The sequence below is a fragment of the Trichoderma virens genome (genome assembly GCF_000170995.1).
Source record: "Trichoderma virens Gv29-8 chromosome Unknown TRIVIscaffold_91, whole genome shotgun sequence".
NCBI lineage: Eukaryota > Fungi > Ascomycota > Sordariomycetes > Hypocreales > Hypocreaceae > Trichoderma > Trichoderma virens.
In genome coordinates, this window is record NW_014013658.1 from 807,201 (window position 1) to 942,251 (window position 135,051).

At 51.3% G+C, this 135,051-nt stretch overlaps 32 protein-coding genes across 32 annotated transcripts; 22 read left to right on the forward strand and 10 right to left on the reverse strand.

Annotated features, from left to right (window-relative positions):
• Positions 1-305: 305 nt before the first annotated feature.
• On the forward strand, positions 306-1,014 carry TRIVIDRAFT_227969 (uncharacterized protein; the record flags this gene model as incomplete). Its single annotated transcript, XM_014094765.1, has 2 exons — positions 306-480; positions 899-1,014. 2 exons carry the CDS (start codon positions 306-308, stop codon positions 1,012-1,014), a joined length of 291 nt encoding a protein of 96 aa, XP_013950240.1.
• A 9,270-nt stretch (positions 1,015-10,284) lies between these two features.
• Positions 10,285-17,185, reverse strand: TRIVIDRAFT_214678 (uncharacterized protein; the record flags this gene model as incomplete). The annotated part of the gene is made up of 8 exons (XM_014094766.1): positions 10,285-11,182; positions 11,247-11,612; positions 11,677-11,769; positions 11,835-12,784; positions 12,876-13,089; positions 13,155-13,843; positions 15,186-15,189; positions 15,437-17,185. The coding sequence occupies 8 exons, from the start codon at positions 16,927-16,929 to the stop codon at positions 10,285-10,287; spliced, it is 4,707 nt and encodes a 1,568-aa protein (XP_013950241.1).
• Positions 17,186-22,180: 4,995 nt separating this feature from the next.
• TRIVIDRAFT_227972 (uncharacterized protein) lies at positions 22,181-22,869 on the forward strand (the record flags this gene model as incomplete). Its single annotated transcript, XM_014094767.1, has 3 exons — positions 22,181-22,342; positions 22,398-22,621; positions 22,674-22,869. 3 exons carry the CDS (start codon positions 22,181-22,183, stop codon positions 22,867-22,869), a joined length of 582 nt encoding a protein of 193 aa, XP_013950242.1.
• Positions 22,870-24,672: 1,803 nt separating this feature from the next.
• TRIVIDRAFT_118710 (uncharacterized protein) lies at positions 24,673-25,563 on the forward strand (the record flags this gene model as incomplete). Its single annotated transcript, XM_014094768.1, has 1 exon — positions 24,673-25,563. A coding segment is annotated over one exon (891 nt), but the record flags the coding sequence as incomplete, so codon positions are not given.
• Positions 25,564-26,746: 1,183 nt separating this feature from the next.
• TRIVIDRAFT_39441 (uncharacterized protein) lies at positions 26,747-29,393 on the forward strand (the record flags this gene model as incomplete). Its single annotated transcript, XM_014094769.1, has 3 exons — positions 26,747-27,122; positions 27,193-29,067; positions 29,134-29,393. 3 exons carry the CDS (start codon positions 26,747-26,749, stop codon positions 29,391-29,393), a joined length of 2,511 nt encoding a protein of 836 aa, XP_013950244.1.
• A 3,014-nt stretch (positions 29,394-32,407) lies between these two features.
• On the forward strand, positions 32,408-33,305 carry TRIVIDRAFT_119290 (uncharacterized protein; the record flags this gene model as incomplete). Its single annotated transcript, XM_014094770.1, has 2 exons — positions 32,408-33,033; positions 33,221-33,305. Coding segments are annotated over 2 exons (711 nt in total), but the record flags the coding sequence as incomplete, so codon positions are not given.
• A 614-nt stretch (positions 33,306-33,919) lies between these two features.
• On the reverse strand, positions 33,920-36,736 carry TRIVIDRAFT_163354 (uncharacterized protein; the record flags this gene model as incomplete). The annotated part of the gene is made up of 4 exons (XM_014094771.1): positions 33,920-34,143; positions 34,212-35,022; positions 35,122-36,449; positions 36,505-36,736. 4 exons carry the CDS (start codon positions 36,734-36,736, stop codon positions 33,920-33,922), a joined length of 2,595 nt encoding a protein of 864 aa, XP_013950246.1.
• A 230-nt stretch (positions 36,737-36,966) lies between these two features.
• Positions 36,967-39,047, forward strand: TRIVIDRAFT_214679 (Hypothetical protein; the record flags this gene model as incomplete). Its single annotated transcript, XM_014095064.1, has 3 exons — positions 36,967-37,497; positions 37,606-38,630; positions 38,667-39,047. The coding sequence occupies 3 exons, from the start codon at positions 37,464-37,466 to the stop codon at positions 38,700-38,702; spliced, it is 1,095 nt and encodes a 364-aa protein (XP_013950539.1).
• Positions 39,048-39,382: 335 nt separating this feature from the next.
• TRIVIDRAFT_80172 (uncharacterized protein) lies at positions 39,383-42,809 on the forward strand (the record flags this gene model as incomplete). Its single annotated transcript, XM_014094772.1, has 7 exons — positions 39,383-39,394; positions 39,493-39,741; positions 39,792-39,911; positions 39,967-40,608; positions 40,662-40,895; positions 40,948-41,283; positions 41,334-42,809. 7 exons carry the CDS (start codon positions 39,383-39,385, stop codon positions 42,675-42,677), a joined length of 2,937 nt encoding a protein of 978 aa, XP_013950247.1.
• Positions 42,810-43,172: 363 nt separating this feature from the next.
• TRIVIDRAFT_25247 (uncharacterized protein) lies at positions 43,173-43,904 on the forward strand (the record flags this gene model as incomplete). The annotated part of the gene is made up of 1 exon (XM_014094773.2): positions 43,173-43,904. A coding segment is annotated over one exon (732 nt), but the record flags the coding sequence as incomplete, so codon positions are not given.
• Positions 43,905-45,653: 1,749 nt separating this feature from the next.
• Positions 45,654-46,436, forward strand: TRIVIDRAFT_227979 (uncharacterized protein; the record flags this gene model as incomplete). Its single annotated transcript, XM_014094774.1, has 1 exon — positions 45,654-46,436. One exon carries the CDS (start codon positions 45,654-45,656, stop codon positions 46,434-46,436), a length of 783 nt encoding a protein of 260 aa, XP_013950249.1.
• A 399-nt stretch (positions 46,437-46,835) lies between these two features.
• TRIVIDRAFT_195929 (uncharacterized protein) lies at positions 46,836-48,470 on the reverse strand (the record flags this gene model as incomplete). Its single annotated transcript, XM_014094775.1, has 4 exons — positions 46,836-47,951; positions 48,004-48,101; positions 48,170-48,301; positions 48,344-48,470. 4 exons carry the CDS (start codon positions 48,468-48,470, stop codon positions 46,836-46,838), a joined length of 1,473 nt encoding a protein of 490 aa, XP_013950250.1.
• A 1,586-nt stretch (positions 48,471-50,056) lies between these two features.
• TRIVIDRAFT_74860 (Ca2+ transporter) lies at positions 50,057-54,696 on the reverse strand (the record flags this gene model as incomplete). The annotated part of the gene is made up of 3 exons (XM_014095061.1): positions 50,057-51,085; positions 51,198-53,950; positions 54,022-54,696. The coding sequence occupies 3 exons, from the start codon at positions 54,188-54,190 to the stop codon at positions 50,654-50,656; spliced, it is 3,354 nt and encodes a 1,117-aa protein (XP_013950536.1).
• A 1,037-nt stretch (positions 54,697-55,733) lies between these two features.
• Positions 55,734-57,209, forward strand: TRIVIDRAFT_184509 (uncharacterized protein; the record flags this gene model as incomplete). Its single annotated transcript, XM_014094776.1, has 2 exons — positions 55,734-56,026; positions 56,088-57,209. The coding sequence occupies 2 exons, from the start codon at positions 55,792-55,794 to the stop codon at positions 57,020-57,022; spliced, it is 1,170 nt and encodes a 389-aa protein (XP_013950251.1).
• Positions 57,210-57,393: 184 nt separating this feature from the next.
• TRIVIDRAFT_65127 (uncharacterized protein) lies at positions 57,394-58,475 on the reverse strand (the record flags this gene model as incomplete). Its single annotated transcript, XM_014094777.1, has 3 exons — positions 57,394-57,608; positions 57,668-58,117; positions 58,223-58,475. The coding sequence occupies 3 exons, from the start codon at positions 58,473-58,475 to the stop codon at positions 57,394-57,396; spliced, it is 918 nt and encodes a 305-aa protein (XP_013950252.1).
• Positions 58,476-62,933: 4,458 nt separating this feature from the next.
• On the reverse strand, positions 62,934-64,105 carry TRIVIDRAFT_206710 (uncharacterized protein; the record flags this gene model as incomplete). The annotated part of the gene is made up of 3 exons (XM_014094778.1): positions 62,934-63,329; positions 63,636-63,765; positions 63,957-64,105. 3 exons carry the CDS (start codon positions 64,103-64,105, stop codon positions 62,934-62,936), a joined length of 675 nt encoding a protein of 224 aa, XP_013950253.1.
• Positions 64,106-65,085: 980 nt separating this feature from the next.
• On the forward strand, positions 65,086-67,910 carry TRIVIDRAFT_20663 (uncharacterized protein; the record flags this gene model as incomplete). Its single annotated transcript, XM_014094779.1, has 2 exons — positions 65,086-66,852; positions 66,906-67,910. Coding segments are annotated over 2 exons (2,772 nt in total), but the record flags the coding sequence as incomplete, so codon positions are not given.
• Positions 67,911-70,579: 2,669 nt separating this feature from the next.
• On the forward strand, positions 70,580-73,597 carry TRIVIDRAFT_39169 (IQ calmodulin-binding motif domain protein; the record flags this gene model as incomplete). Its single annotated transcript, XM_014094780.1, has 1 exon — positions 70,580-73,597. The coding sequence occupies one exon, from the start codon at positions 70,580-70,582 to the stop codon at positions 73,595-73,597; it is 3,018 nt and encodes a 1,005-aa protein (XP_013950255.1).
• A 2,465-nt stretch (positions 73,598-76,062) lies between these two features.
• On the forward strand, positions 76,063-78,847 carry TRIVIDRAFT_40113 (uncharacterized protein; the record flags this gene model as incomplete). The annotated part of the gene is made up of 3 exons (XM_014094781.1): positions 76,063-76,166; positions 76,234-78,174; positions 78,238-78,847. The coding sequence occupies 3 exons, from the start codon at positions 76,063-76,065 to the stop codon at positions 78,845-78,847; spliced, it is 2,655 nt and encodes an 884-aa protein (XP_013950256.1).
• A 2,328-nt stretch (positions 78,848-81,175) lies between these two features.
• TRIVIDRAFT_65122 (uncharacterized protein) lies at positions 81,176-83,992 on the forward strand (the record flags this gene model as incomplete). Its single annotated transcript, XM_014094782.1, has 3 exons — positions 81,176-81,184; positions 81,329-81,418; positions 81,470-83,992. The coding sequence occupies 3 exons, from the start codon at positions 81,176-81,178 to the stop codon at positions 83,990-83,992; spliced, it is 2,622 nt and encodes an 873-aa protein (XP_013950257.1).
• A 1,570-nt stretch (positions 83,993-85,562) lies between these two features.
• On the forward strand, positions 85,563-87,788 carry TRIVIDRAFT_65121 (uncharacterized protein; the record flags this gene model as incomplete). Its single annotated transcript, XM_014094783.1, has 2 exons — positions 85,563-87,497; positions 87,612-87,788. 2 exons carry the CDS (start codon positions 85,563-85,565, stop codon positions 87,786-87,788), a joined length of 2,112 nt encoding a protein of 703 aa, XP_013950258.1.
• Positions 87,789-90,087: 2,299 nt separating this feature from the next.
• TRIVIDRAFT_80169 (uncharacterized protein) lies at positions 90,088-92,626 on the forward strand (the record flags this gene model as incomplete). The annotated part of the gene is made up of 4 exons (XM_014094784.1): positions 90,088-90,149; positions 90,209-90,244; positions 90,302-92,436; positions 92,556-92,626. 4 exons carry the CDS (start codon positions 90,103-90,105, stop codon positions 92,624-92,626), a joined length of 2,289 nt encoding a protein of 762 aa, XP_013950259.1.
• TRIVIDRAFT_87510 (uncharacterized protein) lies at positions 92,623-94,409 on the reverse strand (the record flags this gene model as incomplete). The annotated part of the gene is made up of 4 exons (XM_014094785.1): positions 92,623-93,514; positions 93,576-93,800; positions 93,885-94,102; positions 94,177-94,409. The coding sequence occupies 4 exons, from the start codon at positions 94,407-94,409 to the stop codon at positions 92,796-92,798; spliced, it is 1,395 nt and encodes a 464-aa protein (XP_013950260.1).
• A 4,219-nt stretch (positions 94,410-98,628) lies between these two features.
• TRIVIDRAFT_87506 (uncharacterized protein) lies at positions 98,629-100,606 on the forward strand (the record flags this gene model as incomplete). The annotated part of the gene is made up of 2 exons (XM_014094786.1): positions 98,629-98,739; positions 98,804-100,606. The coding sequence occupies 2 exons, from the start codon at positions 98,651-98,653 to the stop codon at positions 100,443-100,445; spliced, it is 1,731 nt and encodes a 576-aa protein (XP_013950261.1).
• Positions 100,568-101,569, reverse strand: TRIVIDRAFT_87505 (uncharacterized protein; the record flags this gene model as incomplete). Its single annotated transcript, XM_014094787.1, has 3 exons — positions 100,568-100,810; positions 100,907-101,302; positions 101,485-101,569. The coding sequence occupies 3 exons, from the start codon at positions 101,488-101,490 to the stop codon at positions 100,634-100,636; spliced, it is 579 nt and encodes a 192-aa protein (XP_013950262.1).
• A 975-nt stretch (positions 101,570-102,544) lies between these two features.
• On the forward strand, positions 102,545-103,708 carry TRIVIDRAFT_4563 (uncharacterized protein; the record flags this gene model as incomplete). Its single annotated transcript, XM_014094515.1, has 1 exon — positions 102,545-103,708. A coding segment is annotated over one exon (1,164 nt), but the record flags the coding sequence as incomplete, so codon positions are not given.
• Positions 103,709-105,741: 2,033 nt separating this feature from the next.
• TRIVIDRAFT_195940 (uncharacterized protein) lies at positions 105,742-107,644 on the forward strand (the record flags this gene model as incomplete). Its single annotated transcript, XM_014094788.1, has 2 exons — positions 105,742-105,799; positions 106,038-107,644. The coding sequence occupies 2 exons, from the start codon at positions 105,742-105,744 to the stop codon at positions 107,642-107,644; spliced, it is 1,665 nt and encodes a 554-aa protein (XP_013950263.1).
• Positions 107,645-109,989: 2,345 nt separating this feature from the next.
• On the forward strand, positions 109,990-110,936 carry TRIVIDRAFT_164287 (uncharacterized protein; the record flags this gene model as incomplete). The annotated part of the gene is made up of 3 exons (XM_014094789.1): positions 109,990-110,302; positions 110,377-110,523; positions 110,584-110,936. The coding sequence occupies 3 exons, from the start codon at positions 109,990-109,992 to the stop codon at positions 110,934-110,936; spliced, it is 813 nt and encodes a 270-aa protein (XP_013950264.1).
• A 4,005-nt stretch (positions 110,937-114,941) lies between these two features.
• TRIVIDRAFT_39833 (uncharacterized protein) lies at positions 114,942-116,891 on the reverse strand (the record flags this gene model as incomplete). The annotated part of the gene is made up of 1 exon (XM_014094790.1): positions 114,942-116,891. One exon carries the CDS (start codon positions 116,889-116,891, stop codon positions 114,942-114,944), a length of 1,950 nt encoding a protein of 649 aa, XP_013950265.1.
• A 2,608-nt stretch (positions 116,892-119,499) lies between these two features.
• Positions 119,500-120,080, forward strand: TRIVIDRAFT_65112 (uncharacterized protein; the record flags this gene model as incomplete). The annotated part of the gene is made up of 3 exons (XM_014094791.1): positions 119,500-119,720; positions 119,782-119,980; positions 120,051-120,080. The coding sequence occupies 3 exons, from the start codon at positions 119,500-119,502 to the stop codon at positions 120,078-120,080; spliced, it is 450 nt and encodes a 149-aa protein (XP_013950266.1).
• A 928-nt stretch (positions 120,081-121,008) lies between these two features.
• Positions 121,009-122,673, reverse strand: TRIVIDRAFT_217149 (uncharacterized protein; the record flags this gene model as incomplete). Its single annotated transcript, XM_014094792.1, has 4 exons — positions 121,009-121,432; positions 121,492-121,823; positions 121,877-122,296; positions 122,406-122,673. 4 exons carry the CDS (start codon positions 122,531-122,533, stop codon positions 121,380-121,382), a joined length of 933 nt encoding a protein of 310 aa, XP_013950267.1.
• Positions 122,674-124,958: 2,285 nt separating this feature from the next.
• On the forward strand, positions 124,959-126,764 carry TRIVIDRAFT_206725 (uncharacterized protein; the record flags this gene model as incomplete). Its single annotated transcript, XM_014094793.1, has 2 exons — positions 124,959-125,750; positions 125,874-126,764. 2 exons carry the CDS (start codon positions 124,959-124,961, stop codon positions 126,762-126,764), a joined length of 1,683 nt encoding a protein of 560 aa, XP_013950268.1.
• Positions 126,765-135,051: the final 8,287 nt, after the last annotated feature.

The window sequence follows — 135,051 nt, forward strand, 5'->3', positions numbered from 1 at the left end:
TGTGCGCCAGTGCTCCGTAGACAGGGGATGGTAAGCTTTTTAGCCATTTTTTTCTTCTCGATGCCGACTGGCCACCCTAGTCTCCAGCGAGGATTTGCTCTTGGGGAACATGGCCGCACTAGTAATATCCAGTTACTCCTCTGTGCCTGGTACGGGGCACACCGCATATCCACACGGGTTTGCTTGGATGCTGTACGAGTATGTACTGATGCTTGGCTGGCGGATAATCATGTCGCTTGCAAGCCGCGTGGCCCGAAGTCCCCCCCCAGAGAATCTGATAAAATGCTCGTACTACTCAGACAGCAATGGCGATACTGGTGTGGGCAAGCAATATTCGTACCTGGTGGTCCCTGTTGAAACGCCGCGATTCATACTCCAGCTTATCTTGTCTCCTTGTGTCGACGGTGCCCGTTATTTCGGATGTGGAACAGGAGTCCTTAGTCAAGGCTTTGGCGTCTTTCAACTTGTTCTGGAACATTGGTACTGTATACAAGAGGATTCTGGTGCCCGCATGACGACTGGGAGATGCTATTAGTGGCAACCCCGCAAAGTAGCACGGATTCTTCCGCCGTGGTGGTGAGGTGCTCGCTCTCACAGCACACAAGCCCAGCCCTGAACAAAACACTTCCGACAGAGACGGAGGATCCCCCTTGTCGGGGCTCGAGCCGGGGCGAGAGTCGAACCCGCAGTTGAACCATCCTCGCCTGGTTAAAAACGGATGGAATGGCGCACTGTGTGGCTCTGTGCTAGCTTGAAGAACTCACCTTCAGAAAAAAGACAAAAGTCGGGGTCCTCGCATGAAATTAGGCTTGCATTTGCCCTATTACTGGCTCTAGCGATTAGGCGTGTGGCGTCAGAAGCGACTGGGGCACCACCACACTGGCTCACACTTCAGTAGCTGCCACCAACAGATGGTGGGCGACTCCAAAACTTGACCGGTTCGAGGACGTTCCCCGAAACGCCGGCTGTGATCCTGACGGGAGCGATAGAGTAGTAGCAGGAAGCAGACCATGAGAGATGGAATGGCGCAGGCCGAAAAGGACAACCCTGCATGATACCGTTGAAGCAGGCAGAACGTCCTGAAGAAGAAGCACGCCAAGCCCTAAAGCTTGTGCGTGTGCATACAGAAAGTGGTTGGTTCAAGCATGTACTCCGCAGATGCAACACCGCGCGTGGGCGCCAATGGCACGGCTGTTTCCGCAGAGGGCGCCGAGAGGTGACGAATCTTGAAAGCCACTGCTTCAGGCTGTGGAGTAAACATTCGGTTTGGAGCCGAGGGAGCCGCCGGCTGTAATACGAGTAATGTCGAAAAATACTCCGTACTCCCGTACCTATCAATTGTACTAATCCAACCTCCATTCCTCCGTGCTTTATCATCCTCACTCGTGCGAGAGAATGAACAAGGGTGACGACCGGCTGTCGGGATTGAAGTAGCCTTCCGAGTTCTCCTGACTGTCGGTTTCACCTCCTTCTTTCTCCTGGCACCATGGGCTTATTTCCCTTCCCCCTGTCCCTCCCTCTCTCTGTTGATACAGCCAATACGGTAGCCATTGTTATTTTCTTCCTCTCTCCTCTATCCAGAGGAATGATTTGGATTTGTAAATCAAGATAAAGCAATCGAGACGGTGAGTGAAATGGCCTCGGCCGTTGAGGACAACCCCGCATCAAGCAGATGCAGAATGGTTTCATGACCTACTGCATAGCATGCTGTGTAACTCTGGAGTAGACGCCAGATTGGAGGTGAGTCCCGGGTGCCGGGTCTTGGTGAGCCGAACAAAGCCCTCGAATGGACCCTAGCCATCGAGTTCAGCTTCTGGGGCGGCTCTGCGGCAATGTACTATGTATGACAAACGAAACAACTGTGGCGCAATCCTAGCAGGGCCAGAGATCGGGAGTCTCCGGAAGATTGCACATTCACTTGTCTTTCCCTGACACAAGGACGGTTTTGTTATTACTGGACGCGCTGGTAAAATGAATTCCCTTAATGAGAGCGGGCTCTGTGGCGACTAGACCGAGCCAAGGCTAATGGAGCCAGAACATGGGGCTTTGATGGCCGAGGGCGGAGAAAAAGGTTAGCATGGAAGATAGCACCAAGATTGATCCGAGAGCTTTCGTCTAGCTCTTTTCCGAAGACCGAGAACAGCAACGGATTGCGTGCTCTCGAATGGGAGATGCTCCTCAGATCTCACGGCATGGCGATTTCGAAGTTACCATAGCTGTCAAGGCGTAAGAACCAAAGGTGGTGCTTATCCTTGGGTACGCGTATATAATATCATAGCCTGAGGCTATCCGAAGCGCCTCACGGAAAAGGCTCAGCGGGTTGATGATTGACCGAGGGCTGCTGAGAGCCCGAAAACATGGTACGCTCGGTGCGACGTACATAGTACAGCATCGAGGGCAGGTTGTAATTAGCTCGTACATCTGCTCGGACTACTCCGTCCAGGCTGCATCAAGGGGACGCCGTGGTAGAGTGGTAGTGATTGTGGGTTATCATGGCATGGATGGTGCGTACTCCGTGTCGTTGCTGCATGTGGCACCGTGTCCATCGCGTGGTGTCTGGCGACGAGGATGAGGATGATGATTGCTAGTAGTAGTAGTATAGCCCTGGAACACCACCCTCCGTACCCACAAGGGCAATCTAGGTACGTCGAAGCGGCCGCGCGAATGGATTCAAACTCGGAGCTGTGCAACAACGCCGAGCAGGAAAATGTGAAATCTGACCAAATCCCAACGACTGTGAAATGAACCACGCGGCAGGAGATGTCGGGACCGCCCAGCAGTCCCCAATGAGCAGCAAACGAGATGGAATCAAGGGTATGTGCGGCGCTAGAGGCTTTTCCTGTATCGAGAGCCCCCTGCTGCTCATCTGCCACGAATATCACCATCCAAGCGGACTGTATCTCGCACCAGGGCCGCTTGAACGCGCGCTGTGTTGCCAAAGTCTGACCTTGAGGAGCTCATGTACTCATGTATTTGTCCAAGTTGCCCCTCTGTCTCTGCCTCCCCCTCGTACTATCGCACCTTGATGGTTTGGCTTTGTGTATGTAACGTTTGCTACCAAGATGGTGGCGGCGAATTATGGTATACGAGGATGGCGTGGTACGTATGGAGGAGGTATGGAGAAGATTGTGATAGCTTGGAAATTTTGCCCATTGCTGGAAATCCCCCTGCAGTACTCCTACAAAAGGAACGAGGAGAAGAAGGTGGTACCATCAAAGAGCCAATGCCATCCCGCTCTCACGATCGTACCTACTCGAGAAGGCTCCTTCCGGCACCTGGAAGCTCTTGCCTTGGGTTTTGGGTTTTGTTAGGACGCGCTTCCACTTGTACAAGCAGGAAAGTGTATGTACAATTGTTAATGAAGGTATACGAGTACCTAGTACTACCAGGTACCTCTAAGTCGGTAAACTGTGTACGAAGAGGTACCTTGCCTTATTTCTAGGTTGGCATAAAGGCTCAAGCCTAATGACTCCCTGCAGTATCAGCAGGCATAGAGTGCTGCTAAGATGCCGCAGGATTGCGTGGTCAACCGCCATCAGCAGAGATTTGCAGGGTATCACAGAACATCGCCTGTTATCGCAGCTCGCTGCACTCGTAATAACACTTCGGTAACAGAGGCATTCAATGCCGAGCTAGCACGTAAGGCATGATACATGATACGGACAAGGACCAGGGCCGCAAAGACGGAGCATCTTGCAGGGTTGGCAAGACCGCACGTGGAGGAAGGCGCCGACTCGTCACTTTTCGGTCAAGGGCAGCAGGCATCGTCGGGACGTGACGGAGTACCTGTACTTGTGCAAAGCGCTCGTACCATCTCCAGCCCGCAGACTGCCAACGTACCGGGTACATGTACATGCCCAAGCCGCCACGGGGAGCTGCCGGCATGAGACCTGTACCTGCAATACTGCACAGTAGCAGCAACGGGAAAGCAGCCCTGGACGGCTATCTGTAACAGGCACAGGCCTGGACTGCACCTCACTGCACTGCGCCGTTTGTGGCTGTCTTGACTCGTCAAAGTACCCAGTAGATGCCTACCTTAGTACCTGTAGTAATTTGCCATTGCCTGAGAACCTCCCACAACACCACACCACCTACCGACATTATACAGTACTTAGCACCAAGTTCTCCGCACTTAGCGCGTGGACTTCGTCCGCATCAACTTCAGATGCCTCATCTTGCGGTCTGGGATGCGTCATTCCACGAAACGGCACGCAAGCGAGGAGTTAAAAACACCCCCTAGGCATTTAAGATGCCTGTGCTAATCGCGCTGCCTCTGATTTCTGCTCTTCTAGCTCGCCACTGATCTGCCAGCTAGGCTCCGGCTTCACAAGCACGCTCATTCACACCAAGAAAAGCCCGCATTGCCCGCAGTCCAGCGTCGAAAATGGACGAGCGCGCATCCGCTAGCGATCAAATCGAGCGCTACTTGGGCTTGAACTTCGTCATAACCCACGGAGCAGTGGATTCAACAATGTCAGTAGTGATCTGCACAGCTGCAGGCGAATCACCGAGCCGGGGTCGACATCACCAATTCGTACCTCCATCTTTCTTGGACAACCCGTCTAGGCAATCCCCCCTGGTATCTTGAAAACTTTTGCCCACGAATCAGGAATTAGCGGCGACATGGCGACCTCCTCTCCGCTACTGTATTGCTATTGAGCCATGCAGCAGGCTTTTGTGTGTTTGTGTGTCGACCGCTCATTGAGAATATGCTGCAGTCTGCGAGCTCGGCTATCACGGAATGCAAAAAATGCAGACAATATCTATATCCCACGCTAGAGATGCTGCTGATCTCAGATTGAGCGTCTCGGAATAGCAGCTTACAGCCCTGTCGACGACGAGCAATGCTGAAGCCTCAGTGTTATCTACGGTACAGAACACTCGCCAGAGGACCGGAAAGTTGGGCGAGCATGTTTTACACTGGTCAGTGCTCCAAATGAGAATCTGCGGGTGGGTACATCAAAGTACTCCGTACGAAGCACTGGGCCCTGTGGATGAAGATGGGGCGTGATTCTGTGCACCAAGACGGATCTCTCAGCGGCTCGCGTCACGCCCCACCTTGGAGCAACATCTCCTTTAACTCGAAACGCCGGTCTTTCGGCCCTGCGGCTGAAGGCTGGCTGCAGGCCGTTCTCAAGTGGGAAGATGGTCTTTGCTTCCAGAATACTTCGCCAACTCGTACCACGAAGCGCTCCGTCTGTCTGTGAGACATCACGCGCGGCCCGCTACCCTTTAGACTGCTGGCGATTCGGCTCCCGGTTCACCACTGGCTTGCCAGCCTTCCTCCTCTACTTTGCAAATGTATGCATGGCAGGCAATTGAGGCTATTGAAAGATTAGTGCAGTATGGTTGACTACCATCCAGCTGAAAGATGGCCTGGATGCCCAAAAAGCATATACGGATCTTTTTGAGAGAGAATACGGAGTAGAAGAGGCGGATTTGATGTCAAAGGACTCTGTACGAGTATTCCGGGGCGGTCAGCGCTCGGCTTGAGGAGCTGTGGCTTTACAATAGCTCATGGGAGATCGGCAGCACAGTTTCCTATATTGGCATCCAATGTCCAAAGTATATGGATCTGCATTGGGTGTCGGCTCCCTCCGGAGAGCAGGACAAGGCCGCCATCAAAGGCCACCCCACCGGAGCCTGGTCGAATGGCTGATCAAGTGCCTCCTACATCGAACCGATGTGCGAAAGCATACTAGCCATGCAGCCAAACATCAGACTGAGAGTTGTCTCGAAATGTGCTAGAATTCTATTCTTTAGTGCTCGAGACTGCGCCAGTGGGCAACAAATGATACCGCCACTCGACCATTCCTGAATAGCGTGCATATACAGCAGCCTTCACATGCAAGAATATCGCTAATTGGCATGGCCGCCCAATGTCAGTGGTGAGGTCACCCTGAGCCCATAGCGTTGACAACTGGGCTCTTGTAGCATGTCGTCGGCACGGAGCACGGCTACGATCCTCCGCTCGGGCAGCTTTCCGAATGGTTTAACACCGACTCATATACTATGGCTGGGCATATGGCGGGCCAGAGACGCAGCCTCCGCCTATCTGAAACGCCCTCGCTGCACTGGATAGCGTACAAGTTCCGTGTTTACGAAGCATGTGCGGTGGTGCAAATATGCACCTGTGTTGAGCTGAGAGTAGGTAAGTTCCATTTCTCTCTCTCTTTCGTGGCGCCTTGCTAGAACGATTTTGGTTATCCGGATGAAATATTTGTCGAAAAAGCTGCCTTGAAACTCTTGCTTGTTGATCCCCGCCACAGAACTAACCTCTTTTTCCGCAGAAGTGAAAGGTGGCGCCATTACAGCCATTATTAACAAGGCCGAAACGAACTATTTGGAGCGCCGTTGGAGCCAACGTACGAGTAGGTGGCTGATCTAGATTCTCTTTGTCAAGACCCCTTTGGTGGAAGTGTCTCCAAGTGTACGAGCTGCTCAGCGTGGCCACGACTAGCAAGCCACCAGCTCTACTGTGATAGGGAATTAGATTAGGCCACACGGCTATCTGGCGAGCTAGCACGGAGTGCTCCGTACGTCTGGCACTAGTGGTAGTGCTACAAGCCATGCTTGCGTCCTTCTCATCCCTGCCGCGTCCCGGAAGCCTGCATGGACGGAGCACGGATAAGTGTTGCAAGAAGGTCTCATTTGGAGCCGAGCCGGGGTCACCGAGCTACAATACAGCCTTTTCTACCCACATTCCGGCTAGACAAAGAAGACAGGCGCAATGTCTGCAGACCCCTCCAAGATCCTTGGGCAAGGTAGGCCATGAGCGATTTACACGGCCTGCATTGGCTAGCACGGTACCATTACTAGTCATATACGAAGCATTAGCTATCCAAGGCGGCAAAATTCTGCTGCTACTGGCAGCGTTGCCTAGAGCTGCATTTGTGCGGGACGCAAGACGCAAAGATTCCACTGGCGTGAAAGACGCAGCAGAAGCGAATGCCGGGACCATAATGAATATCAGCCATTCCGAAGGATGAGCTAGTTCTAGCCCACAATTTGAACCATGCCGCTGATGTTAGTTGATAACCGGACCTCGGCTCTGCACATCTGATAGGCTGTCCCCATCAGTGAATCGAAGGCATGCCGACATCTGTCGGGAAAAGCTGGAATCAACCTGACTGTACGGCGTACTTCGTACATGCCCTCCGAGAAACGCATGAGTTGAATTGGGGCGAAATATGCCTCCTAGCGTCGGAGTCTTGGTACACTGTGGGGGAAGCTCAAGGATTCCCTGCTTCTGCTGGACATCCTAGCCAAAGCCGGGCGGCTAGCTAAGTAGACTCACAACCTCCGGATGCTGGCGTCCTGGGGATATGGCTACTCTGGAGGGCTAAGTCACTTTTAGCATTCTTATTGTGGGTTCAATGGGACTCTTCGCGATAGGGGCCCTCTTGATACCGCACGTGCGACTCGGTTAGAGCACCAGCTTTTCCGGAAGATGAGGGCTTCTACGAGCCTTATCACTTGGCGGCAGATATCCAAATTAGGCTGTCGCTGGAGCTAGCAGGAAAAGGGTGGCCGCCTTTTTGGCCTTACAGCTCTAGCTGAAAGACATAAGCTCCCGTGGTAGCAACCGAAGTTGGAGGGCTGCAGTCGCCTGACATGTCCGGGGAGGGTGGCTAAGCAACAGCCGTGCCGACCCAAAGCTAAAGGCACATCAAGCAAGGAAGTGTATGCAGGATGGCACAACGGGCTGCCGTACCGTACTGGCATGGCCCGAGGAAACAGCACTGTTGCGAGTTCTCCGGAGCAGTTATGCGAAGGCGAGCTGGGCTGCTGGGCTGCTGGGCTGACACCTGAGCTGATTTGTATGGGAGGGGGTGTGTCAGGCTTCCCCAGTTCATACATGTTTGCCGATTCCTCATGTCGCAATGGACACCTTCTGAGGCCAAGCTGCCTGTCGTCGCCGGTCTACGACTAAACAGATGCCCATGTCCGAATTACGTATGCTCACCGATTCGTTAAGCGCCTGTGCTTTCGGAGAAAGCTTCCGTGTTTTGCTGTCTGCGCGCGGAGTATTACACGGGAGGCCCTCCGCTTCGACGCCAAAGATGCTGACTGCAGCCATGAAGGTCGCAGCGCTAGCTCCTACCTGGCCCTTTGATGGATGTCCAAGAGGCCAGCACGGCACTATCTGTCGATCGTCGGCGAGTGGTGCGGTAAACGGCCTGCGGCAAACCACGGGGGCTTTGCCGAGAGATTGCTACGAGTACTCCGAGCATGTACTATGTACTACATGTATGTATACCTGGACGGGGGACGCAACACAACCTGGCTAGCCTTTTGTTGGGATTGTTTCACCTGACTTGGCACGGGGCTCGGGCTCTCATACAGTTACGAAGTGCGGAGTTCGAAGAACGGACTTTACCTCTGTGTCCTGGTGCCATGCGTTTCATAGCCACCCAGCCCAGTGCTTCCTAGTACTACGTTAGGTTAAGGCCGTGGCCCCCACGATGCTCTTTGGAGCGTTTGTTGTTTGCTATTGTGGGAAGATGTCGTGTGGAGTCTCTTCTCTTGCGGTTTGTTTGTCGGTCGTTCAGCAGTGACTAAGCTTCCTACTGTGGTAGGTCCGCCTAGAAACGACCCAGCTTGCCGGGAATGGTTTTGCGGAGTCACTCATCTACTCGTACACCAAGTCTTTCCAGTCCCGCCGCTTAGTGCTCAGGCACCTGATTCGTGTATCATCTGCTGTTACTAATGGATACTGTTAAGTCTCGTCGGCGGCTTTCGGCTCATGTACCTGTATTGATGTATTGGATCTCGCGGCAGCCCCCTCAATCGCGGGGACAAGAGATTAAATAGTATCATCTCGGTTTTACCCACCGCTGGGCCTAACACAATGGCGTCGAATGACGCAAGTCTGCAGGAATAAGGCTTACAAGTTAATGTTCCGGACTGTTCTTTAACGCCTATATACTACCTGCATGTACAGGTACGAGAGTGTATACGCGTGATGGCGGCCTCTGTAGAATACGGAGCATATACGAAAGTACTTGTGTTCCGTAGACACCGAGCAGCAGCCAGTGCTCGCATTCACCTACCGGACTCGCGTGGCCATGAAACAAATATTTCGTTCTACGAGTACTCCGGGAGTGGCTGCCGATTGTCGCGGCCACCGGCTGGCAAACCGATCTCGAAGACCAAGATGGTTTCGATGCATGAATGTCGGCTCATTCCTTAGGCATGTCTCGGGTCGTCGGACAATATTCCTGTCAGCAGCCCAAAGCGTCGAAACCTAGCCTGCCCCCTGATGAGATCTCTGGCCTCTCTCTCGATGTTTGCGCTACACAATGTTCGGACTTAGCTGCTAAGCGAACCGGCCGGCCAGGAGGGCGGGCTGACTCGTGCTTGGTTCGTACAAAAATAGGCTGTCGTCGTGATTTGTAAGAATCTCTCTCTCTGTCTCTCTGCGTCTTGATGTTTCTCACACACCTCTGTTCGCCACCCGCATTTGTCTTTCGGGATGATTTGTTTCTTGTCTCTCTCTTAATGCTTATTGTTGTAGCAAATGGCATGACTGCGTGATTTTACCCCCTTGCACTGGCACCCCATTCTTATACGACAGCGTCAATCTCTCTCTTGTCATGTGCCTGCGTATTCGTGCTTGAGCATGCTCTCTTGGCGGATCAGTGCTTCTTCTTTCTTGGTCATGTCTGACAAATAGACTGGCCTATTGCTTATCTGTGCCGAGTCGAGCTTGTGACAATACAATCATTTTGTCAAAGCTGCAGTTTGCCCACGCTTATTTCACTGGAAACCGGCTCCCTCACTGGCTACTACTAACAAAGCTGGGGAAACGGCATTGAATGCAGCTTTTGATGACCTTGTATAGAAGAAAAGGTGGAGAGCTACCTACAGTGCTATCCATGGCATTATATATATCTTCCTTGGAAGTCGACAGAGTGCCCTCACCATTGTAGATCTGAAGGTAGACAGAAAGGTGAACTAGGGATAGTCCCCAAAGCGTAGAGTGCGCAATCATGAATCTATTCACTGTCCTTTCCCCCTTAAGTGTATCGATTGTCAGTCAAATAGAGAAAGAATCTTTTGTTCTTCGCCCGCAGATGAAATTCCCACTCCCTTCCCATCCCTAACATCAGCAGAGCGAACAAGGGGGAAAAAAAAGGAGAGTTAAAAAAAAAGGTGTAAGAATACGGCAGAAGAAACAATTCTGCTCTTTATCCACAATGTCAAAAATCATCTTCCACTTCTTTCATCCACAGGCCAGCAGAAACAGTATTTCTTCTCGTATGTGTGTGTTTCCTCTCTCTATCAACCCTCAGCAGTGTCCATGGCATCATCCCCCGCGGCAAGCTTCTCCTTGGACGCCTGAATCTTCTCCTGCCGCCACTTCTCAATCCTCTCCTTCAACTCCGTCTGGGGAACCGCGTCCTCAATAGTCATGGGCTGTCTTGTAAACGGATCCTTGGGATCACTCAGCAAATGCTGCACAATCGTCGACCGATCGACAATGTGCCTGCTCGGCAGAAGCACGGGATCCTTCATCAGCTCTCCCATGATGGGGTCCTCAAACTCGGCCGGAATGTCTCCCAGGTCGAGCTCGGCCTGGTCCTGCAGCTCCTTGGTCTCCGCAAACTTGGCCTTGAGCTTGTCCCACCGGGCAATGTCGGCGGGATCCTTCTGGTGCTTTGACGAGAGGATCCGCGAGACGCGGTCGAGCACCTCTCCCTTGTATGAGCGGCCGTCTGCAGCGACGGCTTCGATAAAAACCTTGGATGAACCGAGGTTCAAGTAAATCTCGACAAAGTCGGAGAGCAGCTGAATGGGCCGGAAGTGGTACTTTTCCCTGTTGGAAACGCTCAACTCGGCAGCAGCCTTCTTGCCGGCCAGCGTCTCGAGGTTGTAGTTCAACATGCTTGCCAGACGCGACACAATCTCGGGCATGGTGAAGGCTTCGCTCAACGTCTTTGTAAAGAGCTTCATCATTTCGAGCGTCTCGTTGGCTAGCTGCATGTAGGATGTCGCCTGGCTTCCCAAGTTCTGCAGCTCTTCCTCTTTCTTCTGCCGGTCCTCTGCAGGAAGGCTGCGGTCTTCGAGCTCTTTCTCAAGAGTACGCATCTTGGGAAACTTTGTGAATGCTTCATCGAGAACATATGTGGTATCGTTCAGAAGCATGTTGACAAACTGGACAAAGAAGCCTCGGTTCACCCTTGAAGCTTTGTTAGATACGTGCCGGACACTACCAAAACATCATTCCCCAGGCTTTTACTTACTTGCTCTCCTTGACAAGCTGCTGTCTGTAGACGTCATTGACCCATACGCATTTGATGACCTGGAAGATTTCGTATCGGATATTGAATTTGTCGTAGAATTGTGAATTGGCTCCCGTGGACTCGCATTCAATGTAAAATTTCATCAAAGCGTGCAGGAGGTAGTCATTGGCAAACTTGATGGAGATGAGCTGGTCACCTAAAACGCCTTTCTTGAGATGCATAAGCGGCCAGGTTCCGGAAAAGAGTAGAGTCACCAGCGATGATTTAAGGTAAGGGTTTTTGATCTGTTCGGAAGACCGAAGGAATGTGATGCACAAGGCAATCATTTCTTCGCCCACTGCACTGGGGAGAATGGTAGGCAGCCATCTGTGTAGAAAAGTCGTTTTGATTAGCTTTATAGCAGCGCTCAATGGGAATAAGCCATTCTTACCGGAACACAAATTTGAAGTTATCGACGATATTCTGAAGGGTATACTCGGGGAGGTATGCAAAGGCACCAGAGTTTCCTATCTCGATGGGTAACCTAAAGCAACATTAGCACTTCTTGAAGAAATTTCCAAGGCACATCATTGAGTGCTCAGGTCTTACTTGATAGTCTCAGTCTCCGTTCCAGGCTTGTAGTCGGATCCTGTTGCAATTCGTAGCAGCCATACAGTGACGTATCGCATGAACCGCAAAGATGTGCTCTGCATCCTCTCATCAAGAAGAACGCCCTCAATAGCATACTTGAGAGCTATCGTCTTCTCCAACACATTGGTATGGCGTTTTAGTGTCTCCTCGAACAGCCTCAGCTGATGCGGAGCATTCGCCAGCTTAGGCCGCTCCGCCTCCATAGCCTTGAGGTGCTTCTCCAAGTATTTGATTTCACGGTCTAGATTTTTAAGCTGAGAGTTAAGTGCTTCGCTCCCGTAGTGATGAGCGGCAAGCGTCAGGAAGAATGCCTCGGAGATGAAGTTTGATTCCCCGTCTTCCTTTTCCGCATAATACTTATCGGCGGCAGCTTGATCGGCGTTGAGCTTGGTCTCATCGCTGATGTCAACACGCGGCTGCCTTCTGAAATATCGTACATCAATCTTGTCGATTTTGCTGAAATCGTTTTCCATGAAGGGCTCACAGAATCGATCCAGAATGGTCGTCACGTTCATCATAAACCCATCCGAGGCCACCTCTCTGGGGTCAACTTGGATGGCTCTCCGCTTGTGGTTTGTGTTTAAAATGTATGCAAACCAGTCTAGTGTACGGTTTCTTGTATCGGGCCCCGCCCGAATGAAAGCATTGGTAATAACAAATAAGTCATCTTGGTGCGTCCTCAGCACCATTCTCAGAGCGTCCTGCGCATTAGTGATGCGCCCTTTGTCTAGAGTGCGAGATCCAGGGAAGTAGCTTTTGATCACTTCTGGTTGTAAGGGAGATAGGCGGAAGAAGGGGCCGAGTATAGTGTTTCTCTCAATACTATGGGGTGATAGGGGGAGTTTAAAGCAAGCATGCTTTGCAAGATTAGATACCAGGACAGGGAAACGTGTGTATGTTAGCAGTGCCTGAAAATATCAAATGTCAGCTTGCCTTATGGCTGGTTATGGAGACTAAGGTGCCGGTTCCTATGTTTGAGGAAGAAAATGGAAAACTGACTTGGATATGGGGCTTGTACTCGTCGCCCATGGACATCCCAGAGAGCTGGGTGCTGATTTTCACCATGGCATCATTGAAGATGGCAGGAAATGTTTCGTCGTCGTCAAATCGCTTAATTGCTTCCTTGATGAAATCAAAGCATATTCCGCCTTCGTCTATGGGGCCCCTGAGGAGATAGGGAGCGATGGTGTCATGCTCTGGGTTTGGTTCGCGGCTGAGAATAAAAGCATCAGATATGAAAACTAATAGGGGCATCCCCCCAAATCACATGCAACTGACCCATATAGCACCGGCATGGTGACGGCGAAGAGGCAGTTGCTCATACAAAGGCGCTTCGATTCCTCGTGTAGCTCAAACTTGAAACCACTTGTCTGCTTGTTTCCGGCAGCTGCTTTCACAGCCCTCTTCCAGGACGGGAGGAGATACTGCATCAACGGCTTTTCAGAAGCCCAGCCGCTGCATGCTTCTATAATGGCCTGGTCCAGGTTATTGACCGACAGCTTCAGGGGCTCCCCAGAATCATTCAGCTCTTGATTCAGATTCGGGAGAAACGTCAGACGGTGGTTGCCCTGGTTGCTTGTCATCCGGTGCGGGTCGACAGTGACGCGGAAGATCTGGCTGAGCACTCTATCGGCATAGTCTTGATCGGATTCGACCTGGACGGGTGTAGCTTTACGCGGGGGCGGCGCTGAAAGGACGTCGTCAACTTGAGAGGCGGACCTCTTGCGAGCAACACGAAAAGTAGTACCTGTAGGGCTCACGGACTCGGCCGGCCTGCTCGACCTCACGCCCAGCTGCGCAAAGGGGTTTGAAGCCGGCTGGGCCGCCGGTGTGATGGTGATTTTGGTCTTGTTCGTCTCGTCGGCCTCGGGAGCTGGTGATGTCGAGCTGCCAGCCTCGGCAGGCTTGCTCTCTGCGGGCTTGGGGGCAACTGGGTTGCCCAGCTTGGCCAGACGCCGTGCCCGAATCTGCATTGCCGTTAGCCCTCGTGCACAGCATCATGGCGGCCAGCGAAGCACGAGACGCCTTACCTGCTCCATCTTTTCCTTATCAGGAGCGTCAGGCCCCGCGGGCGAGCTCTGGTCGTTGGGATCCATGGCGGAGACGGCCGTGCACAAAAGAGAGAAAAGTGACCGAGATCCAACTCCGGCGACAGGTAGATGATGACGAAAGACAAAGGAAACGGAACGCAAGTGTGCGGTGACGGCTGCTGAGACGTAGAAGCAGGTGGAATGGCGAGGCTGACAAAGATGCAGTCCAGGCCAGACCCCACGGCCGTGGTGGAGAAGTGATGTCGTTCAGTCTGCGTCTGCGATTGCGTCCTCGAGCGCTGTGCGGGGCCGCTGCCACTTGCTTGCTAGCGACGGCTTCAGTGGCCAGGCCCCTGTAAGTGACGCTAGCGGGTGTTGGAATTGAGCCTTGTCAGCAGGCTGTACTGTAGGTACTGTAGGTACTGTAGGTAGGCAGACCCTGAGGGCGATTTCAAGAAGATGTCGAGTTGAAGAACCGGGGCAGAACCTTGTGTGCCCAAAGCTTTCTCTCTGGCCCGTGTTGGTCAAGTCCTGGTTGATTCCTTTGGCTTCCAGAAATAGGGCGATTAACCATGGTAGCAGCGCATCATGCTTTGGTAAGCGGCTGCTGTGGTCTTATTCGTTGGTGCAGCAAGTATCAATGGTAGTGCAAGGCATTCTCCGGCCGCTTCTGCCTAATAGCTGCTGGACACTTGGATACGAGACATGTAAGTAGAAGCAATCACGGGAGATCAAGCTGAGACAAGGCAGCAGGAAGAAGAAGAGAAACCCCAAATGTTCCTTGTATTTAGATAATCGGAGTCTATGACTACAAAATATCGGCGGCTTTGCAGCCCTCCTCTCCCTCTGCCCTTACTAGTGCAGCTCTAGGCCTGTTGTAAAACTCCGCCAGTTCAAACAAGCATACTCCGTACATCAAAGTAAATTTAATTGGTGCTGCCTTGAGGCCAAATAACTTTCAAAAGTCCGCGAGCGGGGATTGCCAATCGCCGGAGACTTGCGAGATCGGCCTTTGCAGAGTCGGGATTAAAGAATAAGTTCAGTCTTGTTGCTGCTGCCGAGCTGCGGATTTCTGCTTCGTCCTGGCCACACCCGATTCACTCTCGCTCCATCTGCATGGCTGGCGGCGGAGTTGCCATCAGCCATAATAGCCCAGGGCATTAGGGTGCTGAGGATGAATGACCCTCCCTTTATTTTTCCACCGTGGGAAAAACACAAGACGCAGTTTGGACATTATCATGTATAAATGCTAGAAACAGAAGCAAGAGGCGGCTCCCACAGCGCTTGGAGCCAAGAGATGAAAAAGCAAAACCCAGCAAGTTTCTCCTAGTTTTAGACGCCGTGTTCGATGTATTACTCGGCGGTAACCCGTCTTCATAAACGCAGCATCGCTCCAAAAGGTTCCATTACTTGACAAATAAGAAAATCGCTATCTATAATCGGGGAAGGTCGACCTCTGCGGCGGATGATCGTCGTCTTTGGCGCATCATGGGAGGCATTGGCTCCGGCGCCGTATCAGAGCCCATCGACGTGGGCCTCGTTGTTCCACTCGAGGTTGGTCGGGCGTGGCCTTCATCACGGACGCGGCTTAGGAGGTAGTTGACTTGCATTCGAAGCATGTTGTTGCTATTTCGTAGTTCAGCAACCTCTTCCCGAACAGGCATGATTTGGTTGACCATCCACATGCTCTGCCGTGCCTCGAGATGGCTCATGTTGTGATGGACTTCTTCGAATCCGGCATCCAGGTCTTGCATCGCCCTGGGATCTCTGAAGCCCGGTTCGCCCGGGCGATTGGTCGGCCCTGCAACCAGATCGAGCCGTCGGCTTATCTCGTCCTGCCTGGCCCGCATGTGACGGAGCTGGCTTCCCAAGCTGCCGTACGTTTCTATGAGCTCACGTTGGCTGCGTATAATGGCGCCAGATGGTGAGTCCGGGTGGAAAGGGCAAGAAAGGGCATGAAGCTCCTGGTGTGCCCGCACAACCCTCACTGGGCAGCCGGCACTTTGAAAACGGCACCCCACCTCAATGGCATCGCAGTCCAGGTTTCGATGGCCGTCCTCCTGCTCGCGGAGAATCAGCATCCAGCAACCTGAACACCGCGTCTTGCTCTTGGGGCACTGCAGTAGATGAATATCACGATCGGCGTCCTCTATAATGGCATCGCAGAACATGCAGCTACTCTCTTGATGCTGACACTTGTCATCTGTCGCCTTGTAGCGGATTGTCTTGGAGCATTCGGCATCTGGACAAGGATACTCTCGGAAACTGCACTCCATGGTTGCATGCCGCTCCACCACCTCCCTCCTCATCTCCTCCTCACACCCTCTACCGTGATGAGGGCATTTAACGATTAGGTTATTGAGCTGCGTTCGAATCAGCCGTATAGAGCTGGAGCAATCTGTCCACAGCAGAGTTTCTCTGTCGATTGGGCAGGCACCTCCCGCGGGGCTCGATGCCATGCTTCTGCGTAAGCACCGATAGCAAAAGGTATGGTCGCACGGAGTCGTCACAGGGTCGACGAGGGGGTCATGGCAGATTGGACATAGAAGATTCGGGTCAGGGTCGCTGACGTAGGTGAGCGCATACATGTCGAGGATGGCATTGCTGCCGTAGCGCCGGGGGATATCTAGAGACGAGAGATGCGGCTTAATCTGTGGCCCTGGATTGGGCGTTCTGGTGGCGTAGTACTGCGAGTGCATGCCGGCGTATTGGGATTGCATGCCGGCATCAAGCATGGGCGTCTGGCTTGGGGGATCGGAGGTGACTGAATAGACGTCGGGCGAGTATCGGCCGTTGTTCAGCATTCCCTCGAGCGGCATGTGTCGGCGGGAAATGCGTCGCGCAGGCGTGCGGTGGTCTCGAAGATCCTCGTCGCTCGAGTCGGACATGGTCACCGGCGGTGGCCAGCCAAGTTCCGACGACATGTTGTCGAGGTGTGTCTGAGTGCTGGGCAGTGATGGGGGTCCAAATGGAATGTAGTCGTCTTCATCTCGTCGTCGCCGCTGCTGAGACGCCGAGGACATGCTGGCAGCCAGGCAAGTCAAGCGAGGCTAGGCTGGAGCTGGGCTGGGGCTGGAGATGGAGCTGAATCTCGCGCGGATGTTGGTGGTGCCTGTGCTTGGATCCGCACAGACGGAACAGACAGAAAGTGGAAGTGGCGTGGATGAGGGTGTCAGGGAACGGGACTGTGCATGAGGCGCCCAGATAGAAGCCCCTCAGGCATGAGAATCGATCAAGGCTCCCCTGTAACGAGCATCTGTCGACGCGATGCTCATCCAGCTTAGCAGGTGGTTTGATCGAGGCAGATCAGCCGAGGGCGATGTCCGGCCACGATAAGATTTAAGAGGGTCGGGTGCCTACTAGTTGTGCCTAGCGTTCCAAGGCTGGAGTGGGATTCTGTGTCTGTCTCTCAGCAGTTGATTGTTTTGTATGGATGCGGTGGCGAACCCGGCGGGGTAAATAATTTACCGCAAGGGGACACAAACACCGGCACAGCCCGTTTCTGGCGTTGCACAGATGAATCGGATTACGAGGTACGGGACAGTATTAGTAGTAGGTAGGAAGTGGTATTAGTCTGGTAGGTACATATCTAGTAGTTGTTGGAAATGATGAGGAGACGCATGGAGAAATTGCTTGTACATGCACGACATACCAATTGACGCTGGGAAAGAATCATGTACATATGTAGTTTCAACAGCGTCAATCCACCACCACTCACCCAACAACGAGCATCTACCGGAATCTCGGTGTATGGGTACCCTTGATTGGCAAACACATCCATGACAATTGGAGTCTCCTTACAAAGTGCTGCTACTTGTAGTTGCGACACAAACGGGAATCATGAGCGCATTATGCGGTTGACTGCCGGTGGCTTGGATAACTCAATGCGGGTATTGATGTAAGTAAAAGTAGTAGATGCAGATCGAGACACTAACTATCAATATCTAATCCAAGCAAGTATCTATATCCCCACGTCTCCAGGATGCTCTAAGTAAGTCCATTGAACAAGGGACCGCTTGCGAGTGTGCTATGCAGTCACTGGTGCATGCGCGTTTAATTTCTTCTGAGGACTACCTAGACTATGTCAATGCCTGTATAGATACGACTGCTCTCACACCGCAATCTTATAGCAGCCGGGGTGGCTACCGAGATGTAATCGTTAAGTAGAGTAGATTGTGACGCATTGGAGCTGAAAGACAGGTATCAGATTCTACCGGCCCCAGTGTCGCGTGATTATGCCCTTTCGCAATATTGATCCAAGTATGGATGTAGTAGATGTAGTAGATATAGTAGATATAGTAGATATAGTAGATATAGTAGATATAGTAGATATAGTAGATATAGTAGATATAGTAGATATAGTAGATATAGTAGATACTCTTTGATGACTCCGCGCTCGTCAAGACTCAGAACTCAGGTTGTCAGGTACCGTAGGTATGTTATCATAGATACTTGCTACTTGTTAGGTATGCTGTCATACCTAGGTACCTACCTACCTACTTGAGGTAGAATCTCACCCGCAGCTTTCCATTACAACGAAGGACAATTATCGTGGCATCATTTTAAAACCACTTACTGCACGGTTCAGATCAGGCAAATATAGGCGTGCTGCAATGAAAAAAGAGAAGATATGTATCTGGTGAAGAGTTCAGGGGGTGGACAAGTTATATGCAACAGCAATTAGAGACTCTGGGGGGTTTAAATATCTGTTTGATGTTGGTGGTAAAATAATGCAGGCAGATCTTTGCGGCAGTGAATCAATGCATTCTGATAGCGCAAGTGAATGGAGATTTGATGAGGTTTCACTTTGGCCTCAGTCCAGTAGTCACTGTGTTCCCAACATGCTATTGTTTAAATCCAGGACAATAGATTCAATAGATTTGAGCTTATTATAATGTTCAATCTATTTGAATATGATCTTAGCTGCATACACGCTACCCCTTATCTTCACATTCGTGTTTCAATCTGGGTTTTTTGTCTGAATATCAAACGTTGTAGTGATCTCTGAGAAATACAGAAGAACAATTCTACGTACACATGGCACATCTTTCTATCTGAAACTATCGGGACTTTCTCCTTCTAACATGGAGAAGCGTCAAAATCTCTATCTAAGCTTCTTCATGGCAGAAAAAAACTTAAAAGAATTGAGGCAGTAGCCACCCCCATGCTCAGTGCATCCTCGGAACCATCGAGTCGGGTCGACGCGAAAACAGGTGTGATTGCTCTGAAAACGAGCTTCAAATAGCCCCTAATCAAGTAAGGGCGGTTGTCAAGCTAGTAGAATCGCTCCAAGATGTGTTTGTAGAGGATCAATCTAATCCACCTAATACAATATGCATTTCTCTTTTCGGCTATTACTGTCTCAAGTGTATCTAAACATAAGTGAAATGGTTCGTCATCATGTTGCTTCAATGTGAACCCCTTAGAGTATTTATTGATCGTGCGTATCCTTGCAGGTCTAATCTGTCGCCTGACATCCGAGGGCCAAAAACTTAATGGAGAATTCTACCGCCTTCAGTCACTTGTCATTTTTCCTTTGTTTTTGTTGGGCTGATCTAGGGTTGTTGGAACTATCAGGGCGAAAAGGCGATCGCGAAAGGTAAGAGCAGGCTCAAGTGGGATCGTGAAAACCTGAATGGTGACGGGTGGTGAAATCGCTGGAGCGAGGGTAGGATATTGGAACATATCTAATAATGAAGACGGGAGGTCGGCTTTAAAGAGATGCATGCATTCTGCAGATTCGAATGAAGTCAAAACGTACGACTAAATCATTTTCTTAGCTCATGACATGTCAATTCTCCTCATCATAGACGTACCGAGTATAGCGTCAATTTAGGCAGTATTTCGGGCCTTTGGTCTAGTACATGCTCTCGCAGATTTTGAGCTAGAGCAATCATAAGTGCCGCGATATATGGATCCTTCAATGGGTTTGCCGGTTTGATCTTTTTCAATTGATGAAGAATTGAGGTTAGCACAGGAAGGTTAGTAGAGTTGCGTCTTGAAAGATGGGATGACTCTTCCCGCATAGCTTCGAGGAATTCACGATCGATATATGTCGCAATTGGATAGCTGTTTAATCGGTCTCTCACGTATCGAGGATACATATAGTCGCAGGCAATGATGGCGGCAGGAATCTGCTTTATAAGAAACTGAAGATCGCCCCTATTATGTATCAAGCAATTAGCTACTGGTACCTAGGTAAGTGATATACCACCTCATATGCATGAGTAGGTAGTTCTCGGGAGCGGTTATGAAGGGGAAGTACAAACCAAGGGACGATGTCCAATGGAGTTCCTCTCCCTGAAATCAATTCCTGAACGCATTCTACGCGTCTATAAAACTCATGGTAATTGTCATAATAATCCTTTATATGAGTTAAACCAGCGCGTTCGCCAGCATGTTCTAGGAAACTTGGAAGCGGCTCAAGGGATGGTTCACTGAAGGAGATGCGTAGAAGCTCGAGTTGACGGTTTGTCCATCGAAGTGGTTCGACAAGGATTCTCTCTCTGCAATAGTGGCGAGCAATCCCATAAAGGGACAAGGCATCTGGAGGAGATGAAGGCCATGGGGGTGGCGATGGCGGTGATGCATCAGTGTTCTCGATGCCTTGCCGTGTGTTGGATGTATCCATGCTATGCAATGTTCAGAATAGTTGCTGGTTCGGTTGAGCTGCGCGTAGTGGTAATGAAGACCAGACGTTTCCATAGCACTACCGAGAGTGGCGGAGGCACCTACAAGCACCTGGGAGGTACGGCGCAAACTCACCCGAAAGTAACACCCAGTTATCATGTAGGGGACCGTGCAAATTACTATTACTAGCAGCTCGGTTTGATGATGGCATGCAATTCACGCCAGGCTTCGCTCTCGAGTGAATTTTGTGATAAAAACGGCATAATAATGAAACACACTTTACCAAATTATGCACCTGTCATGCACTTATTCTGTTTTGCATGTCGGCCTGTTTCTTCAGATGCAGCTGGCGTCAAGCGAGGCTAAACGCAGGGCCCTCGTTCAACCCCTTCCCGTCCATTTGTTGTGTCTTTGTTTGGGCGTCCCAACCGTCCAGCCAGCACCCTGACGAAGATGAGAATGCAGCTGAACTACTATCAGGTAAGCGGGTATGTGGAATATTTGAACTTGGGAGACAGAGGTGCTAAAAATGAATCACGCTCGCATTCTGCTTCGCATACCTACCTAAGTTGCCAGCCGTCATTGTTCCAGTCTACCCATGCAAGTTCAAATACATGTGTTATTTGATGGAAAATACGGGTGCTCATGAGATTCTTCCTATATGCATGTCATCTCTCACGCACGCATGCAGCTCTTCTACTAGTGGTAGATTAGGGAACAACGTGGAATTGAACATCCAAATGATGTCTCCGTAGTCTCCTCAGAGAGGAGTCTAGGAGTATGCACATATATAACTGTGTTTATAGGTGGCATACTCCATCTTTATTTCCACTTAACATTCACTGCACACCTATATCAGCCTCATTTAATTCTTACCATATCCTCTATCTACATGTACAACATTTACAGAATATCGCTATTAACAACATAAGCTCATTGCCATCCAAGGCCACATCTTTGAGCCCCCGATCGAGCCGCAAGTCAATCTCGACAAATAGCTCCAAGGCATCAGATCGTGGGAACCCTAACCGCTCCAAGCTCTATCACGTCGGGAAAACAGGTTGGAGCAATCTTACCCACCATCGTACGATCGCTCTGCAGCTCCTCGCCTCGGAGCGAACGAGTAGAGCTACAATCAGACCAACAGCCCCGGCCTATACCCATGGAAACCCGACTTTCACAGCAATTAATATGGGCAGTTGATTCACCAGCATCCGCCCTGTAGAGAGTGGCCCATAGTATGGACGGCATCGGCATGATGTGGCTTAACGTTCCCCATTGTAAGCATTACAACCCGTCCTAAGCGGGCGGCTGCTCTATTAGCAATGCTAGCCATCGGCTACTAACTAGGCCACCGAGTCCAGGTGCTTGTTTAGTTGTGCCTCTTATCTTCATAATGGCCAAACTTTGTTGAAGCCAAGCATTTCCTTCTTTATCCGCTGCGGCTGCTTCGGCACTGTGTCGGGAGGTGATGGTGCGAGACTCATGGAGGGGCCCATCAGAGTGAGAATTGTCATTTCATATATAGAAGCTGAAAGAGCTCCTGTGCTTTTTCCCTTTCTTTCACCTTTTGTTTTCCTCAAGGTTCAGTTACCGCTAGTTTTACATCAGTTTAAAGATTTCAACTCCTGAAACCTCTTCAACATGGCGCTTGGAGCCAACCTTCACAACACTGCTATACGAGGGGTCTCTCTCTTCTGCTATATTATGGTATGGATTTCTGCCATTATTGTCACTGGTCTGGTGGGCAACTTCTTGGAGCGATTCTCGAGCCGAGGCGTTGATATCGTGTACATGGAAGTCATCGTTAGTCCCCCCCTTATTGTCCCGGCTAGTGATTCTTCTAACATGTGTGCGTCAGGCTGTCATAACAATGGTTTTCTACCTCGTTGGAATGATTCTGCCATGCTTACCCAAGTATGGAGGTGTCATGGCGCCTCTTCATCTCGTCTTCAGCTATCTTTGGATCACGGCATTCATCTTTGCCGCTCAGGATTGGAGCCACAATCGATGCCATGTCTCGATCCCCCGAAGCGGGCTCTGTGGCCGGAAGCACGCAATTGAAGCATTCAACTTCCTTGCCTTGTAAGTGAACAGAACCCGTATCTTTCCGAATTCTTTCTTCTAACACAGCCAGCTTCTTCACTTTGTGCCTCATCTTTCTTGAGTCATGGCTCTTCTGGGAACACCGACGAAGATTGCGCGACGAACCGCCTACTCATCATATTACCAAAGAGCGACCGGCCTCTGGAGTTTCCGGTGTTTCTGGAGATACCACCGCTATGCCGCCGCCGGTTGCCCAACCAGTCCACAACGGCACCTCTGCTGTCTAATCTACGACAGACTTGAATGGAATTGAGGCCTCTCTAGTTTTGATACCCAAGTGTGTGAGAGGCACAAGTGTTTGTTTCCCTGTTTTTCCGTCTGGAGATACCACGAAGACAGAGATTGGCTCTTCAAGTTTCCAAGAAACAAGCAAAAACCAACGCTTCGTCGAGAGCACCTGGACCGTAATTTCTCGTCAAGCTACTTCACCTTGTTTTGAGTGATCGGCACAATGATACCTAGTAGTGTCTAACAATTAATAATCCGTAGTGAGTGAATTGAGAATAAAATAAAATAAAACCATCAAAAACTTGGCATGGGTGCATAAAAGTGGCGGAAATGTGCTCATGTCATGTCAGAACTCTGACAGTTTGACATGTGCAACCTGTAGCTTGTCCGGAAGCTCAGCTCCAGCAAATCTCCCACCTCCCACACAGTAAGAAGAGGGACTGTACGCCGTTCGAGGGCATTAAGGTTGCGGGCCAAGCCCAGTGAGGCTACTCTGCGACTTTCCAAGACGCTTCTCGTTGCGCCCCCCGAAACTGCCGAGCTTGCTGTGAGCTGACAGCAATGACGCACAGTCCGGTTCAAGCGCCATTGACGTGATGTTTACCATCACCTCACCTGAGTTGTCCAGAGTTTGGACTGCCCACTGTTGCGGGCGGGTTCAGCGAGAAAAGTTTCCTCGCCTATTGACTCCGATCCTTGGCGGTCGGCCAACAGAATTCACCTATGAGATGAGCGCGGTGAGATTGCAGGAAAGGTTGTCTAGATGGAGAGAATGGCCTGCAGCATCCTGCGTCTCAGTCTGCCTCAGTCTGCCTCAGTCTGGGTCCAAGTTCCGAATCCAAGTTCTGAGCCTGTTACCCCATAGCGCTGGGCTGCAAATCCATCTCTAGTCACCGGGCTTGCCGTGTCCCAGACCGGTCGGGGAATATCCAACAAAGCCGTCACCTGATTTATTCGATCCATTTCCGGAGAAGCTATCACGAGGTTGAAGAGCTTGAGCTTCGTGGCTCGCCGCTAAGGTTATTTAGGGCGCCATGCCACAAAGGGCAGTCGCCCATTAGTCACTCTTTTCCCTCAACACCATCAGTCGATCGCACGGCAAAGAAGCCACCGTTCTCGATAAAAGCATGGTGGCGTGTGTCCGCCAGCAGCTATTGGCCGTAGCCGGATCATGGAGCTGTGCGCGAAATGCAGCTCCATCTCTCTCAGCGCTCTGAGTCAGGACTTGCCTGCCAGCCTGGCGTCGCGTCTGGGAGCCAGGCAGGGCATGGTGTTGCTTGAAGATGGCTCTACTCTTGCCCAGTCGGCAACAGATTGCCGATTGTGTGCCCTCATCCACAAGGCCCTCCTCGACAGCCTCCAGAGCTCCGTCATCAACAGCAATCAGCTAGCGATATTTTCATTGGCTCCGGATGCCGTCGTTCTCGAGCCAAAATCAGACTCTCAGGGTTCGACATTTCCTGACCCTCCAACTGGGGGGTCGCATCTGACGGGGTTCAATGTCACTACAACCGTAGCACCCACTAACCATCTATTACAAGCCAAGATCAGGCTCTACACACAAGGGCAACGTATGTGGGTGGGCTTACAGCCAGATGCTGAGCAAGATTGACTTACAACTATATGTAGACAAAGGCCCACAACGCCGTCATGATATTGTAGGCAGGCCACAGTTGCGAGGGCCAGCGTGTGATGAAGCATTTGTGTTGCTCCAGAGGTGGGTAGAGGCATGTAAAAGGGATCATGCATCCTGCTGGGAAACGCTATCAGGGAGTGTTATCGACGAATCGCAGCTTCCAGAACTACCAAGCAGGGTTATTCATGTTTCTGGAAACAAAGTAAGGCTGCTGCCATCAGGAGGCCAACGTGGAAGATATGCAGCCTTGAGCCATTGCTGGGGCTCTTCTGGGAGGCCGCCCTTGAAGACAACTCGGGCAAATCTCCACAACCATCTCCAAGACATTCCTTGGACGTCGATTCCAAAGACATTTCAGGACGCGGTAACCGTTGCTCGCAGCATCGGTCTCGCCTATGTCTGGATTGATTCGCTCTGCATTGTGCAAGACGACCATCAGGACTGGCTGGAAGAATCAGAGCGCATGGGCTCTATATACGAACAAGCTGAACTCACAATCGCCGCGTCTCATACTCCAGGCTGCTGGGAAGGATTCCTTTTCCCTCGCCATCCACTGCCTCCATCCGTAGAAATTCCCAGCTTCTTCTCTCACGGTAGTGATGTGTCTGAGGCGCCTGGGATACGGGTCTTCGCAACTGTCCGGCGGGATACCGCTACCAATACGTTTCCAGAGTTCGGTGTACTCAACAGCCGCGCCTGGGCTACCCAGGAATGGCTCCTGTCGAGGCGCATAGTTTTCTTCACCAAGGGAACCATCATCTGGTCGTGCAAAGCCATCACACAGCGCGAGACGGGTGAGAGGTGCTATAGTGTCTCACGGAATACACGCTGGAAGAATATCATAGAGCAGTACAGTGATCGCCAGTTGACCTATGCAACAGACAGGTTGATTGCACTCGAAGGGCTGCGAATGGAACTGGGAAAGAAGATTGCGTGCGAATATGCCTTTGGAGTGTGGAAAGAGTCTCTTCCGAACCAATTGCTCTGGCAAGTGACTAAAGGGATAGAGGGAGCGGTGATTCCAGATCCTCTCAAGCTGCCAACCTGGACATGGGCACATGTTCCGTGCGGCGTGCGGTTTTTAACCATTGACAGAGCCAAAAATCTTTGTGTCTCCATCGTGTTCGAAGACAGCAACCTGAGGAAGATGAGTCTCCAGGCACGAGCGAAACGCATTGCAGCTGTGACAACAACGCTGAGCCCTAAACAAGAGTGTGACGCTACCCGGGCCTCCAACGCGGATATATACTCATCTCACGCCAGGTTAACCAGCTCCATGGCTCAATTCATACTGGCCCAAGATGGCTCTCCTATCGGATGGGCCGTCTTCGATCTCGCCTCAGAAGATGCAGCTTCTGGAGAGATCCTGGCTCTCGCTCTCATGGGCAGCATTAGCCGGCGAGACGAGGAGGCTGAGCGACGCACTGGGAAGACCATCTCAAAGAAGCTTCGACAGTATTGGGTGCTGATTGTACGACGAAGAAGTGATGGCAAGTATTATAGAATAGGAGTTGGGAAGACGTATGGGCAGGCGTGGTGGCGAGACGCCGACGTCGGGACTTTTCACTTGGTATAAACTATTCACGTAAAGAAGAAGGGCAGGGATGTGTAGAACTTCCAAATGGCAATCTGGCACTGATCCAGGTTATCTCTTACCTAAAAGATTCAATATCCATGTATGGAATTTATAGTGCAGGTTCAAACTGAAAAGTGGAAATAGATTCACATGCTTTGCAGCTTCTATTGAACAAGCTGATGTAAGCATGTCCGCATTCAACCCGCGTCATTGATGGAACTCTGCAACATCGTGGAGCTTTTTCGAGGCCAAAAGACCCCGCCATGAAGCTGCAGTTGTTGCAAGCTCAGGGGGTTGTAAAAGGTTGATGCCTTGCGGCCTCACGGGCAGCCGCGCCCGCTGATTGGCCGGCCTGCTGGTCTAGCGAGTCTAGCAGCAGACGACAGGGCCAGCATACGGACACCTATTCGCCAGAGCTTGTGCACGAGAGTCGAGAATCATCACCTCCCAACAAGGCGATTCCACCCAGAGCGACGAGATACGCGGCGGAACAGGTTGCAGAGAAGCGAGGCGAGACCGAACAATATACGCTGCGGCTTTCCTCAGAGTGCTCGAGGCGCGTGGAGCTCTCTGGATCGCCCCTCTGAAGCCCGGCTTGGGAAGCTCTCTTCTTGCGCAACAGGCCCTCTCGATGAACCCTCGCAGCTGAATTTGGCGTGCCGGAATGGGCTCGAATCTTGGCAACGGCATGAACGGAATGGATCTGAGCGGCGCAATGCAGGGCAATGGCTCTAACCAGCCCCAAGCCACTGAATATACGCTCCAGGGCGTGATGCGTTTTCTGCAGACGGAGTGGCACCGACATGAACGCGACCGAAATGCCTGGGAGATTGAGAAGCAGGAGATGAAGGGGAGGATAGCCAACCTCGAGGGCCAAGCGAGGAGAGCAGACGCCACGCAAAAGGCGCTGAAGAAATACGTGTCCATCCTTGAGCGCAAGATCAAGGACCAGGCCGCGCAGCTCAAGGGCACCGCTGTTGCAGAAGCCGACGACTCGGCAAATAATGATCGCGCTGCCAAGATCCAAGAGAAGTTGCGATGTGCGACATGCCTTTTGCTTCCCTGGGCCGTCTGAGTCTTGGATTTGATTGTTGCTGACCACAGAACCAGCCTCATCGGAGAGCCAACCCGTCCCAGGCGTCGAAGGCGTCGAAGTCGAGCGAACCGACGACGAGTCGCAACGAACGGAGCTCAAGACGTTCCTGGATCAGTGCCAGTCCGAATTTATGTATCTTATGATTACCCCGGCGAATCCTCTACCGCCGCGCGAGTCCCCCCCGCTGCCGATTCTGGAAGATTTACGAGAGGCCGAGGCGTTTGGTATGCCCGGCGCGCAGCTCATGGAGCGGCAATACCAGCTTCCTATGCGACAGGGCCCAAACCACATGCAAGACATGAACTCAAGACAGCACCAAGGCCCAAACTCTCTACCGCCGATGCAGCAGCCCCCCTCCAAGTTTGCCCCAAACGCTCCTGAAATGCAGCCTCAAATGGTGCGCTCCGTGAATGAGCATCAGCAGCAGTCTCTTTTTCATAACTCTAACGAGTGGCAGCAGCAGCAGCAGCAGCAGCAGCAGCCCATATCAGTAACAACGCGCCCCGTGGAAGACGGTATGCCGCGGTCCAACCACTCAAACGAAACGCTGGGCGGGATAGGGGAGTCTGTCGAGCTGAGAGAAAAGCCGCCTGCTGCTCCAGACCCTGAAGGCTGGGAGTTTCCTGATGGCTCATTCCCAGAACCTGCGGCTGGCCACCCGCCATCGCAAACTTCCTCTTACCGATCCGATACCGACGCTTTCCCAAACGCAGACTACTTGTCAAAGTCCCCAAGCCGGGTTCCGGGCACCCACCGAAGAAAGAGTTCCATGTCCAAGAGGCGCGGCAGTGACCATGATGTAGGCGCAAGCCAAAAGGCCGAGAGCGCAAGCTTCAAGCTACGATTTGGGCTAAGAGGTCACCTCAATACTGTTCGGACTGTCATCTTCTCTGGCGGCGGCAGCCCTGGCGAGCCTGAGATATGCACGGCGGGCGACGACGGCATGATCAAGAGGTTCCATATCCCGCGATTAGATGGTAACGCAGCGGCCTCGAACAATGCGGCTTCGGATCTAGACGTAACAGCAAACTTTACGCACCGCGGCCACAATGGAGCTGTTTTGTCGCTCGCGTCATGGTCTCCCGCCCCCAATTTCTCTACTGGAGGTCGTGCCCAGGGTGATGGCTGGATCTTTTCCGGAGGCCAAGATGCTACGATTCGAGTCTGGGAACGCGGTAGGGTCGATCCCAAGGCAACGCTGGAGGGACATACAGATGCCGTGTGGGCGATTTGTGTTCTGCCCACGACACTGGGCTCAGTTTTTGGCAGCTCCAGCAACTACGGATCCCCTGACCGCATACTGCTCGTCTCTGGCGCGGCGGATGGAACTGTGCGGCTCTGGTCGGTCAGCGCACCTCCTCAGCTAAGCTCACCGCAGCCTGGATCAACTCGAGCTGCGTCAGGACGCGGAGGACGCGTTCGCGGCAATTCGATGAGCTCTGGCAGCGGTTTCTCCAACTCTCCCCAGCCTACCGTGGCTTCCAACTCCCCATTCAACCACACTCTCGTACACGTCTTATCCAGGCAAGATGGATCCAAGGCAAGCCCAACCTGCATCACACCGCTCGGAAGCTCGGGTGAAACGTTTGTCGTCTCGTATTCGGATGCCGCTGTTCTGGTATACGATACAAAGACGGGCGAACAGGTTGGCTACATGGATAGCTTGGAGACGTATGACGGCTCGATAAAGACGAGCGTCAATGCGGTAGTGGCCACTACGATCGGGCTAGACCAAGGCAACCAGCATCACGGAACCAATATCGGTGGAGAGGAGGATCCTGCTATGGGAGGACCAACAGGTGGACGGTCCATGGCTGGCTCTGGCGTAGAAGGTACCATCATCTCTGGCCACGAGGATCGCTTCGTACGATTCTTTGATGCCAATAGCGGTATGTTGAACCACGGATCTCTACGTAACAAAAGAAGAAGAATAGAAGCGCTAACTCGACTCTCAGGCCAATGTACATACAACATGCTGGCTCACCCTGATGCCATTTCCAGCCTATCGCTCAGCCCAGACGGGCGCGAGCTGGTGAGTGCCGGTCACGACGCCTCGCTCCGGTTCTGGAGTCTGGAGAAGAGGTCATGTATTCAAGAAATCACAAGTCATCGGGTAATGCGGGGAGAGGGCATCTGCACGTGTGTATGGAGTCAGGACGGCAAGTGGGTGGTTAGCGGAGGAGGCGACGGCATTGTCAAGGTGTTTGCACGATAGTGGCGATGGCATAAACAATGGGTTTTCGTTTTTCGTTTTCATGTTCTTTTTTTCCTTTTCTTGTCTCAGAACGAGTGACGATGGTGATGATGAATAGAATGATGGACCAAGGGAATGGTTGGTAAGATGTTCTGGGGGGATGTGTGTTTCTCAGGGTGAGAGTGTATAAATGTGTAGCGTGTCCATGTGTTGAGGCTCGTCGATACCCGGCAACATGATTACTGTGCGCCACCGTCCGTTGCTTTCTGCAGATTTCTAGCTTGATGAATATTATCTTTCAGAGTATACAGGTATTGAGTCCCTGAAGTGGTGGTGCCGCGGAGCGATTTTTCTTCAGCTTAGGCTTTGCAATATATAAAATAAAATAAGCGCGTCGGTTTCCAAGCAAGATCCGCTACAACAGGCGCGCAACGCCTGAAATCTTCCGTAGTATAGTGGTCAGTATGCAAGCTTGTCACGCTTGAGACCCGGGTTCAATTCCCGGCGGGAGAGATCCGCCAAACCTCCAAGAGGTTGATTTTTTTTTGGTCTTTTTTCCAATTATATAATTAGAGGATCGCCCATTGTTTTTTTTTTCCCCCTCGTGACATTTTTTTCATTTCTTTTTACTTTTTCCTTTTTATCCAAATGATATCCCCACAAAGGAGGTGCTCGTCTCGCTTACTACCTGCATACCGCTATGTACAGAGCGAAATGCCGGGCCGATCGGCATTTTCAACCCGATAGCTGTCGTAGGCGTCGCGGCTTGGGTGGATGCTCCCGGGAAATACGGCATGGAGTTGCAGGCATTCCGCCGACCAACTTTCCGTTTACCATAGCAGATACGCGTTCACTCTGTGGGGAGTGGACAGCAAAACCAGACGGCGGCTGGTTCAAGAATTTATTTGTTCGCCAAAGGGCTATTGGGGGGTCGCGTGTGGGTTTCATATGTATACATGATACAGCCCGGCACGGATTTGCCAGCGGGAAGTGGTGCGACATGTACATACATGGGCAAACCGGACGGGTGATGCTGCTTTGGCATTACGAATACCTGCACTTGGCAGCCAGTCACAGGTCTGAGCCAAGTATGCCAAGAATACCAAGAATAAGGAAACTCCCTGTTGTGCTATTCTAATGTGACGATTACATGGTATTGCGAGTACAAACGGCGTTGAGTCGTGTGCCCAGTTACTCTTGTCGTGCCCCATACTAGACGACAAAGGGAAATGATGGCCTCTCCCTAAACAGCAGAACCTTGATCAGGGGGGGCATGTTGTTAATGAAAGGAGATTTGCGCTTAGGGGAGCTCCAGCGGAGAAGACTTGGGTCCGGAGGTTGACTTGGTGCATGGTATCCTATACTTTGCAAATTGCCGTGTTGGTTCTTGCTGGAGAAAGTGCTGGGTACTTTGCTTGTTTTGAAGACATGTCTGCTCGAATTGATTGGACAGCAAGTGTCTAGCGGCGAGGCGCTGGTGGCTTGCAGCAATGACGCAGGGTTCTGGGATGTGGGATGAGGGAGGAGGAAAGTGCGCTACACTGCACACGACTGGTTGCTGGAAGGGGTTTAGCGTAACGTGTTTTGGGGGTGTTGGGGATGTCTGAAGGAAGGAGCTGAGAATTTATTAAACACAGAAGGTATAGGTTGATAAAGAAGAATATATGTATATACCGTAAGAGGGGGAGAATTGAAGGTAAAGATAGAGAGATGGATATCCAGCGACATATTGGGCAATGGATGCTACATCACCACACACAAGGATAAAGAGGCAATACTAGGTATATCCTTCATCTCTTACTCAGACGTTATACTCTATCCTCCCCCATTCCTCTCCATCCAAGCCACCACATCTCCGGACTTTTACTTGCCGTGGCCCATCCTCCAGCTCCACCCGCATGGCCTCGATCGTCCGGGTTTCAACCAGCGCCTGCATTAGCGTGCTGATATCACTCCTCCAAACACGGATACAAGGCATCGAAAGACGGAAACCAGAGGGCAATGAGGCTAATCCGAATCATCGATTGGGCGTGCCGATTACGCAGCCCTGCCCGGGGTGTGTCTTGTTTGCGTCTCGCGGACGGGCGAGGAAGGGGGGACAAGAGGCGACAAGAGGCGAAACGCAGGCCGCTTGGCCGCCGTCATTGGGCTGTCAGCCACGTACTGCTCGGGACGGAGTTGAGGATTATGATTACATAGTATGATAGTTCAAGTAGACAGGAGAAGGCCGATATATAGAAGTCGAAGCTACTAAACTCTCTTACACGTACATGTTCTAGTTTCATTGCGACGGCATCTTGCTGCTGCTGCCATCACCACTAGAGTCTCTGTTGCTACTCTTTTCTGCGTCTTTCTTCTCTTCGCTTTTATAGACCCCCCAAAAAGGAAGCCTAGACATTACTACACAATCCTGCTCGCCAAAGCTCTTGGCAGGGCTGCCGCATTTGTTGCTCATCAATCCGTTTTAGCCAGCTGCACACGCCCATACTAAAAGAACTCGCAAAGTACATACACACCCGCCAGATCCTTGTCCTCTCTCCTCATCTTGGCCTCTTCTTGGCCTCCCCTTTTTTGGTCTCTCCTCCTCTTTTTCTTCTTCCTCTTCTTCTCTTCATTCCCGGTAATTCCCTTTTGTGTGACTGAAGCGGCTCTTGGGTTTGATCTTTTTGTTTCCCGCTGCATTGATTGCTCTATCCCTTCGTCTCGGAATCCTACATTCGCCTGGAGCTGCTCTCCTTCAAAGGAGCCTGGACGATCTACCCACCTTGATACAAATCACTTTTTTGGACACAGGGCCCCCCCTTGGATCTACTTGACGGGATCAACAGCTCCATATATCTCCCTTGGACGATTCCAATCTGCAACTCAGCAATCCGAGATCCGATTTACAAGCTCCAACTCGATTCTCGCCTCTGCACATCATCCTCGCCGACATGATACCCTCATCCTGGACTTCGATTCTCCTCGCCGCCTGTGCCCTCTCCACAGCATTCGCCTCACCAACATCGCGCTTCCCACGCAAAAACCGATGGGGCACGCCCAAGTACTTTACCGAGCCCGGCGGCAGTCTTGAGCTGGGCCACTACGACGAGCGCTTCTTCAAGGGCCAGATCCCCTACGGCGAGCACCGCGATGTGCTGCGGCAGCTGATCCGCAGCTACCTGACGACGCTGCACGAGCACGGCGTCGAGACCTGGCTGGCGCACGGCACGCTGCTGGGCTGGTGGTGGAACGGCCAGATCATGCCGTGGGACTACGACCTGGACGTGCAGGTGTCGAACAACACCATGACGTGGCTGGGCGAGAACATGAACCGCACCGAACACACGCACACCTTTGACGGCGTCTCCAAGACGTATCTGCTCGACGTCAACCCGCACCACGTCGACCTGACCCGCGGCGACGGCATGAACATCATCGACGCCCGCTGGATCGACACTAGCAACGGCATGTTCATCGACATCACGGGCCTGCGCGAGCGCGATGCCGGCATGCCGGGCGTCTGGAGCTGCAAGAACTCGCACCGCTATGGCAGCCAGGACCTGTGGCCGATGCGCGTGACCGAGTTCGAGGGCGTCAAGGCCCGCATCCCGTACAACTTTGAGGACATTCTGCGCGGCGAATACGGCGACAAGAGCCTTGTGGTGGAAGAGTTTCAGGGGTGAGTGAACCGATGAAAAACGATTGTCGTTGCGATAGTTCGAGGCTGTGAGGCTTGGCAAAGTCAGCCCCGCGGACCCCTTGCAGCTTTGACAAGCCCACCTCCTTTTTCTATTTTATTTTACCATTCTGCCCTGATTTTTTTGATGTCACCCCCGGCTAATATCGACTTTTTTTTCTCCTTTTAGTCATCGCTGGAACCGCGACATTAACGAATGGGTCAAGATGACCGACGCCGAGATGAAGCAACGCAGAGAAGCCGCCGAGCAGCGCAAGAGAGAAGAGCTCGAGAAGAAGGGCCACGAGTGAAGGGAATAAATCCTAGTCGTTGGCATATTTTCCATATTTCTTTTTTTTTTTTATCATTTTTCCTTTTTATTGGGTTTCTAAAGAGGGGGAGGGGATAAAGGGCGAAATGCAAAGGAGCATTACGGGGCGTTTGTGTTCCAGAGGGTTGCTTTTTTGGGGTGTTCGTTTTTGTTTTATTACTATATATCCCTTGCCGTGTAATTGCTTTTCTGTATATAGTTGGATACCGACCAGTCTTGGTTAACGAGTCATGTCTATAACATTCCGTGCGAGAACGGGGGTTTGCATTATTATCTTGTATCTATCTCTTGTGCGCTTCGAGGTGGACTTACAAGCTTAAACAGCTGGTGGTGATGGTCTGGGTAAAAACCATTTGATGGGATGAACTCCTCGACGGACAAAATAATGCCATCTAGCATATACAAAACAGTCTTGAGCATCTATTCCATGTATTTCTTTAAATCCCTAGACGTTATCCATATGCACATATATAAGTCATGCCATCAGATACACAATATCTGCCCAATACCAGCTTCAACCACCATATCGGCGCCATCATATATACGAAACCCCCTTCATCACGACACCACACTCTCCATCCATCTCTTCCACACCCGCGCATCCCCCCCAACACGCTCATCCTCATCCCATCCTCGGATCCCAAATCCCGATCCCAAATCCACCAACGGCACCAAACTCGGCCGTCCATGCGCACACTGAAACGGGAACGCACACCTCGCAAGCTGTCGCACAAGCAATTCGCACTCCTCAGCCGAAAGCGCATCGTTAAACATGATGGCACCTACAACAACACATTTGTCAGCTTAGAAATCAGATCAAACCATGCAGAGGGGGACGACGTACTTCGACAGGCCCTCGAATGCAGCAACTCGAGGATCCCTCTAGGGCAGCCGTGGAAATCTGCCGTGGAAGGTTGAGCTTGTTCAGCGGTCCTTCCGGCACTGCGCGGCCGTGGAGGCATGATGCCCTCGTCGTCGAGTTTCCATATCTCTTTACGCATCAGTTCCACCAAAAGGCGAGGTTCGGTACGACAGCGTTCTAGAATACTCGGAGGCAGAGCAGAAACGGCCACCGTATAGCCATCCTGCTCTTGTTTCATCGAGGCAGCTCGTCGTTGGATCTTATAAAGAATGCCCCATGCTTCGAGATGCTCCTGATACCGTTGCAGCAAGTCGTATTCGCGATCAGAGATTTCAAATATCAAGGGTCGCTCAAGAGGCTCGACGACCGCCCTTGGAAATTTATGAGATCCATCTTGCTTGAAATAGCCCGCCATAAGCTCCTCCAAACGGCATCTCTCGTCTGCAGCATGCTGGTCGAGCATCACCAGGGCACATGAGCTGCTCGGCTCTCGCCCGTCCGTCATGTTGCGCAGGGGAAGTTTCAGCAAGATGAACTTCCTATCGACTTGTGCAACGACTTGTGCTTCCGCCAATGCCGATCGCGACACGCGACCCTCCAGGCCGATTGATGCGGCCTCAAATCTGACTTCCCCTTTGTCATCACCGCAGCACCGATGCGAGCCGTGAATTGATGTAGTGTCACGAACCGGCGCTGGTGCTTCGTCATTGATGCGCGGCACGCCAGCTTGAGTTGACTCAAAGACAGGATTTCTCCATGACTTGAGGATGTCTTGCAGCCATTCGCGTGGTTCGTTTTTCTCACTCGCCTCTGTTCTCCCCATTGGCTCCCCATCTCTGGAACCCGATCCGCTCACTTTCAGACGCTTTGCTTTTTCGCTTGACAAGTGTTCAGCCACCCTCTTAGGTCGTTCAGCAAGCGTCAAGGGGTTTGTTTCGGATTCATCTTGAGATTCAGCGTCGACCCGCTTTCCACCCTTCCCTGGGCTGAGAGGGGCTGAAACGTCAAAGGGTTTGCGGAGCAGTCTGCCTCCCTCACCAATCAGTCGATTCGTCACAATGGTTTCCGAGGTACTTGGCCTCGTTTCATGCTTCCGCAACACCCCCTTTGCTGGCCTACGCTCTGTTCGTGGGCCAACTTTCATCCTGTTCCAACCGTCGAAAGGGCTATCTGAAAGAGACGACACCGGGTCAGACGATAAGACTTGCGATGATGAAGTTTTTGAATTCGTTGCTGTGGATTGACGGCCTTTGGGAGCGCGGATTGTGCTACGGTGAGGAGCGGTTGAAAATACCGACTTGTCTGAAGACGATTGAATCGTTTGCGGGCGCATATGATGCTTCTTCAAAAAGCTATAAATGACCGCCCTCAACACACCCATAATTCTTTCAAGATCTCCATGAGAATGGCTAGAAATGTCATCAACGTCAAAAACATCTTCAGCTCCCTTGAGTGTGATTCGAAGATAGAACATGGGCCATCGGTCTGCCCCCTTGCTTTTCTTTTGATTTAGGCCGGTCCCGTCGTTGGACATACCACCCTTATGCCCAATGACACCGAAATCTGAAGACGCAAACATTTTGTTCACTTCCTCGTATAGAACATTGCTTCCGTACTCGTTTGAGACTGGCAATATCCCCACACTCATAAACTGAGATCGGCGCGTCGCAACGGGATTCAAAGAAATGCAGCCCTTGATCGTAATGTGGCCGGCAGTCGCTGATACCGGTACCCACGAATCCACGTCCCCAGAATCTGCCAGCGATGCTTGAGTAAAGAACCGCAATGCTCTAGAAACCATGTCTGCATTATCTGGTGGTTTCAGACGCAGCTCGCGCTGTCCCTTGGTTTCACGCAAGGACACAGTGACCCCAGATGGCCAAGATACGAGCAGGCCGACAACATCATGAACAAGACGCCCCCATTCCTTGTCAAGCCCAGGCCGGTCTGAGAAGAGTGTAGCACGATGTTTAACCCGCACGGGAAGCGAACCAAACAGGTCGTTGACAGCAACTCGCGTGCCGTGATCGAAGAGTTGGAATCGTTCTCCAGGCAGAGACGGCGTCTGCCTCCTTAGGAGCTTGCCATGGTGAATCGAGATGGTATTATGCGAATTGTGGCGATAATGATGAGACGTAACCATAAGTAACGATAAATTACTCAAGGAAGCTAAAAACGTTCCCTGTCTGCCGTAGAGCCCATGCTGGGGTGGGAATTTGGATGTGTCTTAGCTCAAAGCGTTAGTATCACGGTCACGCAATCACAAGGAACGGCTGCGTACAGTAGGGTTTCCCGAGCCCTCCATCCTCTGCAAAATCACCGGGAACAATGCCTAGCCCATCATCCTCTACAATACAGTTTCCTCGACCATATTCGACATGGATATTGACCTTGGTGGCGCCAGCATCAAGCGAGTTCTTGAGCAGGCCACAGACGACACCATTTAGGGATGTGATGGTTGACGAGGACCTGATTTTCCCAACGACATCCTCTGGGAGCGGCCTGATGGACATGGCACATGATGCTTGATTCAGCGTTGACGAGATCGAACTCGATGATGAGCTGAAGCTGATCTGCCGAGTATCGCGACGCGGGCCAGGGTCATGTAAGATTAGTTGCTACCATTCCGGGCATGGATGATCAAGCAACTGTCCCAAAGCGTCACGCCGAGTCAGGGACCGTGGAGAACTCGGGGAAAGGCAGCTAAAAGACAAAACACGGGGATCGAGTGGACAGAAACTGTGAGAATGGACTAACTTGTGTAAGCTCCTGAAGACAAGACAATTGTAGATTGGCATGAGATGGAGCCTAGCGCCAGGCCCGATTTAGCAGCAGCATTTCGTCATCGTCAGCTGCTGTGGCTCCTTCATGTGATGCTGGCCATCACGTGACAGACCCCTGCCTTTGATGCCGAAATGATGCTCAAACTCGACTCCGACGCTATTGTTTCTAGCGTTGCACCATCATGCCCATTCTGGGTATCAACCTCAGTCTCTTCGCGATCCATCTGTGACTCTTGTCCCGCGCATATTATTTTGCTCGTCACATTCCTTTGCCCTGCTGCAGCATCTCGAGAGCCCAATCATCCGAGTCGCCGCCCCCTGCGTGTCGTAGCCTTGCCGAATCCCCTCTCGCTTGTGCAATCTCCATCTCTGCCTGACGCCGTATTACTACCGCGCCGACGACAAATCTGCCGCCCCTTGGAGCCGCTCCCGCGGCATTCCAACTTGTTCGCCCTTGATGGCGACTACGGACTTTATCGCAGAGGCTCACGGTACTATCTCCTTGCTTTTCGCCTGTCTCCCCGTGCTTGGACATGTCCCGTGACAACATCAGGCGTTCCAGCCCAAGCAGCGTCCATCCAAAACTAACACTTGGATAGATGGCCAAGCACAGCAACGGCGAAGACCATTCTCGACATGGGTCAAGAAGCTCACCAACTTCAAGTCATCGTCGGACGGCGAGCGGCAGAAACGACACATACGGATACGGCGTGGTCCCAAGCTCAACAACCCATATCCTCAGTCTGGGCACGTCAGCCACAACCATGCCAACGGCCAGAGCTCGTATTCGTTCGCTACTGGCCGCACCGACTGCAGCCTCTCTACGCTCGATCAGCCAACTCGGTTTTCGGCGGATGGATATGCACCACCGACTGCAGGCAGGAGGAGTTTAACCACGACGATATCGACCGAGACCGAACCGGACCGCCCTCGATCCGTCATCGCGCCGAGTCGCGCGCCGAGCTCTGTGACGGGAACAAGCAGGACAGTTGGAGGAGGACAAGAATCCAGAAGAGGCGGCGATAGCACATTTTCAAGCCCGTCTCCATCGGTCAGGTCCCTCGCTACGACGTTAACCACGATTCAATCTTTTGCCCCCCATGGACAGGCCCCGGTGGCTCCCACTCACAGCATCACTCAGTCAATCCAGTTCAGCCAGCCATTCCCTACGGCATCGCCGGCATCGGCTATACCAGCGCATCTCATCCCGGCGAACCACCTGACGACGTACACTACGGCCACGGCCAACAACCTCCTTACAGACAACGCATCCATTCTGACTCTAGCTTCGTCGAGCAAGCGAGGCCGCCGTCGATCGATGGATACCGATGCGTCTGTCCGCGCTCTCGCTCCATCATCGCTCTGGGGCGGCAGCCGCGAAAGTCTGCCCCTGAGCGTCCTCAGCGCCAACATCGACCCTTCATCCAGCCTTCACAACGCTTCCAGGCTGGGCGCAGAGCGGAACAGCATATACTCTGCAACTGGAGTTGCCCCAGCGATCCCGAGCGAGCGCAACAGTCTCTATGCTAAGCAGGGCGACGGTGCAAGCGTTAGGAGTGGCCGCTTGGGACACGGCCGACCCGACAGTATAAGCGGCAGCGTTGCACTCGCCAGCCCCCGAGAGGTACCTGATAAGAAGAGCCTTGCCGAAAGCCGAGAGGAGAGCCAGCTAACACCGACTTCCAAGGAGGATTAAACCTGCAACATTCGTTTTGAGCCGCCCTCTTTTATTGTTTTAGTATCAGGCGTTTTGGGGGAGAACCGTGTCCGCATTCATTAGACGGGCTTATATACACGCGACTGGGTCAAGAACGGGTTCTTTGCTTTTTTTCTTTTGCTTCTGCGGTCGTTTTGTCTTCCTTTTCTCTGCGTTTCATTTTCTTTTTTACTATTTCAAGCCGGAGGGGTAGAGACTTCAAAGATGTGGCAAACGTGATACCCTTTAACATACGACAAATTGCAAGTGGTTTTTTTATACTTATCTGTTGTTTCCTCCTTCTTTCGTGTAAAGAGCTGAGCACAACGAGTGGAATCTCGATGTTGGAGTATGGTGATGGACCATGTTAGCATCCATGCTATTAGGTACCTAGTATAAACCAAGCTTCGATGCAGGCGTAGAATCTGAAATTGAATTCCAACTCTAGTACGAATCTGAGCCAACAGGTGATTTTTAATTCATCATTGCTACCAAGATATCTCAGCCGAGGCGCAGAGGTAGTGCTGTAATTGAGCTGCTATTATAGCTGGGATGCTTGAACCTTGCAGTCTTAGTGGACGAGCCACTGTGGCGCCCGCTAGCAGCATCATCAGAAGCTCTCCCGCAGCTCCAGCCTCCCAGTCCCGCCATCGTCATCGTGCGCTGACAAGGCGACAAAGATGGCCATCTCGGTACGTGAGCTGTGAATTCGCCCTTTTGGCAGCTCTGCCCTGTTGGCTGCTGGGCCTCTCTTTCTGTACAAGTTCATGGCAGCTAATCCAGCCCACAGTGGAAGTCGTTTGACTTCTTCGACGTCTCGCAGGTGGCGCTGCCCGACGACGAAACCCGCCAGCTCTTCGACAGCAACGACATCTCCAGCGTCTGCGCGGGCTCGGACAGCCTGTTTATCGGCTCCAACGATGGATACGTCAGCATCTTGGGAAAAGGATGGAAACTCATCAGGAGGTTCCAGGCGCATGAGGCGCGCATCACACACATGCGTCAGGTGGAGGGGACGAGCCTGCTGGTGACGATTGCGGTGAGCCGTCTCCAAGGCGTTTTCGAGGGTTTGCGCTGACTGTTGCTTAGGAGGACATGAGCAGCGAGCCGATACTCAAAGCCTGGGCCTTGGACAAGCTAGTCAAGAGGACCAACATGCCGACCTGTCTCAGCACTCTGACAGTCAACAACGGGAGGCGGCAGTTTCCGGTGAGTCGCCCGTAACATGACTGGGGGACGTTGTGTGTTGATACAGGGCAAATAGATATCAGCATTTGCTGCACTCGACGACCTCACTCAAATCGCCGTGGGTTTTGCAAACGGCGCGGTAACCGTCATCCGAGGAGACCTTGTCCATGACCTGGGAACAAAGCAGCGCATCGTATACGAGTCGGAGGAGCCCGTGACGGGTGTCCAATTGACGGCCCAGGAGAGCTCAACAACCCTCTTCATCTCTACAACCTCGAGGATATTACAGCTTTCATTGTCCAGGCGGGGCCAAGGCTCACCACCGAAAACGATTGAGGACTCTGGCTGCGCGGCAGGTTGCATGACGGTCGATCCCAAGACGGAGGACATTGTCGTCGCCAGAGACGATGCCATATACACATATAGGTTGGATGGACGTGGGCCCCCTCGAGCATACGAGTCCCCCAAGCGACTTGTATCTATGCACAACGACTACATTGCTGTCGCGGGTCCGTCATCTGTTAGCAGCAGCCGAGACCCTGAGGCTTTGCGGAGAAGATTCGGTTCGGCGACGGCAGATGGTCTATTTAACGCCTGGACCTTTGTTCTCTTGGAGCCGGATCTGCGAGTGGTTGGCCACACAGAGACGCTCATCTCACCGGTTCGGTTCATCTTTGAAGTATGGGGTGATTTGTTCACAGTCACAGAGGAAGGAAAAGTACGGCTACTAAATTAGGGATGCGTAGCTATGGATGCTAACAGTGTCATTAGACTTACCGATATCACGAGAAACCGCTTCAGCAGCGTCTGGAAATGCTCTACCAGCGCAACATGTTCCCCCTCGCAATTGAGCTGGCTCAGAACTCGGGGATGAATAACGAGCAGCAGAGCCTCATCTACCGGCGTTTTGGAGATCATCTATATCAAAAGTCAGACTATGATGGAGCAATGAACCAGTATATTCGAGCAATTGACGCTACTGAGCCTTCTCAGGTTATTCGAAAGGTGAGGGATCTCCCCTCACGCCATGGTTCAACCGCTGACAAAGGGAATTTAGTTTCTGGATACCCAAAGGATACACAACTTGATTTTATACTTGGAAAAACTGCATCACCATGGAAAGGCTACATCTGATCACACCACACTCTTGCTCAATTGCTATGCCAAACTTAAAGATATTAAGAAGTTGGAAGAGTTTATCATGGCTCCAGGAGACTTGAAGTTTGATCTAGATACGGCCATTACCATGTGTCGGCAAGGTGGCTACTACCAGCAAGCTGCTTATCTGGCCAAGAAGCATGGCGAAACCGAGCTTGTCGTGGATATCTTGATCGAGGACTCAAAGAGCTATGATGAAGCGCTGGACTACATTTGGCATCAGGATCCTGCAATTGTTAGTGCGCCCCCTTCCCATCCTACCACGCCCGATACTGACTGCTCCAGGCATATCCGTGCATGCAAAAGTACGCCAGGGTTCTCATAGAACATTGCCCCAAGGACGCGACAAAGCTGTTTGTGGATTACTATACCAGCAATTATCGACCGCGGCGCACGGTGGTATTGCCCATTGAGGTTTCTGGGGCAGGTACAGGCAGCAGTGGGTTAACTGCCGGGGCTGCCAGTGCTGTGCAAAACCTGGCCAACCTCCTCATCCTACCTTCATACATCAGTCCCGCAACCGGAACTCCAGGAAGCGCAAGGCCAAACGAAACCGTCGTCTTGGCCGACGAAGACGACTTACCGATACCCAGATACAATCCCCCACCGCCCCGAACGGCATTCTCATCCTTCATCGACCATCCTGATGAATTCATCACATTCCTAGAGGCATGCTTGGAAGAGGAAAAGCTGAGGGCACTTCATAGCACCGATCTGTACACGACGCTGTTTGAAATGTACTTGCACAAGTCCAACGAGAAAAAGGGCAGTTTACACAAGGAAGAGTGGGAAGCAAAGGCAAAGAAACTCATTGAGGGAGACCATGTACCGATGGAGAGCTCCAACGTGCTCTTGCTGTCACATTTATCCAATTTCCAAGACGGCACCGTTTTGGTTAAGGAGCAAGCTGGGCTGTTATCCGATATATTTAGATCCTATACATCGGCAAAGGACACACGTGGGGCATTGAAGGCGCTGAGAAAGTACGGGCCGGAAGAGCCGCAGCTGTATCCGGCCGCGTTGGCATACCTCACGTCAGATCCTCGGGTGCTTGAGGAAGCTGGGCCGGATGAGTTGGCGGCCATCTTGACCAAGATTGACAAGGACGGGCTCATGGCGCCATTGCAGGTCGTTCAAACCCTTGTCGGGCAAAACTCTGGCACCGGTGTGGCTACCATGGGTATGATTAAGCCATATCTTCGCGACACAATCACCCGCGAGCGCAAGGAGATTGCCCAAAACCGTAACCGAATATCCACGCTCCGCACCGACACTGAGAAGAGACGCAGTGACTTGGAGGATCTCAGTTCAAAACCCGCCGTGTTCCAGGCCACGCGATGCTCCGACTGTGGCCAGGGGCTGGATCTCCCAGCCGTGCATTTCATGTGCAAGCACAGCTTCCATCAACGTTGTCTCCGTGGCGGCGGCGAGGATGACGAAATTGAGTGTCCCAAGTGCGCGGGCGAGAATGAGGTGATTCGCAAGATGAGGGAGGGCCAGAGGGAGCGGGCAGGGCGGCACGAAATATTCAAAGCAGATCTGGAGAACAGCTCTGATCGATTTGCGACCATTTCCGAGTGGTTCTCGCGAGGCGTGATGGACGCGCAGGGCTCAGACCAGGCTTCTTGATTTTTCATATACGGGCGGGCGCAGGCGATGAGGCGGCATCTTTACCATGTTTCCCTCTTGTTTTGATTTCATTTTCATTGTTTTGGGATACATATCTAGACGCTTTGATAGTAATTGTGACATGAAGCCAAGAGGTTGATGATTTGTGGCTGGTTTGCTTCTCCTCTATGTTAGTCAGTCCGGAGCTCTTCGGTTCGACTGCCGAAAATGCCCCGCGTCTCATGTCACCTCAGATGATATTGTAAGATGTCACTTGATGGTGCATGCATTACCTGTGGTCCGTTTACTTGCCCATCACCACAAGCCAATTCATCCACTCGCATCATGGCCATTTCAGATTCAGAATCATTAACCATGCGTCCAAATCCGAAGCAGCTGGTCGACTACTTCTCTCGCTCACTCACCTCCTTTCACTCATCGCCAGATGTCTTTCGCATCCTCTGCACGCTGCCCCATGCCGGTCAAGAGCCAGTCTCGCGGCCAGCATCGGGAGTGCGCAGATTGGTGGTTCTCGATTCGAGCTTCAATCCACCGACCAGGGCGCACGCAGAGATGGCGAGGTCTGCGCTGAAGTGGGCTTCTTCTTCTTCTTCGTCCTCGGAGGGGACGAGGCTGATGCTGTTGCTGGCCGTGAATAACGCGGATAAGGCACCGAAGCCTGCGAGTTTCCCGGTGAGGCTGGGGATGATGGAAGGTTTTGGACGGGATCTTCTAGGGAGTCTTGAGCTTGAGGGGGGTGTCAGACCCGAGATTGATCTGGCGGTTACGAAGATGCCGTATTTCAACGACAAGGCGAGGGTGATTGGGGAGAGCGGGTTTTATTCTTCTTGGGGGGGACAAGAGCCAGAGCAAGTCTTTTTGGCGGGATTCGATACGGTGATTCGGATATTCAATCCAAAGTACTACGGAGAGGGGGGCATGAGGGCGGCGCTGGGGCCGTTTTTCGAGAGGGCGAGGTTGCGGGTTACGATGAGGACGGATGATGGGTGGGGAGGGGAGGCGGAGCAGAGGGAGTATGTGAGGGGGCTGGGCGAGGGAAAGCTGGATGAGGTTGGAGGCGATGTTGCGTGGGCTGGGCGGGTTGACTTGGTGGAAGGGACGGGGGATGGGGTGAGTAGTTCGAAGGTGAGGGAGATGGTGAAGACTGGGGAGAAAGATGGGTTGGAGAGATTGGTGGATGAGGAGGTGATGGGTTGGATTGAGAGGGAGGGATTGTATAGGGAGTAGGGATGGGGATTGTTGTGATGTTTTGATGGGTTGATTTTTATATCGGCTACCCTAGAGTGAGGCGAGAGAATCTTTATATAGATATGCTGCACTGTTTGAGCAAGAATAACTTGGTATAATCATCATCAAATATTCTGGTCTCTATGGTACACTTGAGCACAAGACTGATGAATGTTGGTTTCGAAAATTCACATGTAGATGTTGATAGGCATTGATGTCCTCATACGGTGGCTCTGTCTGACTATATTGAAGCCATTCCCAAGAAGCAAGCATGGAATAGCACAACGGCATACCTCTCGGAGTCGGCTACCCCATGTGGAAACAAGTCTACGGCAAATTCAAATACATCACTAATTCCTGTTAGTCTCAGAATAGAAATCACAAGCGTTGACAGCCATGTGCATCTCTACGTATAAACACAAAGCCAAAACTCACGCTCTAGCTCGGACAATCACCAAACGGCATTTCTCTCGGAGCTGACAACCGCTTTCAAAAACAAGCTTCCCAAGAGCCACAAAATAACGGGGTATCTCAATTACTCTTACGAAAAGAATTCAATCTCTATCCATGCAAACGCAGAAAATTTCTTCATTGCTGCCTTGCATCTCGGCCATATCCTCTTTTCTTTGGTGCAAAACCTTTCGCAACCCGAGTCAGCTACTACTAGTAGCAAAACCCCTGTCAAATCAGGCACTCAACCGCTCTGATACGGGAAATGAACCAAAAGCGGGTACCTTTTTTTTCTGCCACAAAAACTTTTAGGCGGTCAGCCAGCCCCACAGGGACACCTATAAAAGTCTGCCTTGCCCGCCTTGCTTTCATCCTTTTTTTCTTTTCTTCTTCACGTCGACAATACTTCAGTATGTGCACCCCCAACTGTGCGATCCTCCGCACCGCAACAGAGCAGATGTGCTAACAAACCGCCCTACAGGAGAATCATTTCTATAGTATTCGTCTCTTGCTTTGGTTCCCAAAAGAGCCATCGAATCCACCCTGGTTGATGATTGTATATCCTCGATGCCCAAGAGTGAATTTTTATGGTCCTCTCGCCCTGTCCGCAAGGATGGCGGCAGTTGCCTTTGTGCTTCTGCTGTATAGAGAGTTGTTTTTTCTCTTGATGATCTCGACCCTGCCGGTGGTCTGCCTTCGGGCGCGCTGGTAGGGTGGGTGTCGATGGACGTCTGACAGGCCCTTTTCCTTCTTTTCATTGCTGCTTGGGGCTTGCCCTGATGGTGAAGGAGAGATTTGTCGTGCGTAGTTGGTATGCTATGGATTAGCATAGTGCCGTGATTCACGGAAATGGAACTTGCAATGGATGTAGTTTTTCATGCAGAATGAAACGGACCTGGGTGTCTGGGTTACGTTATGCTACAGGTCTTTCATCATCACAAACCGCTTCTCTGGCGTAATGTGGTTAGTACAGCGTAGTAGTCTAGGTACGTATGTACATTTTTCAAATCTGCATCCACAGGTAGGTACGCAGAGGTACCTTAGTACCTATCCAGAAATGGATTTATGTACGTTTGTAACATGACAATATTTTCAACCTCCGCACTCCCAACTACCTACCTATCTATCTACCTTTTGCATAGGTAACATTCCATGGCCGAGCAGAACACGGGCTCAAGTTTATCGCCACGACTCTAGGTATCTATATACAAAGTAGTATTCAATCTTGCACTCAAAACTATCGGCAATTTTCTCGACGAGGGCATCTACTTGTCTATTTCAGACTTCACCAGCGCGAAAATGGACAGCGAAGACCAGGTCTTCATCCTTGTCGGTTCTACCGCACGCTTTATACCCCAAGGAGAGGAGCAGATCATAGGGCCGGAAAACACAATAAATCTCGTTCTCGACCCGAAGCCTCTCCCAGTCCGGATACCACTCATCTACTGTAACGTCTGCGGCGTCAGCTGGCTCGTAGGCCAGAAGGGTCGAGAGGCTGCAGCTGGTCATCCATCACATTATACGCTGGATCACATCTATGCAGGGACTCGTCGCTCCCTAGTAGCTTTCATCGATGGTGCCTGTCCAGCAAACGGGCAAGGTGCTCTCCAGGCCTCGATCGGTGTATATTTCGGACCCGAGTCGCCAAACAACATTTCTCGTGTCATAAGTACATATCGCCCAACGAACCAACTTGCAGAAATCACAGCCGCAGTAGAAGCCATGCGCCAGGTCCGCTCTATCATCATGCCAGAGCGCCGTGCTTTGGTGAAGGCTTCCTTGCCTGGAAGCCACCCCGACGCCTTGCGGGACATTCGCCACTTCACGCTGGTTCTGGCAACCGACTCGAGCTATCTAGTTGATTGCATGTGCGATTTTATGCCGCAGTGGAACCTTGATGAGACAGAGGGAATCTATTACAACCGTAGGGGCGACGCTATTAAGAACAGCGAAGGTTTTTGGACGCTGTATGAAGAGATAAAGCTCTTATCCGCCGTTGGCGTTCGGGTGAAGTGGTACCATATTCCACGTGGTTTCAACTATGAGGCAGATGCTTTGGCGAATGCAGCGTTGCGCAAGTGAAATCTATGCGCTGTATTATAGCTGCGTATAGACGGATGAGTTTGAATATCGACTGCCATGTTAGTCTAGGTGCTTGGGTGGAGAATGATAAATGGCTTGCATGAAGCCGTCACTAAATGTGGAGAGCCGTGGTGGGCTCTCGACAGGAGGAAGCAGCCGAGCTCCACGATCAAGATGAATGAGATTAATGACATATCATGAGCTTTCTAGACTATCATGATGACATTACATCAAAAGTACATGATCTACCATATTATAGCGATCATGTACAATGACGGCCGCAATCGGCATGTTCACGCGCTTTCGCCCAAGACGCACCTTCTCCCGTGAAAATATGAACATTTACAAACACCTCCCATCTTAGTCATCAGTCGTAACCATGATACTGTACAGGTCCATCTATTCCAGCCATCCAAATTTTTTAGCAACAAAACTCACGCATCCCAGTAACGCCGTCGCACCCGTGAATACAATCAAAACGCCATATCCGCTCCCATACCCCCCGATCGCCTGGCCCTGCCATGGCATCCCCTTAACCAGAGCCTCGCTCAGCGGGCCCGACACAATGTTTCCAACGCCTCTGCCGATGGAGAGGAACGCAATAACCATGAGAGGATCATACTTGCTGGTGCTGACGCTCTCGTGACGGCCCTCAATGCTGGCCGTCTCCCCATCCGCAGTGGTTGCAATCTTGATAACATGCCTCATGATGCCTGGCCATGAAGTGGTGAAAGACCCGGCAAAGACGCCGTAGACAAGGCTGAAGACGTACAGGATGCCAATATTCGATCCGAGACCCCACAGAAAGAAGACGCCGAAAATAGCACCCAATGTGGATATCAAGATGCATGTCGTTACATGCAGCCTGTCGACCAGAGTTCCCATTGTGATGGGTCCCACGACTGATCCGACGTTGAGCACCAACAGCGTTGCTGCTGACGCAAAAGAGCTGGCACCAAGCACGTCCTGCGCATATGTGGGTAGGAAGATACCCGGCAGGAAGAAGCCTATGCCCTCAATAAAGTTGCCCAGCTGATACAGGGTGAAGACGCGGTTCTTCATGAAGCTCCAGTCCAGTGGTTTGATATGAGCCGTCATAGCCGGCGGCAGACGAGGCTTGACGAAATAGATCAGCGGCATGGTCAGGACGAAGAGAGCAACCGACCATATGCGCAGTGTGGTTCGGAAGCCATATCGGGTCAGCAGCGCCTCGAGCACCAGAGGGATGGTGAAGCCTCCAAGCCCGGTTCCGGACCACATCAGGCCATAAGCCAGCCCCTTGCGGCGGTCAAACCACTCATCTACATACATCAGACATGGGTTGTAGGCGATTGAGCCGCCAATGCCGTAGAGAGCACCTTGTGTGAGGATGAGATGCGTCGTCGTGGTTGAGAAGGAGGAAAGCGCGAGAGCGGCGCACATCATGAGCAGGCCGGCGGTGGGATTCCAGCGTCCCTGCTTGGGATAGATGCGCGCGAGAGCAATAACAAGGGGAGCGTCGAGATACATGATGCCCTGATTGAAAGTCAATTGGAAGCTCGTACGAACGGTCTTGTGCTGCACGTACCATGGCGCAAGTTCCTATAATGGCCGTCTTGGAGGAGCCGGCAAAGGGCTCGTGGGTGCGGTAGTACTCCTGGAAGATACCAAATGCGAAAGGAAAGCCTATTCATGCCATTGGGTCAGCATGTCGTATTCGTTCGCTTTTGCGTGCGAATTGCTGTTCGACTTACCCCATACCATGGCTTCCATCACGAAGCAAGCTGCCAGAAAGAGCCATGCGTCTTTGCCTGTGTCGACGGGCGGGAGAGAATAGCCCTGGTCCTGATCCTCTTGCTGTGCCTCCACATCGTCAGGGCGAACCTCTACCACAGCGGTAGAATCGTTTGTGCCCTTTTCATTCTCACTGCTGTCCGGCGGAGAGCCGACATTGTGGCCACTCGGGGACGTGATTGTGGGGGTAGGGGATGATGGCGTCGTCACTGTTGGCGACGTAAATGGTGTTTCGGCAGATACGGGCTCGGCCGCAGGCATTGAACACCCGGCTCCGGTATATGATGATGTGTGTTTCGACTTCTCGCGTCACGAATAACGAAATGTGTTGTAAGTTGGGCCAAAAATTCCAATGAACAAAGCTCGAAAAAAAGGATCCCGCGTGGCTCGAAGAGTCTGGATGCTTCCGACAGAGATGATTCGAATCCGTATTGCTCCAGTGCGGCTTTTGTACCAACTAACGTCTGTCCAGATTTAAAGCAGAAGCATTCTCCCTTTTTTCTTCCACCTCATTCCTATGGCGCCTTCTCGCCGGTTTATATATCCAGCCCCCCATCCGAATCCATTCTCCGCGCTACTCACGATATGTTCATCCCAGAGTGGCTCCAAGAGGTTCCCGACTTTTCTCCCGGCGGTCATACCCAAAGATGGACACCACGGAGGAGAAAGAGAGAAAAAAAAGTTTATTTTACTTTCATTCTAGCTTGCCTGTCAGATATCACACCCCCTCGTTTCGGCAGTTTGATACTGTCCGTGGCCTTCACTAATAGAAGTGTACATATCAAGCAGACAGGGTTTCTCTTACGAATCGGCTGCGATTCTTCCAGCACTAAGGCACAGGCATGGATCAGCCAAAACCATGTGTCGACCCCGTCGTGCCATTAAGACGAACCGGGATGCATCGAGTCTTGACGTGGTTTTCCAAACCAGGGGAAATGGCCGGGAGGGCAAATCGCAGCCCCCCGCCGGTATGTGCGAGTACTTTGACTATGGAGCTCTTCTGCCCATTGATCAAAGGTGACCCCTCCCCTTTGCCCCACGAACGAACGAACGAAGCAGCCCGGAGATGGAAAAGAAGGGGAGAAAGGAAAAAATATCGAGTCAGCTGAGCTACCATTCTTACCTTTGGGACACCCCTAACACGGATTTTTTCCGTTTCGTCAATCTAGACAGAGGGGTCTTGCATCGCGATGCCGGACGCACGAAATATGGGGCTGTGAACTTGCGGTAACACATTTTTTCTTCTTCTTCTCTTGTCTCTCTACTTTATTCATTTCTCTTTTTGCTTTTTATCATCTAATCTTCTCTGTTTGTTTGATGAAGGAAATGAGCCAGCGCTAGATTTGGTAGCTGTAGCTCTTTTGCTCACAAGCAAAGCTACAACAGCTATAGTAAAGCACCAAGCTCCATAATATGGGCCAGCCCAAAAAACTAAACAAAAAAACGAAGCTCTCTCTCTCACCCCCTACTAATACCCGTACGGTAGCTTTCTACTTAAAGCCGTGTATGCAAGATATGTACAGCTCTTCCTATTCAGGCAAGGATCCTTCTTCTCCTCCGGGACCTAAGCCGTTCCCGCGTTGGCGGCAGTGGCCGGTGGAGAAGATCTAGAACATTGTTTTAGGATTTCATCAGTTTCCCCTGCCATTCTGTTTTGAGGACTTGCAGCATTGAGAAGGAGGAAAAAAAAAAGCTAGAGATGCATGTGATCACGCGGCTCGCGGATAACGGAACAAGACAAATGGATTCATTATGCTTCATGCTTCACACAATCCGAGGCAGTTATGGTAGTATTTTGTACGCAACAGAAGGAAAACAAGAAATGGAAGAAAAAAAAGGAAAAAAAGAAAGGTACATATGAGACTTTTCATTTCTTTGAAATACACTTTGGTCGACTTTCATGTCCTTCAAAGCCAAGCAAAGAGAAGCAGGACACAGGAAAAGAGCAAAAGAGACAAGAGGAAAAAGTACACAAATACATGCAAACTGCCATGCAGCCTGCCATCCCCGTGAGACGATTTCGAAACTAGTCATGCCATACCTAAATATGGAAAGAGGACAAACGAGAAAGCACACAGCAAAATACCCGATCCGCTCAAAACACACATGCCGGCTCTGCGGAACAAGACAAGACCCCTGGCAGATTGCCCCTCCGAAGAAAGAAAGAGGAAGCATATAATAAGGAAGAGAGGGGGAGAGTCAGACACAGAAAGAAAAAATGCATGCAGATACCCACACTGCAAGATATAGCACCCACTCCCCCAAGTACAGTAAGCCGGAGGGGAAAAAACAACAGACAGCAAAACAACAGACGAAAAAGGTCACCGACGAATGCAGCTTGTTCGGACCTTTGCGGACATTTATCGAACTAGTACTCGTAATAGTAGTAACAAGATGAAGATGCTGCTTCGCTGCAGCTCTCCACACTGTCGGCTTTACGCCGCTCAAATCACTTGAAACGCCCTCCCGCTTGCTGACCTGCCAATGGTCTTGAAGGACTGATACTTCCCATCGGCCCCCATCACGTCAAACCGCTGCAAGCCCATGGCCGCCTCGGTGTAGCCGCTGAAGTAGTATCCAATCACCACGACAAGGTATGTCAGCATGAGGATGCTGCCCTTGAAGTAGTTGCTCTTGCCCTCGCCGTACACGTAGCTGAGCAAAAACACACACAGGATGACCGTCACCAGGTCCCATTGCGGGAACAGCAGCGAAAAGGTATACATGGCGGCATCACCCCCGGCAGGGATGTTTGGGAACACGGCGGAGAAGAGCACGAGGCACGGGATTTGCAGTAGGCACACCTGGAGGGCGTAGGCGGAGCCAATCTCCATCGATAGTGCAATGTTTCCGTTCATGGCAAACGAAATGGCGTTCTAAGCAACCCGAAAAAAAAATTCCAATAGCGTCAGCAAAAAAACGTGGGCACGGAGCACGGGGGATGCACGGGCTCAGGGGATTGGGTGGGAATGATGGGCGGGTGCTTACCAAGAACTCGGTAGTATTGGGGACTAGGGCAAAGAGGGTCAGCCCGAGAAACTTTTGGTCAATGGAAAAGCTCTCGAGCACGACGTCGACAGTGTCGACCAGAATCTCGGCAATAATGGCGTACAGGATGGTGGCGCCCAGCAGTATCACGGTGCTCTTGGTGCGGCTCCAGTTGGGCGCGTCGTGGCCGTGGCCCCCTGCGTGAGCAGTTGCAGCTCCCGCAGTAGCGACGTCTTCCTCGACATCGGGGTGGTGGCTGGCTCGGCTGGCGCCGTGCGGCCGCGGAGTTGCTGGGCCGGCGTTGTTGGACGGCTTGTGTGCACTCGTATATCGGTCGCGGGAGGCAATCGTGGCGGCTGTGGCAGCGATCTCGGCAACCTCTCGTACCAGGTTGTTGTCCACCTGGCTCAGGGCGGGAACCTTGATCGTTGGGCGCAAAGGCTGCTCCTCATCAGTACCACCCCTGGGCGGCACCACGTGAGGGGTGCTGTTCAATCCGTTGGCACCACCGGCATCCTGGGCAGCCGTGGAGCTCGGGCGGGAGCTGTCCGGTAGGCCGACCTGCTTGAGAGACTGGCCTAGAATGCGCTTGTAGAGATGCGTCTCGCGTATATTGTCGGACCCGGTGGCTTCGGCCGTTGATGGCTGGTGCGGTGCTCGAAGCGTGGTCGACGCGTGCATCGACTCCTCGTGTTTCTTCTCCTCCACCTCGGCGTTCCAGATGACGGCGGCGTGGGTGCGCAAGGTGAACCATAGGCCGACGAGGTATGCGAAGAAGAGCATAAAGGCGGCAAAATAACAGTATGGCCGCACGGCCTCGATATAGAACCGGTCGTCAAGGGCCGGCGCCTGCGAGAAGTAGCACCGGCGGCAATCGCGTGCGGCACCCCCGTTGAGGCCGCCATTGCCGTAGTCTTCGCAGTCCATGCAGTTGAGCTCATGGGTACCGTAGATTTGATAGAATAGCGTTGGGCCAAAAGCGCCAACAACGGCAAAGAGCAGCATTGTGGACGTCACGCCGGCCGACTTGGCGTTGAATCGCTGTGTCTTTCGCTTCAGGGCGCCGAAGCACATGGAAATGCCTGGCAAGAACAGGATACCGGCAAATATGCTTCCCACGATGCTCCCCTCGACGAGCTGGCCTTTGCCCTGGCTTAGCGCAACGCAGTAGAGGAAGACTTCGACAACGGTGGCAAAGAAGGCGTTGATGGCAGCGCCCAGGCCCATGGAGGACTGAGCTGAGATGGATGCCACGGCCTGGCCGATGAAGTATGCCAGCGGGATGATGGAGAGTAAGCCCGCAACAAACAAGAAGGCGGGCGATGTGAGGAGAATCTCTACGTGTAGGATTCGGTCCAGGATGGCCCAGTCTGCAATGACAAACACGACGACGACCATGAGGTTGATCAAGAAGATGTTTGTGCCGTCAATGGTGTATTTCCAGTACTTTGAGCCGACTGCTCGATAGGTGCAGACCAAGATGGACGAGTCTGGGGCGTCGTCGACTCGCGCGTAGCTGATATGGGATTCAAACGACAGGGCGAGAGGGTGCCGCCTGAGGTGGTCAAAGAGTAGCATGGTGACCTTTCCCATGGGGATCCAGAAGACGAGGAACCAGCAAATGCCAGACACAATGATTAACGAGGGCGAGATGAGGCAGTAGAAGAAGACGAAGAAGATGATGCGGCCAATATTCCACTCGCCGCGGCCAAAGAGCCTTCGCTTCATCCGGGGGTGCAAATCACCAGGCTCGCCGCGACGCCCCCGTCCCAGCAAGCTCTCCGTCTCGCTGGGCTCCGAGTCGATGCTCCTCCTGGAGCGGCCGATGATGGAACGGTGTCGATCGGGTCCAAAGAATAGCCGGCCGTACTCGAGATCGCCGTTCTGCCACTGCTCGTACTCGGAGATGCTTCTGCCCTCATCCTGATCCTCGTCCAAGTAGGCCTCATCCTTCTCGAGTCGAATAAACTTGCCAAATGGGTAGAACAGGTAGCCCGCCAGGCCCCATAAGACTCTTCCATACTCTCTCCCGCTGGGCGCAGCAGCAAATAAAAGGCAGATGATTGCGCCAAAGGCGGCAAAGCAGGCTATCCACCAGCCAAAGAAGATGGTCCACACCAGGTTGAAGAGGAGCAGCCAGTTGCTTACCCTGCCGCCGGGTGTAGAGTGAATATCTGCCTGGGCGAACTTTTGAATAGATCTGTCCTTCTTGTACAATGCAGGCTTCCAAACGCGAATACCAAACGGGTGCGTCTGGTTGATGGCCTGCTGCCTGTCTTTGAGCGTGAAGCTTTCAGCCTCGCTGATTTCGCCGTCGGAGTCGCAGTCGACGTGCTCTTCCAGCGGCAGCTCCTCCTCCTGCTCACCGTGCTCCTCCTCAGCCTCGCTGGCCTCATCGTCTCGTTCGGCTTCTTCGTCGTCCTCGCTGCTACGGAACGACTGTATACGGGCGAGCCCCGATGGAGGTGGTGGGCGTCGGCGCGTCGATAGGCCCGCGCGGCGTTCGGCAGCGTCTGCCTGGACCTCGTGCGTGTCGTCGTCTACAGAGAAGACTTCTCCCTTGTGCGGTGTATTGGCCGATGTGCGCCGTGACAGCGGCGGCTTCCGTAGGCGAGAATAGGACTGACTCCTCTCGGGACCTGCAGCAGACGTGGAGCGGCCGGCCTGACTGCTTCGCGCTGCCTGCGGGCGGTCGACGGATGACTCGCCCAGTGTCTGGCTGCTTCTCATGCTCGGGGACCCCTGGATGGTGCCTTTGAAGGGCTGGGTTAGCATGCACATCCATAGAATCTGGCGTGGGTATGACAGTGTCGCTTTGTCCTACCATATCCCTCGGGTCGCCGCCGTACGGTGTCTGTCGACTGAGTGTTGTCGTCGACGATGGACGTTTGCCTAGACAGGGGATTGGCTCGAGTGTCCGTCGGTGACATCATGCCCGAGGAAACGCTGCCGCGATGCGCTGACGGCGCGTTGTCCTGCTGCGACGGATCCATGGCAGCCGAGATCGAAGTCGAGATCGAAGCGGCGACGGTGCCGCGACAAAGGTGAAGATGAACCTCGCAGGCCTGCTGAACGAGGACTCGGCAGGTCTAATAAAAAAAAAAGGGCTGAGATAACGACGTTTCGAAGGTATCCCTGTCCAACGGCGGCTTTTAGATAGATCGGGCTAGTGAGCTCTAGCAGTGTGGAGGGGCTCTGAACACGGGATCAGGGAGTGTGTGCGAGAGTCGACGATGACGGTTTGGATTATGTGGCATCACGGCATGAGAAGAAAAGGGAGAGGAAATATGAAAACGAGAAGAAGCTGTTGATGGTGGCGATGTTTAATAGGTAGAAGAGAGAAGAGGTGAGGAGAGAGGGGGAAACTAAGCAAGAGCAAGAGCTGAGCTGAATGAAGTCGGGCCTCCTGCCAGCCGTCGAGCGAACCTATGGAACTCTAAAAAATGGCTGAGGCACTCGCTCGGGTATCTCCAGACTCTAGCGAATCCAGACTTACAAACAGAAGTGGGCTTGGAGACGGAGATGAGGCGCAGGATAAGCGGCACGGAGCCCAAGGACGGGCAATGGCTGTGAGATATGCAAAGAATGTCAACAGACTGCCCTTTGGTCGTCGACTAGCCTCGGCCAGGCCGCTTTTGCGAGGTGGCAGGTATGCAATACAATGCCTCGCCTGCTGCAGAAACACGCAGAGACAAGAGACAGGCGAGGAAACAGAGACAGAAACAATAAACAGAAACAGAAACAGAAACAGAAACAGAAACAGAACCGAGAGGCAAGGCATCAATCAATCAATCAATCAATCCATGGCCTCACCGTCTGGGTCCGCTCACACGACTCGACCTATCGCTTGGCGCACCTTGTGATCCGCAAATCGTGACCAGCCAGGATCTAATGCAACGTCATTTTGCGCATCGTCCACGGCATGGCATGATGGGGAGATTACAGGCAACTAGCTTACTGGCATTACGGAGCCGAAGCGGCGGGAACGAGCACGAAGAAGAGAGACGACATAGCAAAAACACCGCAAGATTAGTACGAGTATATAATAGACGCGGTGCCATGCAGCCCGGAATTAACAGCTGCAGCTCTGGCGCAAGGGAGCTGGAGGTGTGAGCTGAAGCTTGGAGCGGCTACTGTACTCGTACTAATCTACAGCGCTTTTCAGGCTGTAGTTAGTGCCCAAGGCCGGGCTGATGGTGGCTTTTGACGTGCATGCCGCTGCTGTTGCAGCAAAGACGTCAGCCAAGGCTAGACCCGATTCTCCCTGGTGGCAGTAGCCGCTAGCGCTGTACAGCTCGCCATGTGTGCTGCTATTACGGAGTATTGGCGCTACAGCTACAGTTAGTACAAGAACATTGAAAGAGCGGGCGGAACCCGGCGCAACGAATGTTCCGAATTCAACGCTTACGAGCACCAGCTGTAGCCTTGCGCGCAGCTTCAACTTGGCCCCAATCCCGGACTAAGCAGATTCACCACCATTCCGCATTCACCTCTCGACGACGCAACACCGCAGCCTCCAGACGAAGCAAAACATTCAAATCCTCATCTCTCCTATCCATACACAGCCCATTCCCCCCCTGGGAGCCCGCCCAAGATGGCGCTCGACGAGTACTACCGCAACAAGATCGAGGCGATGAAGCTGGAGATCCTCAAGGGTCAGGCTGCCCTCCGCCGTCTCGAGGCCCAACGCAACGACTACAATTCCCGTGTCCGGTTACTGAGAGAAGAGCTGGGCCTGCTACAGCAGCCCGGGTCCTACGTCGGAGAGGTTGTCAAAGTGATGAGCACCAAGAAGGTGCTTGTCAAGGTACATCCCGAAGGCAAATATGGTTGGTCATCAATGATATCACCCCGCGATCTGCCCGCAGCTCCTAATCCCTGGTGTGCCAGTTGTCGATGTCTCCGATAATGTCGAAATCGCCAAACTCACCCCCGGAAAGAGAGTCACACTTTTGTCAGACAGCTACAAGCTAGAGAAGATGCTGCCGTCATCAGTCGATCCCCTGGTATCGCTCATGATGGTAGAAAAGGTCCCCGACAGCACATACGACATGATTGGTGGATTGGATCAACAGATCAAGGAGATTAAGGAAGTTATCGAGCTGGGTCTGAAGCACCCGGAGCTCTTCGAATCTCTCGGCATAGCCCAGCCCAAAGGTGTCTTGCTGTATGGACCACCCGGTACGGGCAAGACACTGCTGGCCAGAGCTGTGGCCCACCACACGGCCTGCAAGTTCATCAGAGTTTCTGGTTCCGAGTTGGTGCAAAAGTACATTGGTGAAGGTAGTCGAATGGTCCGAGAGCTCTTCATCATGGCCCGAGAGCATGCCCCGTCAATCATCTTCATGGACGAAATCGACAGCATTGGCTCCTCCAGAGTGGAGGGCTCATCAGGAGGTGACTCCGAAGTGCAGCGAACCATGTTGGAGCTGCTGAACCAGCTCGATGGTTTCGAGCCTACCAAGAACATCAAGGTCATCATGGCCACGAATCGTCTCGACATTCTAGACCCCGCCTTGCTGCGACCCGGACGAATCGACCGCAAGATCGAGTTCCCCCCGCCAAGTATCGAAGCGCGAGCCGACATTCTCCGAATCCACAGCCGCAAGATGAACCTGACCAGAGGCATCAATCTGACCAAGATTGCGGAGAAGATGAACGGCTGCTCCGGAGCCGAGCTCAAGGGTGTGTGCACAGAAGCGGGCATGTATGCCCTCCGTGAGAGGAGAGTTCACGTCACACAGGAGGACTTTGAATTGGCAACTGCCAAGATTCTCAACAAGCATGATGACAAGGAGGTTTCCCTCGGCAAGCTGTGGAAGTGATTGGGTCGCATTTCAGCAGACACACTCACCCACACAGCGACATTCAACAAAGCAAAAGAAAAAAAAATATTGTATCCTGCAACCAGGGGTTTATTTTATAGAAACAACTACGGCAGCCACGGACTTGGAGTTGTAAGGATAGTTCAATTATACCATTATGCGGGTATCAACCCCCTAGCTGCCTCCCATCTTTTGATCCCCATCACCATGTGCCAGATGATATGAGATGTACTACATGCCGCTGCCTTCTATGAGACAATCATAACCACTCCAGCGTGGCAGTCCAAACACTATTTCGGCTCCGCCAAGGAGTGAGATATCTGAGTAATGGATCTCTATTCTACATCCTATGCCAACTTGCGGGCTGTAATTTACTTTCGCTGACTTGGTTCTCCTTCAGGGGAAAAGACTCCATGCAAGCCCTTGTATCCGGCCGTCTCTGCAGGCTTCCATCCGCCCTTTTGGAGGAGCTCCTTGTCCTGCAGCTGGAAGACCTTGACATGCAGGGGACGGCAGACCTTGATCATTTCCTTTTCGCTGTCGCTTCCAAAACCCCAGAGGGAGAGATCACCGCCGGGACATGTGCCTGATTTTATCATGTTAGTTACGCTCACACTATTAGTGTAAGAGATATCAAAAACATACTCAGAGCCATGAGGACGTCCTGCTCGGCCAGGAACTCAATGGAATCACCCTTCTCAGCCGGACACGGGCTCATGAAGTAGCGGCCCTTTTCATCCAGACCAGTGACCTGGAACAAGTTCAAGACGTCGTGGACATCATCCTCCCTCAGCCCCCACTTGGCTACGGCGCGGCTCAGGTTGGAGTGGCAGTGGAAGTCGTACTGCGAGCCAGAGAGCACGGTGTTGATGTAGGGATCGCAGCGCGTGCCCAGCAAGTCGTGGACGCGGCCGCCGTTCTCGTCCTGGCCGTACCAGGCGAGGCTGTCGGAGATGATGGTGACGAGGGGCCGCATGTAGGGGAGGTTGGACCAGAGACGGTCGTGGGTAGATACGTGGGTGGAGTGAAGCTGGCGAGTGCGGCTGGCCCAGAAGCGTTCACGGGGGTTGTGGCGGTTCCAGATATTGAGGTCGCCTTTTGTATGTGTTAATTGGCTGATTCATTGATTGAGATGTGTGCCATGTCATTGCTTGTTTCCAATATGACAATACTTGGAGTTGAAGAAGATACGATACATACCAACTTGAGGGCCCTCGGGCGTGCTGATGCTCACAATCGATCCCGCTGGTGCCTCCCAAGCCCGTCCTGACCGGATCGGAACGGTAAACTCTTCGATGAGGACTCGCGGGGCCTGCTGGATGGCCTCGTACAGGCTCTTGTCGACGGCCAGGGGGGAGCCGGCAGTTGGGAGGTAAGCCGGGACGGGCTTCGGGACGGGCTTGCGGGCCTTGAGGCGCTCTTCCGCGGAGAGACTGCTTGCCGGCTGAGACATTTTGGATTTTGTATCTATTTTTCTTTGGAAAAGTTGTTAGTGTTCGTCTTGATGGAGATGAGGTGAGATGGCGACTGACTGATAGTTTTGAACTCTGCTTTGGAGAAGCTGGGGATGCTGCTAGTTTAGGAATTATCAACCAGGGCCTTGGCAGTTTTGATTGTTTTTCTATCACAAATAACATAAACTCGAATATGGCGCCTTTCCATCCAAGAATCGCATAAAGAACTCACGCCCTCCTCTCATTCAATTCAACATCATCTACCAAAAGCCCGCGGGCGTATGACTAAGAAAAACACGGACTCGGGGCTCCGTTCTCTGGAGCCCGCCTTCTATTAACATGCGGGGGAGGAAGCCTCCGCAAAATCTGGCGCCAAAACGGCTGAGTCGTAATCTGATAGGGAATTGATTGAGCTTTTTTTTTTTTTTTTTGTATTTTATCCGCCTTATCTAGCGAGTGTTTGGCTGTAGTTCGTGGGATGAGGAGTTTTTGGGGGTTGAAAAGGGCGCGCCTTTGGCGGGTTTTGACGGCATAACGGGGAGGTGGGAAGAGAAACGTTATTTTTACTTTATTTGGTGTGGGCATATTTGGCTAATTAATTCCGAGGAGAGATATTCATGAAGAATCAAGTTTCAGTAGGTTTTGATCTGGTTTTCGCGGTGGCAATTGGGTATAGATGGGGTTGAAGAGGAGTTGTCTAAATGCGTTACCAACGAAAGACGATGCAGACGTGGGAGAGGCTGGTTTCCCTCGTCTGCCTCAGTGTAATTTGAATGCAGCCACACCGCGGACAGAAATAGAAATAAAGACTCGGTCCGATCGGAATCACTTCTTCGTCATGTCCTAGACATTGCTTGGCATTGCTCATCCGTGCTGTAGATCTCAATATGGGAGGCATATCAGTGGGCATCGATGTCGAGTTTGACGCACAAGTGCAACAGATGTAAGTGAGGGATAAAAATAGGTGATTTTCTTGTCTCTTGCTCATTTTCAAATGGGTTCACATCTTCTCTCGCAACAAGTTAGTTCCTGATGCCTATTCTTAGCTGAGACGTGCCATGCATGAGGAAAATCATGATTCTTCACACCGCAAGAGGAATGGAAATGGGAAGATGCAAAAGTTTACTCTGGATATCGATCTCGGGCCATCACGACCCGAAACCACCCCACTTGTCTGGTTTATGGAGATGTGAAGTTCTTCATCTCCAGCATTACTCCGGGGCTTAGAAACCTGTGACATGGCTTGCAAGTGTCAAATCTGATACGATACCCACACAAAGTGATCACGAAGCACCACAGACCCGAAACCCATGTCCGGAACGTCCCAAGTTGCCCAAAAGCAAAGAATCGAAATTCCACGCCACGGCAGATGCGATTCCGAACCCGTCAGCGCGTAATTCCCAGCTCCATGCGCACCTCGCCTAGCGGGATACGTGGATGCTTGTTGTTAGTCAAGGTGGGAAAAGACGTGGTTTTGCTTGCGAGTTTGACTCCAGTCGTAAGCATGATGATTAAGGCCAGCGGATTGGATCCTCGGCCAATCAACACAGGGCATCGCTACGCTCGGGAATAAGATGCATGTACTGCAGGATTAGCTTAGGCGGTAGTCGAAAATGACCTGTGATAATGCCTCAGCTGGACAGCCGCTCAGTCAGCAGGGTACAAAAGCCCGAGTCCTACACTTACAACCGACGTGAGACAGCATGAGGAAACAACCATGTAGAAAAAATAAGAGGAATGCGTCCCAAGGCCATCATCCAAAGGGCCTGGAACCCCCCGCCCTTTGAATCCTGCAGAAGATTCCCTGCTTTGTGCACACGCATAAAAAACCAAAAAAGAACTCACGAGACGTTGTGGAGAAGGAAAAGGGTCTGGTGTTTTCAGATTGCGTGACCCGACAGAGATTGCGTGACTCGGAAACCGGGCCAGGCTGAAGCAGGGAAATGTCAACCAGACCGACCAAGAAAATCGATCCCCCTCGGAATACCCTTTTCCTACAATCTCGCAAGTATGGGCGTGTGAGTCCGTTGTTTCTAGCGAGCAGTTTGACGGACGGGCCACGGTTCCGGCTTTCCGTTATTAGACTGAGCGAGGGAGCAATGCGTGCTGGGGGTTTGATTCGTATTGATGGGTTCATCAGGCTCTTAGTGGTGAGGTGTTATGGAGTACCTGTAGAGCTAGCAGAACTGCTGCTCCATTGTTGTACATCGTTAGCTGCTTACCAGCTGGCCTTGCTCTTGATGGTCCATGCCATGTATGCTCTCGGTATCTTACCCAGCAACCAAGGTAGTACGAGTAGGCCGGAGACTTGAAGACTTTTGGCTGCTGTGAAACTACAGTAGGGTGCGGTACGGTACGGTAGCCCATCCATCGTAATTCGGCTTGCAAGCCCTATCGAAGCACCCGCTGGAGAAGCTGATGGATGGCAGGGCCAGGGGCACCGAAGCCCGGCAGCTCTGCCTGTATGTACAGGACAGGCCGTCTAGGTATGACCAGTTGATCAACACGCTGCAGCCGGTGTGAGAATGTCGGGCAAATACATATGACGCTGCGTGTTGCGGATGGACGAGTCTGGACCGCGAGGAGGCAATAGACGGTTGACAAGCTGTTCAGTTGACGCCGAAATACCACGTTTGACTGGGTGCCACGCCGAATACTCCGCACACAATGGACGGGATTTACAGTACATGATCGTGGAAGGGAGGGATGGTGTGTGCAGTTGCAGCTCTAGAACAGAACAGAGTGTGTCTGTATGGGACAAGGGAATATCCTTGTGATATGGCTGGATGGGTGCCGTCTAGTCGAGCCCAGTGCGGGCCAGCGGCGTATAGCAGACTTAGCAGTAGACCTGTAGTAGGGCGGTGCCTGTCCATCACTTTTTGTTTTCCATGTCAGTGACATGCCATGAGCACCGGATGTACGAGTACGAGGATGCGTATCCAACGTGATATGGGCGATTGGGCTCTTGTCGGAGTCGTGATTCATCTTCTGCGACAACATGCAATAGTAATAGTTGCAGCACAGTAATCGTGTGTGGACATGCATTAGGAAGGCGGACAGGCTGCTGACAGCCGTTATGCCGTTTTGAGACGGCTACGTCATTGCTTCCGCTCTGCGACAAGAAGCTGCCCTTTTCGCCCCCCGTTTTTCAATCTCAGCTGGCCGCTCGCCTTGGCGTCTGGGAGTGACATGTCCGTTTTGCAGCGGGAATGCTGCGTCTGGCGGGTTCTAGACTTTTTTGTGCTGGGAACTGGGAACCGGCAATTGCATGGCGAGGAGCAGGCTTTGGCGGCAGGCACCCGCTTGGGGGGGAGGGAGGGGGATTTGCTTGGTGCTTGAGCAAACAATCAATCCATGGATCAATCATCCAGCCAGACGATAAGAGGCCGTGTCGTGTCGTGTCCTACAGGTACTAGGTAGGTTATAGGTGCTCTACTCTGGTGTGGTGGAGAGGGAGGTACCTCGATGTACTTGCTTAGCTTGACGAGCACTGGCAGATGCAGTAGGGCATGCAAGTCAATACTAATCAATCCATTGATCTTTAATCGTGTCCCAGGTGAGCATTGATGGGCATAAAACAGTAATGGTTTCCTATTTACCTTTTTTAATGCAATCAAGTAATTATCCAAGCTTCACTCTTGCTTCACACAGGTATTCCAACAACATGAGTATGAACGGGAAAGGTCAAGTCAACAAGCAGCAACAGCACAGCACAACCCCCAGGGTAAGGTACCAGGTGGTACATACATACCTTAGTAGTACACGCGACAGGGATCACGACGACACGGAGCATCGCGGAGCCGCTTTTTCTTTTGGGGCTCCCAAAGTCTGGACTCAACCGACCAAGACGCAAAGGGGCACGGTGACGTTTTGCGGCAGCGCCACCCGCGCTCTGGTTGGCCCTGGCGCGCCTGTGAGGGGGTCCTTACGGGGGCCCTACGGGGGGCTTGAGGGGGGTTTATGGGGGACGTCGCAGTCTCAGTCTTGCTCAATGGCGGTACCTAGCAGCGGCGGGTCTGTAGCACTAGACTAGGCCAAAGCAGTGCGTCTCTTAGCGGGGACCCTTGACCCTTGGCGCCGCAATGACGATGTGGTGGGGCCGCGGCGTCGAGAGGCCATGCGAGAAGACGGTGGCTGCAGCGTTTTGGGCTTGACTGAGCGTCCTGGCCTGGCCTGGCCTGGCCTGGCTTCTCTCTGCGTGGCTTTTGTGTGTGGCCTGGGTTGTCAATTGGCAAAACCCGGCTGTCGTTGTTCTGTATTGAGTGCTTCCAACTCATTGGTGTTAAGCCTTGCCATTCTCAAGCAAGACAACCAACTGCCCGTCATGTCAACCCGGAAGGGATGAATCAGATCAATTACATTACATGACTCTCCGGCCAGAAATACTTGTAGTAGTGCAGGCTAGCATCAGTAGCATCAATTTGCAATTTATTGCTCCCACATAGCTAGCAAGCAGCTTAATGCACCGCGAACGCTTCCCCGTTAGTGCCAAAGTTAAACACAATCGTCATCCATCTCACAAGTCGGTCAGCCCCAAATTCCATTGTGCGGGCCAGGTTACCAGGCTTCGCTTTGAGTGACGCCCTGTTCAGTTTCCATGTCTGGCACCGGCAGCTAATTCCCCTTTTGAGGCGGCCGTTGCCAGCCATAGCAAGCTGGCCACGCCTCTTTTCCCTCTTTTTCCGCAGCCTCAGTGCCGCCTGCGCAGGGGGCGATCCATAACCAAGACGCCTGTGACGCCCTTGCGAGGAGGCCGTTGCAGGAGCTGTGCTGGCAGAGACAGCTGTAGCAGTTGGGGGTCCGTTGTCAAAATCAAACTTGCTGTCGACGTCGTTGGACCTGGATGCGATACGCTACGGCACAGCACATCACAGTACGGTACAGTACGGAGCGCTGGCGATACGGAGTACATGGCATGCAACAGCAGATCCCGAGTAAACAAACCGGTTTGCTGTGCTTGCAGCCCGAAGAATAGACCAGATCCAGACCCTTTCTCTTGCTCCATGCTTGTCATGCCAGCGCCGATCCCTTCCGCACGCGATCACCAGCGAGCGACCTCATCCTCCAGCCCCCGGGCCGCCGTCATCGTGGGCTGCCGAGGTACCTCCAAGTACCTAGGTACTACTCCCCAGTCGTACTGCTCTGCTTCAGGTCGCTACTGTAACAGCACAGGCACAGGCTTGCCACGCCTTGTCCAGGCCCGCAAAACCCTTCAGCTTCTCCTCAATCCGGCGTCTGGAGTGCTGGATTCGATCCGGGGGAGGCATTGCCTGATCCTGCCGTGGGATGCTGGCATCATCATAGTCATAATCAGACATCGTCATAATCGTGTGGACTTGTCTCGTGTAAAATAAGAGGAAAAAGTAACATGAACCTTGGAAAGCAAAAAAGGATCAAGTACAGGTACCCGGAACAAGGCAATCAGGCCCGTACCTGTACCTCTGCCGCTGCACCGTTTTGGCGCTCTCCAGGCCACTAACCGCTGTACGAGTACATCTCCCCAGGTGGTGCTGGTACTCTCCCCCAGCCCGGTACCTTGCAGTACTTGAGCATTTCTGCAAGGCCCCTGTCCCCCCTCCCACACATTCCCAGCTTTGCTCTCCTCCAAAGCTCCGTCGTCTTGGGCCATCTTTGTCTGTCTCTTCTCCCTTTCCCACTGCTCCATCTCACTCACACCCCTTCTTTTCTCTGCGCGCTAATCTGGACGGGACCGAAAAAAAAAAGAAGAGGAAAAAAATAGGCCGTCCGGGGGTGGCATCCTCAACACAACTGGGCCCATCCCGCAACAAGAACATTTTGCAACACGAGAGCACCACAAACTTTGCCCCTTCATCCCGCAATCTCCTCACCCCCCAGAGGCCCCTACAGCAGCCTCAACTGAACTCACTTGGTCAGATCGAGTTCCTTCTGCCTGCTTGGATTCTTCGGTTTCACCTTGGTTATCGTTCTCGACCCGGCCCTTTCGCTTCTGTCCGTTCCTTTTCGCCTCCAGACCAAGTACCGGCTACGCCATTTACTCGCCAGCCCACCCCTTTCCCTTACAACATCCAGCATATTCAGGCCTGCTGGTGTGACGGATTCCATCTACACTGCTGCATACAAAACCCTAGTAGGCTATCCAGCTTTCAGAGCCGTCATTACCACTGCATTACCACCCTGGCACAGCCGAATCGGCCGTGAGCACATTGTCATAGACTCCAACGCCACATCAATTTCGGTACTCTTGCCACCTCGTTTCGACTTAAAGAGCCGCGGCCCAGAGTCTCGATTACTTGATACGACTCTCTCCTCATCCACCCGATTCCACTCCGACCTTTTTACTGGCACGCGTCAAAGAAGCATAAGCTTCGCGAGCTTGCTCAAGTCGATCATTTGCGGAGCCCCAAGCTGAGAGACGTGCTTGTATTTATATCACATCTCAGCATCACCACCTCCGGCCACCCACCAGTCGTCGGGAATTCTCATAATACCCTCCCAGTGATGGGCCTTGAGAATTGCTGATGAGCACCAATCTAAATGCTATCGACACCCCCTCTTGAAAAGGCCCAAGCCATGCACGACTCTCGGGCTGGCGACCGGACGCCTGTCCACTACACCGTCAAGACTCACACGATGCCATCGCCAGGTCCCGTCACCTCCCACTCCCACTCCCTCTCACAGTCATCTCGCACCGGCAAGACTGGCATGTCGACGACTCCCGCCTCCTCGCCCCACGCCTCATATTCCGTCGGCCAGAACCATCCTCCCAGGCTGTCTCCGCTGCGGCCCGACGTGCGGCCATCGAGTCCCAGCTACTTTGGACTGGCTCCCAATTCATCCCACGATCCTCGAGATTCTTCTGGCCTGGGCAATCACTGGAGTCCGACCTCTTCGTCAGTGAGGTCATTCACCGCCGCTCTGCCCAGGCCTGTCAATGAAACCTCGAATCCCGATTTTGAGGAATTCAGGAGGCAGATTGACATCAACAGGGGGGGCAGGATGTTTGCCCTGCCAACTTCACACTACGTCCAACCCACGTCCAACCCAGCCCCCGTACGTCCACGAGCGCCCAGGGCGCACACCTATGCGAGCGATACGGGCTCAGAAAGCTCCTTTCCTCGTGCCCTAAACCTAAGCCTGGGAAGAGACGGCTCATCAAGTCGTATGGATGTCGACCAGGATAGCCTTCATGACTCTGCCTATGTATCGTCCGACTCGAAGCGGAATTCTGAAGCTTCATTATTTCCTCTGCAGCTCCATAGCCTCCCGAGATTCGAGTCCCCGTTGCCGATGGACCCCATACAGTCTCAGACGGCCTTGGCTCTACCTGAGAACACACACACCCAATTCACGATGCCTGAGCCTATAACCCAGCCTCCTTCGTTCAATCTGACACTGACACCGATGACGAGAGCTGCCACAATGCCCACCAAGCTGGAAGCCGGACAGCCATCATTGATTACTGCGGAAACTCTCAAGAGCTTGCTTGAGACCGAGGAGGAGGATAGCATCCTTCTGCTCGACATACGGCCTTCATCAAACTACGCCACCTCTCGAATCAAGGGAGCTCTCAACCTGTGTGTCCCTACCATCTTCTTGAAGCGTGCAACATACAACACCGAAACGCTGCACCAGACTTTCCAAACCGGCCCGGCAGCGGACAAATTTGCCACCTGGAAGGACGTAGATAGGATTATTGCTTACGCTGGCTCATCGGACTCGTATGACATCGTTACGGCCCAGAACACAATTAAGAAGTTCACAAACGAGAAGTACCTCGGGGAGACTGCCATTCTTAGAGGTGGTTTCCACGCGTTCCAGCACTCGTTCCCCCAACTGGTCGACAGCACACTGGCCACGGCTGTGAAGCCCGAAGGCAGGCCTTTCCCAGGTGCCATGGGCAGCCTTGCTCCCGTTATCGGCGGCGTCACGCTACCCACGTCCAAGAGTCCGTTCTTCGGCAACATCAGACAGAACATGGACCTAGCAGACGGCGTCGGTCAGTTGGACATTGCTGTTCCCGACGGACTGGAGCCCATTTCGCTCCCTCTGTGGCTTCGCGATGCGGCGGCTCCTCACGACCACGGTGAGCGTGTGTCGAAACAATTCTTGCAGATTGAGCAGGAAGAGAAGACTCGTATGCAGAATGCCTATGCCGCGTTCAACGAGGGAAATCCCGCCCACAATCCAGCCATGAACGGCCGGGTGCAACTCTCGGGCGTTGAGAAGGGCGTCAAGAACCGTTACAAGGACATTCTCCCCTTTGAGCACGCGCGTGTCAAGCTTCCGGACAAGCCTCAAGGCGCTTGTGACTATATCAATGCCAGTCACCTCACCGCGTCGAGGAGCAACAAGAGATATATTGCGAGCCAGGGCCCCCTGCCCGCCACATTTGAGGTGAGGTGAATTATACAGAATGGAGGCCTCCTTTTGCTAACCTTGCTTTTTAGGATTTTTGGTCGGTCATCTGGGAGCAGGATGTGCGCGTTATTGTCATGTTGACGGCCGAGTCGGAAGGGGGCCAGTTAAAATGTCACACATATTGGGAAGATTGCGAATACGGGCCCATCAAGTTGAAGAAGCTTTCCGAGAAGAAGGCGGCACTTGATCTCGACAGGCATCGACCTACCGCCACTCAAAACAGCACCGCATCAACGGGCGAGGCCAGCCGAAGGCGAGCCAACACGACCACTTCCCTTGAGACGACTGCAGGAAACCCTCCTCCCCATCAAGGCCAACCCGAACCGACCTTTGTCACTGTTCGCAAGTTTGCGCTTACTCACTCTGGTCACCCCTTTGTTCCCATGAGAGAAATCACTCATCTCCACTTCTCTTCTTGGCCTGACTTTGGGACACCGGCGCAACCGTCTCACCTTCTTGCCTTGGTAGAGCTCGCCAATGTTATGCAGCGCGCGGCTCTCCCGGTCGATTCTGCCTCGATTGTAGGATCCAGCAGGATTGCCAATGACATTGCGCCGATCACCTGGTACGACGAGCCCGAAGCCGACAGCGCAAGCCGGCCCATGCTGGTCCACTGCTCCGCTGGATGCGGCCGGACGGGAGCGTTTTGCACTGTGGACAGTGTGATTGACATGATGAAGCGCCAACGACTGGCCAAATTACCAGGCGGGCAGCCGCTTGCTCGGGAATCGGAGGGAGACATTCGAATGATGGACCCTGACGAGGCCATTTCTCCCATGACAAACAGGGAGATGGGCTTCAAGTTCGACATGGATCTCGAGCCAAGACTTGAAGATGGAGCCAAAGAGAACCCATCCATCGACCTATCCTGGCTGGGAGATGAGTCGATTAATTTGATCCAAAAGACGGTAGAGGACTTCCGTGAGCAGAGACTCAGCATGGTTCAGAGCCTGCGGCAGTATGTGCTGTGCTACGAGACGGTGTTGGAATGGGTTCACCGACTGCATGAACGAAGCGCGGCCGCCGTTGCAGGCAGAAGGCCCCGCAGCGAGAGCTACCAATTCGCATGATACAATTTTTGGTTTTATTTCTAATTAGTTTCTAGAATGCATCCCGTGTTTGGTTTGCAAGACGTTACACCTAACGATGATTGGGGGAATCAAGGCATTGGGAGGAGCACAGCAAAAGACGAGCGGGCACAGCAGGGAACGGCGTTGGGTTGGAATTAATATTTACGAAGAGCAAAAGCAATTACGCGGAGCAACAGGAAGCGTAATTGTCGAATGGAACACGATTATGGCATTTGGTAAACGAACACGACACTACAGAGTATGAGTGTGTATATAGTTGCTTGATGGAAGGGGTCGACATGTGTATTCCTGTTATTTAATACCATGCATTTTGTTTTTGCTGTTTGGCATGTTTGTTACCAGGGAAAAGGGACAATACGAGTACATTAAAAGCTATTTTAAACTCGACTATTTTGGCTCTACTGTGCGAATCAAGTTGGTGTAGAAGTGGGACATGACATGCATTGCAAGACACGAGCTCCAGGGATGAGATGCATGCGAGACAAAGTCGGGGTCGATGACAGACATGGCGCGTGCGTGCATACGTACATGATACATGCTACTGAGTACTACTAAGGTAGATTGATGGCCCGAGACAGACGTGCATATGCATGTCTCTGTGTCTTGCCTTGCGCACGGGAGGTTCCTTGATGGGGAAATCTGGGGTGTCTGGGGAATTTTGGGATTTACATTGCATGATGAGGATCAGAATGAGGATGAGGGTGAAGAGGAAGATGGAGATGGAGATGAGAATGAGCATGCCGGTAAATGCCAAGTGAGATGGATTTCGGTCCGGAGGACGCGGGATGGCGATGCTTTTTGAGCAGGGGTCTCATGTCGTCAATATGGATGAGCGTAGGATATTTGGTAGTGCTGCGTGTAAGCGCGCGGCGAAGGGTTGCGATACGACTGGGGGCGAAGTGCCTATCTAGGTACTAGGTATGTATCTAGAGATGCTACTTTACGGGTATCGTGAATTTGGGCAGCCCCTTGTTATTTGCTTCTTCCATCTTCTTTTTTTGGTCTGCTCGGTAATACTTGGAGATGCGAGGTTGTGGTTCGGAAACGGCGGTGCTATTAATAGAACCGGGGACTGGAGGCACGACATGAATGGAAGAGATGTATAGGGGTCCAATTGGTGTATACTGTACGAAAAGGGTTCCAATGTTGATACAGCCGTCAGCTGAATTGATAACCGAGTGGCATCATCTGGAGCTCTGAAACTGGCTACGCAGGCTGCTGAAGAATTGCTGGGATGGCTGGCGTGGAAAGGAATGGAAGGTGATTGCCAATCAGTCGGTGGGCGTCTCATATTAACACCCCCGCTGTTTTTTGTCTTGTGCGGAACGGGGTACTTCTGGAGAGGTACAGTAACTGCCCAGTAGCGGTACCTGTATGTAGCAGCGGTACTAGGCACCTATGAAGTGAAGAAAAGACAATAAAATGTAGAGATACTGGTTCATTGCTGTGGTTGCTTATGTGATTCGTGATGCGATTCTTGTGAATCTGATCGCGATATGGATCCAGATGGGCGCTTCTTGTTTAGGCAGTCGAGTTTGGGTCGCCTGCATGACCCCTTTGGCTGCGTGAATGACGTTCGGGCTGAGGTACCGGTACATGTACTTACACTTACATGTAGGTAGACTTTGCAGCTGGGGGTCCAATGGGGACGTGCCCTAAAATAATATGTAGGTACCTTAGTAGTATTGAATGATGATGCCGCTTTCGAACAGACGACGTGATGTATCGCAAAGCCGTTCAATGGCCGGCACTGTAGCATCAATGGCAGGTATTGCTTACTGCTGATGTGCAGCATGATGCTGGTCACTGCAATCAGCCTGGCGCGCATGATGAACCCATGGAACTCAACAAGCCAAAGGGATCTTGGAGCCAAACACCTGCAGCTTCATCGCAGACCGCTGTATAACACGGGGCTACAGGCACTAACAGGCACCTGTAGCGCTACGGGGTACGTGTACACAGCACGTACAGGTACTCAGCCTCGCTGCAGCCTCCAGGCCATCGCAGGGCATCGCAGGTACAGATACAGCGGCTGCAACACCGCCTTTCCCCTTCTGTACACCCGCCTCAGTCATCCGTCATCGTTGATTCACCACCCTGTCCCGTCGATTCCTCCTTCGAAACCTCGCATGCATCGGACCGGGGGCATTTCTGACTGTCTTTTCCGCGACTTGCCTTTTCCCTCTAATACATTCGCGCCCTCCGTCGTGAGACTTTACTCTCTCTCTCTCTCTTTATCTTCCCTTTAGCTTCCCTTTATCTTCCCTTTTTCTTTGTTTTTATTACCTTGGTGGCCGCCTTTTACTTTTGGCACTTCTCGGGAAAAGGGTTCTGCTAGTTTTTCGGGGGCTCGTCGTGCGAATCAAGACCAGGCAGCGCGCCGCCACATGCAACCACATACCGTGAATCTTGCTGCCTTGTCCGACTTGCGTGGCGCCACGTTGCGCATGTTTGAAATCTAATTCTACGAATCTTTCCTTGAACCCGAATTCGCACGACTGAGCAACCAGCCTCGACGGATCTTGCCTGAGTTGGTGCCTTATAAATCACCGGAACCGGGCAGACCGACCACGAAAGCTACCATGATGAACGAAACCGGCGACGCAGATGCCATGCGTCGTCACTCTGTCGATCTGGGCGAGCCTTTGGATAACTACGAAGAGTCTGACTGCGCATTCTCAGACGACAACCTAGGCATTGACATGGACATGGACTTTGATCTCACCATGCCGTCTGTGGAGGAAGACGAACATGATAACGACAGACGCATCTTCACGCCGCCGCCGCGCATTGCCGCTCGTTTCTACCGACCCTCACAGGCACGCCGCAGAGACTCGGCTGCCTCGTCCCGTCGCAACTCCTTCTCCTCCGCCCACTCTCGATGCTCCTCCATCCAGCCATCCAGCCGCCGTGACGGCGACCAGAGCAAATACGTTGCGCAGCATGTTCGCCGGACAAACTTTTTAGAGGACCGCCGCGCCCGGCTGGCGGACAGGGCAGCCCACGCCGAAAAGGTGCGCCTGAGAGCTGCCCTGGCCAAGGCGGCGCCTCGCGGACAGACGACCTCGGAGGAACGCGCACTGGCTGCGCAGCAGGCGAGGGAGCGCAACTTGGCCGAGATTGTCGCCAGCTGCGCAGAAGAGGTCAAGAAGGCCAAGCAGATTGCCGAGTCCACCAAGGAGCGGCGCGAGCAGGAAATTGCAAAGATGAAGGCGCAGATGGAGGAGCGCATGGCCGAGGCGCAGAGACGAAGGGAGGAGCTACGAAACAAGACGGCAGTCAAGCGCGCCAGAGGCCAGAGCGTTGTCACCAAGAAGTCTACGGAAGCGCTGCCGCAGACCAAGGCCGTGCGACAAATGAGCGACGACGAGGCAGCTGCCAAGATTCAGACCTGGTGGCGCGGGTGTGCGAGGAAGAAGATTCTTCAGGAGTTTTACGCCCTTGGCCTCAGCGTAGATGGCATCAGAGATACTTTATTCGACACTGTTGTTGAATTGCTTGCTCAGGAAAAGGTGCTCCTCGTCACCGCCCAGCTTCTCAGAATCTGTGGTCTCCAAGAGGGAGAGCCGGGCTCTGTTGAAGAGATGGCTGCGGTTCGCACGTTTTTGAGTGCTTTCCTCATCCTCGGCCACCCTGACCAAGTACTCAACAGCGTCGACGAAAGTGCGGAAGACGGAGATGCGGAATCACAGCTCGGCGGCCGTCGACTGCCTGCTACCGACCTCAACAACCCCCAGCTACAGGATTTGGTCGACAAAGCCAAGGATGTTTTAATTTCCTTTGAAAATATTCTGGCCTGGCTGACTCCGGCCAACCGGTACACAATGCCCGCTTCACTGCATACGACGTTCCCACAGGCCTACTCGGTGTTCTCTAACGCATTCATTGCGTGGAAGTCGAGGGACTCGAATGCCCTCATTGAGGTCATGCTGATGCAGATGGTGGAGCTGGACGCCATATACCACACCGTCAAGGAGACTTCGGATGATGCCGCCGCGGCGCTCTACCGCAAGAGCATTGAAGACAGCCAGACCATGCTGATTGTAAGAATCAAGAGGCTGGCCGGCCCAGAAAGGGGTAAGAAGTTGTTCGTACAGGCCATCAGAGAGGCGAGGAAGGCACGCAAGGCCAAGAAACAGGCCGGCGATACCAAGCCTCGCGTCGCTGACAGCGAAAGCGTATCGGGCGATACTCAGACGACGGCCAACGACTTTGTCTCGTCTGATTCTCAGATGCTCACGCCTCCGTCGACACCGGCCAGCAAGAGCCAGGCCAGGTCGACGACCGTCAAGCCCGGTTTGAATGGCCTGATTCCTGACAACCGCGTCGTTGTGCACGAGCTGGCCATTAACAAGGAGTACCAGATTCCTGCCGAAGAGTATGTGGAGCAGCAGGCCGCCTATTCTAAGCCTCTCTATCTCCAGATGCGGGCGGCCATGGGAGACGCCTCGAACGAAGCAAACTTTCGCATCTTTATGCTCAGGGCTAGCCACATCAAGGACAAGCTACAGCGTCCGTTGAAGGAAGGAAATTCCATGTACAACCTGATTGGCGAAATCTTGGACGTGGACATTGCTCAGAAGCAGTTTGAAATGGGAAGCTTTTCATACGAAAAGTTCTTTTCGTCTATGGCTTCTCTCCTGCCTAAGCTGTGCGCGCCGTTTCGAGACGACCAGGTCAAAGATCTCGTACAAAACAAGCTGGGCGAGGGCAACGTGATTGATAGGATCGAGGCCCTGGACCGGTTTGTCGACGTCATGCTTTGCGACTACATCAACTACCTGCTCAAGATTGCAGCCCCGCAACTCATCGAATCAGCCGTCCCATACGAGGCGAAACGATTCGGCGAAGAGCTGGGAGACGAACAGGACAATCTGCCAATTGCCGAGGCGGCCTGGAGGTCGGCAAGGGACAAGGTCATGGCCGAGGTGCACAAGCGGGATGTTGAAGGCATCAACCACCCCAAGTCGCGACCCACGGCGTCCAAGATCTACGCCCAGATGCTTGTCGACGTCTTTACGCAGCCCACGCCGGTTGGCCCTGAGCAGATTCCGGAGATGCTCCGCCTGGACCAGGCACGCATCAACCAGGTGTCGACCATGGTCCAGCGAATCATTACCGTCGGCGCCGTGCTACTGCAGTGCAAAAATCTGCTCAAGCGCGATGTTCGATCGGCATGGAAGACGGAGGCGGCCCGCGTCATGACCGTCCTCGAGGCCAACCACGCCTCGGTGGAGACGGCGGTTGACGGCACCATGGCCGCTCTGGAGGCCGGTCGTTCCATGCCTCCTCCTACCAAGACTCACTTGCGTGCCCTGGTGACTAAGGTGCTGACGGCGAGCCGCGAGATGGCTCTCCGGTCGACTGAACCCCGGGATCCAGTCTTGCGTCTTCTCCTCACCCGTCTACGTGGTAACATTCTGGCTCGCCTGGCATCCGGCTCGGCCAGCGAAAAGGTCAAGGCTGCCAACACGGCGGGTGAGAAGCTGGCAAGCCTTGGACTGTCCGAGTTTGTGGAAAAGGTCAGGCAAATGTCTGACTTGCTTGACAAGGTGGGAGCAGTTGATCGAGCAGCCCATGCCCCGTGGTGGGACGTGGTTGCGACCAAGGCCCAGCAGGATGATGCTTAAGCATATATCCCTGTTTGCGGGGGAGGCTCATTTATCTTTTATTCAGCCGTTTTGACGGATACACAGCCAGACCGGGAGACTAGGTGTTGCCAGCCTTTCTCCAGCTCATTTTTTTGGTCTCTATTATTTCTTCACCTCCTGTTCCTTTCTCCTATTGTCGTTTTTTTCTGTCTTTTCTTCATCTTCATCTCTTTTTGTGGATTTTCGGAGACTGGGGCTCCTCAGGGGGCCGTGCAAGACGTGGCGTTTTACGGGAAGACTGCATATTTCTTATTTTCCATTTGCTTTAACCTGGGTGTGCGATATTCGATCTGAGGGAGTCATTCTGGGTAGAGCTGGGGCTCAGCAGCGTCTTTTTTGATGGTGGGGTTTTTAGCGCATCGTCGTTGTTTTTTTAACACGAGCTTTTTGTTTCTTTTGTGATTTGATTTGGGTTCTTGAAGGCGATTAGGGTCTTATATACATTGTTGGGAGGGAATATGCCGCGGACAGCGGTTTTTTTTCTTTGTGAGCTTTTTGTTGAGGGTGAGGTATTTACATAAGAATGACAATGTGTGATCTTTGAGGATTTGGTTTCTTGTGATGTTGGTGAAGTGATGCTTAGTCTAACTCTGGACTATCATGTATATATTCCACTACTTCTCGACGCCAATAAACGAGAAACATTGATTCAATGTACATACTCGGTGCGTTTCGATATTCTATTCTCTCGTGATCTGCTATATCAATATACTTTCAAATTTTCCTCGTTTCTCCAGATGCAATAAGACAGCGTCGGTGCCTTTAGAGTAGAGTCTCCGAGGAGAACGATGAGACGAGGTTGAACAGGGCACCTGTATCATCGCCACCTTGTGTGTACACGTGCCAACACTCAGACACTACAACGTAGTGATTTTAGTAGATACTAGAGAAATATCTCGATAGTAGCAGAGAATAGCAGTAGTAAGTAGCGATGGTAGCAGATGAGTTTCGGCTTCGGCTTCGGCTGCTTTTGTCGGATGGGGCCGAAGTGGGCTTTTGCCCAGGTAATAGTAGCTTTTTTTTTCTGGGTATTGGACGTTTCTTTACGTACTTTGCTGAAGAAAGCGGCAGGTTCTTTTGTTTAGCATTTGTCGAAATCCCGCGAGGTCGTTTTACAAAAGGTACTCGTACGTTGTTGGAAGAAACGGCTACAAAAGTGCCCGTTTATATACGGGCAGGTCTGTTTTTGAAGCTCGGGCTGATTGGTAGGCACGGGACGGGGGGTTTATGGGGTGGAGCGGGAATTTAGCAGCGGCGCGTTCCTGATTTTTTTCTACCTTTTTACCTTGTTTCTCTTTTTCTCTTTTCTTTTAATTTGTGATATAGGCCCAAGTGGAGGGTATTGTTGCCTTTTTTGGGAGTATTTTGGGCACCTTTTTGAGACTAAGTTCTTTTTTATTTGAGAGTTTGGTCTTTTTTTTTTCTTTCGTTTCTGATTTGGGGGATATCATGTGGTGAGAGGACGGGGGATTGGCTCTTTATTGATTGAAACGAATCGACGGGTTTTTTTGAGGGATGAGTGGGGTGATGAGGCTGGTGCCGCGCCGGCTGGGGGGTTTGGGATTGGGATGGGAGCAATTGATTGCCGGGGAGAGGAAGATTGGATATGGAGCTGGAGTTGGAGTTGGAGTTGGGCTGCGGCAGGGTAGGTTGTTTGGGAGCTGGTCGTCAGCCTCGTCTGTGTCATCGTCATCTCGGCTTGTGTCGTCTCGGTCTCTGTCAACCTCGTCTTCGTCTTCGTCTTCATCCTCGTCTTGGTCGCCCTTGGGCTTGTCGTCTCGCAGCTGGGCTGGCACTCGGAGGTATGTGTACTACATTCTCTATTTCTGCTCCCCTCTATCTTTTCATGCCAAGCATCCTCCATCCCATCATCGACGACGCCTCTTGTGCCGTGTCCGGGCTCTGATTGGACTCGCCTCCTCAGCCCTCGTTTATTCTCTCCAAGGCTGGGATTAGCGCCTCAAGTGCTGCTGCACAATGATGCCAGTCTCACTTCTCACTCTCACTCTCACTCACATTCTGATACGATACCCCTCCTGGTTCCCCGATTCCCCGACTTGAAGCCCTTCGTTTTTTGGGCTCCGTCGTTGCAACCGCAACCCCACCATTGACGCCGAGCTGCCCCACCTCGGCCAGCGGCTCAATGCGGACCAAATCAAATGCTTGGGCTTGAACAAACAAAAGCTTGACCTCACAGCTCTGCTTGTTCTGGCCCCATTGATTTTCCCTCCCTGCTCTCCCTGCTTACCATCGTCTTCTTCTCCTTTCGATTGCAACTTTGACTTTCCTATTCCGGCATCTTGCTGGCTCGTATCTTGGCTAGGGCGCCTTCGCAAACTCACAAAAGCTAACCTGCCCCTCCTTCGCTTCTCCTCTACAGTCTTCTCTCTTTGATACCCTCTCGATTCTGCTCTGCACACGCCAGAGCAAACAACCCAGGCAAAATGACCGACCGCGACGTTCTCCCCGACAACATCAAGCCCTCGCACTATGTCTTGTCCTTGCGGGATCTCGATTTCAAGAACTGGACCTACAAGGGCACTGTGACGTAAGGACATGAAGCTTCTTCCCCTCCTTCGTCTACCTACCTAGCTAACCAAACAATCCACCTGCAGCATCCAGTCTCAGATCGTCAAGCCCACCAAGGAAGTCGTCCTCAACGCCCTCGAGCTCAAGCTGCTCAATGCCAAGGTCCAGGTCGATCACACAAAGTCCGAGCAGTCATGGGAGTCGTCCAACGTCTCCTACGACGCAAAGGCCCAGCGCGCCACCGTCACCTTTGACAATGAGATCCCCGTTTCCAGCAAGGCTTCCCTCGTCATCGAGTTCGAGGGTATCATCAACAACGAGATGGCCGGCTTCTACCGCAGCAAGTACAAGCCCGCTGCCACCCCGGCTGCCTCGGTCCCCCGCGACGACGAGTGGCACTACATGCTCAGCACCCAGTTCGAGGCCTGCGATGCCCGCCGAGCTTTCCCCTGCTTTGACGAGCCCAACCTCAAGGCCACCTACGACCTTGAGATTGAGATCCCCGCCGACCAGGTCGCCCTGAGCAACATGCCCGTCAAGGAGACCAAGCCCACCAAGGAGGGATGGCAATTGGTTTCTTTCGAGACGTCTCCCGTCATGAGCACCTACCTTCTGGCCTGGGCTGTCGGTGACTTTGAGTACATTGAGCAGCTGACGGACCGCAAGTACAACGGAAAGCAGATCCCCGTTCGTGTCTACACCACTCGAGGCCTCAAGGAGCAGGGTCGCTGGGCTCTGGAGCACGCCCCCAAGATCATCGACTTCTTCTCCGAGATCTTCGACATTGACTACCCTCTGCCCAAGTCTGACCTTCTCGCCGTCCACGAGTTCACCCACGGCGCCATGGAGAACTGGGGTCTTGTTACCTACCGTACCACCCAGGTTCTCTTTGACGAGAAGACGTCTGATGCTCGATTCAAGAATGCCGTCGCCTACGTCGTCGCCCACGAACTTGCTCACCAGTGGTTCGGCAACCTGGTCACCATGGACTGGTGGGATGAGCTGTGGCTCAACGAAGGTTTCGCTACCTGGGTCGGATGGCACGCCGTGGACCACTTGCACCCTGACTGGCAGGTCTGGGCCCAGTTCGTCAATGAGGGCATGGAGAACGCTTTCCGCCTGGACGGTATCCGTGCCAGCCACCCTATCCACGTCCCCGTCCGCGATGCCCTCGACGTCAACCAGATCTTTGACCACATCAGCTACCTCAAGGGTTGTTCCGCCATCCGCATGCTTGCCAACCACCTCGGAACCGACACTTTCCTCAAGGGCGTCTCCAACTACCTCAAGGCCCACGCCTACGGCAACGCCAAGACCAAGGCTCTCTGGGATGCCCTGGCTGAGGCTTCTGGAAAGAACGTCAACGAGATTATGCACCCCTGGATCTCCAAGATTGGCCACCCTGTCCTGACTGTCTCTGAGGAGCCTGGCAAGATTGCCATCAAGCAGTCCCGATTCCTGTCCACCGGCGATGTCAAGGCTGAGGATGACACCACCACCTGGTGGGTTCCTCTTGGACTGGTCGGCAAGAAGGGCGAGACTGGCGTTGCTGACCTGTCCCTGACTCAAAAGGAGGATACCGTCCTCGATGTCGACAGCGATTTCTACAAGCTCAACACCAATGCCACTGGCTTCTACCGTGTGGCCTACCCCCCTGCTCGTCTAGCCAAGCTCAGCACCCAGCTCGACAAGCTTAGCACCGAGGACAAGATTGCCATTATTGGCTCGACTGCCGATCTGGCCTTTGCCGGCAACAGCTCTGCGTCGGCTCTGCTGACCTTCCTCCAGGGCTTCCAGAATGAGGCACACCCCCTCGTGTGGAGCCAGATCCTGGGCTGCGTCGGCGACCTCAAGTCTGTCTTTGGAGAGGACAAGGAGATTAAGAAGGGTCTCAACAACTTTATTGTCAAGCTGATTGACGCAAAGGTGAAGGAGGTTGGATGGGAGTTCCCCGAGGGCGAGAACTACCTTGCTGGTATTCTCCGCAAGGACCTCATTACCAGCGCTGTTGCCGCTCACCACCCTGAGTAAGTTTTTTTTTCACTACTATAGTCCACAGAAGGAGTCTCTGGTTGCTAACAAATAAACAGGGTCAAGGCGGAAGCCGTCAAGCGATTCAATGCTTGGGTCGAGAACGCCGAGGCTAACCCTATCCCCCCCTCTGTGCGAGGCGCTGTCTGGCGTGCCGGTCTTGATGACAACGCCGCTCGCAACGTCGAGGTCCTCAAGAATGAGTGGTTCTCCACCAAGGCCATTGACGGCAAGCTCATCGCTCTCGCCGCTCTGTCCACCGTCGACGATGCCGACATCATCAAGAACAACCTCATCCCCTTCAACTTCAACGACTCTCCTCCCCAGAACGCCGTCCCCGCCGCTGACATGCACGTCCTCGGTGGCAACCTGGCCCTCCACCCCACTGGCCGTACTCTCCAGTGGGAGTTTGTGAAGAACAACTGGGATCTCGCCGTTGCCAAGCTCGGCAACCCCATTGTCGTCGACCGCTTCATCGGCCTCAGCTTGAAGACGTTTACTGACGCGGCTATCATTGACGATATTGAGCAGTTCTTCAAGGACAAGGACACCCACAGCTTTGACCGCACGCTGGAGACGGCCAAGGACAGAATCAGGGGCAGGGCTGCGTACAAGAAGCGCGATTCGGATGCACTCAAGCAGTGGCTGTCGTCCAACGGATACTTTTAAGTGTGTAAAAGAATGTAAAATTTAGCATGGGAAATTAGGGCAGAGTGCTTCGCCCATGGTGTGTATATATATGTATAAGCAGGGCCTATGAGGGCTATGAAGAAAACGAAATGACCTTTACCTATTTCGTCTTTTGTGAGTGTTGGTCGTGATTCGAAATCCGAGCTACTGGCCGTAATAATGGCCATGCAAGCTCTCTTCTGCATTGCGGATTCGCTGCCTGACTTTCCATCTACGATGGCTACTTGTTTCTATAATTGCTACGTCTCTCCAGTTTCTGCTACTATCGCTGCGAAGCTACTCTGTGAAGGTGAAGGTGACAGCCAGAGGGAAGTGTAGCTTCCATATTTGCTTCTTTAATAGGGGAATACACAACAATAAACCACCACAATCATTAGCCACAGCTGAAATACTGACTAGTAATTAGTTGGGTTTGCTGTTTTATGCTAGTTTTAACTACCCGCGATGTATTGTGAACCCTTTTTTCAGTGTTGTTGTTAGTTGTTAATAAGTATTGTGATATTCCGGTGCTTTATCCCTACCAAAACTATCTACATAAGACAACCACACATTACTGTATATTCTAGCTTACACGCGCCCATATATGCAAATATAGCTTAACACATTAGGATAGCTAGAGAATAGAGAATTAGGGCTATCTATATATATGTATAATATGACAGGAATGCTTAGATATCACGCCGTAGGCTGAGCGCCGCAGGCTACAGCCTGGTAGGTTACATCGCCGTGGGCAAAGCTCGCTGCAGGCGCCCCCAGAGGGTAATAATAAATGTCCCGTTGGATACATGTAGTAGGTATCTATAACTTGAACTTTGAATGAACGAGACGACCTTGAATGAACAGGATGACTTTGAACGAACGGGATGGCCTTGAATGAACGGGATGACCTTGGACGAACAAGATGATCTTGAATGAACAGGATGGCCTTGAATGAACGGGATGACTTTGATCAAACTAGCTGATAGCGATTTATCTACCTAGTAGGTGGCCTCAGTTTATCAAAGTTTCTTCTATCAATCCGGAAAACCTTGATTGAACTAGCTGACTGCAATCTATCTAAGTGACCTCATTCTATCAAAGTAGCTTCAAACGAACGGGATGACCTCAAACGATCTAGTTGACCTTGAATGAACGGGATGGCCTTGAACGAACGTGATGACACTGATCGACGCAGCTACTTTGCTTACCCTTACGAACGCCTTTAGTGGGCATCAGACTTATACTGCAGACATGGGAAATTGGGTGGTCGCCTGCCTCAGGTATGAGGTACGAAGCAATCAATGGACACCATATCACCATATAGAATGAACGATATCACAGACCAGGTGCTTGTGCAATTCGCAACTAAAGCAGCAGTCTTTAAACACTTACCGTATTCGATTTACCGGCCTGCTAATACAGGAAAACATGGGTGATGCCTTGACAGCTGTTTGTGTGCATTACAGCTGGCGTCACGTGGCGTCCTGTGCCTCGCTGTTTGCTATGCCAACCACACCAAATAATCCTGCACTTTGTGTTTTTCTCTTTTTCTCTTTTCCTTTTTCTTCTTTATCCCCATACAAATTAGAATTTCCCAACCCCCAAAATTTATTTTGCATTGCAAAGTACGAGCCAAGTGCTTGTGAAATTCGGTTCGTCGTGGTTTCGCTTTAACGATGGCGATGGTCTTGAACGTCGAGCGTTATTGAGCTTCTTCGGAAACCAACGACAGCACCGTTCGACCAGCCTCTAGAAGCCCGACCTGCAGTTTTATCGCACGCACAGTCAGACGCGTTCACCCGCGTATCGGCCAAGCAGGACTTGTTCCTTGCTACGCTGATCCTTTTCAAACAGTAGCTTGTCTCTAGTAGACTTGGATTGTCGAGCAAAATTCGCTCAAACCGGTACCTAACTGACTACAGTACCGTAGGCTCATCAAACACCGTCTTCCCTTTCACTAGGTTGAGGACACCAAACACCGTCTTCCCTTTCACTAGGTTAAAGACACCAAACCTCGCACCTTTCTATCCACGACCCATTGATTTGGAGTCTGCTATTCACAACGACAATCTTTCCATCCTTTCGAGCATACAGCATCATTTCCCCCTTTCCTGTCTTCCAATTTGCCACTAATCCTCGGCAATGGACATCCAAAGAAAGGCAGTGGCGCACTTACCCTTTGTGCAAGATTATGATACGGTTCCTGTGGAAGAGGGCAGTCGCAATGATACCTACCTACCTACCGACATACGCACACACCGCTAGTCCGCGAATCAAATTGGTTGCGTGCCTTCTCATGGTTCGCTCTTACCGAACGTTTACGCAATCATGGCTGCCGTATTTGCAAAGATAGCACGTCTGCCACTACATCGGCTGAACTCAAGGAAGGAGCATCCACCTCCTCACACAAGCGAGACAATCTCTCCGGTCGTCAATTCGCTTAAATGATCCAGCAAGAACGAAATATTCCCTCTCGTCCAGAACGGAGGCCTCTCTCACCCATCTACCTCTCTCCTCCAAGATTTCCCGTCGCTGTGGCTGTCCAGCACACCCCCAATTGTTCGAATCTTGGTAAGCGATGACTCTGAAATGTCATGAATTGATTCTAACTGGATGAAATAGCGGTCCTTTCACTCTGGAAAGATGCCAGCAACATCGCAGGCAGAGAAGCGGCGCTTGCGGTTCGCTGCCAACCAAGCAAAGCTTTCCCCTGAGCAGCTGGAACTCCAACGGCTGCAGAACCACGCATCGTCTGAGCGATTCCAAACCGCCAACACAATCTACGCACTCCGACAGGCTAAGCGTTGGTTCACCGAGTTCATGAAAGACCAGTACCCTGAAGTAGATGTGGTCCCAGCATATTTCACGCCTGGAGCTTCGCTACCAGCAACCTCGCTGCTTAAACAATATGCTCGCTATCTCGTGCGTTCTCGAGTTGGTGGACTTAATGAGAAGCTGAGCGTGAAGACTGTGAACCACTACATGGCAATGATCATGTCGATCATTGAAAGAGAGTGCAAGCATGACTCTCTGACCGCTATTCGGCGTGAAGTCAACAATTTCGTCCATAACGACTTGATTAATCAAGAGGGCATCAGGACCGCCATGCATACCAAGAGTGTCGCCCATACAGAAGACGTCACCTTCATTCTGTCAAAGTTGTACTCCCCAGAATATCTCAACAGGTTTCCGGATATGAGGACGGTGCTTAATCTTACTCTGTACATCGTCTTGGTTGTTGATTTGTGTGGACGGGGAAGCGAAATTGCTCGAAACCCGTCGCGACCGGTGCATCAGTGCCTACACTGGGAAGATGTTGAATTCTACACATTTCAGCGAATTGACGACAATGAATTTGATATTCGTGTCAACATCAAAGTCCGATGGTCCAAAGGCCAGACGGCAGATGAGTCGCGCTACCACACCGTACCTTTCACATCTCTACTGCCCCCTTCTATGGCACTAGAAGATACTCTGCGACTGCTTTTGACGTTGGCGCTGATTGACGGCGTCTTTGACTATGGTATAACTACCTGGGAAGATTTGGCGAGTCTCCGACTGCCACCACATATTGCCAAGACTGGCCGTCGCATAGCGATCAAGAAAGAATTTCTCTCAGTGCCAGTTCTACGAAAAATGGACCAAAAACACCGGTTGACGACAGATCCCGTGTTGACAGTAGATATGCAGGCGCACATACGCAAATTGGGACAATATTGTGGGCTCGAAAATCGTCTGGTTGCTTATTGCTTCCGCCGAGGAGCGGCGTACACCCTCGCGACTTTCAGCAATGACAGCAATGGTTCCCCCGGTGCCCCAGGTACTGCTAACACTCTGGATGCTGAACTTGGAGCGATGGCTGAATCCATGGTTGAGCCACATCTACTTGATGATACCGCCTGGGATGAGGCTACAGCACTAGAGGAAGAACGACTGAGCGAGTTAACGTCAGCAAAGTGCCAGACTGAAGAGACAATCGATCAGAATGCAGAACTTCCAACCGACGGCGTTCAAAAGACCACTAACAACGCTTTGCAATCAGAGACCGATGATCCATCCATGGCTCTTCATGGTGCTCCAGATCACATTGTTGGCAAAGGAATTGGTAGGATTAAAATGAAAGGGGTATCGGCCTATAATGACATGCTGGCGGACATAAAGGGTGCCGGAGACGACGAGGCGGCACTCTGCGGTGTTATGATGTCGTGGTTCAAAGTTACACATGGTATTGATACGTTTTGGGCAGGACAAGAACCACTTCCTGGAACATACGCGTGCCGCTTCTGTGGCATCGATTTAGTAGAGGTTCATCACCCAGACGAACATTGCTACAAATGCTCTCAAAAAGACGCCATACAGAGGGCAACGTCTCTACGGGATGGGATTTTCCCCCTGAACCAACCTTGCCAATACCAGGTCTGCGGTCATGGAGATCAACTTTACGAATTCGTAACTTGCGGCAAAACCTTCACGACAATCAAGGAACAAGGTGATCACATGAGGAGCCATGTGCGGACAATGCAGAAGACGGGCGCAAACGGTGACAAGGTACCAACCTGTTTTTTTGGAGGATGCGCGAAAAATCCTGAAGGGGGTCGCATCCGCCGTGATGGACCTGATTTCGACTCATTCGACGATTTATTGGACCATGTTTGGTCTGTCCACCACGTTTACACGGTAAAATCCAATGAAGTCAAATTTTGCGAGTACTGCCAGACTTGGCTTATCGAACCGCTTGAGTGGCGTTCCCATGCAGAAAGACACCTGAACGATGCCCGCAACGTCGTCGCAAAACACGGTTATACAGGAGTCACTGTTGGTCGCGCGATTGTCCCGCGTATTTGCCCTTTTTGCTTTCATGACGAACAGTCACCTACACAGAAGCGCATCGCAACTCACGCTTCGTTCTATGATCTCTCGACACACATTTCGCTTCATTTAGAAGACCATGAGAAGCAAGCGGAAGAGAGAACATGCCCGTGCTTCCCAGCCATGTGCACCAAAGCGGAGAAGATGGACAGCACCAAGTTACGAACCCATCTCGAAATTGTACACGGAATCGAAGCTAAGACTAAGACAACCGCAAAGCGCCGGGCAAATACCGACGATTCCGCTGGCAGTCGTACTCGAGCGAAGAATAATTGATGACATGATGCCTCGGTGTATATGGACAAACGCAAAGAGCTATTCAAGGTTTGCTTGTTCATTTTGGCACGTTTATTTTGGCACGAGAACCTGGTTGTCATTTGTCGAGCTTTCAAATGAGGATTTGTACCGAAAGATCGATCAGATACTATAGCTCAGATATCAATTGACAGTTCTCCAGACTTAATATCTATACACACGGTGCTATCATACGTGCTGATAGAACAGTATATAGGGTTGCTGAAACTGAAACAAATATTCGGGCCCTACTTCCCCAGAGATGCAAAAGCAATATCCCCAGCTGGTGGGCAGTTGGCTAAAGTGATGCGATGAACGCGTAACACAAAATCACGCATGCATGAGCAAAGCGTAAATTTAATTCTTTGTCGGTTTCTTTGTCCACCTCTAACTTTCCTTTCTTAACATCTTCACATTAATTCACCCATCCTTTACCTTTCTGCAGCACCAACTCTAGCGAGCATCACCATCTACGATCTACACTCCTTACGAACCGACACATCTGATCATCGAAGAAAGACACCAGGCAAGAGAAGAGAAGATGCCTGCACGAAGGTGGTGGGGAAGCCCGGTGATCAGGACTATAGAACCGGACGAACCGCGCGACCTCGCAAATGTGTAAGAGCTGTGGGAGCAAGAGCTATATGACAAGCTCAGGAAAGATTATGACCACCCTAACCCGATCGACTTTGAGGCACTCACGAATGAGAGCGAGGAGATGCACTGTCGTGTCCTGGTTAGGGGTGTGTTCCACCTTATTAGCCTTGATCCAGAGGACTATTACCCCTGCTACTTCGAGTGTGTGAAGAAGTGCGTGAGGCCGTCGGTGCTATTCGCCTCGACATGGTCGCTGTGGGGGGGTTACAAGGATTTCAACGTCAAAATGACCGCAATGGCCAAGCATACATCGCAAAACCGGACAGATTCACATCACGTCCATGATCTTCGGAATCAGGTCCTCAAGATCGTCCAACACTGTATCCACCAGTGTATGGCTCAACCACACTGGAGGGCCTGGTTTATTCTCCGTCTTGATCCTAGAGTGTGTGGTATTATCCTCTGTAGCTCTCACCAACCATCCCTTTAGGATAGGCTGTTCCGGATTCGCTGCCCGACTTTCCATCTACCATAGCTACTTGTTTCTACTATCGCTACTTTCTGTTACTATCGCTACTTTCTGCTACTATCGCTACTTTCTGCTACCATCGTTATTTTCTGCTACTATCGCTACTTGCTTCTACCATCGCTACTTGTTTCTCTTATTGCTATATCTCTCCAGTTTATAAGGTTTTTGTCGCCTGGACGAGGCGCAATATATACACATACTTCAGTCATCAAATAGGCCCCCGTCGCCATATCAATACGGTGAAGTTAATCCAGGTGAGTCATTTTATCCTTTATTCGCTGAAACCTAGAACTCGGCTGATCCCGTGCTTTAGTATCCTTGCCTATATAAAGGGCAACACGAACCCATAGAGAGCACATGTTACTCCCTTAAGAACCACGCACCTTAAAGAAAAAGCGCCTGAAGACTCGTCACCCAACAATCGCAATGACCCTTACTCAAGGACTGCCCTATCCACCAGGGAACAAAGAGAAGGTCGGATACTATAACGGGTTGACCGATAAACCCAAGCTAGTTGCCAGGACGAGTAGCACTCCCTTTGTTCCCCATGGCCCTTACGGCGATACACGCGAATTCCGCGGCGATTCTATACACAGAGAGCCAATCGAGGATCACGAAATAACATCGGTGTACAGTCGAGATTTCGCTCGAGCCATCATTACTGCGTTAGGAGCTTTTCCGTGGCATCGCTTCTATCCCATTCGCTTAGGCGACTATATGAGCCGAAGACCTCCTGTAGTATTCATCATTGAGACTCTCTCTGATTTGGAGCCCTGGGAAACGTCGATTGAAGCTGCTCTAGCTTGCCGAACCGTCATTCGTTCGCTCGGGATAACCGATGTCGAGGTTGAGATCCAACAAGTCTCTGAGATCCAATATGCTGCGACCAAAGAGCTAGATGCTTTTATAGACGATCTCAAGTGCCCCGCTAATGCCTCGCTTATTTCGAATCCTCCTACCGAACTTGAAGATATCGTTGATAATGTCCGCCCCTTCTCATCTCAAATCGGATATCAGATCGATAATCCAAAGCTTGCCAAAGCGGGCACTATGGGCCTTCACTTGCGATTGGGAGACGCTGATGTATCCTATGGTTTAACATGTCAACACGCCGTTCTTGATTCGCCCTCTCGTCCGTTGGGCGATGGCGAGTATAACAACTCTGGGGACAAGACTGTGGCTATTCGACAAGTGAATCCTCTTACAGCTAGGGAGCTAACCGTTTGCAGCCAACGGGAAGAGAAATATTGGAGAAGAATGCACCGAGAGCTGGAAATGAAGATCAAAGAATGGGATGAGCAGCATAGTACAACAGAAGAGACCGCAAAAGAGACCGCAAAAGAGACCGCAGAGGCCAAGGAAACTCCTCGGCCCACCTCTGAGGAGCGAGAGCGTCTATTGGTATTAGACACCATTGTGTCACAAGCCACCAAAGCCACTAGCCTTACGCAGGCAGCGCTTGATCAATCCCGAATCATTGGGCATGTGTCCTATGCACCATCACCGGGTATATTCCCCAGTGGGCACTTTGCGGACTGGGCGTTGGTTGAGCTTGATACGGCCGCCTTCGCTGCCCAGCCTACCAATATGGTGTACATCAATCGTAGCGAGTTTGATGATATGCGTGATCGTGGTATTGGATCCTTTGGTATTGGACTCCCGAGAAGTCGACACAGGCGTTATTTGTTAGATGCAGAAATTCCACGTCTGCTGGATCGCCTGGATGATGACGGATTCCTTCGAATCAGCGGAGTTTTACCAACCCCAACAGATGGAACAACTTCTTCATTCGCAGTCGGGACGCGAGGCATGGCGACCTCAAAAGTAGCATTTGGCGTGACCAATGAGATCCTCGCAGTTCGGCGAGATTTTACCGGGGATGATGGATTGACGATAGTCTGGGAATGGATTATCTTTGGAGGGGGAGAGAATACAGGTGACAGATTCAGTTTTGGCGGAGATTCGGGGGCTGCAGTTTGGGATAACTCTGGTCGGTTTGTTGGCATGGTTACCGGAGGTGCTGCACTGGTGAAGCCGCGCTCTGCGGGAAGCTGGAGGCTCCCAACGGATGATGCCACTGAGTGCTTTGATTTCAATACGGCATCAAATTTAACGTTTGTCGTGCCGGCGGAGCACCTGTTTGAGAATATCAAGGATTTTACAGGAAAAACGCCACATATCCTATTGCGTACCCGTAGTCAGATAATAGAATTATCTCCTTGCTTCTACTATCGCTACTTTCTTCTACTATCGCTACTTTCTGCTACTGTCGCTACTTTCTTCTACTATCGCTACTTTCTGCTACTGTCGCTACTCTCTTCTACTGTCGCCATTATCGCTACTTGTAGCAGGCTCGCCCTTGTAGGTAGCGATAGTGGAAGAAAGTACCCAAACACGCAAATCTCTGTCATGAGGTCGCTTTGCAGAGTCCGGACTTTGTCCTGAAGTTTGGCGATCATGCTGCTTCTGTTTGAGTCTTTGCCCGCCGACGTGCTTGGTAGTGGAGTTGCGGTCCAGAAGCCGTCTCTGTTGTTCGTTGTTGGGGTGACTGTCTTTGCCGTCGATTTTGCTCTCTTGTCGGAGTGTTTGCTGGTGCTCTTCCTCACACTGCCGCATCTACCCTCTCCCTACCTGCTTTCGACCTACTTTTGACCTTCACTAGTTTCCTTCATATCGACTCTTATCTAATATCACTTCGGCCTAAGCTACGGGCCGTTTGTCTTTCTCTTGGGAAGTTCTTGGAAATTTCCTACCAGTTTCCTCTGTTTCTCCAGGCATTCAAGTCTGATGCCCGCTAAAGGCGTTCATAAGGGCAAGTAAAGCAACTGCGCTGATCGCAGTCGGCTAGTTGGATCATGGTCAACCAAATCGTTCGAAGTCAGCCGGATCGTTCAAGGTCATCCCATTCGTTTGAAGCTACTTTAATAGAACGAGACCATTTAGATAGATCGCGGTTAGCTTATTTAATCGAGCTCTTCCGGATTGTTCAAGGTCAGCTTATTTAATTAAGCTCATCCCGTTCAATCAAGGCCATCCCGTTCGTTCAAAGACATCCCATTCATTCAAAGTCATCCCGTTCAATCAAAGTTTAAGTTATCGCTACCTGTCGTAGATACTAACTATATATATTCAACGAGAAATTTATTATTACCCTCCGGAGGCGCACCTACAGTAAGCTTTATTTGTAGCGCTGTACCTACGGCGTCTTGTAGTTATAGTAGTATTTAGGATTTGTAGAAAGCTGCTTTCCTCTGTTTTTGAATAATATTAATTTAAAAGGAAATACGTCTGGGTAAAAAAAATTAAATGTAAAATTATATTAAGGCATATTACTATATTGCGGGTAATATAAGATATAGGGAGCCGTGGAGAGCTATAGAGCCTAACACTATAGAAATATTGCAATAATTACGTTTAGCTTGCAATAACACTAAAAACAATATTAACACTACATCGCGGGCGGTAAAAGCTGCCAAAAATCACAAATCTGACCAAATACCAGTTAGTATCTCAACCTGTGGCTTAGAAATGTGGTAGCTTGTTGTCATTTTTGCCCATTAATAAAGCAAGTCTGGAAGTTGCACTTCACTCAATTTACAACTTCGCAAAGCTGGCTTCGCAGCTTTGCTTAATAATAGCCCCGATCACCGATTAGTATCCTCATTTGTTATTTTACGGAACAAAATCACTGTCATTCACATCACGACGGGAGCAACCAGTAAAAATCACAGCTACTACTACCCAAGGTAGTTAGCAGTGCAGTATCCCCCGTACTGCCACTGCCTCTTTTTGGATGTCCATTGCCGAGAATTAGTGTCAAATTGGAAGACAGAGGTAATGGGGGAAATGATGCTGGATGCTCGAAAGATTGTCGTTGTGAATAGCAGACTCCAAATCAATGGGTCGTGGATAGAAAGGTGCGAGGTTTGGTGTCCTCAACCCAGTGGAAGGGAAGACGATGTTTGGTGAGCCTACAGTACCGTACCTAATCAGTTAGCAAAAAAGACGGAGCCATAGTAGAAAGAAGTAGCCATAATAGCTATAGTAGAAAGAAGTAGCGATAGTAGAAAGGAATAGCAATAGTAGAGAGAAACAGTAAGAGTAGAGAGAAGCAGCGATTGTACGTTCCGGTGTGAGCGAATTTTACTCGGCAATCTAAGTCTTCTAGAGACAAGTTACTATTTAAAAAAGGTCAGAGTAACAGGAAACGAATCCCTGCTTGGCCGATACGCGGGTGAACGCATCTGACCGGGCGTGAGATAAAACTGCATCAGGCTTCTTGAAGTCACGCAGTCTTGGATCAAGACGGAAAAGAAACCAGGCCTCCGACGTGAATCACCAGCCGGCAAAGAAAATGAAAGAGGAGATTGTGCAAGTGATGAATGAGGCCACAAAGGCGTGGCTACGCATTTGGGCCACCATAACGGACAAGCTAGACATTGTCAAATGGGTGACGCAAAGGAGGACATAGAAACGATAGATTACACATGGAAAAGCATTTGTCAATATAAAAACAGACGTGGGAATTGATCGGGAAAGCTGACTTTTGCTCGAGATTGACTGGCACTGGTTGGGGCATTAAGGCGTCTTATAGTTGAATGGGCATGACTTCTGGAAAATAATCGAGAAAGATTTGAGATTAGTGAATGAAAGCAATAATCGCTTCAGAAAATGATCGACTCATTGAAAATTCCGGGCTCCTCAGAAGCTTGCAATAAATACAATCCTCATTCTGTCTTTATTAAATACCTGGACATTGGACTCTCACCTTACAAGAAGCAGCATCGCCTAATTTAGTTGGTAGTGGAGTTTCCCCCCTGTAGAAATAGACTGGTGCTAAGCTTATCCTTATCTTATCAGCCAGCGCCGATAATCCAAAATTTCTTTTGCAACTCAGTCCGTCCCGCCAAGGCGAAAACCAATCCCATACAAAATCGCCTCTATTGCGTCCCAACCAGTCGCAAAAATGGTGAAAAGAAAAGTCGCGGCGCTCGAGAAGATCGATGCGGATTTGTATGTTTTGCTCAATCCGGATGCGCTCCAGTCCCTCATTGTGCTAACAACCATCACAGCGCGAGTCTTCAGTATAAAATCCGTCGGGATCCCAAGTATGCTCTTGATCGCCCTCTATCCGCCTTGGAGGGCTGTCGCTGACACTGTTGCAGATCCTACAAGGACGATTTTCTGAAGCAATGGGAGCAATATGAGGCCCAGCGCGAAATCTTCTTCATGTCGCCGACGACGGCTGCCGCCGATTCAGTCGAATCCTTCCACAACATGATCGATCTCATTGCGCATGTTGCCGACTGCTACCCCGAGGAGACGCAGACGTTCCCGGACGATTTGAAGGCTATCGTCTCTCAGAACCACGAAACTCTTCACCACGAGCTGAGAGACAAGGTTGTTGGCAGTCTGGTGCTGTTGCGACGAAAAGAGGTCATCGACTCCACCAGCCTGTTGACAACGCTGTTCCCGATCCTCGTGTCCTCGCGAAGCAAGTCCATGCGAGAGATGCTTTTCCAGAAAATCCTCAGCGACATGCGCAACTCGAATTCCAAGTCTACAAACCACCCGCTCAACCGAACTATTCAGGCCGTGCTATACAACTTGGTCACAGCAGATCGCGCTTCGCCAAGGGCTATCTGGGCTATCAAGCTGACGCGCGAGCTGTGGAAGCGACAGGTTTGGACAGATGCGAAACCAGTCGATGTCATGAAAGAAGCTTGTTTGGCCGACAACGAGAAAGTAATTATTGGCGCTGTCCGATTCTTTTTGGGCGGCGACAAGGAGCGTGAAGAGCTCGAAGACGAAAGCAGCGACGAGGAAATAGACCTGGCCAAAGTGAAGCATCAGATCACCATCAACAAGAAATCAAGAAAACAAAAGGAGGCTTATAAAAAGGCAGTCGACAAAGTCAAGAGGCAGGAAAAGAAAAAGTCAAAGCCTCACCCCCTCAACTTTTCGGCTCTGCACTTGCTACATGACCCTCAGGAGTTTGCTGATCAGCTATTCACAAAACACTTGCAGAGTACAAAGAACAAGCTCTCTCTGGATACAAAGTTGCTTGTTCTGCAGCTGATTACCAGATTAGTCGGTCTACACAAGCTTACCATTGTGCCGTTATACTCTTGGTTCATCAAATACCTTACACCCAAGCAACAATCCGTCACATCAATCCTTGCGTCTCTGGCACAGGGTGTGCACAACCTGGTACCTCCTGATGCTCTGGAGCCCCTGATCCAAAAGATTGCCAATGAGTTCGTCTCTGAAGCGTCAGCCTCCGAAGTCGCCGCAGTTGGTCTGAATGCCATTCGTGAGATATGCTCTCGTCAATCTCTAGCCATGACGGAGACACTGCTGCAGGATTTGGTCCAGTACCGCAAGAGCAAAGACAAGGGCGTCATGATGGCTGCCAAGGGTCTTTTGTCACTATACCGAGAGGTCGGCGCAGAGATGCTCAAGAAGAGAGACCGAGGCAAAGATGCCGCCATGGGCCTGAGCTCCGGCTTGATGAAGCAGCGCAAGTTCGGAGAGGAGGAAGTTGGCGGTATTGAGGGTCTGGATCTCCTTGCCAAGTGGAAGGAAGAGCAGAGGAAGCGAAAGCGTGCTGAAAAGGGCCTGCCAGAAGATGGAAGCGATGCCTCCGACGACGAGAAAGATAAGGACGAAGATGGCTTCAACTCTGATGAGTGGGAGGTTGGCTCAGAAGACAGCAGCGACTCTGGAGAGTGGATCAACGTGGAACATTCTTCAGACGAGGATGAGCCGGCTCCCAAGAAGCGAAAGGGAGAAGAAGACGGCGACGAAGACAATGCTGAAGACGAAGCCGCCGAGCTCGAACGCATGACCAAGCTCGCCACAACTACAATCCTCACACCGGCCGACCTGGCCAAGCTCCAGGAACTCCGCGCCGCGGCCTCCGTCCAGAAGGCCATGGGCGGCAAATTCCGCAAGCGCCAGCAGCAAAACCCGGACGGCCCCACGCACGCCGACGACGGCCTCACCGCCGAGAACATCGAGGCGCCCATCCGCCTCCGCAAGCTGACCAAGGAGGAAAAGGTCGCGCTGGCCAAGGAGGGCAAGCCCGACCGCGACGAGCACAAGAGCACGCAGGCCATTCGCAAGTCCAAGAAGGACGCCGCCGGCAAGAGCACGAGCAACAGGGAGAAGCAGCGCAAGAAGAACTTCTTGATGACGCTGGGCAAGGCCAAGAGCAAGCAGAAGAGGAGCTTGATCGAGACGAGGAAGGTCTTGAAGGGCCACGTGGAAAGGAGTACGAGGGGAGGAAGAAGGAGGAACGGTACGTAGATGTAATGAGGTTGTTTGGCTTTGGATCGGATATAGGAGACGGAGACGAGGAGTTGTTCTTTTCAACTTGTTGTGAAACAAAGCGCATTGTTACATATACTTTGGGATTAGACCAAGAAAGAGAAATAGACAAGTTTGATGTGGAGCAAATCAAGCAGCACGTTGCGAGTGTCAAGTTGTAAAGTTATGTATTTGCCATGAAATCATTATATAACATGTGTCAAACGGAAGTTGATCACAAAGCAGGTGATAATACTGGTATCCAAGAAAACTCATCAATCCAATTTAAGAACCAAACCAACCTCGCCGCTCCATACACGACGTCCCATGTTCCCCGCTCTACATCCATATTTACTGAACAGTAGTAACCACAGGCTTCTCATGATCCACCTTCTCTGCAATCTCCTCGTCGTTGGAGTGGCTCTGGGTGCCAATGTCAGTGTCGCTAAATGCATCGACAACATCCCTATACGCAGGCACAAAGTTGACGCAGAAGGCATATGACCAGGCCACGATGAAGAAACTCAGGGGAACGACCATGCTGATGCCGCTGCCGTGACGCTCCGCAGCCACAAAGGTCAAGGGAGGAACGCAGGCACCACCGACAACACCACCGACAATGAAGCCACTGCCACGCTTGGTGTGTCTGCCGAGACCACGCATTCCAAGGGCAACGATGGTGGGGAAGCAGACAGACTCGAAGAAGAGGACAACGTAGAGCATAGCGATGCCGGTGTTGCCCTTCTGGGTAATGGCCGGGCAGATAAAGATGATGCACATGCTGATGAAGAAGAGGAAGATCCATCTTGGCTTCACAAAGCGCATGACACCACTTCCCGTAAACCGACCGATGGCGAAAGCGGCCTGGGCACCGGCAAACAGCTTAGAGCCAAGGCTGCTCGTGGTACCCGGTCTAGTTGCCACGGCATAGTTGATGAAGGAACTGGCGATTGCAACCTGGGCACCGGTATAACAGAACTGGGCAAGCGCGGCGTGGAAGAGTCTGTACTGCTTCCAGAGTGGTTTGTCATCCGAGCTGCCGTGGGCCTCTTGGGCTTGGAATTCCATATCTAGGAGGGCAATTGCATTAGAAGGATTCGGTAGGGGGTTGTATTGCAGATAAACACTCACCGGCATTTGTAATCTCGGGGATCTTGGCGAGGAAAAACAGGGTCGCCAAGAGGAGCACGAAGATAACAATGGCCAGGTAAACCCATTGCACGTTTTGAAGCGCACGCTCGTCGCTGAAGTTGAAGAAGACGTATGAACCGAGCACGGGGGCAATGACAGTGCCGATACCGTTGAAAGCCTGGGAAATGTTGATTCGAAGCTCAGAGTATTTCGGTGGGCCGCAGACTGGGGTACATCGTGTCAGTGGGGATTGAAGATGGAGAGGGGCAAGTTAACCATAATTGAGTTAGACGACATCGCGTCACTTACCTGTGATGAAAGGGTTGGCGGCAGTCTCCAGAGAGCCGAGACCATTGCCGATGATGAAGATGGAAGCGCAAAAGCCTCCAAACGACTTCGCCTTGATGCAAGGGATGGCAATGGCAGCGCCTACAGCGTACAGGAAAAGACCCCAGATGAAGACGGCTCTGTATCCATAGTGACGAAGAATCCAGGCTGCGTGTCCGAGAGAGGCCAATGGATATGCGCTGGACAATCCCACTGTTAGCCCTATCTGCTTGGCAAAGCGCGGCGGATTGCGCGACGAGATAGCAAAACGTACCCAAAGTAAGCGGCCTGTAGACCAGAAGAACGCGCCTGGTCGATATGGAGCGTGTTCTGGAAATGCTTGTTGAGCGTGTCGAGCAAGCCGTAACTGAATCCCCAGAGGAAAAACAGGACGGTGACGAGGGCGATTGGGAATATGGACTCCCTCAATGTGAGCTCAGCAGCTTTTGTGCGGCCCTTGTCGTTGGCCTTGAGCGACCGGGCCTTGAAGAAGGATGCAGCGCCCATGGTGGTTGATTCCAATCTGGAGGACCCTACCAAAGGGAGAGAGATGGAAGGGAAGAAAAAAAAAGAGACGAAGTTGCCTGGGATGCTCTCAATCAAGGCTGCGATTTTCGTGCTGGGAATGCGACCCTTATCACTCAATTCGGTCGACCAGCCCCTCACATCACCAGCCAGGGTTTACTTTGACTCGTCCAGAGGAATTTCTTGTATGGCCTGCATCGTATTGCAGCGTTTGCTTTCCCTGGCAAAAATGTGGACATGATCATCCGGGCCATTACCGGCCTCATACTCCAGGTTGGTACTAGTCCAGCCGCCCTAAAAAATCCCGTCGGCAAAATCGCTCCTCCAGAATGGCACGTAGTGTTGTCTGCGTCCTCTTTAAGCTGTGGCGTCCAGTCAGGCCTCCTTTCACATGGCTGAGAAATTATCCGCAGGCCATAGAACACGGGGAGAACGTGGCTCTCTTGCTGTGGCGTCGCCCGGCTGTTAGGCGGTCCCGAGGGAGAATTCTCCGCGATAATAGCGGTCGAGTCTTGTCCGAGCCCACTGCTAGCAGACTCGATAGCAACCTGCACGCAAACAACACCCGTCAGCCCGCCTTTAGCAACTCTGGAGAAAAGACGGGGCTCGTGGTGGAGATGTCTGAGCTTGCTGGGGTTGGACGAGGCGGGGAACCTAGCATGGATGTCCATTGGCCTGAAGCGAGTCCTGGCATCCTTGAGATGCTGGGTCTCGAGTCAATGCTGGCCCGAAATCCTGGAAGCCTGGCGTTGAGTTGGCTGCAGAGCACCAGGAGGATGGGCCGATGACGGTTGTGTTTAGTGACTGTGGCTGTTGGCCGACGGTCTTGCCTTGTCCCCCAGAAGCCCCCCCGGATATCACGAATCTCGTCACCGTGACACGACCCCCAGGCGAAGCTGACGCTGTCTCGGGTGCAATGCTCGCAGGTTCTGTGCGGGGGCACACGTATGTATTGCAGCGTCACGATCTGCTGGCGCTAGAAGCCGTGGAATTTTCTACCCAGCAGGAAATAAGGAACAGTTTCCCCTCAAGGTTCGTGGGGAAATCAAAGGGCTCCCATCTGCCTGCATTGCCACTCACACTTTGAACAACTTGTGGCGTCCGGTAGCCGCGTTTGGCCCCCCCTGGCGCTTACATTTTCCCCGATGTCCTCGCGGGGGCTGTGGATTGGCTCAGAAGCATGTGCCGGTTAAGCATAGCGGCGTGCGGAGGCGTTAGCGAGATAATAAATTCTCTCTGCCGGCTTGTTTCAAAGGATTGTGCATATTAGCTGTAGAGACAAGCAGGTATCATTTATGAGGCAGGATAAAGAGTCATGATGCTTGGATAGGAGCTGTAGAGATGCTCTGTGCCTGAGGCTGCAATACACCCCCAGACTCATCACGTGAAACCACATTCTCACCTTGTCTCCTCTCTCCTCCCCTACCACCTGAGTCGTTAGTACTACTCCTATACCTAACCCATGTCTGTACTGTCCTTTACGAGCGAGTGCCTGTCATCATTCTTTAGCACGCCGTCTTCTCCTTTACGGCTGTTTGTTGGCCCTCCGTCAGAGGCTTTTCGGCTATTTAATCTGCGGCCGGACTTGACGTCTCTACACCACCCACCTAAGAAAGCTCCCGTCGGCTTCAAGTTTCACTTCCCCAGATCTCCAACTCCAGCTCCAGCAGCTCCAGCTTTTTCAGCCCCAGAAGCAGGTCACGGCTCCGGGGCCCCGGACTACTGGCTAAATTGGTGAAGCCCTGCGTCAAGCTGCCGCAAGGCGTGGCGCTTTTAGATATCAAGAATCGAGATGCTATTAATGGACGGTCTTGGCTCTTCAACGTAATCGACACGCGGCGGTCGACCATTGATGCTTGACTAGATCACATGTGCGAAGTGGACTGCACCAATATTTGCTCCAATCATAGCCAAAAGGAGAAGCTTCATTCAGCCTCGCCCACATGTTGAGAGCGACTATCGCATCGTTCTACTGCATTCCGGATCCCCAGGGATGGGTTACTCTGCGTATAGCTGAACAGCTCAAGAATGAGGCGCAAACGCTAGATATCTTGAGATCGGATGATATGATCGCGTGGTGCATCTAGCTGCCGCTTCTCATTCTCCCGTCGGCTATCTTGGGTCGAGACTCTGGGCTTGGCATTATTGTTGCTGCCTGTTAGTCATCGAGCCCTATTTCGCTCTAACATAGGTGCCGTGTATCGTATTCCGACGCTCTAATTTCCTCCACAATATTTTATTGAATACTAAGATGTTGATTCCAATCTCCTGAACCTCCATTTGGCTTCACCGAATAGCGGACGACAAGTCTCTGTGTGACAGCATGTCATCAGACCAATTAATACGCGAATTATCTCGTCGGATAAATACAACTTTAGGGGGAATCAATCCAACGATGCTTCATATTTTCTTTAAGCCTCCGTGATTCTTACATACTACGCATCCACTCTCTTACGCTGCTAGAAACTCTTCTGGTAGACTGAGTTGACCATGAAGTAGAATTAGGCGTCGTCGAATAACCTTGACTCCATGGCTAGATTCTTCAGATGTATACCATGGCTTTATCAACTATTTGCAAGCTAAGCTACTGGATATTCTGGTCGAGCATGGTGTCCTTGACAAAAGTTTGCCAGCTTCTCTCAACGCGAATGAACCACGTTGGATACCGGCGGGAGATTTACATCTCGAATTGACTAACTTGACCATCTGATCTAGCTATTGCCTCATCGTTCTTCCACTGGCGCTTACGAGTTGGGAAAACAAATGATGACAGTTGATCAGGCTGTTGGTATCGCATTCGGCTGAAAGCGTCTAAGAGTTCGCTCACTTTTCCATGGCACAGCCGAGAGAATAAGGGGACAATACACAAAAAAAAAAAAAAAAGCTCTCAATCGAGTTTCGATTACGGTGGAGTGGTTTTCCTTCTGTAATACTCCAAGGTTGGAACATCTACCACCAAAAGAATGGCGCTCCCATCATTTCCCATCATCGATGAGACATCATGCGATGCGGCGTTGCTATTTCCACTCACATCCCCCAAAACGTTGAAGGCTGAAGTATTTGACACTCTGAAATTCTAATATCGGCAGCTTTAAGTGATAGTTTTACAATAAGGTCCTGAAGCTGAGCTCTCGTCTCATCATTTTCATGACTGAGAAACGATCACGCGAACCTAAACCTTTGCTTTGCGATACGATAGTGCCCAACAGCGGACGACGAACGAAAGGCTATACGATCTGAATATTTTTAGGCCTGTCAAAAAATGATTACTCAATATGCTTGCCACACAATATGAAAGAGGAGATAGTAAAAATAGAAAGTGGGAACCCAGCAACCCAACTTGTCCATCAACGCTTCGCGAATACAGTGATGAATGTCATGGCGAGATGCAGAGGAAGCTCCTCTTGCACACCTGAATTTTCAACTATCCGCTACTCTCGCTACCTGTTTCTACCATATGCTGCCATTGCCTTTCTAGAGCATCTAGTATTGAGTAAGTGCGTACCTAGATAGCTAAGAGGTTGTATATGCAGCCCCCATGCGGTGTTCTCTTCAATTGGGGACACAGAATGGCAGACGAAAGCTTTTAAAATACAAGATATTTGAAACTCTATCTACATACTGCTTAGCAGTAGATATAGGGTAGAGATCTATGAACGGAAATCATGAGACCTGGCTGGTCCAATGGAACCGTCTGCAAGTTCTTGGGTAAGCTTAATAGGCAATGAGTTGTTTTTCGTTTGCGACAGTTTGCTGCAATATGTTTGGATTTGTGAGAATTAAGATGGAATGTTACCAACTATGAAGAGGCGACTCATTTTTCTACTTGTTTTTTTATCCCTCTGACTATATTGACAATGGAATAATACCGTTTAGCTGGACGATGTGTCCTCTAATTATGTAGTTCATGACCCGTTGGAAAAAAAAAAAAAAAAAGACGTCGTTCTGCTTTGATACAGCTCCAGGGCTGCCAATAATCAGGATGCGATGCCCAATTCAATATAGTCAAACAGGCACAGGCGTATTTATTCACTGAAATCTCCATCACCGAGTGGGTGTTGTGAATTGGTATCCAGACTTCCGACATGACCCACCGCGGTGAGTCGGGCCACGGTGGGGCGCGGGGCTCACCGAGATCAAGTCCGGCGCTTTAATTATTTTTTTTTTTCTGCCATGATCCAAGTTTCCGCAACATTTGCAGTTTCCGCTTCAGCCTTGCCGAAATGTCGAGGAATACAGTGCAGCCCAATGGATGGGTTGCCATCAGATTACCGAGCGAAGTGACGCGTGTCCTTCAGGTTGTTCCCAATACGTCAGTCTCTATTCTCTATCTTTCCTTCGCAGCTCTTGGTGGTGTGCGACTGACAGCATTCCAGAACCATTTCTCTAGGCAAATATGGCTCGTTTCCGAGCAATCTCATAATCGAGCGGCCCTACCATCTCACCTACGAGATTCAAGATAAGCGAGAAGGTGAAAGCTTTCCCCGATTACGAGTCGTTCCTGGCACAGAACTCAATGCCGACAAGCTCGCCGATGTGAGCGCTACCGAGTCCGCCGAAGGAGACGACGTCATTGAGCCGGCAAATGGAGAGGAGCTCACGCTTGTCGACGAGAGCGGCAAGGTTGTCGCACGGTCGAACCGCGAGGTCATTGACGAATCTGCTCGCCAGACGCTCACAATGGCTGAGATCGACCAGCTGAAGAAGGAGGGTGCTTCGGCAGGCAAAGAGTTGATCGCCAAGCTTATGCTCTCTCATACGGCGATTGACCAGAAGACAGCATATTCTCTGGCCAAGTACAAGCTCCTCAAGGAGAAAAAGTACATGCGGCGCTTTACTGTTCTGCCTCTGGATGTGGCACAGCTTGGACAGTGGATGCTGGTCGAGAGAGACGCCAGCAAAGTCATGGAGATGCGCCAGGAAATGATTGGCTTGCTGGGATGCTGGGCTGATGTACACTTTGGTGGCCTGCCAATTGAGGGTGCACAAACTCCTCATGGAGGGCGATGGCTGGCCGTTGATGATACAGGAGGCCTGTTGGTCGCAGCCATGGCTGAGAGAATGGGATTATTGCACGCAGAAGCTCCAGAAGAAGAGAGCACATCAACAGATGCCGCTCAGCAGGAGCAAAACTCAGAGCTGCAACCCAGCATCGATGAGGCGGGCACAGCAGCGGCTGAGTCGTCAGATCTTCCCGCGACTGCCAAGGCACAACGAAATAGACCCAAGCGGCCCCGAAAAGATGACCTGGACGACCACTACGCCCTTACAAACAGCATTACCCTCATTCATGCCAACTCACAGCCCAACCTCTCTCTCCTCCGCCACTTTGACTACGACTTCAGCGACCCCAACCCTCCATATCCCTACCATCCGCTATTCACAAACTTGCTACCAATCTCCTGGTTACAGCTGCTGGATCCAGAGGCAGACCCTACATATGCAGAGCCAGCACCAGAAGTAGACTCCGAGGTTCTCGCTTCCTGGAAGACTAACCGGCGTGCAAATTACCACCGTAAGCGTCGGCGATGGGCTCGCACTCGCCAAATTGTCGATGCTACTAGAGCAGGTGGCTTCTCCGGCCTTGCTGTGGCCAGCACCATGGATCCCATCTCAGTGCTCCGCCATGCACTCCCACTCCTTGCCGGTGGCGCACCCGTGGCCATCTACTCACCGACAATCGAACCCCTGACTCAGCTAGCGGACTGCTTCAGCATTAGCCGACGTGGCGCCTGGGTATCGAATCCGCCAGCTGAGGCAGAGGGTAAGACGACAACGGAGCTGGAGAACTGGGCTGGGACGCCGGATTTCCCAATTAACCCGGCGCTGCTAATCGGTGCGCAGGTGCAGACGAGCCGGGCAAGGAGGTGGCAGGTTTTGCCTGGCCGGACGCATCCGTTCATGACGGAGAGGGGCGGGGCGAGCGGCTTTGTGTTTACGGGGTGGAGGGCAATCCCTGCGGAGGGTAGTATAATGGCTAGGGGCAAGTTCCAGAGAAAGAAGCCCAAGACTGGATGATGGCTACGTATGGCGGGTTGTAATAGAAACTAAGAGGCTTATGGTATAAGAATACCCTTTGGGCGCTGACACACATGAGGTCCTTGACGATGGATAAATATTTAGAGCCAGCTGCGATCAATGCTCTCTCAAGTTGCAGTAAAATAGTATATTGTCCGTCTAAATGCCACCAAGCAACTCCTCTTGTCTTACAACGACTTGCCCATGAACTTTCTCTTCGTGAAGCTCAACCACCACTTGCTGGGCTTGGACTCATCCTCCTCGTACACTCTAGCCAGTAACCGGGATGCAAGCTCCTGTCGGACTTGTGCCATGTACAGCTTGAGCTGCTCTGCGTCCTGCCTGTCTCGAGGGGGTTCGTACATCTAGGGAGTTGGGATAACACGTTAGCTCCTGGAATCTCGACGGCTCCGTTGTATCTATCGAAATCTTCCATGGGATTGAGCGCTGGGAAGACAAACCTGGTTCAGGGGGAATCCTGGGTCTCCGGGAATAGCAAAGTTGAGATCCAGCGCCAAATTGTTGACCTCCTTGCCGGCATCGCGAGCGCTGGCATTGGGCTTAATCTTCTGCAGGCAGTCGCTCACAAACCAGATTCCATAGACGAGCAGGCGGTCAGCGGGACCCTTGATCTCGAAGTTGCGGAAGAAGGTGTTTGCGCGGAACAGGCGGAGGACCTCGTCCAGGATGTCATAGCTCTCGCTCTCGATTTCGGGAGACTCGTGGGCGGGCAGCGGCGGTGACGGGAAGGGCAGGACGTAGGCGGGACCGCGCGTCTTTGTGCGGAGGGGGAGGAGGGGGAAGTTGCCGATGAGGCGAGGAGGGTTGGGGTCGGAGTTGAAGTCGGAGTTGTAGGCCTGTGGTCATGGCGAATTAGCAGGATTTCAATGCGAGCTGCTCAAGAGTCGGGAGCGTCTCGGGGCCGTCGATGATAGGCCAGAGGTCATCGGGAACAGGAGAGCCGGCGACAGCTCCGGGACGAGGCCGGGAGACGGGCTCGGGGCTGCGTCGACGAGGATTCGCAGGGCAATGGACGTACCGGCATCTTGAACAGCAATGGCTCGACGCTGCGATGAGATGAGGCGTCAAGTGAAGCACGAGATGGTCTGCGCTGGTTGGCGGGGCTGCTCCTAAGAGGCCGGAAGCTGTCGTCAACCTGGGCAAGCCAATGTGGGGACAGCAAGCTAGGAGCACTGTAGCAGAGCAGCCCCCGTGTGCTGAGGTAAGGCGACTGCTGAAGTAAGCACAACGCCTTTGCCACCTGTCCTGTGCCACAGCCAGGCAAACAACAAAGCAAAACACGCTAGCACCGCCACTCAACCGCCGGCTGCCTAGATCACGTGAATTCGCTCACTGCTCGCGCCGCCTACGCCCTGCCAGGACGCGCTCGGCTGACTCTGGCCGTGCAAATGGGGGGCCTTTGTTGCGGCCTAACGCAGTCAATACATATTAATTGCCCGCGCGGCGCGTGTCTTGCAGAATCTCCTTCAGGACTTGTCTCACGTTTTGCTCAGACCGGATTCATCGTGCAAGACTCCCTTTCACGTCTTCTCTCCCTCGCTCTCGATTTTTTTATTTTCTTGTGCCTGTTTGTTTGATCCTCCCTGCACGCAGAGACTGCAGAGACTACAGCAACTACGGGCTTGGTCCTCCTCATCTCCAAATTCCTCCTCATCCCGGTCTACTTTGCGTTTGGTGGCTGTCCACTAGCAAATCCGGGTATTTGGAGAGAAAAAGCAAAGTTTGCGGGGGAATTAAGCAGGGAATAGGCGTGCAGCGTTTTTTTTTTTTTTTTTTTTGGTCGCGTCACCGCGGGGGAGGGACTCACCTATTTGGAGGAACGCACGGTAAGTTGTGATTCACGCACTGAGAGATGCTCATCTGAGAACCCAGCGACCTCACCCGTCCATCATGTCTATGTACTAAAAACAGTCACGACTCGCGTGCATCTCCGACTAATGCTTCTTCGCAGCTCCATGTTTCTTCAAAGCGCCATCGTGGCCAAGTTGCGTGCTCTTGTGGACGACATGACTCCATCCAGCAGCCCCTCCATGCCGCCCTCATCCAGCTCCAGAGAGGACAACGAGAGAGTGACGGAGTCGCCTGAAACAACTCCGCCGACAACACAGAGACCTAAGCCGGCACCATCACCGTCGCCGCGGCCTCGTCCAGCTAAGCGCACAGGCCGAATTCGCCGCCCGAAGAAGGGCTCGCTGCGTGACATCCTCCGCCAAAATGCTGGGACCTCACTCTTCTTGCGACCCATCGGTTGGACGGATCTCCACGCTAGCCTGCTCGGAGTCCGTTTCTGTGAGCTGCCGGTCTGCGACACACCGCGGCCATGCACCCTGCCGGGCTCTCCGCCAACACAGGGCCATATGCGACCGTCGTGCACCATCACCAAGCTGAGCGATGCGCTGACAGAGATCCTCCTACCATCTTCAGCGCTGCCTAAGCCGACATCCACAGCCGTCAAGGCTGTCTTGACGACACTTTGGCCAGCAGCCTTTGCGAAACCGCAGCTGTTCCCGGAACTCAACCTGTATTATGGTGACAAAGTCTATTTTGACGCCGTTAGAGTACAGGCCTTGTGGAACTTCCCGCCAAATCCTTCAGCCTTGTCATCACAGAGCTCCGTCGCAACAATAGCAACCCGCCCTGCTGAATCTTATGGCTCCTCGTTATCGACACCTCACTCTACGGCAAATTTGCCGATGCTGTGCTACATAGGGAAGAATCAGCTGGCATCCATACGCCAAAATATATTTCGTGTAGCTATCGGTCCGGACAACAACCCGAATATCCCTGTGCAACGACTACAACAGCTTCGGGGGAAGCGTCTTCTCCCGGCAAATGCTGATCAAGATCCACATTTTGTCGGCATCTTCTTAGCCATGGCCCAGCGGCATTTCTACAATGCGCCGGCGCAATTGTTCGCAAGAGAGACGTATTGGCCCCCACGAAAAAACGAGTCTCGCAGACCCGACTTCCAAGATGTCAAGATGAGGATTCTGAGTCATGATACTGAGACTTGCGAATTCCTGGTTTACACGGGTTATGTAACGGCCAAATTCCTCGACCGATTCTATGACCCATCCAGTGCCCCATGCGATGAGGATGGCAAAATTGCGGGAATGAAGATTGAGCTTACCCGTGTCCCCATTTGGCCCATCCTGGGACTGCGGGAACGGCTGGGCAAAGCCCTAGGAGATGACATTGTGGGCTCGTTTGACCCAGAGTATATGGAGACATGGGAAGATGACAGCCCTGCCTCACAGTCGAAACCTACAGAATCAGAAGCCAGAGGCGCCAATATCAAGCGGAAGCGAGGAACTCCTCCAACAATAGAAAGCCTGGAGGAAGAATCGGACGAAGATGAATCTGGTATAGCAGACAAGAAGCGGTGTTTAAGCGGGGAAGGAAATCGTGTCAGCGTTGTGGTATGAAAGCTAAAGAAACTCATACTCGTACTCGGCGACGCACGGACGTGGCCTTTGGCGTTGGGGGGAGGGGTTTAATGAAGATGCATGATTCAACATAATTGGTAGAACGGAGGGGGGTTTACACAAAGACAGGATGGCGCAGGCACAAGTCAGGTCTATCGAAATGGATTGGTGGTGTTTCACGAGACACTTTGTTTCGTTCTCGGATTCAAGCCGAGGAACAGATGGGCTTGTCCATTTATGGCAAGCCGTATAATGACAGCGCTTTTGCTCTTCTTGTCTTTTCTTTGGTTTTGTAAGATACGCACTGATATCACAGACGAATAGGTAGCTTTAGATAGTATAGGCCAGATGCAGCGACGCTCGAAATAACATGGCCAATTTAATATTCCATGACTCTAGCTTGGCAAGATAGCGATGCATCCTTTGAGCAAGTTTTCACTTCTAAGCATCTCATCTTATACTACACAATGAATTATACCTAGCCACTATGTGCCACGGCACTTCTTGTGGAACTGAAGCACCATCGGATGACATCGGATGCAACATAACGGATGCCGCAAGACAGCCTCTCGGAGATTGTACCCGCTGCACGCAATATGAGTGCAGCCAACAACGTAATATCGTGGCGTCTGTCTCCCTTACATTTCATAATATCAGAGTTGAGGGCATTTACTGTGATCTCTAGGCTTCCGTGTTCGTATATCTTCCTCTCGAGGTAAGCAGACATGTGACCTCGTGCCAGATAATCTTGGCGTCTCCGTTCTTCTGTTCCACTTCATCCTTTCCCACCTCATCCTTCTCACCCCTCAGCTACTAAGCATCACTACCCATACACAGTAAGCCGGCAAACATGTGAATTAGTTAGAATAAGTTACCGAAAACTGACAGAACTCAGCAACTGCTATAAGGATCAGATCAGCAGGGCCTGGACTTTCCGCCAAGCTTGGCGCCCGTGGCTTGCGGCATCGCCATGCGGCTGCATCTGCACGTCCCAAAGCTGCCAATAGCATCTGTCGATCATGACAAAACGATAGCTTCAGTCCCGGTATGACGTCCAATAGCATGGTCAGTAGTTCGACTCCGCATCTGCCATCTCGTGCCTGAGCTGACTGTCCACCCCCAATAGGACTAGGTGTGCCACCCCAGACAGATTGACCTCGGCTCCCAACCTTATTGATGCTTGTCTTTGGTGTCTTTTGAGCTTTGTCGATGCTTTTTCTTTCATGTGGTCTCAACTATTTGAGGAGTTCTCGACACTTCACAGCTCAGCTCCGTCAACCTAAGCTCCAATGGCCACCCCTGTCAGCGTTACAATTCCACCCCGCATTTCTCTTCCCCCACACGGGAATGGACTCAACCTAAAAGATTCTTCGCTCTTCTAGGCAGCTCATAAGAGTATTTACCTGTCAAAGGCGGGGTGCGAAGCATAATTCATAGTTCACAGAATCAGCAACACGGCCGAAGCGGCGACTAGATCACTGCGGATGCTTTTGACAAGACTCCACCTGAACGGCACGGGACCATCAGTGCGCGGCAATGAGACTAGAAGGCCCGTTTCGGTTGCTCCGTCTTTGTTTTCTAAGACAAAAAATGCTGTGCAGCCCTCCCTTCTCTCCGACTTGGCTTGGAGGCGACGGCTTATTCCCAGTGTGATGGCCTATGACCTTTCCTCTTTCAACCCACGAGCCGATGCATTCGGTGTCGGCTAGTTAGAGAGTAGTACAATCCCATTTGCCAAGTCGTGTTTGTCTCCCATAGTTGCTGGATGGGTGGAGATGTTTATGCGCTCGCATTCAGACTATCCAGAGAATAGAAGGGCAGCCGATACTAAGAATTCTGAGAATGCCAAGATGGCTGACTCTCTGTGGGCTGGCCTCGCAATTCCCCGCAACGAGGTTTGTGGAATGAGTAAGTCGTACTCGTACACAGCTGGGCTATATAAACGATTCAAAATCCCTTGAGTTGTCTGCTGTCTTGTTGTTTTCCAAGCCCATCACCTCGCACATCTCTTTCATATCTGCAGCAGTTCGTTGAGCCTTCAACATGAAGCTGTCAAGAACTCTTCCAGCCCTCTTGGGCTTCTCTTCCTTGGCTGTAGCAGCCCCAACTCCAGAGAAGATTGAGAACATCGAGGCTCGATCTCCAGTTACCGTACAGATTGCCTCTGGCACCATCGTCGGTAATTCTCTTGCGGGCATTGACACCTTCAACGGAATCCCTTTTGCAGACCCGCCAACTGGCAACTTGAGGCTCGCTCCTCCCCAGAAGCTATCCAAAAACCTGGGGACTTTCACTACTCCTTTGCTTCCTCCCGCTTGCCCTCAAATGTTCATTTCCACAGGCTCATCGAGCCTTATTATGCAGCTTCTGTCAAGTTTCCTGCAGTTTCCCTTCCTGCAGCCCATCACCGGCCAGGAAGATTGCTTGAACATTTCTGTTCAGCGACCCAAGGGGACTAAGGCTGGCGACAAGCTGCCAGTTGCCTTTTGGATATACGGTGGAGGTTTCCAGCTTGGTGCCACCGTCACCTATGATGGCTCTAGCCTTCTCACTAGTGCCGTTGCCCAAGGACAGCCTTTCATCTATGTGGCTGTCAACTACCGTGTTGCTGGCTTTGGCTTCCTTCCTGGAGCTGAGGTTCTCAGGAACGGCAGCGCGAACTTGGGACTCTTGGACCAGCGTATGGGCCTTCAGTGGGTGGCGGATAACATTGCAGCCTTTGGTGGTGATCCAGACAAAGTCACCATCTGGGGAGAGTCTGCCGGCGCCATGTCCGTCTTCGACCAGATGCTCCTCTATGGAGGCAATGCCACATACAACAACAAGCCTCTATTCCGTGGTGCCATCATGAACTCTGGAACCGCTGCGCCTGCCGAGCGCATCGATTCTCCCAAGGCTCAGGCAGTGTATAACAATGTTGTTAGCAAGGCCGGTTGCAGCGGCTCGGCTGACACTTTGGCGTGCCTTCGCAAGCTCCCTTACAACACGTTCCTTAACGCTGTCAACTCGGTACCAAGCATCTTCTCCTACAGCTCTCTCGGGCTTTCTTACCTACCTAGGCCAGATGGCGTCGTTCTCCAGGATAGCCCTGAGGTCCTTTGGGAGCAAGGAAAATACTATGCCGTGCCCATGATTGTGGGTGATCAAGAAGACGAGGGCACCTTGTTTTCTATCTTCCAGACTGATGTGACCAGCACGTCGAGTCTTGTCAATTGGCTGTCCCAGTACATGTTTTTCAACGCCACAAAGACTCAACTGACACAGCTGGTTAACACATATGACACTGCCATCTCCAGCGGCAGCCCCTTCCGCACGAGCATCTTCAACGATCTCTACCCGGGGTTCAAGCGCACAGCAGCGCTCCTTGGTGATCTTGTCTTCACCCTCACCCGGCGAATGGAACTCACTGTGGCCTCTCAGGTCAACCCCAACGTGCCCATCTGGTCTTATCTCTCATCTTACGACTACGGCACTCCGTTCTTGGGAACTTTCCACGCTTCGGACATTCTGCAGGTGTTTTACGGCCTGCTTCCCAACAACGCTATGCGGAGCACGCGGACGTACTTTTTTAACTTCTTCTATAACCTCGATCCGAATGTTGGTGTGAAGGGGTACTCTAAATGGCCCAAGTGGACTGACAACCACCAGCTCATGTGGTTCGAGACTGCGGACTCGAATAGTCTGTTGGCTGATGATTTCCGTGACGATAGCTACCAGTGGATCGTCAAGAACAAGGCGGTCTTGCGAGTGTAAAAAACGGTGATGGATAATGGCGTTTGGGAGTTTGGGATGAGCGAGGGATGGATATGGGGGTATTAGGGGAATAGTTTCTTATGAATTCATGGTTTAATGACTGAATGAGGAAAAAATGACAATTGCATCTTTGTTTTTGGGAATGTAACTTTCTGTGATATTTTATCTACTAAGGGATGCGCTATTACTCAGCGCCCCAAGTTGGTTGTCCAACAGTCCAGTGACTACGTCAGGTGTTGTGACAAGATGCAGAGGAGAGGCCTTTTTTAATGTTGTATTTATTATACAAGCACGCAGTATCTACTAGTATCGCTAATTTCTTCTAGTATCTCTACTTTCTTCTAGTATCTCTACTTTCTTCTAGTATCTCTACTTTCGTCTAGTATCTCTACTTTCGTCTAGTATCTCTACTTTCGTCTAGTATCGCTACTTTCTTCTAGTATCGCTACTTTCTTCTAGTATCGCTATTTTCTTCTAGTATCGCTACTTTCTTCCGGTGTCTGCTAATTTGCTATATACTTCTAGTATCTGCTATCATCACGACCGACTGGGTAGGTAGGTAGGTATATTTAAACTTGGAGACACGGAATGCTAGATAGCCAACTTTGGGTGCTAAGTGGCCACTGATTCTAGTGTCAATATTATTTCATGATTCTCTGACACTACAATTTAGCTATCTAGCATCCGTAACTCGAATCATGTTGTTTGTCAAATGGGGAAGAAGTGCCTATCGGAATCTATTTGCTACGAAAGGTTTTAGGTAGCACTAATAGCAAATCTTAGAAGAAACCAAATGGTAATACCAGGTATTTGAGAACCAGGGATATTGCAGATGTTTGTTCTGCGTCTTTATATAGCACGCTTCATACTGTACATGTAGTCATTGAGATGTTGTATGTCCATCTTAGTATTGTAGCTAGCAACTCCAATGTTTGTGCATTTAATAAAGTCTTGTCTTCCAGACCTTTGCTGCCTCAGGTAAAATACTCCTGAGTAATAAAGTGATAATACTTATAGGATTCATTTGAGAAAGCGCTCTGTTCGCAGCTTTACATTTACTTCGTGATAAAGTAACAAAACGGTGTTATGAAGACAATTCTCTTTACACCTCTGTGTTTCTCAGCATCTCCCGTTTTCTTCAAACATCTTGATTGGCGATGCATGCCAAACTTTACATCAAATCATGAAAAACATCTTCCCTAGAATCACTTATCTTCCCCCTATTCCTCTTCTCTTCGTTAAGTTCTTTTCTCCTCCATTTATGCATAAGTTCCTCTCCTTTTTTTTCCTCTGTTGTTGATGTTGTTGTTGTATTTTTGTGGCTTCTTGTGGCTTAATTTCTCTTTTATATCATTTTTCTTTTCCATTTGATGTTCCACCGACTCCTTCATTGTTTGGTTTTTGTTTCCGGGGGGCCAGGCATGGTAGTTGAAGAAAGCTTAAAATCCATGTCGTAAAACCCTTTCCACCACTTTCTCCGGAATCTACCTTCGCTTGAATAACAGTTGGTGAAACTGTGCCTTTATAAACGGCATCAGCCTGTGTGCCGATCCCTGGTGGCAGTAGCCCACTCTCAGCAATCTGTTGGGACCTTGCCGGATTTAGTGGAACATATGCTGCGCAAGGTTCGATCACTACCTGCCACCGGGATTCGGTAGGAGGCTCGTCAAGATTGGCCATTTGAAGGGTATAACTATAAGTGGGATTTATTAACCGATAGGGGATGCTAAGATTTAGAGATTATTTGCCTAACAAATCACATCGATTCTAGGAAAAGGGTTGTTATTTAAGCCCTTCACCCGTCGTATTCTACCGGTAATGCTATCTCTGCCTCATATGTAACTCGGGGTTCAGCTGAACCCTTGCCAAAAGCCAGAGCCTCGCCAAGGAACATCATTCCCAGCCGCATGAAGATAAGCCAATCACCTTGGACAGAGGGTTGCACTAGATATTGAAGAATAGATTAATCAGACACAATGTGCTACAACAAGATAGAGCGTGATCACAATGATAGGCTGCCATTTGCTGAAGTGTCGGCTGCATATGCAACCATTTGTGCACGTCACGAGGCTCTGCAAGGATGCAACTCCGGTAAGGATTCCGTGTAATATTCAAGGAATGAATTACTGATAAGCCGTCTAAATTACATACGGTTTCAGTAGTCAAAAATTTAAACCAAAAAGAAAAAATTACAAATACTAATAAATATATCATACGCTCCACTCGCTTCAACTCGCTGCTCGTCACATCCGTAACGAACACCACCTATAGCAATTGGAAAACGTCAGGGCTGAAATATGGAAGAGCAGTCATCTCCGCATTCCTCAACTTCGGGAATCAGTAACATGAGTGGAACTACAGCACCAGTGGGGGGCGGCGCTCAACCCAGTCGTTTGTTAGAGCCGTGGAGATACGTCGGCTATCGTGGATATTCGAAATTCATTTCCTCTGACGATGACTTGTTTCTCCTTCGCCGTTTCTCAGTGCTGAATGTTCGAGTAGCTTTGTCCCTTCAAAACCAGCTGGTAACGCTTGAGCGACAGCTAAATGAATTAGATGATAAGTATGAAAGCGAAGGCGTTCACAACGGACGGTTCGAAGGAGATGAGAAGCGAGAAAGGCTCTTGTCTAGTATTGAGGAAAAATTGCGAAAATATAGTGCGTTTATCCAGCCTAAGGAAAAGAGCTTGATTGTTTGACAGTGTTGCTTTTATATTCACCAGTATTTACAGATGAACTTCTGTTGCAGCAATCCGCTATACGAAAATATAAACCAGCCCCTAAGCAGGACATCAAAAATATTCTCCGTCGGCATTTGAATCACGCAAATGTTGCTATCTGGGAGGATGAACTGCAATACCTGTACCATGGCGGGATTCGTGGACCTCTCAATGGTAATGGCAAGGAGACAGAAGCCACCCGGAAGACACGAACTGAAGACGATCTCATCTGCGTGGTTCAAAAGGAAAAGCCTCCGCTACGCCGCGTTATCGACAGCTCACGTCTATTTCGCACAATGGATCTCTGGAAGATGAAGCGAGGGCAGGGGTCGGAAGATGCCGTAGGAGATGTTATTTACTTTTCCGAAAGACGCTTGGATCTCTTTGTTTCTCTCACCACCACAATAATTGGTCTTGCTATGCTTGTGACGCCCATATGGATCCTTCAATCAACAGAAAGCCTTCAAGTGAAGCTCATTGTTATAACTGTCTTTATCATCGTGTTCCTGCTTGTCTTATCCTTTGGTATGGTGGCGAAACCCTTCGAAGCCTTGGGAGCAACAGCAGGGTAAGTTGAACTATTTGGCGCTGATCAAAGTAAACAGCTAATAGATTAGATACGCTGCGGTTCTTATGGTGTTTATGCAATTAGGGATTACTCAATAACTGGTTGCTTTGGAAAAGATGTAATCAGATTATGGTTTATTACAATGAAGTTGCATCCAGGACACCAATTTGGCTGTCCAAGATCCTATGGACTAAATTAGGTACAGGTAGCACCTAACAAGGCGCATATCACCGACTGCCTGTACTTGCTCGAATTAGATATCAGAGGAGATACCGATAGAAGTAGATACTAGAAGAAGATAGCAGTAGTAGTAGGTATTAAAGATCACATTTGTTATGCTACCATATAGTTAGCATGAATTTAATAGCCCAAATATAGTTCACTATTCGACTGAGCGATACGCGACCTGCAAAGGCCTTCCGGGTTGGCCAATTATGTAGTGATCTGCAGATAATTCACGATTTTATCCTCACAATTTTGGACACTAGGATCCAGTGCAATATTTCTGGCGTCAGTGTAATTGTAGTTTAGCCCTTTCGACGGAGTGCATGGAAGGCTGCCATTGTTGGGACATAGTGCTAGAGCCAGGTGTCATGCGCCGTTCTGATTATAGTAGACACCGCCGTTAACTTGTCCTATGCAATCTCGGCGGCATTAAAGGCAATGCGTTGCGACAAGGATCAAACTCGGCCGTCCACAAGGGACCTCCCAGCCTGCTGATTCTACTAGCTCTGTCGTGGTTCTCGAGCGCAATCTTTCTTGCGTCGATGTAACTCAGCTGTTTAATGGGTGCATCTGTAATTACCAGGCTTGATTCGCGTAAAAATTCTGAAATTATGCATAAATATTGCTTGCTGAGACTTCTTGGTGCTTCCTATTCAATCTGGTGTGGGCAACTTGCCATTGCCTCCAAGTAATCCCATCCAGAGCGTCTTTGTTTGTCAATATCTGCAGTCCCTTCTTTGCCGCAGTTACGCTCTGGCATCGTGGAATGTTGGCAACTACTTTATCCTGTGAAAGTGGAGTTGTGAGAGGTCGTTCTAAAAGGCAGGTGGTTTCTGCTGTAACCCATCTCAGGAAGCTATTCCCGTTTCATATACTTATCCAGCGGCATTAAGATTATGGTAACTTGGACAATCTTCTTCAGTGAAGTTGAACTGCAAATATTGAAGAACGGCATGTTGAACCTGTTCTTGTATGTGCTGTCAAATAGCATGATCTCGTAAAATTCTTAGAGAAGTCGACGACTGCTATGAGGAAGTATTAAGAGACGGATAAGTCTCCCGCTTTCATTGCAATCATCGCGAAAAAAGAACTCAGATTCGTGCTGAAGTCGGTCACACAGCCACTAGAGCGGCGTGCCACCAGCTAGTTCGTCCTACCCGACAATGCTTATTGAGGAAGTTCGCGATGTCTTGAATCGTGATACGTTTGGTTACCAGGCCATCGCTAACGGAGCTTTGAGGAGGTTATTCACCGTTGAAATGCCGGCCTCATACACCTCGAGTACATCATCACCATGAGCTTCAACCACTCCATGATGAAAGGCTGAATATGCTGCTTGCTCGAGATTTGAGTGATTGTGGTGACGAGATTCCTCGCTTTCAACCCATTCAAGAATCCAGCTATCGTCATCTTGCTTCATTTCTGAGATCTGAGATTTGCAATTTGTTAATTGTGAGCTTATTCCCCCCTTCCCCCATCCTTTTTCCTTTTTTCTCTCGTATGCTCTGTACTTCGTCTATTCCGTACTCAGCTTTCTGATATCGCGATCCTTTGCGGGAGCGCCATACAACTCACCGGGGGCTTTTGGGTAGCTTCTTCCAGTAACCGATGAGCTCAACGGCATCAGATTTTGCTTCCGATCTAATATCAGACTCACATTTACCACAGCTGCTGTAGGTTCATCAACGGCTCCAGTACCCTCATAACTGCACATTTGTTGCCAGATATAGAGATGTCGATCGGCCGCTTCGGGGAGTATGGGATATCCCAAAACATGGTAAAGGCAAGTCGGGCCTTCAGAATGACTTTGTCACCATCGGAACGATGGTTGTGCATGGGCATTGACCCAAGAGCAAGAGCGCAGTTCCTCCTTTTTCGTTTACTGAAGGACTGGTGAAACCTCTCCACATCTGTAGCCCACGTGTCTCCTAAATCTCAGCGGCTCCAGTGATTGGAGTTGAGGCACGCATCACCAAGACGGACGGGTCTGGTCAATCCGGGTCCCACTATGTATGTGGACCATCCGCCGTATACTCCCTCTACGGTTGCTCTTTCCAGGCGGTCTGTTGGCGCTCATTCGTATTCCATTTCTCTCCTACATCCCACTGCCGTTGGCGTTTCTCGTCTTACTCGTCGTTCCGGTCTCCACCTGATAACACTTTGAAGGCGTCTGACTTGGTTTGCGTGGAGCAGTTCTCATCGTTAGCTTCCATGATTGTTGAATCGTTCGTAGACACACTGCCACCCAATGTTCTCTCTCAGCATTCATGGATGCTTCCTTGTCAATTCTTGGAACCACGGTTGCTTGGAGCAGGCATGTGTCCCGAATGATGTGATGGAACTAAAAGGGAGCTCGCATGGCACCTTTTTCTATCGCCTGTTTGTTGACGCTGTTGCACGTAATAGCGTTAGTCGTCTATAAGACAGCTATTAGCCTACCTTCGTTCGAGTCGCCAGTCGCAGGGGATTTTTGTGACAAGAGCTGCGATCTGTCGGACGCTCAACTCACATTCTATGCGACAGTATCCATGCTTTATATCCATCGTTTTGATGTCAGAAACGTAAAACAACTGTGCCCATTTATGAACGTCACCACGTGCGCGATAGTTTGCTGACAAAACAAAGTCAGCTCGATTACATAGTGGCTTCAGATAGTTGCAGTACCGGTAAACTGCGCTTGCGTTGTTTTGTGAAAAGAGCTCTATAATGACAATCCTCTTCTGCGATTGCCATCGGTCCAAACTGTTTAGTATCGCCATTAAAGATGGCGGGAAATGTGCGTCCTGCGCCATTTGGTTCAGTAAATCGCTTGGTCTCGTCAAAAACGAAGAACGAGCGTGATAGGTTCAGTCTGGTCTTCCAGATGGTTAAAGATGGTCATAATAGCTAACGGCGTACTTACATTATGTTGAGTTCCAATTAATCCCTCCATGAGTTTCGTGTTCGTGGAGTCGGCTGCCAGGCATCTATTCTCTCCAAGGAATCCATGCCTTTCCAACCACATCACAGATGACCACCTCTGCTTGTTACTTGGGGAATCATTAATCGTACGAATTAGCACAAGGCTTTGCGATACGTTCGCCAGTGCTGTTCAACTGAACAAATATTTGACAGTCTCTTTTACCGTTTATATCCGGTGATGGTAAGCATCTCTTCCCGTTCGGCATTCTGGAATTGGATGTATGAGGCTGAAACATGGTCTGGTCGTGTGAGAGAGGAATTCCATGACCTAGTAGAAAAGATTTTTTGGCTTTATATAGCGAGTGGCCAGGTGCGTTATGTGAATTGAAGAGAGTCGCGAGAGTCTCAAGCTCAGGTGAAATGCTCTCATTACGCGGAAATGGCTGAATGCAGGAGCATCCAGTAAAGTGACTGGCAGCTCCCTTAAACAGTCACCAGATCCGGCTACTGACGTTAGGCGTTTCAATTTACAAACTTGGTTGGAAGAATCATTGTCAAATAAGAAAAGTGATCGAATGGGTGGCTGCAGGATATATTGACCGTCCATTCAACAGCCAATTCACTGCTTCAACTCATTACACAAGGCATGGGGACATGTGACTAGAGACTAGAAACGCCAGATTTATCGCATTCAAGGGGCCAGCGAGTCATTTCACTGTCACTTCATTTCCGATGTAGTACTGGAAGACGTCAAATGCGTGCCTAGTAAACCATGTGAATCTTTGAACTGGGAATTCATTTCTTTATTCATGCACCTAAGCTAATTCTGCCTTCAATCTCGTGATTGAACCCTACGGTCTCAAAGTAAGAGTGACTTGCACAGTTAAGGCGTCACAATGTTGAATGCAGGGTTGGGAACTTGAATGAAAGACGTAATAACATCCCAGTCCTTGGTCTCTCCAACGGTAACAACGCTATATTGGTCGAGCTTGGAGGGTTTGCCCGCAGCTGCGGTCGCCACAATCGTCACGAGAGTCTTGTGATCGCTCCATACAGTAAGTCTGACTTTCTCGTCCCGTGGCTCGGGGGGAGCGTTATATGCGACGCCGTGTCCAGTCACGACACCATTGCTTAGTCTTAAATGCCACCCAGCCTTAGTCGTCCCCAATTTGTGCGGCATATCCTCCACCATGAAGTCAATTGTGACAGGACCATTATGCTTATATGCATCTGGCCCCTTTACACGTACGGCAACCGTGTCAAACAGTTGGTCGAAGGTAAGAGCCATCAAAGAGCCGGGGTCCATTGCGTTGGCTGCTGGTTGGGGCCCGTTTTGTAGTTCATAGGCTCCAGAAAGATAGACGTTTCGCCAGGTCGCATTTTCTGCGCCATGTCCTAACTCCTTATAAACCTCAGCTAGGAGTTCCTTTGCGGCGTCTTGATTAGAGGAGTTTGAAAAAATGAGCTTATTTAACAGAGTGGCCGCAAACCGCAAGTTTTGACCGGCCTGATATTCTCGGGCTAGCTTAAGAACGGCGTCACTTCCTCCCATACACTGAACAAGTTGGGTTGCCTCTTCAACAGGAGGAAGTGGCCATAAATTTGCCGGGTTGCCGTCATACCAACCCATGTACTTGTCGTAGATTGCTTTGACATTGTGACTGACAGAGCCATAGTAGCCACGGATGTGTGTTTGCAAACTTATGTTTGGAGGTGTTTGAATCTCCTCTGCTATTTCCGCAGGAGTGCTACCATTGTTAAGAAGTCGAAGCGTTTCATTATGAAGATAGCCATAGAAGTCACGCTGTTCCGATAGATAAGTGCCGACCAAATTCTCGCCATTCTCGTTCCAAGTGGGCCAATGATGAGTAGAGAACACCACCTCAGTCTTCTCCCCAAACAGAGATATGGATTCGTCAAGATACCGAGACCAAATTCGAGCGTCACGAACTGGTGCACCTCGCAGAGTTTGGATATTGTGCAGCGTATGAGTTGCGTTCTCAGCCATGCAGAGAGCAGAGTAAAATGGGAAGAAAAAGTTTACTTCTGCAGGAGCTTCCGTTCCCGGCGTAAGTTGGCAGATGATCTCCAAGCCTTCAATGCCTGGCTTGAGAACACCATCTTCTGTAATGCTCTGATTTGGTGCCACTACCGAACTTGTCCCCACGGATACGGCCTGTCCGAGGCCACAGCCAATCTGGCCAGTGGGTGATTTATCCAATGCCTCCCCATACATGTAAATGGCCCGGCGAGTCATTGCTCCCCCCGCGTATATATTCTCACTGACTGCATGTTTGAGGAAGCCTTCTGGACCAATAATCCGAAGATGTTTGTTATTTGCAAGATCTATGACGGCCTGTGCGCCGCCAAAATGGTCAGCGTGGCAATGGGTGTAGAAAAGAGCGCAAATTTCCGGTTTAGTGCCAAATCGAGATTCATGATATTCCTGGTATAGTTCAATTGCTTTGCGCGCCGTTTCAACAGAGGTCAAGCAGTCGACGATGATGATTTTATTTGTATTCGGGACCTGAACAATGCTCATATTGGCCAAGTCAAGGCCACGTATTTGATAGATCCCTTCAACAACAAAATAAAGGCCAGCCGTGACGCTGCAGAGCTGGCCCTGCCTCCATAGAGATTTATTGGCAGTTGGGGGGCAATCCTCTTCAAGGAAGTTGTATGCCTGCGCATCCCAGACAACTTCCTTCGTGGTGTCTGAGAAGATGATTGGATCGTTCAAAGGCTGCACCAATCCGCGTTGCGCGAACTCAAAGTCGTGGTTATTGAGGTCCGGCCCGTCAGATGTAGCACTGGTGGAGGAATTCAGAGGCATTTTTGCTGAAAATTGAACAATATGGTGTGTATAAGGTATAATGGTATAATATTGATGTCAGATGATTGAGTTTTATCTTCCCGAGAAAGGCGGATGCTTTTATACCCAACAACGTACCACACAAATGTTACCTTAGGTGTCAGTCGGTAAATAGAGTTCCCACTAGCAGAGACATATTTCAACATCTGTGGCTACGCCACTTACATCAAAGGTAGGTAGAATTTAGTTGATCATCAATCAAGCTACCTAGATCCCACGCTGTCCATTGGCTACAAACATCCGTATAGCAGCTTGAACCATGATAGGTACCTCTGTCATGCAGACATGCGCTGAAAAGGCCGGTGGTGATTTCGCTTCAAGAATTTTCGAGTCATACAGCTGACCTGTCTTATACGGCTCGATTTGTGGACTTGGCTGATTGGACCACGTAGCCATAATGTTTTACAGGTTGTTTCTCGTGGGCATATCGTAGATCAGCTAATGATTCACTGAATGCAGGTAGCTCACGGTGGTCAGATATCCAACGGTTTTACAGTATTTTGTCCATGTATGTACTCACCCCTCACTTGAATACATGGGACTATACTATTGAGTGCAGATGGACCTGCAATATTTGACACAGCTCCATTCGTGGCTGTAAGCTATTGGACCACGTCTGTGTAATATTGCTGTTATATGTGGTCTCACATGTATCTCAGGGCGGCCAAGTATTAGTCAAACGCAGGGAGCTTGCAGTAGCTGTGTAAATGTCCAAAGTTTATTATTTAGTGCTGTGTCCCCCCACCATTAAATGCACGGGTCTATGGTATGGAGCACAGATGGATGTGAAATCGTGCAGTGATATTGCATTGCTTCTACCCTCTGCATGCATGTCATTCCTGCAAGCTGAGATACAGCACAATGAGCAGCATTGGATTATATAATATTGATCAACTGCGTTCCGGTCGGATGTACGACTATATAGATAGCAATAGTGAAAGACAGAATTGCTTTATTTATGCCTGAAGTTAGAAATTCCGAGACGAGAACTTATACAGGAATATGGTCCAGGACTTTGCAAGGTTTGCCGTTATGTTTATATTTCAGCATAGTTTATGCCTGATAAATTATATAAGCTGCTAAATTCGTTAAAAACGCAATCAATGCCCAATCCTTCCTTTGCCCATTGGGTTGGTGGCTGTTGTGCTTGCAATTATTTATGCACGAGGTACGCATGCTGGCATACTATTACTTGGTGTGTTCAATTACGCTATGGTGTCGTGTCATAAGGGAGAGAAAAGTGGAGTGTATGTATGTCTTACATGTATTGCCTTGACCGGTGTCACACTGCAGCATGCATACAATGTAATTTGTGTTTCTTTTGCATCCGGTGTAATCTGTGTCTCCTTTGCAGCATCTGGTGTAATTCATGCCGTGTTGGTTCTGCGTTGTAAACATATGCGGAAGGAGAACCCAGCTTATAATACTTCTTCTGAACAGAAGTTAGTGCTTTTCAGCTCCTCTTGTTGTCAGCAGAGGCCGACGCAGAGTTTTGGTGTGTTAAATGCCTTCCTTTTGATCCTGACAGCTTTGGCGGTCTTCCTTTGCGAGGTAAAGTTTGTGCACTCTTTCATAGCATCGCGAATACCGTACAGAGAGCCCGGTAAAACTCCCTCTTCAAATACGATGTTAGAGTAATGTTTCCTGAAGAATGTTGTAGTAATTGGAGGCATTGGCGTTGGGAAAAGAAAGGTTAAAGAAATGAGAGATGTCGCAAGAGGGTTTCCAAATCCTACGCCATTGCGTTTAGTAGCAGTGTTGCTCGTCACTTTTGAGTCCCTCCATATTACATCGTCGTCTAGCCAGCGGACAAAGGGTGAAAATTGCTCGTAGTTTGAGATATTTATCTCTATGAAATAATGCATGCATTCTTCCTGAGAGGCGTGTTTGAACCTGTAAAAAAAACTCGGTCATGGGAAAACCAGTGTCTGGATCTCGATCTCTAATTTCCCAGGCCAGCTAGTGGGGCATGCTGGCCACCCAAGATCCGCGACCCTCAATTGTCCTAATAATAACCTCACCACAGATCTCGGCCCGAGCCTTACACTATTCGGCGAAAAATAACAGTGATAACGCATGATAACTAAATTTACATTACAGGCAAGGTAGCGGCCATGTGACTGGAGAGGCACAAGGTACAACTGGAGGCTTATGGCCCTCGGAATCTTTGTTTCTCCGTCTTATTCTGCACATTGAATTTGTACGGACAACAGCTTCTATAATAGGAAGTAAAAGCGGAATCGCTTCCCAAATGATCCACTTTCTTAGCAGATGCCAAAGATTCACAGCGAAACAGACAGCTGCTTCGCTATGGTAGTTTGAAAGGAGTTAGTAATAGTAATTCTTTTCACTGCTAAACTGCCCTAATGCGAGCGGGTATGACCATCTACGGGATATCGGTGGACTAGCAGTGTTTGAAGACGGAGTAATTGCTAAATTTGTGGATTAATGCGTCTCTCTCAGCCCAGAATTGTCGCCTGGAAACGCATATAAAGAGTGCAAGTTCCCTATGTTTGGAAACATCCTACAATTCTTAAAACTATATCCAACTCATTTCCTATTTATCAATATGAAGACCACTACTACCATTTTCTGCCTGGCCCTTCCCCTTCTCGCCAGCGCAGCCCCAAACCTCAACAAAAGAGTGATGTGTAATGTCTTTAACAACGATGGCCCTGTGCACTGCAGAAGCAGTCCGCACTTTAGCGCCAAATCAGTTACCACGATCGGTGATGGAGATGCTTGGGATTTTTCTTGCTACAAGTCGGGAGACTGCTACGAAGGGGTTTGGTACGTCTCCCCTATGGCCAGTCGTCACTGAGAGTGATGGCTAATACTAACTATGATATAGTTCTTGGGATTATAACTGGGAACTGAAATGTTATATCAATGGATTTTATACTTCAGACCAGTGCAATTCCAGTAATGCCACCTTTTTCTCGAATCTTCTGGGTTATGCGACTGACAAGTTATGGCTTTCTGGCAGAAAATCTTCCCAAGTGTTAATTTCGGCACATATTCACAGTTATAATATGAGAGGCATTTTAAGTGTATGTTTGGGGGGTCGAATCCAGGTATTGAGGAATACATTGAGCAGGAAAGAGCTATGCCAACTCTTAGTACATGCTGGGGCAATATTTTTCCGCATGAGGACTAAAATAATTTGGGTTCTTCGTCGTCTTGAGGTTCATAGGTCTAGTAAGCATAGTCTTGTCGCCAGAAGGGATACATCAGATATGTACCTTCCAAAACAGATTTATTGGTCTGCCATCCCTGCCTGTCTTCAAAGAGACATCTGTGGAGGATATCGTCGATAATCCAAAGGAATATTACGGATCTCATACCCGTTTCAACCATTCAGTCTTTGAGAGAGAGCGCGAATAATGAGTATTGCGGCAATATGATACCCAAGGAGACGCTCGGACAGCTTCCATGCTATAATATCAGTTTTTCTCAGCTGTTTTCCCAATATCGCAGTGGGTAATTTCCGCTCATCTTTTTACTTTGAATGTAGGTGGATTCGATGGATACAAGTGATTTGGATACCATTTGCTATCCTGCTCCTCGTTTTTGTTATTTTTTAATAGGGGACGTGCTTCGGCTGAGGTCGCGTTAAATAGTAGTACTGAGATTGCGGATAGCCAGTCTTTCGTAAAGAGTAATTTGTATTCTTTACCCTCTTTTGCACATTCTTGATTAATTTTCCTCAAATCAATTAGGTTGTTAGGCTCATACGCAATGGCGCGGGCAAAATAGCTCCACGAAGTTCATTATGTATACATCTTGCACCACATCGCTGTATGATTCTTTCGCTAGAAGCATAGATTGCAATGAACAGCATCTGATATTTAGAATCCAGATGGCCAACCTACATGGTAGTCCAGCTTCCAATAAGCACATAGATTGCGAGGAAACGGAGAACGATGCACGAAGTACCTATGTACCTGTTGCCTATTTCGGACATCGTCCCAATGTAGCCATGGAGGCCCACAATAATAACTCACCGCCAAATTCTGCCGTGCAAATCCAACATCACGACATCAATCAGAATAGCAGTGCATCTGGATAAAAATGCATTGTATGGCCAGAAAACCAAGTCTATTTGATAACGCAAGAAGATTGACTATTATACAACCCATAGCGGGGATGCCAGTGGTCTGCCGACTCTATACTCTACTCTAGGCAATCAAGAGATGTATACCAGCGCCTGTTTCTAGGGCCGCTTCATCAACCCGGCCAAACAATCGAACAAGAAACCAAATTTCTCAAAGGTCCTGGTCGAAAATGAGACTGTTCCCTTCTATGTGTAATCGGGAAACTCTCAGCAATCCAAGGAAAGCCCAGCCCTTGGGCAGTACCGTAATAGCTGCCCCCTCTCCGAAATCTCGATCCATTTTCTCCTCCATCTCCAAACTCCATTTTTATATCGTCAGAACATGAAGAACTCGTTTATTTGGCAATCTCTACCCCCCCTGTTGCTCCCATAGCCTTTTTGAGGTCGCCTGGTTGCGTTAGGAGCCGTTCGTTGTGTCGAAAAATTTCGATTTCAGGGAACACTTACCATAGATGGCGAATTGACCGGCGGTCAGGGTGCCGACCATGAAAAGACGGGCACCGATACCGGTGTAAGAGCCACGGAGACCGAGCTCACGGCCAATCTTGATCAGACGGGAGGTGGTGCCCTCACCGGGAAGACCCTTGGTCTTGTTGATCTTGGAAAGCATGGTATCGGCGGGCTGGGAAACAATGGCAGCGGCGAAACCGGCAATCAGACCAGAGCCCAGGTTAGCGGTGGTCTGCATGCCGTCGGAGAGGGTCTCCTTGGGGAACTGGCGGAAGACAGCCTCAGAAACCTTCTCGAAGACGACGAACTTGGCCATGGTGTAAGGAATCCTAAAGACGGTGTAAGCGCAACTCAGTCCAATTCGTTCAGCTCAAGTACTTACTGCTTGAAGAGAATGGGTCCGAAACCGGCGTAGAAGGCACCAACACCCTCGTTCTTGAGCATCTTGGAGAAACCGCCAATGAGACCGTTGGCATAGGTGGGCTCAGAGACGAGACGGATACGGGTGGCCTCAAGAGGGCAGAGGGCAATGTCGGCGAAGAACTCAGCAGCGGCAGAGGAGGCCAGGTAGATGGCAGTTCGGTTGTTGGAGGCAGTCTCAGCACCGAGTCCGTTGACGAACTGGGCCTTGAAGAACTCATAACCACCGAACTTCAGGGCACCCTGCAGGAAATAACCAGCAAAGGTAGGACCAGCACCAGTCAGGAGAGCGCCAGCACCCTCATTCTGAATAACCTGACGGAAGCCACCGATAAGGCCACGGTTGTAGGTAGCAGGGTCGAGCTGGATTCGGGTCTTGACGCTATATCAAAAAGATTCGGTCAGCCATGACAGTTCTGATTTCACGTGCTAGAAGGCGGAAACGAAATCCTGAGCCCTCAAGAGGAGGAATCAAGGGAGTAGCAGCATACACATCGACGGGGGTAAGACCACCGTGGGTGACGGAGCAGCAGACGGCACCAGCGAGGGCGAAACGAGAGTAGAGAGAGAATCCCTCGAGCTTCTTGGGCTCGGAGAGAGTGACCTGAGCAGCAGCCATTGTGACGATAGAAATTGAAGCAGCGAACAAACACTGAGTGGGGAGAAAAAAAAGAAGTCTAGTTGGGTCGAGAGGTTCGACGTGGAGAGGTTTGAGGTTTTGTCTGGGGAGGGCGGTGATGAAAAGCGGCGGCTTTTTGTTTGAGGTCTTTTTTCTTGTTCCCTTCTTCCCGGGGTGGCGCTAGTCTAGGGGCATGAAAAAAATTGTTGCTCGGGAACAATCGGGCATTTCAATTGGGCGGCACAAGCGACCAGGCGGGTCAGATAACATTCAGGTGGCTGAGCCTAGCCACAGATTCCAGGGCGGCTTCGAAATCGGTCGTTCCGAGATGCCGAGATGTGAAGAAGATAGGCTGGTGATGGTTTTTATAGTATGTAGGACAGTCCGCCATCTACGCAACATCATCAACTATCTTGCGCCACTGTTTGCAGACACTGGGTTTCTCTACACCGCGGCGATGATAATTCTTACTCAGCCAGCCACCGGTCGGAATCGATTCACATTCGGAGTGTTGTTCATGGGTCCGCACGTCCTTTGCCTGTGGCTGGTGTCTGGGTCTCCCGAGGCGCTCGGAGCCAGCGCTCGGAGCCATTCATCTGTCCAGCCTTGCCAACGTGGGGCATTTGATCCCGCTAATCGCAGCTGGAGGATATTAAGCATACAGATGGTCGATATTGATGTAATGAAGTGCCGCCACGGAGCAGAACAAATGAATGTTGAATCCGGCCACCCCGGTTTTTGCCGGAGGGCAGTAGATAACCAAAACTCAAAATGTACGGAGAAGACATTGTTTGCCAGGGGGAATTGCACACTTCCATCATCTCGAGTTGCCATCATGGTGCAATTTTTCTTTGCCAAGTCATCTGGGCAATGGCGGAGTTAAGAAGATATCGCTCATCCTACGTCCGACGTCATGTGTCTCGGACTCATTCAGGGACTCTCACGAGACATATGGTAGCTTCATATTGGCATTGTCCTCGTAAAGTGATGATCAAGAATGTGAGCATGAAATGGTTTTCCAAGCCGTGTCTTATTTCCCCGTGGAGGAGAAGGTGGCGTTCCTATTTCCCCAATTCTGGCCGACATGTGAATTATCTTTTTGAAGTATGTCTTCAAATTTTCAATTGGATAAAGAGCATATCCACCCAATGCTGTCAACACGGCACATGCAGAATGTCTAGGAGAAATATTTAATAATACCAAGGCGCTATATACCTTTTCGAATTTCTCTTCAGCTTCACACATCTACTCAAGCAATGTCGTTCTCGTTCTTGCCTCTTTTTTTTTCGACTACCCTATGGTTGAGGCTAACTTTAGACCTGCACGTCATGATCGGCAGAAGAATTTTCCGGAATCGCCGACCCAAAGCAGGGGTCCTGTTCTTAGTAAGCGAGTCGAATTAGGTAATCGGAGAGACACATGAAGAGACATGAACGAGGAGTGCGCGATCAACTGGGGAAAAACAAAGCGTAATGGGACCAAAATGAAGAAGATAGATGGATTGCCGTGTGAACGATACTCATGTTTTCTCTAATTCTCAGACAGCGATTCTGCCCGTCGTTATCTTCTCTTAAGTGCTTCCAGTTTCCCAGTATCCTGGATCTTGGAATTCCAACTTAATCAGGTAGGTTGAAGTTGTTATAGCGTGACTAAAATTACCGATATGACCTCTCTAAATAGATATTATAAATTTTCAATCCATATGATTCTTAGAATGAAGATCTGGACTTAGTACGAGACATACGAAGCAAATGCTCCCGGCGAAGACTGCCCAGATCGCTACCACGCCAACCAAACAAGTTCGTAAACTAAGCTGTCTTTCACAATTTGTTCATGAGGTGAAAAATATAAAATGTAATAGCAGAAAGGCATGAATTGCTAAGAAAATAAACTAACCCGATGTTATTGAGAGCTTACTGCTAAGTGGAGTGGTCAATGTGACTGTGATACTTCGGCCTATCATCGACAGAGAATTGGACAATCATCTTGCAGATCAACGAAATCCTTCTTGTTATTGCATTTACGGAGAATTGCGAGTACATAATCCTGCCATTTAACCACCTTTGATCTCTTCAACATAAGATTTTCCTGACCACCAGTTGGCAACCGCTTGACAGCTGTCATAGTGGCGCATCCCTTTCACTACGCACCCTCACTTCTGCTGCAGCTTGCCCGTTGCCGGGTGACAGCGTGCATATTTTTCTCTCTCTTTTTTCTTTTGGAAGTCCCGTGCTAAAACTTCTTCTTCACTCCACACGCGTGATCTCGCGGAGTGGGCTTTTCTGTTTCACACCACCTCGCCACCTCGTTCTTGTGCCGGCGTAGTTTGCTCCAGCTTTTCTCTTCGTTGTCATTGCCACTACCTATGGCGTCCAATCTTCTTGATACCGCGGAGTTTGATCCTATCATCGCTTTAGGAGACAACATGGAGGAAGGTGAGAAATCGCCTGAGGGGCCTCAAAGCAGTTTCAAAAGATTGGCCGCCATATCTGCCTGGAACAGCGTTCTCTTACACGTCAATGATACCCTTTTGCCCGGCTTCGCTCGCCATCACATTGGCCGCCTGGCAAAAAGCGTCGCTTCGGGTCTTCGAGTCGAAGTTCAGACGGCATGGGGATCTCACATCCCTTCCACAGTCATCCTACGACTTCAAATCAGAAATGGGGACGATGTAGGCGATTTCGCAGTCATCACCCTGCCAATGGGTCAAACCAAGCTGCCCTTGAACGTCGATTACTTCAATGCAGCTGATGAGTCCTTGATGAAAGATATGTTTCCCGATCCAAAAACGGACCCTTTTGGTGCGGCTCACTCACGATTTCGCGATCAAGACTTGCAATATTTTGAGAATATCGACCGTACAGCAGGGATATCTTCCTACATCAAATACACCACTGCAACAATTGCACGAGTCACTGCCGTGGTAGAAGCCCATGAACTCACCATCATGTATCCATCGAACTTTTGGAATCGCATTCAACGTCTACCAGCTTCATTGCAAAAAATCGCCAAGAACATCAAGTCGCTATTTGACTCGATGAATCCGGAAGAACAAATCACGTTGCACATAACACTCCCAGCCATCCCAAAATGGGAACAAGATTGGCATGTCCTCTTCACTGATGAACGCAAAATTAACCCCGGGATTCTCGACATCCCATCTCTCTGCAATGGTCTGATCGAAGATTTGGATTACTCCAAAATACTTGCTGGTCGCGTAAGCCTTGCCGAACAAGTTGCATAGAAGCAACACTTGGCAGGTCAATGCGACAAAATAGTCTTTCGGGCACGTTTAATCCCATTCCCTGGCTCGAAATGGACTCCAACTACTAACGACAAGGAAGAATATGGCATTTTTGGCACGCACTCTCCCACAGCCTATGTAATGGCCGTCAGTATGAAAAACGTCAGAGACTTCTTGCCCAACGTCGGAACCAAAGTCAAGGTGTACCTCAGAGATATCGCTCAAAGTGGCTATACACTGCCAAAGCCGCTCTTCACTAACCTCCAAGTCGTACATCTTGCCAGTAGGCTCAGGTCGGATATTCTTCATGCAGAGTACAAGGCAAGCAACAAAGTTGATCGTGAATTTAGAGGCAGTTTCCGGGAAAGAAATCATCTAATATCGGAGCTTTTTTTCCAGCAGGCCACCGTGGACTTGGCGCCGTACCTCCACATGCCGGCCAAGGATGATGCGCAGCATGAAGAAGCCCGGAAAGCAGCTGAATACCTCAAGAGTATTGGCGAGGAAGATGATATGGCGCATTATATCCGCGTTTACAATTGGGTTCGCTCGGCCTTGTGCGTTGCACCCAAGACTAGGTACCACGAGCCCTACTCGGGCTATCGCTTGGATCTTCCGCCTGGTGTTTCTGCGGATGTCGCTCTCTTCTACGTCGAGGTACCTAGACAGCGAGACTGGCCTCACACATTGAAGAATCCCCCCATGACGGTTGACATTCCAAACATGTCTCCCCCAACTGATCTCCAACAGTTCCTAGTCAATGCATTCGCGAATCAAGACGACATCATTCGCGCCGAAATTCGCTACTCTCTCGATACAGCGTTGTACGAAGAGCCCCCAGCATCGTCTCTCAAAAACAATCTCACCCCCAACCCTGTGGCTGATGACTGGTGGAAGTCTATGGTGCAATCCTCTGGTTTGCCAGAGTCTGACCAAACCAATCAGTCCCGGATGCTGGATGGCCCGCGAAACGGATTGGATAACTGAGTGCGGCACCGTCAGAGAGCACGTCGACCATTTCAGAGACGAAGAGGATCCACGTGCATGAGAGGGACCCAATTGGGCGACGAAGTTTACAAAATCCTAGTCGTCTGAGCTTGTTGTCCCTGATGCAGCTGCTTCTACTCCCTAGACGACAGATCAGGCTGAAGGCACAGCCTCCAAAAATTGGGAAGCGAAATGACGAAAGGGAGTAACTATGATCGACTAATCTTCTGACATTTGGCAAATTCACCAAATGCTCGATTGACCAGTGACTCGACGTAAAAGCTCAGAAGGATACCGAACACCACAATCGACGTCTACTTGCCGCCAAGGCTCATCAATGATCTATCCGCTGCATAGCCACGAGTCAGTATGGTTGATGTGGTTTATTGAGACATCGGTAAGATGAGAATGCTAGCATACGGTTAAAGAATATGGAAAAGTGTGTTATCTTCATTTGCAATAGCTAGAACAGAGATACAGCCGTCTCCGGCGAATTTGAGTCAAATTTCGTATAATCTTGATAAGGGGTGAGATATCTAGGATTGATGTGTCGTCGTCGGCCACTCGGAGGTCATAATGTGCAAAGATATTGCCTGCAGCTCGTATTCCAACGACTGTACGTGAAGCACCACACTATAGTCCGGTGGCGGCCAAGGTAGACGTATTGCTTCCTTTAGGAGCAACCTGACCTCTCTATGATACAAGAAAACCTCGTGTGGGATTCCCCATTACATTCCAAGGCACCATATGCACAGCGGGGCCGTTGCCCAATGCTCGTCCAAGCTCACTGCCTAATGGACTCGCCAAAATTGACCAAGCATCCCAAGACCCGGCTCAGTAATGCCATCATTCCTGTCTTATGGATGGAACATTATCACTTGTTGAGGCCACGACCTACCATGAGTGCGGACTTGGGCCTTCTCCGACAAATTCAGCATCGGCAAACCTCTACGTTGCGATGAATCATGCGTTTGCTCCCACCACACCTACCCACAGCGGCATCCCCGTCAATAAAAGCCAGGTGGTGAGGAGCTGAAAGAAAGCCACCTCCAGTTCGGGCATCGAGAATTGTCCGTGCTCATCACCGCAAGTTGCCCAAGAGGGGACGAGACAACTAGCGGAACGGTGGCCGAGGAAGAATCTCGACTACCCCAGGATACCATTGGCCAGAGCGTTCCGGTGATGGTTATAAAATTAGCCTGGACATATTGTTGGCTGCAAACATGTGAGGGCACTCACCGGCAGAGGGCCCAACAACAGATCGATCAGAGTCTATCCGTAATAGAGCCCACTGCCAAGCCAGCGATCCAACAAGATAATGGAGACGGGGAGGCGAAAATGAACCCCCTTGTCAGTGTAAAGATGAAATTCTTTGAGCTTCTGTACGAGTACATAGCTTGAATGCGGGTTATCAGGTGCACAGCCGAGTTAATCGGGACAGCTGCTCAGCTCAGCTAACCATACTAATAGCATCGACCTTGGAATTTCATGTTACAGAGACGGTCTTGACGGTCACTCCATGGCCCCATTCGCCACCCTTCAATGCACGGACTTGGCCCAACGATCGGGCCACCAGAGGTGGACCAGGATGGACCCGACGAAGAGGAGCTTCACAGCATTGAACATGACAAGAGGTGGTGTATCTGGACTGAGTCGTCGCCCCGCACGTGGGTTAAGAAATGTCATCTACACATGCCTCTTGCTGGAATGAGGTAGCGGTATATGAAATGCTAGAGGCTGGCAAGACTGCAATTGGATGGGCCGATCATGCAATAAGTCTTCGCCTCGATGCAAAACAGCGAACATGGGGCAGTATAAGCTTAAGATGGCGGCTCCTATTTGACAGCCTCTCGCATGTGAGCTGTAATGTCGGCAGCATATACGAAGCCATGATGCTATTATTACACCTCGAGGCTCCAGCTACCATGCGGCGATCCGCTTGTGTGTGCCAGTACTGTACGGAGCACGAGCACGCAGCCAAGCCTGTCGATGAATACGGGATACGGAATGGCGGGGTCTTGTGCGTGGATAGCGGCCCTGGCCCCTCAGTGCTGGATTTGGAGATGCTTGTGAGCGCACAGCTTGTGTATTCATGCAGCCATCTCTAGCTCAGCTGCCCGGAGTCGGTTGCAGCGATATGACTGGATGGGAAGCCTGCATGAAGCGGTTGGTGGCTGCAGTGCAAGTTGGTGCGAGATGGAGTTGAGCAACCTCGTATTCACGCAACACGAGAGAAGAGGAACAAAGAAAAAGAAAAAGAAGCAACAAAATTAGAGGGATGATGCGTTGTCACCTGTCAAAGAACTAATCGAGTGCCCACAATGACAACACAAGAATCACCACCGACAATGAATCTTGGCAAATCCAGTCGCTGCTTTTGACAGGCCGATCGCTGCATCAACTTGATTAGGCTGTACGAGCCACTCGTCGGTGTTTTGCCTCTCCGGGGCGACAAAATGGCTCAATTGTTGAAGCACTGCCGACGTCTCTTCTATGACGCTGTCAAGGTCCACTGAGACGCAAATGCACATCGAAGACTCCATAGCCGTACCGAGGCCAGTCGCTGCGTTTCCGCCTGTGGATTGCGCGACCTGTGGGAACGACTCTGGAGATCGGCAGGGCGTAGGAAAATTGAACCTTGTAGCGGTGAAATTGGTTGGATCGTAACGATCTCGCCAAGAAAAAGAAAAGAAAAGAAATAGAAGGGAAAGGCGAGATCAAACAGAACATATTACGGGGAAGAGGAGACGAGAGGAGACGAGAGGAGCAGTTTGTACCTGGTACATCATACAGCCGTCATTCCGCGTGTGCCGCCGAGGTAGATTGACTTCGGGTGTGCGTTTGTCGTTCCTTCCGTTCAGATTCATACAGCGGCTAACATCGACTCCAGCCCAACCGCTTTAGCTGCATCGCAGCTTCCTGAGTGCAAACGGCAATCCGGGAAGGATCGATTGGCCACGGAGATACCTCCAAGTTCCTGCTCTTCCGAATCTCTACGCTCGAATAATTCCGCGCGCTCATTCTCCCATCATCATCCTTCATCCATTTTTCAGCCGGCATGATCCCTCTCTTGACTCACTCCACCACCCCTGTTAATGCCAAACAGACCAGCACAGCCCAGCAATCAACACCCCTGCTAATTTGAGTGGCTAGGGTGGCCCGACTTACCACAGCTTGACCCAAGCAGCGGCACAAACAGCCACACCTCACGGACGCACCACAGCCAACCATTTCGCGCGAGACAATGTTTGGAAGCAATCATTTGCGCCTTGGCAGCCTGCTTTGCACTTCCGGTGCCGCAACCACGGTGATATTAGTGGGAATGCTACGAACTACTGCTGATGGTCACTGGTACGAGTAGTGAATAGAGCGCTTGCAACGTCACGGCGACCCGCCAACCCGGTGACGTACCCGAATGAGACTGAGGGAGGGAGTGACGATCGGAAACAAGAATAGCAGCACCAGTGACAGCACAGTTACGAGAACATTGGAAAACACTTTGTAGTAGGCTACATTTCCAACTCAACGGGAATTAGCTCTACGCACACCGGATGTGATGCCATCCAGATGGATCTGCAAGGAAGCAGAGGATGGTAGTACAACTTTTCCTTCTGCAAGCTCCCGGGTATTCTTGTCGACCAAGCAACTCATCACGGGAAATACATCAAATCGCAACTGGCCTGAGCAGAGCGAAACCGCACACCGTGACATGACCATCAATTCACACCCTATGTTAGCCGTGGTCGAGACGTAGTTGACCATTCACTCTACCAACCTCTTTCTGCCCTACGAGATCGATTGGCGCCTTTAGCAAGACACATGGCGATAGTGTCTCACCGGGTAGCTCAGATAACGGGCGCTTAGGTCCTCGTTATCGATCTTCTACAGTATGCAGAGCATAAGCCTGACCATCTTCGTAGGCGCAGTGGATTACTAAGGCTGCTGAACCGCCGAGCTGTGCAGAAACAGGGCATGGTCTGATTTCTAATTTCGGATCACCGATACGACGGACCACGAATCTCGCCAATGAGCCTGGACGGAGAGATTCAGGCTTGCCGCCTTGCTGATCATTTCCGGTGTCCTCTTGACGCTGGAGAGCGCTTTACAATACATGCGTTACTGCATGTTACGTTGAGTCTGATATCGGCACCTGCCGACACGGATATTATATGTGGTTGCTATCATTAGCAACGACGCCAACGGCATGTGTACGAATGCCGTATTACTCCAAATAGCTGTGAGCATCCTGCCCCCGTCTAGCCACGACCTAATACTGTACAGGCTTTGCACAACATTTGGTCGCACTGGCGCAGAGGGGCTGTCCGTGGGGTGGAAATTGTGGGACAAGGGAGGGCTGGAAAAACAGGAAAAAGGAAAATACCTTTTGTCCCTTAATCGAGTTGCGAGTGTTGCTCAATTTCCAGGGAGTTCTACTACGACTAATACCCTGGGGTACTAGTACGGAGAACTCCTAATTACCAAGTATTATACTCCGTACCATACTTGATGACAGAGCACAATGGCCGCCTTTCCCCGTATTAAGTGGACAAGGGGGTTTGTCCTTTCAGAGATTGCGATGGATGGGTGCATGTTTCCAAAGACTCGCCGAGAACGAGGGATGGGGTAGAGACGGAGCCAAGACGACTAAACACCGCTGCCCAAAGCATGATCGAGATTGCGGGATGAGCAGAAACAAATGGCGAGAACAAGAGCGACCGAACGAATGACAAGCGGATGGGCAAGCGAAAGCACAAGCGACGGCGAGAGACACGCCTTGTTGAGACAGAAGCAGGAAACGGTCAACAGGCGCAAAGGATTGGCTAAGGGACCACCACTTGGAGTGTGAGAGACAAGTCGTCAATGGGTAGTGAGGCGCCGCCAGGTCCTCCTTGCACTTGCGTTGGCGGAACACTGTTGCGCTAAAGGCCTAGTCAGGGGCGCTCAGTGGAGAAGCACGCCTTCGCTCTCGAAGCTGACCTCTCGCCTTCGAGCCTTCTGGCCCATACTATCCAGCACTGTATATACGAAGTACTACCACCACCCCTGTCATGCAGCTTTGGCACCAGCGGTTCCACCTCATGGCCTGCACGCGCCGCTACCCAACAAGGCACTGTACAGTATGCAGATGCTGGTCTGCTTGTACCGGTACCGACGCATGTGAGCTGATGTGCCTGGCTGGTGGAGATGAGTACCGGGTGGCGGCTGCGGCTGCACCTCAAAGGAGATGGATCCTGGACCTCCTCCTCTCAAATCATGCACGCACCACGGGACATACTGTACGACCCAGCGTCTTCGGCTTCACCACCTGGACCACCCGTGCAGGGTTATTTTCGTATTCCGGGCTAGCACCATGGCCACACCTTGGCCGAGCCGGTTTTTTTTTCGATTGTTTCCAATGGAAGCTGGAAGCCTGCAAAGATATAAGGCTGCCGTCCGTCCCCAAAGTACCCAGATTTGGAACCCTCCTTCCTTCCTTATCCCAACACACTCTTTTGCTGGACGCACTTCTTTTCTTACGTCTTTTGACTGAGAGGTTCATTCGTTTATACCCTCAGCAAGACAGTTCTGAAGTTTTATTGTTATTGTGTTAATCATGAAGGGCGCCCTTGTTGTCGGCGCCATCGCCATTGGCGCGGCCAATGCTACGCATTACCCTAACTGCGAGCAGGACAACTGCTACCGCAACCTGATCGATCAACGCTTCAGCGCCGAAGCCACTGGCGCCTGCTTCAGCTGGCTCGCCGGCACCACTACAGCCAACGCGGCTATCCCCACAGACTACGCCAACTGTCCCGACTACGTTGCTTTCAGCTCTGCCTGCTCTTGCATCACTTACACGGCTACTCACACCGAGGGCGGCGCTGCTCCCACTTCCCAGCCAGCCTACCCTACTCCTCCGGCCGGACAGCCAACCAACGCCTACCCCGTTCCCCCGGCCGGCTCATCCTCGAACGCTTATCCCGTTCCCCCGGCTCAGACTACTCCGGGTGCCTACCCAACTCCTCCTTCTCAGTCTACTCCGGGTGCCTACCCTACTCCTCCTTCCCAGTCTGGCGGCAGCAAGCCTGGCAAGCCTGGAAAGCCTGGAAAGCCCGGAAAGCCTGGCAACGGTGATGATGACTGCGACGAGACCACGACTCAACCAAGCAAGCCTCACAGCACTCCTAGCTACCCAGGAAACCCTGGCCACCCCGGCCACCCGGGCAAGCCTGAGACTACTCCCAGCTACCCAGGACACCCAGGACACCCTGGCCACCCTCACTCCTCTCCCGTCTACCCTCCTCCTCCTGCCCAGACCTCTGGCGGCGATCTCCCCGTGACCACCGGTCCTGCTGTCCCTACCTACCCTGCTGGCACTGAGACCGCTCCTGCTGGTACCGAGACTGCTCCTGCCGGCACCGAGACTGTTGTCATTCCTACTGGACCTGCTGAGACTGAGACTTCTCCCGTCTACCCTACTGCTCCTGCTGAGACTTCTGGCAACCAGCTCCCTGGTACCACCGGCCCTGCTGTCCCTACCTACCCTGCCGGCACCGAGACTGCTCCTGCTGGTACTGAGACCGCCCCTGCCGGCACCGAGACTGCTCCTGCTGGTACTGAGACTGCTCCCGCTGGCACCGAGACTGCTCCCGCTGGCACTGAGACCTCTCCTGTCTACCCTACTCCTCCTGCCCAGACCTCCGGCGGCCAGCTCCCCGTGACCACCGGTCCTGCTGTTCCTACCTACCCTGCTGGCACCGAGACTGCTCCTGCTGGCACCGAGACTGCTCCCGCTGGCACTGAGACTGCTCCCGCTGGCACTGAGACCGCTCCCGCCGGCACTGAGACCGCTCCCGCCGGCACCGAGACTGCTCCTGCTGGTACTGAGACCGCTCCCGCTGGTACTGAAACTGCCCCTGCTGGTACCGAGACTGCTCCCGCTGGCACCGAGACTGGCGTTGTTCCCACTGGCCCTGCCACTGAGACCATCCCCGTCTACCCCACTCCTCCTGCCCAGACCTCCGGTAACCAGCTCCCTGGTACCACCGGCCCTGCCGGCACCGAGACTGGCGCTGTCCCTACTGGCACCGAGACTGCTCCTGCTGGCACCGAGACCGCTCCCGCCGGCACTGAGACTGCTCCTGCTGGTACTGAGACCGCTCCCGCTGGTACTGAAACTGCCCCTGCTGGCACCGAGACTGGCGTTGTTCCCACTGGCCCTGTCACTGAGACTATCCCCGTCTACCCTACTCCTCCTGCCCAGACCTCTGGCAACCAGCTCCCTGGTACCACCGGCCCTGCTGGCACCGAGACTGGCGCTGTTCCCACTGGCACCGAGACTGCCCCTGTTGGCACTGAGACTGGTGTTGCTCCCACTGGCACCGAGACTGCCCCTGTTGGCACTGAGACTGGTGTTGCTCCTACCTACCCTGCTGGCACTGAGACTGCTCCTGCTGGCACCGAGACTGGCGTTGCTCCCACCGGCCCCGTTGAGACCGAGACCATCCCCGTCTACCCCACTCCTCCTGCCGAGACCTCCGGTAACCAGCTCCCCGTCACCACCGGCCCTGCTGCTCCTGTTACCACCGGCGCTCCTCAGTACAGCACCTCGACCATCTTCACCACCACGGTCCGCACCATCACTCAGTGCCCTCCTGAGGTCACCAACTGCCCCACTCGTCCTCAGACCGTGACCGAGACTATCGCCATCTCTACCACCATCTGCCCTATCACTGCTGGCGAGGGATCTCACCCTACCAAGACTGAGACCGGGGTTGTCTACCCCACTCCTCCTGCCAACTCTGGTTCCGGCTCTTCTCCTTCCAGCCCTGCTGGTGGTGCTCCCCCTGCTGGCTCTGGTTACCCCACTGGCCCTGCTGGTGGTGCTCCTCCTGCTCAGACTTCCGGTGGTTCTTCTCCTGTTACCACCGGCGCTCCTCAGTACAGCACCTCAACCATCTACACCACCACAGTCCGCACTATTACTCAGTGCCCTCCTGAGGTCACCAACTGCCCCACTCGTCCTCAGACCGTGACCGAGACCATTGCCATCTCTACCACCATCTGCCCTGTTACCGCCACCGAGACTCCTGTCGGTCCCGGCAGCCCCGGCAGCCCGGTCTACACTGCTCCTGGTGCCGAGCCTACCACCACCACCACCGCCACCTCCTACATCACCCAGACCTTCACCATCACCCGATGCCCTCCTGGAACTCCCAACTGCCCCGTTGGCAGCGTCACCACCACGGTCTACCCCAACGGTCCTTCTGAGATCCCCACTCTGGTTTCCCAGACCGTGCCTGCCGGT